General features: G+C 40.8%; 1 protein-coding gene across 1 annotated transcript; it reads right to left on the bottom strand.

Annotated features, from left to right (window-relative positions):
- Positions 1-50,717: 50,717 nt before the first annotated feature.
- LOC124762456 lies at positions 50,718-141,686 on the bottom strand. Its single transcript, XM_047249120.1, has 6 exons — positions 141,596-141,686; positions 131,822-132,852; positions 103,621-103,983; positions 88,212-88,314; positions 73,274-74,304; positions 50,718-51,119 (listed from the first exon to the last, which is right to left on the bottom strand). The coding sequence occupies exons 1-6, from the start codon at positions 141,684-141,686 to the stop codon at positions 50,718-50,720; spliced, it is 3,021 nt and encodes a 1,006-aa protein (XP_047105076.1).
- Positions 141,687-144,179: the final 2,493 nt, after the last annotated feature.

Genomic DNA, 144,179 nt, shown 5'->3' with positions numbered 1-144,179 from the left:
CCCATCAATTTGGAACATTTTACCCTGTTTACTGATTCCTGTTCGTACGCTACGCCACTTACTGCTATACCTCTGTTTGTTATACAGAAATGAACATAGTACACTTTTTTCAAAATCTAGGAAGAGCCCGTTTTCAGTGAACGACTAAGTAATTCTTTGAAAAACATCAGCAAAATGCTTTCCTGTTGCTCTCTCTCTAATGAGGCTCATTCTAACACTATTATCATGTGTAAACAGTGCCAGTTGTGCTTGATGAATGTTAAGTTAAAGGTCATTCACATATATGAAGAATAGGAGAACGAAAATTGGCCCTGTGGGCCACTTAAATTTTCTCTTCTTCACTGTCTGAATTATTCAGCGCAACATTTTGCGTTGTATTTGTTAGGTATGATTCAAACCACTTGTGTGTAAAGCAATTAGTTCCATAAAATTTAAATTTTTCTAACATCTACTCCATCAGACACCTGGAAAAATATAGCAAAAATTCCAGCTTCCTGCATTTCATTATTATACATGTTGGATTCGGTGAGTGAATGAATTAATAGCATTCTGAGTCGAAGGAGCCTTCTGGAATGTGAAAGATGGCGTTCTATGTTAATTTTTTCTACTTAAACTATTGTTGAGTATATTAATTTTTCGAATATTTTGGAAAAAGATGTCTGTGACAAAATTGGGTGATAATTACTTCAGCTTTTATTGTCATATTTTTCTTTTTTTTTGCATGCACTACATATATCACTGAGGACAGTACTTATTAAGTTAGAATAACTCTTTAGAATTATGCTAAAAATCCATCGATGTTATATGAGCTTATGTTTTCGACAATTTTTATAACTCAGTTAATTTCAGAGAGGAATGTTGATGCTATTTCTAGCTGCTTAAAGGTCTGTGTAATGTATTCCCTTGGTTCTTCAACCAAACCATTAAATCCCGTGTTTGCTACTACATGTAGAAAGAGATTGTTAAAAATACTCACGACTTGTGAATTATCAGTTACAATATAGTCTTTCAGTTCAGTTGTATTATCTTGTGCACTAGCTGGATGTCCTTCTTCCCCTTTCATTATCTGGCATAGTTTTAATCTTATTATCTGCATTGAACATTTCTGTGGATGATGTCCATAATTCAGCACATTTTAATGACTTCCCTTAAAATATTGTAAAATTTTGTAAAATGCAAATGATGTCAGAACTTGACTTGCTCTGGCCTCTATATAAATTTCATCTGTGCTGTTATATCTCACATTGGTCTCTTTTGTTATGCATGGGTTACTTGGTTTTTAAAGGACTTCCTGGATAATGTTTTAGAAAAGTTACTTTCAAATATTAGCAGAGTGTTGGTATGGATATACTGAATTTCACATTAGCATCTCCTTCCATACATACCTCATCTCTATCACCTCTTTTAACTCCAGCTTAAAACATTGTATCACTTTTAAGGCTCACTGGTTTGTATGAGTGTGCCTCAAGAGCTGTAAGGTGGTACACTGTATATTACCGTTAACTGTACATTGTGATCAGATGGTCGATTAACGGCATGGTACACATTACTTGTTTCAGCAGGAGCACTGTCTGTAAAAATGTCATCAGTCACGACTCTGTTATCTTGCTGTACTCGAGTTACAAAATTCACAATTGAAATTAGATTGAAACAGCCAAATAATGATTCATTTTCATTTTACTGCCAGAATCTCTTTACATAAAAAACCATTGTTTATTCTTGTCTAAGAGACAGTTCGTTAATGTGTCTGGATTTCTCGTAGGCAGCTGAAAATTTACTAGAGGTGCGAAAACACTGAGCTACAATTTCGGACGAGTCAATCAGTTGCATGCTCGCGCAAATGAAGTGACTGGGTAAGCATAAACCCTACAACAATTCTGGCTCGACTATATTGAAGGATTGTTTGTGTACTGCTGCTTTTTGGCCCAAGTAACATTTAAACATTGATGTGACTTAGCAAAATAGTTATCGAAATGTTAATTTGATTAAGCGTTGGTTTGTCAAGCACTTTTAAAATCAGATAAATAAATTAAAAACTCAAATTACGTACTGTGTCCTAAGGAATGCTAATATAGTGTAATCCACAGGTCTAAATTCTGCGTTTAAAATTCTTGCAAGTAAAAGAATAACAAGCAAAGAAGAAAAGGTGACCATACAATTGCAAATGAAGTTACTGCAAATACCGAAATAAATCGATCGACAAACCATGGAAAAGCAAGCAGAGTTACATATAGAAATTTCGAACGCTAACCAATCTTTGAGTTTGTAACACATAATTCTCAGTTCTTGTATTACGCAATGCTCACAAAAGTTCCACAAAAGACGCACTGAAGGAGCAAGGTAATTCAGTCACTCCTAGAAGCTCTTCTACTCACTCATGTAATACTGTTCCACCAGGCCTCCGGGTGAAGTCACGTAAGTCCGTAATATCATTATACCGAGCAACTATAATAACTGCGGCTCGACGACCGCCCAGCTTCATCAAGCTTCCGCCTAAGGCCATCCGACGAAAGATCACAAACCACGCTCTCCTCGCTTATTCCAGAATTCAGTTGCGTGACCAACCACTGCAGTCAAGGTCGCTACTTTCGCTGTGCCGTCTTATTGAAATAATACAATTTTTCATCCATTTGCATAAATCACACATATGTAATGAACATATTCATAAAACTACATATTTTTATATCTTGTACCATATCTAAATATTTACAGATTATCTTTTCCGTTTATCAATTTACGTTCCTTCTGAGAGGCGGTCACAGGAGCTAGTCAACTGAATGTCTGTGCTGTACCTACCGTTGCACCCTTACGTGTGTAAAAGCACATTTCTTAGTTCTTACAAAACTAAATGATTTATATTTATATAAACCATTACAGTATAGTCCCTATTGTAGTACCAACCTCCTCGAGCTAACTGATAGTGTCCATGTTGACAGTTCTTTGTTTTTGCGCAGCTGAATTAAATATTATAAATAATTTTATAATTAAATTTTGTGCATATTGCGCTTCCATGCTTGCTCATTGTGTAGTGCTGATCTATCTGTTGGTATGTCATATGTGTTAGTAAAATGTTTCCAAATGGTTATTACTTTGTTTCAAACAAATAATCATTTAACTGTAATACCTTCCAAACATCTTGTAGCACAAATATTGTGACAATTTTAAGGTATTATTTGTTTAAAATTTTTGACACTATCACCTTTCTATGGTACAATCATAACCGGTTTCGACATTTAGAGGCCATCTTGTGATGCTACAGTAGAGAACATAAAAGATCTGAAACAAGTGTAATTATTTTCACTAGTTCACTTGTGAGCTTAGTAAAGTGCTTCTAACGTGCACGCGATTCCTATCTATGGGCAGTATCTAATCAGCAAGTGTCCATGCATTGTCAATTAAACATAAAATCAGAAATCAGGTAATGATGTACTTGCAACCCAGGGTACTTTTCCTTCCCTGCTCTTTGCACGCCTGTCCTCTACAAGACAATCTTCAAATGTGAAAACTTTAAACTATGACAATTATTACAATAATATTTCAATCAGTTATTCATCAACTATGAAAGTCAATACAGGTCGATAAAAGAGTAAAACCTATTTAGAACAAAGTCAGGCCTTTGCAATAAGAGAGGTAGAGTAGCAATCCTTACGGCTTATTCTTGGCTGCCCGGCGGCGCAGTACTCCAGGCTGTTATGCGTTCACGCCGCTGCACATAAGCTTAGGAGAGACGACACGGAATGGACGAACAGGGAAAGTAAACCGGCAACAGCGCTTACGTTACGACTGCTCTGCCGGCCGGCTACCCGGAAACTGGATAAAAGACCACATTACGATAAGGTAGAGTGCGTGAGCATTGTTCTGGTCACGTTCAGAGTTTGTGATTACCTTTTTTAATATGAGAAGCGATGACGATTGAGTGAGATCACCCCCCCCCCCCCCCCCCCAGGAAAAAAACTAAAAATATAAAATCATGTGTGTTTACCAATCATTCTGGGAAGAAACGTAGTCCAGGATTAGTTCTGAGAAAACCAATTGTTTTAAAGCCTTTTGTTCTATCTGCAAACCGGAATTTAGTGTGGCATATGGCGGCAATGCCGACTGTTCTAAGCATGCAAAACCTATAGCTAAGCCGTAAGTCAGTTCCGTAGTACGATTTTTTTTTTTTTTTTTTTTTGCTGGGTGCAACTGAAAATTACGTAAACATGAATTGAATTTAGTAATAAATATTTTTAATATCAGTAGGTCATAGAAAGAAGAAGAAGAACACAAAGGAGTCGTCCAAAATTTCCAGTTCTTTGTCTCCTAGAGGTAGGTCAGTCACAGGTGGATTAAGCAGAACGGTTGCAGCAGAACTGACATTCGTGCATCACACATTGAAACATAGCCTCAGCAACAATAGCTTGGACACAATGTCTATATGTTGCAATTCGTCCTTTTTCCATGTTAACTCGTCACGAAAATGATGCTTGTCTATAAACCCTCTGGTTACATTGTGTTCAGAGAGGCACAAAACATCTATTACTTCAAAATATTTTACATCCTCTTAAAGTACAAGAAGCTGATCTGCGTTGCTTTTACAACTGCCTCTTACAGCAGCCATTCCGCATGCGTAGTTTTTTTGAGTTAGTGCTCGTGTCAGGACAAGATTAATAATTTCATGGAGTGTGAACAACTTAAACAGTTGAAGTGATTCCTGTTATTCCCCGCGCGAAATGACAGACATGATAGTCTGCTGTAGTTTAGCCAACGGCGTTAATCGTCAACCAATTTATATGAAAGCTGGACGAAATCCCCCGACGCCGTATTTCATCTGAAGAAAGGATTCCGGGCCATTAGCCTTCACAAATAGTATAGCATTAACCACATCCCTAGTGGTTAGTGCTCCAGATCGAGCATTGGTAATACGGTGCACTGGTTTGATCATGCTGTTGACCCTCTTCCTGTCTGGCAAGCTAGGACGCTAACCATGAACATCGGTGGCTGGCGACTGCACGCCCAACATAACCGCGCTTTTGCTGTTAAGACGTTCCACGCTAAGTAGGCAGTCTTTAACGAGCGTACTTAGGGAGAGGACTGTGCGGGTCTGCTGACCATAAAACATAAAATGATGTGTAATACTTACCACGTAAAAGTAAGAATGTAAAACACGTGTTCCATGTATTTATAACAGGTACATTAAAAGTAAACGACCGGTTTCGATCAGCAATGACGATCTTCAGATCTGCAGCAGAAAAGGGAAGAAACACTACTACGACTAGTTCGTAATAAAATGAAACACTTGTAGCCGTCGTTTGGATATTACTGTATTATATAGCAACCAGTTTCGGTGACTCAGTACGCGATCTTCAGGTCTTATCTGACGCTGACGGGGTGAAATCTGATCGTGTACACGATCCCACCAGTGACCAATAATTATGAACTGGGTTCTGCTCAATACTGTAATGCGATGGTTGCTGACATAACATCGCTGTTACAGTGTTCTATCGAAGCCAGTTCTTAGATGTTGGTCGCTGGTGGGATCGTGTATATTATCGGATTTCACCCTCTCAGCGTCAGAAACGCCCTGAAGATCTTGTATTGGGTCACCGTAACTGGTTGCCATATAGCAAGTAACATCAAAACAAGGGCTGTAGGTGTTTCATTTTATTACGAAAGTGAACGGCTGAAGTCCCATGAAACATCTATCGCAAGGCTGGACATACAAATATGACTAGTGGATTGTCTACATTTTAAAACAATAAAATAGACCACGATGAAAAGTATTACCAACATAAATGTGGAATACATGTGCTTTAAATATGACGAGGCATACCTGTTTTAAAAACGTGTCCTAATGTAATGGAGTCATAATGGCATCGTCAAAAGATAAATACAAAATCAGTTTAGCATCGTCGCAGTTTAGCATAGCTGCACATTTTTAAAATATGGTAGCACACTAGGCCACAGTGTCAGCGGAGTCATCTTTGTTATCAGTGCTACTGTTCTTAACAAACTGCTGTAGAGTGGTCACAAAATGTTTTTGTCGTTAAGTTCGTTAGATGCCGCTACTATAAGAGTACACGTATTCGTCAGTTACGAGGGCTGTCCATAAAGTAAGTTCCCATTGATCGCGAAATGGAAACCACTGTGATAATCAGAAATATTTTATCTGCAACAGTTAGCTACAGCTTTCAGCCACTGCTCTGCATGGTCACCACTCCGACTTAGAAATTTGTCGTAGTGTTGTACCAACTTTCCAATACCCTAGTCATAGAAGGCAGCGGCCTGTGCTTCCCGCCAATTCTCTATGCTTTTCAATAGCTCCTTGTCAGTGCCAAAATGTTGTCTTCATAGCCAGTAGTAACGTGAGAAGAGATGAAACACAGAGGGAGCCAATTACGGGCTGTAGTGCGGGAGATCAAACTCTTCCCACCGAAAACGCTGCAGGAGCATTTTCTTTGCCCCTGCAGATTGCGACCGAGAATTGTCATGAAGTAGGAACAGTATGACCGTTCTGTAATGTGGGCCGCATAATATCAGGCGAAATCTCTCACCAGGACCTCATCCTTGGCGGGAGCCACTATTTTCTACGCATCTTTATGTGATCACCATGCGCTCAGAACTGAAAAGAGTGAAGTGATGCAACCGACAGGTGTACTAGAGACACTGTCGAAAACATCGATGCAAAGCTTCATCGGGTTTTCGTAGTCGTTTCCATTTCGCGACCGATCGGAACTTACTTTCTGGACATTCCTCGTATATAATTGTGCGATATGGAATAAAAAGAAGAATTTAATAGATAATGTCTATAGGGTGCTTACCATGTGTATGTAAGGTGTATCAAAGTGTCTAGGCTCTCGGGCGGAAGAGTGGGACGTAAGAAATTACTGTGTTGCGTGGAGGTAGGAATCTCCAAGTCAAACAATGAGAAAACATTTTTTGGTGACTTGCTGTTTTTTTTAGCGTAGAAAATGTGGGCGTTACACAAGAGCAACGAAAGTTGCTAACAGATAACCCGTAATAAGCTGATCAGTCAGGTGTAACGAGGAGGAGATTAGTGTTTAGCGTGCCATCGACAGCGAGGTCATTAGAGGTGGAACACAAACTCAGGTTAGGCAAGGTTGGAGAAGGAACCATCCCGGCATCTGCCGTAGGCAGTTTAAGGAAATCACGGAAAACGGAAATCAGAATGGCCATATGCGGATTTGTACCGTCATCCTGCCAAACACTAGTCCAGCGTGCTAAACACTGCTCTACCTCGCTCGGTCAATCAAATGTAAGGACGCAACCACGACGAATGTTGTAGAACAGCAGGTGAGACATGATACTTAGGTGTAAAGTCACTGTGCAAGACTTCCCGTTACACCTGGCGTACGCTGGTGAGTTCTCCTGTAAAGAGACTTATGGCTTCGGTCGCCAGCAGAAGCGACGACTCTGTTGAGAGTGATGGCTGTTACAGCCCTGCCCTGGCAAGTTCTTCGAGGCCCACCCACAATATTCGCTCACGTCTACTGATGCTATGTCTTTTTCGTTCGGAGAAGACAGGTGAAGGCCAATATCACGAATAACCTAATCGGCACCTGCTGTTTATGTACTAAAGCACTGTTACACGTGTCTTAAAGTAACACCCAGGGAAGCAACCAGAGGTTATTATTAATGGAACGATCATACTATTCAATTATTATTCGTCTCGCCGTCGTTTTGTGTGGTGGTGTGATGAACTAAAACCAATTCAGATACAAGGTAAAATGGATAACTCATGTGGAAAAGTAATTACAGTATACTGTACCATTTTTCACCTTGGTTCTTAAACAATCAGCTGATTTCGATTGTTTGTCATTTACATTTGCGTGCTTGTATTATCACCATTTTACATCATCGCCTTTTGGTTTCAGCAGTTGAGGGAAGACGATAAAGAATCACAAGAACAAACCAATGAGCAGTTTAAGAAGACGCAAGGAAAGATACAAAGTTTTTCAGGTGAACTCAGGGAAGAAATAAGGAAAGATTTGCAACAAATGTTTGACAATATTACTAACCGATTACAAGTCTTAGAAACTGACATTGAGCAAAATAACAACACACAAAAAACCCGCTGCGCAGAAATAATGGTGAAAATTAGAAAATTAGAGACGTCGTCACCAACTACATAGTTACTGAGGTAAAAGAGCAGATCGCATTGTGACAAGAGAAAGTCAAAGAAATTACTTAAAAAAGTAGAAACCGCATGCTTACAATCAGAAGTACAGAATGAACAAATAAGTAACATCTCCGAATAAGTAGATGAAGTATACACGAAGATGACAAATATGTCTGCCAGCAATGATCGCTATTTTTATGACTTCGTGACCACAGCGGAATACCAACGTTGAAACATTTAAAGAAAAACCAGATAAATGTCAATAAACAACAAAAGAAAGACACTGAAACCGTACAGTCACAACTTCCGCGTGCTCGAAGAAATATTAAACAATAACAACTGCTGACAAGTTTATACGCAGCAACACAAGTCTACAATATGAAAAATAAGACTACAGTAAATACCTATGGCGTTTGGGAAATTACTAACGTGAACAGTTTTACATGTCAAGACATGACAGCGAACAGAGCGCTTGACGCATCCGCGAAAACGCAGCACCAAGGCCCAAAGAGAGATTTGATTGTGAACACTTCCTCACTGTACGAAAGTTCAAAGCTTTCCGAATTTGCACTAACGAAATTCATCTTAGGGCGTGGCTTGATCACTTTATCTATGTGTTACCGCTAAACTGCCCCCTTGAACACAAGCTAGGATTCATGTGCGGATACCTATGAACCAGCAGTCAGATTACAATCGATCATAAGAGACTGTCAATGAGGTGACGACTTTTACCAGGCATTTTTAACTGCATACTGGTTTACATCAAAGCAGGATAGTATCAAACACAGTATAATCATGTTGAACAACTTTGAACAATCGGAATTCTCGAGGGCAGTACAGTATTTAGAGGACACGATAAGCCGCAACCGATACCTGTGGCATTATTCCATCGCACCTGAGTTTATTAGAATTTGCCTCACGAAATTACCTATTAGTTTACTTAAAATAATCTTGGCAAGCAGATGTATGGACGATTTAGAAGAATTTTTGAGTCTCTTGCAAGAGTTGGAATTAAACAGCTGGTCACAGGCCTGATAATTACGATTGCACATGGTCATGACAGTAGGAACAACGGTAGATGATATAATAAATTTCAAGGTAGAAAGGGTTAAGATGCGACCATAGGCGCCATCATTACGGCACGCAAGTCTGACACCAAAACAGCTACAAAGACAGGCACAGTTTCAGAAGCCGCGATTCGAATTCTTGTTTCGGAAATAAACATCGTTTTGGAAGCAGTCATAAATATAATAACAACCAAAATAATAATTACAGATATTTATATAATCTGCAATGTAATCAGTCGGGTGAAAACAACACCTGACATAAGCATGGAAATTCAGGCAACAACAAATATTAGAATAACAGTCAGCAAAATAAGTCTACATGGCAGCACTCTAGTAGATCGTCACCGCAACAGCAGACAGAGGAAGTCGATCACCGACACCTAATGACAGCGACAGGTTAAAAGGAATAAACAATGACATCAGGTCCCGGTAGCTGAAGGGAAAAGATAGCGAACAGATGACTCTGCTGCCGTAACCATTAACTTTATGCAATTCGAAGATATTAGGGACATTCTGCTTTGGGAAAACGAAGTTGGACCAAAAGAAATCGTACACCCTGTAATCGACATCTGCATTGCTAATAACAACTTACCGCAGTTTTGGACTCAAGTAGTGCAATATCAGTCATCAGCAAGTCATCGCATACTAAATATATAAAAACAGTACCTTCCCCGACACTACTTCTTAGGAAAATTGAAATTCAAGGTACCATTTCGGGAAAAACTGTTGACGTTAAACACGAGATATTTCTGGAATTTACTTGTCAGGGACATAGTTTTGCTATGAACTTTCTGATTGTGCCTTTACTCTCTAGTCAAATAACTTTAGGTGTCAATTTCTTTAATCAATACAAATCAGTAACGAACTTAAATGATGCAGAAATTAGTCTAACAATTTTGGGTAAGCATGTCGTTTTAAATTTTGGAGATTAGTTAAATTCACAAGAAGAAGAGATCAGTCGCCTATGTTTCCTGTTTAACGATTCTTTTCAATGCACACCCGATTCTGTTAACAGTAATACAACTAATCATTGTACAAGAAAGGACAGTTACGATCTGGTAGCCAATTTAAGTACACTAATCCAGCAAAAGAGCGAGGAAGCGCAAAGTACTGTGATGCACATGACAGGAAAGAAATTAGCGAAATTTTACCAGGACATGTGGTAGGGTTTACATATAGACCAAGCACCATCAAGGGATTTCAATATCAGTTTCAGATAAGACCTTATGTAATACCGGTTCATTACCAAGAAAAGGTGAAGGCTGCGATATAGTCCATCTTAGAAAACGGTGTTGCTGAGTCAACTGTCAGCTGCTTCAACAGCCCATTGCACGTCGTTGAGAAGAGCGGTGGTTCAGTTAGGTTGGTCCTGGACTCGCGTCAGATCAGTATTATACTCTTCCGGAAACAGCGGACCCCTGACGCTTGACCAACTGTTACAAAATTTCTATGGCTTACGAATGGTGTAGTGTCATCTGTAGACAAACGCCTCAGTTTTTGGCCAACAGAGTTACGTCCTGACTGGAGGAAGTACAAGCCTTTTCATGCTTTGGGGCGTGTTACCAGTTGGTTTAAAAATTCCATCAGCAGCATTTATTCTTCCAGACCATCCAAAGAGACACGTCACCACCTACGTCACGATATTCTGATAGCAGAACCAACTTCAACACATAACAAAACCTTACAACGGGACCTTCCTGTCTCGGATAATCAGTTCGGGATGAGACTTCGCAGGTTAGTAGTATGGTGTCCAATCACAGTAGTCTTAAAGTGCATTATCCAGAAAATTCTGAAACAAAGAGCTCTACAGTTTTAAACGCAGCTCGTTCACACCTCATATACAAGTCAGAAGTAACAAGGTAGCAGAGAAGTAGCTCAGTCAGTAGTGTGGTGGACTGTCATGTGGGAGACCTGGCTTTGATCCTACTTAACTGCCGGTACGATTTTATTTTGGTTTTTTAATTGTTTTAAAAATTATAAAAATTGTTAAATAAAGCTAACAACATAATTTTATTTTGTTTATGAAATGACTGTTACAGCTACTTAAAATATGAATTACATCAATCAATACTTTCTTTTGAAAATTTTGAATAATTTCAATTGCATTTTTAATGGAGGTAAATTAATTACCAATGTCACAAAATTCTGGGTGGAGTTTCAATAACATAAAAATTTTTAGAATGTCATATTCATTTGTCACTTTTGTATTTTATATGCAAGGGCCGTAATGCTAATAGTCATAAAAACATTCAAAACAAAAAATTTGGCATCTTGTACAGTTTATGAACGACGATTGTTTACAGGATCAACGCTTTTTTAAAAGATCTGTTGAAAAACCTACTTCGTTGCCATTGCTGAAAACTTCTCTTTTATCAGAAAGCCTGCCAGCATTCCAGGATCATTTCCTTAAAAATTGTCGATGATAACTGATGACAGACTGTTTTTATACAGTCTTCACGAGAATTTATTTCTCCATTATTTTCAATAAGGTAAGTGCAATTCTGTATACGATTTATCAAATTTTTTTGTTTGTCTGTAAAAATAGGCGTCACATGGTTGAACAAGAGGAGTACGTTTATTGTACATGTTGGTGATTTCTCGTCATCCTGCAAGATTTCGCCATATAATTCAGTCTTTGCTTGTCCATCCCAATTGTCAATAATTAACAGAAACCGTTCTTGACTCACATAAGACTTCAAACACTTCTGAAAGTCAGTATACAGTTCTGTCGTTAGCCTCCCCGATTTGGAAGACATTATTACAACTTTTTTTAAAAAATTTTGTTCATATTCTTTTACAGTTTCTTGAACTCGAGGACCAAAGTTACCGATTGCCTCTTGTAAACAAACAAGCGCTTGGAGCGTGAGAGCATATTGAGCGGTATATGTATGCATCACTTTATTCATGTCGTGTCTTTTGACAAAAATAGTTTTACTTCCTTTGACAGACAGATTCCTATTGTACACCGACTGATAGTGACATCCTTGAAAGAAAAAACAACCGAAACTGAAGTATTTTGTCAGAGAATCGTAAAACTAGAGAGCAAAATCAATTTTTAAATACCCTGCAACAAATATCTGACTGGTCAGTGTTGCTAAAAAAATCTTTGTTGAAATTCGGGATCAATTTTAATATCTGGGTCCGAAAAGCGTCTGCAGCAGCCAAGATTTCATTGACCGTCGCTACTTCTTTACTTGAAGCAAATCTTGTCACTTTTCGCTGACGAATACCGTGCTTATTTTTGAACCTATGAACCCAGCTGTTAGAAGCTTTAACTTCTAAATGGTAATCTGTTGTGCTGCTGCCGGGCGGGGTGGCCGAGCGGTTCTAGGCGCTTCAGTCCGGAACCGCGCGACTGCTACGGTCGCAGGCTCGAATCCTGCCTCGGGCATGGATGTGTGTGCTGTCCTTAGGTTAGTTAGGTTTAAGTAGTTCTACGTTGTAGGGGACTGATGACCTCAGCTGTTAAGTCCCATAGAGCTCAGAGACATTTGAGCCATTTGATGTGCTGCTGCTAATGCCCACTGTTGTAAATTCCGTGCAGCCACTTGCTGATAATTCTCTCGGGCTTCAACAAAACGATCATACGTCCAGGATTTGGTTGCTGAGTAATTATCAAATTTATTGTGTTGTGACTTGGCAAGACAGCCAAGCCACTATGAGATAGCCGAAAGGCACGCGTTTAAGCTCACGCAGGCTGGCGTGAGGTCTGGAACAGTTAAAGGAGTTGAGTCTAGTAAAAAAAGTACGTAGCTGCTGGAATACTTAACTTTAATCCATAATTGGTAAACATCGGTCTGACGGTACGTGCATCAGAAGATAAATAGCAAACGATAATGGCGCCTTGCTAGGTCGTAGCAAATGACGTAGCTGAAGGTTATGCTAACTATCGTCTCGGCAAATGAGAGCGTAATTTGTCAGTGAACCATCGCTAGCAAAGTCGGCTGTACAACTGGGACGAGTGCTAGGAAGTCTTTCTAGACCTGCCGTGTGGCGGCGCTCGGTCTGCAATCACTGATAGTGGCGACACGCGGGTCCGACGTATACTACCGGACCGCGGCCGATTTAAAGCCTACCACCTAGCAAGTGTGGTGTCTGGCGGTGACACAACATATTGACTCCATTTTTATTTGTTCTTCCCATTGGGATAAATATTCATTCTTTCTTAACGAGCTGCATACTTTTTATAGCGTTTATAGTTGTCACATTGGTGAGTCTTTGCGATATTAACAACGTTAATTTTGTAATACAAACAAAGACGGTATACTTCTCTTGTCTTCTTTTCTTCTGGTTCATATTCATCCGATACGCTGTGGTCCACGCACTTACCGAAAGGTTCAGCTTCACAGTTTTAATTTTCGTGAGCAAGTTAATCATTAGTCACAAGTAATTTTTCAGCCAACATATCCATAGAACGTCTGTAAATTTCTTCTCCCATCCACATTACTTTACGAGAAATTGTCGTTGAAGATTCCGATGCAATCAAATTATTTGCAGCAAGCACAGCTTTCGTAATGATCAACCACATATTTTAACATCACCTTCGGCGCTTCACTGTGTAATGAATCTGATCCTTTCGCGTGTTTTCGTTGACAGACATTTTTAATTCACACTATTGTGAAAACTCCTACAATATTTCACAGTACAGAACGCTCCAATCTCTACGAAAGTCAACAGTGAACTGGCACTGTAGCAGGTAAGGCCCATTGTTCGATTAGTTCCGTGCAGGTCTTGACACTTCCTGACCCTGTACCTGTTTGTATATATATAATAGGGCAATAACGACTATGCTCCGCTTTTCCAGGAAGACACTGCTTCCTCGAATTAACAACGAATATCTATAACCTTTCCACAGCTTATAATATCGCCAATTTTGTAATAACATTGTAATGATAATAATTAACGCTTTAATTCACCTCCATTAAAATGCATTTGAAATTATTCAATTTTTTTTAAAAGTATTGACGAGTGTAATTCACATTTTGAGCAGCCTCTGACAGCCATTTCATAAACAAAATAAAAGTATTTATCATTAATTGATAATACTTTAGGTCATTAACTTTATTTAACAGATGCTATAATTTTTAAAACAATTAAGAAAACAAAATAAAAGCTGGCCTGGAGGTAGGATCGCACCCGCATCGGCCACACGAAGTTATAGCATGCTCCTGGCTCAGCTATTTCACCTGTATGCTGGAATGCTATATCTGACCAAAATTTAGGTGCTTAGGAGCTATGCTTACAACTTTAGAGCCCGTTCTCTCGGAATTTTTCTGGATAGTGCACTTTATGACTTTTATGAGTGGATATCCTTGAGATATGTTAGCAACCTGCGAAGTCTCATCCCGAAGTGAATTCCCGAGACGGGAAGGTTCCCGTGCTGCAGAATCTGTTGGACATTTTAGAAGATTCAGGTTTGACAAAAAAATTAGAAAATCAGATTTTGGTAGGACGTGTGTAAAGTTTTTAGGCCATATCATTTCACCTGAAGGTATTGCTCCTGACCCTGAAAAACTAGAAGCAATCAGCGCAATCCCACCACCAGCCACTAAACGACAAGTCAGAAGCTTTTTAGGAGTAGTAAACTTTTACCTTAGATTCTTGAAATTGAAAATTTTGACTAATTACTTTGACAGGCAGAAGCACGATTAGATAACGATTCGCTAAAAGAGGCACTGCTCACCGCATCTATTTTAGCTCATCGTGACCCCTCAAAATATTTCTGCTTATCTACAGAGTCTTCCAAAATAGGAATCGGAGCTCATCTTTCCCAAGAGCACATTGAGAACGGAAATATTATCCAAAAGTGTATTTGCGTTTTCCAGTTGCGTTAAGTACGAAGGCTGCCTAGAAAGTAATGCGCCGCATTATTTTTCTCAGCTGAAAACAGTGTTACGAATGCTAAAAGTTATTTGTGTATTACTTGAAGTCTTCTGAGTGAGCGCGCCAAGTTTCCGTTACTTCCAACAGATAGTGTAGCTGCAGGACTGCTTCAAAACGGCGAGTGTAGGGGATGTACGTTACATGTAACGTACCGTCATTGAATTTTTCACTGCAGACAAAGAAGCTGTGCGAATTTTCATAAACGCTTGTACAAAGTCTATGGATCATCTGCTGTTGACAAAAGTACAATTACTCTCTCGGAACATGTCCGGAAGAACAGATACCATCTCAGTAAATATATAGTTAAGGCGCACCGGCTACTTGACCATCTTCTTCTACTGTGCAAATGCACAAGCAGTGAACGAACTCTTACGTGAATCAGCAACGCGCCGCGAGTAATGAGTATAATGGGCGGGGGCACTACGAATGTAGTGCGGGACAATACGTTGAGAATGTGGGTTTCGCGGGAGGCGTGCCAGAGATAAATCCCTGCAGTCGCGCTATGCTCTGTGTCCTCGGTGGCTCAGATGGATAGAGCGTCGTCTGCCATGTAAGCGTGAGAACCCGGGTTCGAGTCCCGGTCGGGGCACCCATTTTCATCTGTCCCCGTTGACGTATGTCAACGCCTGTAAGCAGCTAAGGGTGTTCATTTCTTTGTAAGTTCAAAGAAACAACCCACTGCTGATGATGTATTTCGTACCCCAACTGGTTTAGCTGATAACAACACAGATACTTCACAGGACACATATTTTCGCTTGCTTTATTTACAAAAAGTCACATTCGAAAACTTCATCTCAGATTAATTACGCTACTTGTAGAAAAACAAAATAAAGATCCCATATGGAATGATGTTAATGAAAAATCTAAAGAAAGAGAAATACAACATCAGATTGTTTTATTTGCTAAGAAATTATACTCTAAACTTAGCACTGGCGATGGTACACTTTGGATCTTGTATATTCCAGTGGAATTTGTCAGTAAGTTCATATGATGCACGCACTTAAGCTACGCGCATTTCGGACCACAGAAGTGTTTCCACAAATTACAGACAACGTGCTATTTTCAAAATATGGGAAAAGAAAATACGAAAACTACTTGTGAAGTGTAAAATCTGTCAAAAAGCCAAATCCCACCATCTCACATTGTGTTCCACTGTTTCCAACCATAGCACCCAAGCTAAAAGAATTAGAAGCCATAGACTTGCTACGACCTCTAGTTAGATCCAGAAATGATTTTCCTTATGTTTTTGACGCATTTGAGTATTTGACGTCTAAATTTGTATCACTAACCCCTTTGCGTAAGGATGGATCTAAAACAATGTGCAAAGCTTTGGTTCAAATGGCTCTGAGCACTGTGGGACTCAACTTCTGAGGTCATTAGGCCCCTAGAACTTAGAACTAGTTAAACCTAACTAACCTAAGGACGTCATACACATCCATGCCCGAGGCAGGATTCGAACCTGCGACTGTAGCGGTCTCGCGGTTCCAGACTGCAGCGCCTAGAACCGCACGGCCACTTCGGCCGGCTCCAAAGATTTCATTAACAACTTCTCATACCATATAGGACAAGTTGACAAGGTCACATCAGACAACAGTCTTTAGTTTCGATTCAGTATTTGGCTACGTACATTAAAGATATGGAAGGTCTAGCCAATATTTATTTCATTATTTCTCCACATTCAAACCCATCAGAACGTATAATGAAAGACTTTAAGTTGTGCGGACTCTATTGCAACCATCGAGACAGAAACTGAGACAATATATTACTTTATTTCAAGATATCTTAAATGAGCTTCCACACGACTCAACTTCTTTGCCACCAGTCATAGTGTTGAAAAACCAACAACCGCCAGACAAAATCAAAGTACGTGTACAGTTTCCTCGGGCTAGAAAATTGCAACACAAAACTGTCATACAGCTCTCCTTAACAAATATTGCAAAAAGAACCGAAAAACTCAGAAAACTTCTTTTATGAGGGCATAAGTCAGGCGATTCCACGTAGGAAAAACATTTTGGTCAAATCTCATCTGACATCAGGTAAAGGTAAATATCTCAGTTAGCAATTTTTCCTTCTCTACAACAGACTGTACAGAATTAAAAGAATAGTGCACGAGAATGCAATCGAAGGTGAGACACTACATACACGGAAATCGAAAGGAATGCACCACATATCACACACAAAGCGATTTGTTGAGTAAATACTGTGTTGGAAATACTTGATACTGTAGATAGTGATATATATGGAATCCTTTGTAACTCATTAGGGACGCAATGAAATTTTGTTTCCTACTAAGTTGGTATATGATATATAAGTATACTGAGAGAGCTGTGTACAATTTCATGAAGTATGTAAGGTACAGTGGTAAACACTACTCATGTTTCTAGGTTTTGGGTGAAGAATGGAAGTCGTACTACAAATGATTTTCTTCGTAAGCAGTGAATGATACAGCTTATGTAATCTGCCACCTTGTGTAGACTAATCGACGAAAAAGCGTTGTATTGGAAAAGTATTGAAATTTTATGAGATATGAAGTTATTTTTGCGTTGAAGCCATTGGTGCTATTTTGATGATACATGTGATGAAGTTTATGATGTGTAGTATGATGATATATGTTGATGAAATTTGAGGTAATGGTGATTAGGGATGTTGTTTCTGTTGACACATGTTGCTGGAAGCATGTTTCATTTAGTATATTGCAAGCTAAGAAGTGAGTTAGTGTTGATGTCACCCTTGAATGATTTACACACTCTATGAAAATTTTGCTTCAACACCTGAATGAAATGATGTATGCGTTAGTAAGATGTTAGGTGGAATATGGTTTGCCACTTCTTTTTAGTGTGCATCAGTACAACATTTCTTGTGAATGATGTTTTGCATGCATAACAGCAAATTTTCTTTTGCTTGGTGCCTGTTTTGCTTGTAGTTAGATGCTTTGCCTTTTTTCCATTTTGTGTGAGTGAGTGTGATGTGCTACTCTAAATTTAGCAACATCTCCATACTTTAAGTAATAGATCTAAGGTAGAAACTTATGAGTTAGCAATAAGTTAAGATGGTAGTCAACCATGGTTGAGAAAATGAGAGTTAAATGTTTTTATATGATGATGTGAGGTATAATGTTTAATAAAAGAATATTAATTTATTTGATATGATGATCTGAAAATTGCATAGTTGACAAAACAGGTTTTGAGTTGTGGTCTTAAGAATGTGGATAGGCTGAAGTATGAAGGTATGAAGTTTGAACAATATTCAAGGTATAATTTAAGTACTATGGATGTTATATGATTACAATATGATATTTCAGGAAAATGTAAATGACAAATAAGAGATTTTAAAAGTAAGTTCTTTGATATTTAAGAAGTTGAAGGATGAAAATAATATGATGCATGCATGGGATGTTTGACAGTTTTGGGTGAACATGATTTTTGACACTTGACTCTATGACAGCTGCTTTTTTGGATCTCTAAACACATGATCATGAATTCAAGGTAGATATCTGAAATTTTGAAGTCGTGATAATGTTGGTACCAAAGAGTGTATTATCTAGTGATAGGTTATATTTTTTCGCTTTTCATGGTTTAAATGTAAAGATGCCAATTTCTAATATGTTTTCGATTTCTTCTGAGCACATACACATTTGTTCTTATTACTCTACTATGTTACTTATTTATGGATTTCTTATTTGTATCTTATGTGATTTCCTTGCTTGTCCCATATGTCATATCTTTTGCTTTTTTATGAACAGTTTATTCCAAATGTTTGAGTTTTCCAGATTATCTATATATTGTGTAACTTTATATTTCATGTTTTAAGTGATTTCTTATATTTTTTATGTAATTCTTTTTGTGGACAAAATTCTGTATCATGTAAAAATGTTGCACATCAGTTTCATACTTTGTAATATTTTTGCAAGTGCCAGCCTCAGTATCATACTTTGTACTATTTTTGCAAGTGCCAGAGATAAAACAAGTAGTGCACACTTTTCTCAGATTAGGTATATCTTTCTGTTTGGTTAGTGATTGAAGGCCTGTCTCTTTACCTGTACTGTGTTTTTCTGCGGATCACTAAGATTTTTTTCTTCAATATGTGACATTAACAGGCAAGATACAATTTCCTTGTCATTCTAAAACCTTAGTTGTTTTTGCAAGAGATAATTGTCAACAAGTGTAGGAATTTAGATTGGAGAAGATGTTAATTTTTCATAGAAGATATCATGTTGGTCAAATAAGAACTTCCTGTAACATTCCTGATCTGGAAAGTTCACCACTGCCAACAACATGGGTCATGCTCAGAAGCAGACAGTTTTCTATGCTGATTGCTTGGTCAGACTTCAGCTATTGCTTAATTATCCACTGCAAGAGGAGCTTCTATTAGTCGCCCACCCAGGCTCTAAGCACTATTAGATGTTCCACTTCAAGATGAGTATGTGCTGCTCCTTAGGATGAACTCCAGCGCTCACTGGTTATTCTGCTGGAATATTTGCGACATTACTTCACGAGTGGTCTTCAAGAGACTGAAATGTCAGCTTCATATGCAAATATAGAGATGAATAGTGATTGAAGCAAATCACGCACTGTTAAGATGTTAATTGTGATATGAATTTATATGAACTGCAATGACTTCCATTCTACAATCAAATTTCGTGTGACAATTAAGCGTTATATTAGTGTGCCTAATCAGAACTTGACAATATCCTGTGCACAGACATTTAAGGAAAAACCACAAGTTCAGTTTCTTTATGTACATGTTTTCAATTTATATGTTTTGTAAAATGTTGTGTGATTATGTCTCTTGTGAAATTTTCTTTGTTTTCACTTCTTGTGCAAGACAACATAAAAAGTCCGAAAATTTTATCAAATGGGGTTGGGGATTGTGAAAGGGGGGTATATATAGGTGGACTGGGCATTTATTTGCGGATAGTTTCAGAAAGAGTGGAAATTTCATGTTACGAAGGCGAAGGAGCCGCATGTGACATCTGTGGAACAGTCGACTAACGACAGTGACAGTAGTATCTCTTAATTGGTTTATCTTTGGCTCAGTTGTAGAGTGGAAGGTAGTCGAGTGTTGGACATGGAGTAAGTTGGCAGAACTTTTAGCATAGTGCATACTGGAGGGGTATTTTCGTGAAGAAAATTATTAGGACTTCTTAATCTGACGGAAGGACTTACAGGCGCAGAATTTATGGAGCAGAGAGACTGAATTTACATTATGGATATGTGTTTAAGGTAATAAAGTTTTTTGTTGGCGTGTACTGATATTGTTAGCGATTCTTGCAACATATCATTTCACCAGAAGGTATTGCTTCTGAGCCTGAAAAACTAGAAGCAATCAGCTCAATCTCACCACCAGCTACTAAACGACAAGTCAGAAGCTTTTTAGGAATAGTAAACTTTTACCTAGGATTCTTGAAATTGAATATTTTGAATAATTACTTTGACAGGCAGAAGCACGATTAGATATCGATTCGCTGAAAGAGGCACTGCTCACCGCATATATTTTAGCTCATCGTGACCCTCAAAAGATTTCTGCTTATCTACAGAGTCTTCCCAATAGGAATCAGAGCTCATCTTCTCCAAGAGCACACTGAGAATGGGAACATCGTCCAAATGTGTATTTGCGTTTTCCAGTTGCGTTAAGTACGAAGGCTGCCTAGAAAGTAATGCGCCGCATTATTTTTCTCAGCTGAAAACAGTGTTACGAATGCTAAAAGTTATTTGTGTATTACTTGAAGTCTTCTGAGTGAGCGCGCCAAGTTTCCGTTACTTCCAACAGATAGTGTAGCTGCAGGACTGCTTCAAAACGGCGAGTGTAGGGGATGTACGTTACATGTAACGTACCGTCATTGAATTTTTCACTGCAGACAAAGAAGCTGTGCGAATTTTCATAAACGCTTGTACAAAGTCTATGGATCATCTGCTGTTGACAAAAGTACAATTACTCTCTGGGAACATGTCCGGAAGAACAGATACCATCTCAGTAAATATATAGTTAAGGCGCACCGGCTACTTGACCATCTTCTTCTACTGTGCAAATGCACAAGCAGTGAACGAACTCTTACGTGAATCAGCAACGCGCCGCGAGTAATGAGTATAATGGGCGGGGGCACTACGAATGTAGTGCGGGACAATACGTTGAGAATGTGGGTTTCGCGGGAGGCGTGCCAGAGATAAATCCCTGCAGTCGCGCTATCCTCTGTGTCCTCGGTGGCTCAGATGGATAGAGCGTCGTCTGCCATGTAAGCGTGAGAACCCGGGTTCTAGTCCCGGTCGGGGCACCCATTTTTATCTGTCCCCATTGACGTATGTCAACGCCTGTAAGCAGCTAAGGGTGTTCATTTCATTGTAAGTTGAAAGAAATAACCCACTGCTGATGATGTATTTCGTACTAAACTGGTTTAGCTGATAACAACACAGATACTTCACAGGACACATATTTTCGCTTGCTTTATTTACAAAAAGTCACTTTCGAAAACTTCATCTCAGATTAATTACGCTACTTGTAGAAAAACAAAATAAAGATCCCATATGGAATGATGTTAATGAAAAATCTAAAGAATGAGAAATACAACTATCAGATTGCTTTATTTGCTAAGAAATTATATTCTTAACTTAGCACTGGCGATGGTACACTTTGGATCTTGTATATTCCAGTGGAATTTGTCAGTAAGTTCATATGATGCATGCACTTAAGCTACGCGCATTTCGGACCACAGAAGTGTTTCCACAAATTACAGACAACGTTCTATTTTCAAAATATGGGAAAAGAAAATACGAAAACTACTTGTGAAGTGTAAAATCTGTCAAAAAGCCAAATCCCACCATCTCACATTGTGTTCCACTGTTTCCAACCATAGTATCCAAGCTAAAAGAATTAGAAGCCATAGACTTGCTACGACCTCTAGTTAGATCCAGAAATGATTTTCCTTATGTTTTTGACGCAGTTGGGTATTTGTCGTCTAAATTTGTATCACTCACCCCTTTGCGTAAGGATGGATCTAAAACAATGTGCAAAGCTTTGGTTCAAATGGCTCTGAGCACCGTGGGACTCAACTTCTGAGGTCATTAGTCCCCTAGAACTTAGAACTAGTTAAACCTAACTAACCTAAGGACGTCACACACATCCATGCCCGAGGCAGGATTCGAACCTGCGACTGTAGCGGTCTCGCGGTTCCAGACTGCAGCGCCTAGAACCGCACGGCCACTTCGGCCGGCTCCAAAGATTTCATTAACAACTTCTCATACCATATAGGACAAGTTGACAAGGTCACATCAGACAACAGTCTTTAGTTTCGATTCAGTATTTGGCTACGTACATTAAAGATATGGAAGGTCTAGCCAATATTTATTTCATTATTTCTCTACATTCAAACCCATCAGAACGTATAATGAAAGACTTTAAGTTGTGCGGACTCTATTGCAACCATCGAGACAGAAACTGAGACAATATATTACTTTATTTCAAGATATCTTAAATGAGCTTCCACACGACTCAACTTCTTTGCCACCAGTCATAGTGTTGAAAAACCAACAACCGCCAGACAAAATCAAAGTACGTATACAGTTTCCTTGGGCTAGAAAATTGCAACACAAAACTGACATACAACTCTCCTTAACAAATACTGCAAAAAGAACCGAAAAACTCAGAAAACTTCTTTTATGAGGGCATAAGTCAGGCGATTCCACGTAGGAAAAACATTTTGGTCAAATCTCATCTGACATCAGGTAAAGGTAAATATCTCAGTTAGCAATTTTTCCTTCTCTACAACAGACTGTACAGAATTAAAAGAATAATGCATGAGAATGCAATCGAAGGTGAGACACTACATACACGGAAATCGAAAGGAATGCACCACATATCACACACAAAGCGATTTGTTGAGTAATTACTGTGTTTAAATACTTGATACTGTAGATAGTGATATGTATGGAATTCTGTGTAACTCATTAGGGATGCAATGAAATATTGTTTCCTACTAAGTTGGGATGTGATAAATAAGTATACTGAGAGAGCTGTGTACAATTTCATGAAGTATGTAAGGTACAGCGGTAAACACTACTCATGTTTCTAGGTTTTGAGTGAAGAATGGAAGTCGTACTACAAATGATTTTCTCCATAAGCAGTGAATGATTTAGCTTATGTAATCTGCCACCTTGTGCAGACTAATCGACGAAAAAGCGTTGTATTGGAAAAGTATTGAAATTTTATGAGATATGAAGTTATTTTTGCGTTGAAGCCATTGGTGCTATTTTGATGATACATATGATGAAGTTTATGATGTGTAGTATGATGATATATGTTGATGATATTTGAGGTAATGGTGATTAGGGACATTGTTTCTGTTGACACATGTTGCTGGAAGCATGTTTCATTTAGTATATTGCAACCTAAGAAGTGAGTAAGTGTTGATGTCAGGCTTGAGTGATTTGCACACTCTATATGAAAATTTTGCTTCAACACCAGAATGTAAGATGTTAGGTGGAATATGGTTTGCCACTTCTTTTTAGTGAGCATCAGTACAACATTTCTTGTGAATGATGTTTTGCATGCATAACAGCAAATTTTCTTTAGATATTCTTGTAAATTTAACCACTTTGTACTAATCTTTAACCTTTTCTGTTCACCAGATCTCTTTAAAGCTCGTAATTAGAAACTTTCCTGAAAAGTGTTTACAATCTGAAAGATCACTGGGAGAGAAACTATGGGAAATGTGGTAGGAAATCTGGCACAAAGGAAAAAGAGCAAAATTCTATTAATTACTAACAGTCTTTTTTCAGGAAACACTTTTAGCTTACTATACAATACACAATCAGTACAAGTGGAACAACAGTACACCAGTCTAAGTAAGCTAGTGTAGATAATGATATATTTATCGTTGTTTTATGTTTTAATGTCATCTTTCTTCACATGACAAGCAGATTGATGTAGACCGGTATGCAATACATTTTTCACTATTTAAACAAATTTTTGCTAGGCTATGAGACACTGCTGTATGTGCTATGATGACCCATTTTTCTATGATTTTGGGTTTTCCACTTTTCTTTGTGTGCAATTTCATTAGTGTGAAACTTCTTTAAGTTGTCATATTGTATAGTTTGCTTGGTGCCTGTTTTGCTTGTAGTTAGATGCTTAGCTTTTTTTTCTATTTTGTGTGAATGAGTGTGATGTGCTACTCTAATTTTAGCAACATCTCCATACTTTAAGTAATAGATCTAAGGAAGAAACTTGTGAGTTAGCGATGATAATCAACCATGGTTGAGAAAATGAGAGTTAAATGTTTTTATGTGAGATGTGAGATATAATGTTTAATAAAAGAATATTGTTTTATTTGATGTGATGATCTGAAAAATGCATAGTTGACAAAACAGGTTTTGAGTTATGGCCTTAAGAATGTGGATAGCCTGAAGTATGAAAGTATGAAGTATGAAGATTGAACAATATTTGAGGTATAATTTGAGTACTATGGAAGTTATATGATGACAAGATGAAATTTTAGGAAAATGTAAAAGACAAATAAGAGATTTAAGAAGTAAGTTCTTTGAAATTTAAGAAGTTGAAGGATGAAAATAATTTGAGGAATTTTTGATGTATAGGTGATGAGATGCGTTTTTGATGCATGCACGGGACGTTTGACAGTTTTGGGTGAACATGATTTGTTGACACATGACTCTATGACAGCTGCTTTTTTGGTTCCCTAAACACATGATCATGAATTCAAGGTAGATATCTGAAATTTTGAAGTCCTGATAATGTTGGTACCAAAGAGTGTATTATCTAGTGATAGGTTATATTTTTTCGCTTTTCATGGTTTAAATGCAATGATGCCTATTTCTAATATGTTTTCGATTTCATCTGAGCACATACGCATTTGTTCTTATTACACTACTATGTTTCTTATTTATGGATTTCTTATTTGTATCTTATGTGATATCCTTGCTTGTCCCATATGCCATATCTTTTGCTTTTTTATGAACAGTTTATTCCAAATGGTTGAGTTTTCCAGATTATCTATATATATTGTGTAACTTTATCTTTCATGTTTTAAGTGATTTCTTATATTTTTTATGTAATTCTTTTTTGTGGACAAAATTCCGTGTCATGTAAAAATGTTGCACATCAGATTCATACTTTGTAATATTTTTGCAAGTGCCAGCCTCAGTATCATACTTTGTACTATTTTTGCAAGTGCCAGAGATAAAACAAGTAGTGCACACTTTTCTCAGATTAGGTATATCTTTCTGTTTGGTTAGTGATTGAAGGCCTGTCTCTTTACCTGTACTGTGTTTTTCTGCGGATCACTAAGATTTTTTTCTTCAATATGTGACATTAACAGGCAAGATACAATTTCCTTGTCATTCTAAAACCTTAGTTGTTTTTGCAAGAGATAATTGTCAACAAGTGTAGGAATTTAGATTGGAGAAGATGTTAATTTTTTATAGAAGATATCATGTTGGTCAGGTAAGACTGTCTTGTAACATTCCTGATCTTGAAAGTTCACCACTGCCAACAACATGGGTCATGGTCGGAAGAAGACAATTATCTATGCTAATTGCTTTGTCAGACTTCAGCTATTGCTTAAGTATCCAATGCAAGAGGAGCTTCTATTAGTCGCCCGCCCAGGCTCTAAGCACTATTAGACGTTCCACTTGAAGATGAGTATGTGCTGGTCCTTTGGATGAACTCCAGCGCTCACTGGTTATTCTCCTGGAATATTTGCGACATTACTTCACGAGTGGTCTTCAAGAGACTGAAATGTCAGCTTCATATACAAATATAGAGGTGAATAGTGATTGAAGCAAATCACGGACTGTTAAGATGTTAATTGTGATATGAATTTATATGGACTGCAATGATTTCCATTCTACAATCAAGTTTCATGTGACGATTAAGTGCCATATTAGTGTGCCTAATCAGAACTTGACAATATCCTGTGCACAGACTTTTACGGAAAAACCACAAGTTCAGTTTCTTTATGTACATGTTTTCAATTTATATGTTTTGTAAAATGTTGTGTGATTATGTGTCTTGTGAAATTTTCTTTGTTTTCACTTCTTGTGCAAGACAACATAAAAAGTCCGAAAATTTTATCAAATGGGGTTGGGGATTGTGAAAGGGGGGTATATATAGGTGGACTGGGCATTTATTTGCGGATAGTTTCAGAAAGAGTGGAAATTTCATGTTACGAAGGCGAAGGAGCCGCATGTGACATCTGTGGAACAGTCGACTAACGACAGTGACAGTAGTATCTCTTAATTGGTTTATCTTGGGCTCAGTTGTAGAGTGGAAGGTAGACGAGTGTTGGACATGGAGTAAGTTGGCAGAACTTTTAGCATAGTGCATACTGGAGGGGTATTTTCGTGAAGGAAATTATTAGGACTACTTAATCTGACGGAAGGACTTACAGGCGCAGAATTTAAGGAACAGAGAGACGGAATTTACATTATGGATATGTGTTTAAGGTAATAAATTTATTTGTTGGTATGTACTGATATTGTTAGCGATTCTTGCCACAGAACGGTCCATCTCACCACCTTAGTTTAGATCATTTCAGTTTAATTCATTTCAATTTTCATTATCTTAAAAGTATGGGCTTTTAATACTTCTCCTAAGAAATTATTTTTTTTGTTTTCTGTGAGTTATATGTTCTTGTCAAATGAGAGTTTAAAATACAGCATTGTCATTATAATGAACGGATTAGACTTTCATATCAGGTAAGAAGTTTTTTATTTTTTTTTATTTTTTTGTATGAGAAAATCACCCCAGTCTTTCTCCCACTAGTTTAATTTTACTGTAGCATATTTTAGCTGGCGCGATTTCTTCATGCTGTGCTCTTGGTGATTATTCTGTAATTTTTCAGGTGAGATTCTTTTCATATTTTGTTCATTCTTTCGTTTTTCATGTCACGTTTTCATGTGCAGATTCTAAGCATTTTCTTTCCAATTCAGATTTTCAATGCGGCATTGAACAGTGTGTGTTTCCTAGTCTTGCTAGTAATTTCAGTGTTTCAATTAGTTTGGGCAGTGCACAGTTTGATTTTGGTAGTGGTTTTTGATCTACAGTTTTCATTTAATAACCTGCACCTGTACCTTCTGTAAAGGGGTACACTGAGACAGGCTGTTTGCAATTTATAACAGAGGACAATACATTCAGTTTTGAGTAAAAAGCAGGCAAACATTTTAAAGCTCATGAAGGAACGAACGACTGAGTCAGACCAAATAACTTTCAGCACATGCGCGAGCAGCAGAAGCAGCTTGGTTATTGGATGCACTGAGCACCAAAAGCATATCGCCGTATTCATCATTTGTGCACTCCATTGGGAGGCCGCCCTACATGAGCTTGGAAGGACGAGTTATGGTAATGCGCTACACGGTTAATACACACATGTGTGAAATGTAATGAATCCCATTTTCATGTGAAAGGCTATTGTCATGTAACAATATGATGTCCTGCTTGTAAAGCTGCCATAGCCCCATCATGGTGTCCTTGGTGGCGGGTCCCAGCAGTCTGCTCAGTGAGCTACGACAGCTGGTTCGGTAGTGTGGACTGATACATGTTCCTCTGTACATTTCGATGCGCTGCACAATTTGGCAGTGTTGTCAGCTCATTGTTTTCATACATGTTTCAAAATGCATTCAATCTTATTTTTCCCAATAAACATTTGTCCTGAGCCTGGATGAGGAATCGCATGTCGACCTCCAAGTGCGACATTTTTGCTTCTCACTGTATTCTACAGCCGTCCAATTATCCCTCCATCTATTCTTGTCTGCTTCAAGAAACCATCGTCTCTACAGAGAATTCCTTCGTACTCACAATAGAGACATGCGCACACGCCGCCGAGAACTCCAGAGACATCTTCATAGTTACTTACAAGCTAAACGACGTCGGAACTGCCACTAAACTAAACTAAACTAAAAGAAATTCGTATAAACTCTTCAAAGTATTGGAAAGCATTCTGTAGGGTCTCTGGAAACAACTCTATTTCCACGTATTCCACCTTACACAACAACAGATCCCTTCGTAACTACGACACCAAAACCGATTACTTCATATCCTACCATGGAGACACCTTTATATGGTACCAATCTTTTAAATCGACAGACGAACGTACAATTTTGGATATACCACCTCTCACACCACACTTTCAGTATTACACAGCACTCCATGAACAGCACTAACCACACCAGTAACAGCTGAAGACATTACAAAGAAGCGCTACAAAGCGATACATGGCTCCTGAATACAAAACAATCACGTACCGCCACCTAAAAGAATGGTCAACAGTCTATCATGAAACCCTTCCCGTCGTTTACAATAGCATCATGTACACAGGTCACTACCCAGAACTTTGGAAAACATCCAAAGTACTGCTCTATCTGAAACCTGGTGGACCACCTTTGTGAGGTGCACAAATGGACAAAACATCTGAACTGACTTCTCAAGCCTAGGGTGTTAAACAGACATTCAAGGTAAATGTGAACCTGGCCCTGCAATGCAGCTAATATTAGGTGCAATTAGAAATGCTGTTGTCATACAACTAAAATGCATAAATTGATAAAAGTGAAAAGTTGGGATCTATTCTAGAAAGACAAAACAGTTATTCCCTTTTTCATTCTATACATAATTTATCACTGTGCTGCTCTCAGGGGTCAAGTGATACACAACAATCATGTTCAGTTACTTCCAACACTCAATAACAAAGTATTTAACTGTTGGACATATTGAATTGACGATTATTAAATTCGTTATCTCTACTTAGAAAATTTTTATCACTGGCAAGAATGATTAAAAATTTTCATCAGCAAACTTGCGTTACAATGGCATAGCTGGTCAATGCACTGAGTTGGTGGAGAATAATTTTATTTTTTAAACTAATGAAAAACTCTCATGTACTCAATGTGAGGGTAGGTTAGTATCCTAGCTTTTGATATTCAATAGTCAAAGCATACGCAAGTTGAAGTGAGCAAAACCTCGACTCAACATTTACTGTGGCCTAATGCATGATGATAATTTACCAAGCGGGATCTGCAACGGCGTTGTCTCCGTGCTGGATCTGAAATTCTAACTCCCTACTCTGGCCTTGACTGAATTCACTCAAGAACGTTAATTTTTCCCTAGTCGAAATAATGGCTATTGCACACTCGCTAAGGGGTGGAGTGACGTGCACAATTTCTTTGCCCTCAAAAGTTCCCTAATTAACTACCTCTTTACTATCTGTCGCCATGATACATGAAGCATGTCGTCCACACTTCGCAGAAGCAAAGCTCTCAATGCCCTCGCTATTTTCCACGCACTTGTGCAGTCTGCCGCGAGACGAGAGAGATTTCCTTTGGAATTTTAGTTCTCAAAATGCTTTTATATAAATGGGATCTCCCCACCATGTCTCGTCTGTGTCGCCCAGTATGGCTTCAGCCAATTGCTATCTCGTTAGAGGTGAATTTTATTTTTCTTGCCAAGTCGCTGTCTAGTCCTGTTAAAGCCATCCAGCCACCTACCCTCGGTCCCAGCCGTATTTATGTTAAAAGGAATAATGTATTGTTCTGGCCTTATGCCTTTCTGCACTGAAGCTCGCCGTTCTCTTGGTAAGGGGTTTTTCCAATGCCATTAACCACCTGCTTGGGTCGTCTCCAAAATGTGCCTCACTTTAACTCATTTATGCGTGCCCCTGTCATACTGGTAGTCACTGTTTTGTTAATTTTCAGTACATGAGATTACTGCAATTGCTTTTTGTTGACATAATATAATTATTATTTTCTGAGGATGTCATACTCTATTGTACTGTCTTTATGGATCAAGCTCATGTAAGGTCTATAAAATCTTGACGCTTTGCAACTTCATAAACCTCGTCCTATTGTTCTATCAGCCTCACATCAGTTTCCAGCAAAATCCATAAAACTGTCGTTACCTGTCGAATCCATCAGCGCTGAGCAACGCACCTGCCATTCTCAAATACCCAATGTGACATTGATCCCAACTATTCCATCGACGACCAACTTCTTCACCTTACTCATCTTAGGTCCAGTCAGCTGAATGAACAGAAATCCATCATATTTGTCTCCTTTGATACCCAAATAAGCCTTTGATGAGATATAGCATTCAGGATTGCAATTCAAGCTACAAACCTATTTACTCCCAGTTAACTAAGTGCACCTTACAATATCTTCCTCACATCACCATCCTACATATAAAAATAACAGTACATTCATAAATGTTAATGCTAATCATGCCTACATATCCTGTGAACTGACTCAATCCAATTTTTTTCAATAAAAGAAACGTTTAAATGATCTATGGAACATGTAACTATGTAATTAACTAGCCAACAAACTAACTATATCACAATAATCCGCACCCAGTCCCTCATATTTCATCTCACTGTGTCTTGAGGCTCTGTACTGCCCCACTTCCTTTATATGCTATACACTGTAGACCAGGAATAAGCAAGAATTCTGCTGGCAAGCCATGCCCTGGCTTACATACCATAGTGCTCAGCCTTGGTTCACACTCTGCCACACATGCTGTCTGAGCTTGAGCAGGGGGAAACTGTAAAAGCTTTATTTATTTAAAAATGAACATGAACAGTCACAACCACAAGAAACTTCTTTTTTTATGAGGTTATCGGTTTCGGTCTGTTTTAGACCATCTATGACAGTATAGGCCTACATAGACCTAGCTTGATTAGAACAATGACAGAGTTTGCTATACCAAAGAAATTGGTCCATCTGTTAGAGGTATGACTAAATGACACAAAACTTAAGGTTAAGGTAGGCAATAAAATGACAGAAAGCTTCCAAGTTGTAACACAATCAAGCCAAGGAGGTCGGTTATCACCTGCAATTGAGAAGGTAATGCGGGATTTCAACAAAGAAAACTTCCAAGACATTCAAATTGGCAATGAACACATTACATATCTGACCTATGCATATGACATTGCACTATTAGCACGCATACAGGGAGATCTGAAAAGAAGTATTCTGACCTTGAAGTTATTGGCAGCTAGGCTCGGTCCACAAATTAGCTCTGAAAAAACTGAGTATATAACCATAGGAAGAAAGATACAAAACTCTCAAGATTTAATTGTGAACCATACCAGGTATAAACGTGTGAAAGAGTTCAAATATCTAGGATCAATTTTTACAGAAGTAATATCAACTGAAACAGATAAAAGCACGACCGCAGGCGGGAAACATATGCTATAATTCTCTCGACCCTATATTAAAATGTAGAAGTGTCTCTCAGCAACAGAAGCTACAGTTGTATGACATTAATAATGCCGGTAGTACTTTATGATTCTCAAACCTGAAGCACTCGAAAACAAGATCTTAACTGACTGCTTACATTTGAAAGGAAGGTCCTCAGGAAAATATTTGGACCAGTCCGAGATCAGACTACTGGAGAATAGAGAAGACGCCATAACACAGAATTAGAAGAGCTGTACAAGGAGCCTAACATCTGGGGAGTGATGAGAAGCAAAAGACTCCAATGGGCTGGACATGTAGGTAGAATGGAGGCCCAAAATTGCAATGGACTGGATCCCATCAGGCAGCAGACCAGTGGGAAGACATAGAAAAAGGTGGATCAATAGTGTGAGAGAAGACCTGTTGCAGCTGGGAGTCACGGAAAACTGGAGACAGATAGCAGAAGACAGAGACAGATGGAGATCTCTAACTGTGGTGGCGCGCATTCCACTGGGCCTGATCGCGTGAATGAATGAATGTTTAGACCATCTTCAGACCTCCCACCATGATGGTAGACTTCATGGAATCGTAGCGCCTGCTCGTTTCACCACCATCGTCTGCCATCACTGTGGTAGGTCTGAAGATGGTCTAAATCAGACTGAAACCGCTAGCCCCATAAAAAAGAAGTTTCTTGTGGTTGTGACTCTTCATTTTCATTTTTAAGCAATAAAAATAAACCGCTGTTCTCCAAAAGAAATATTTTCAAAAATTACTGTGTTTAGATGGCAATATAACTGCACTACGTACGACATGGTTTCATATTTCATACTTCTCATCAAAACAGATCAGAAACGAAAAAAATGTTCAGTATTGTTTAATTACACACTAAGGCAAAGACAAAAAAATACGATGCACCACGAAGGAATTATCGGAATATGACGGAAATCGGTAGTTTTGTTCGCAACCCACATAATGCATCTGTCTTGAAGGTCTTCTGCTCTCTTTTCGGTATATTCGTTTGACTGAACAAAACGATCACTACAAGAGGCCGCAAGAGATAACCGCTCTGTATGGCTTTCAATCCAGGTGCAAATTAATACCACGACATGGCAAATATCAGAAAAGTTTTCTAGTATTTGATTGTGCTTAGTTAACAGTCCGAAAAGGTGCTGGACACAACCGTACTCTTGTAAACTCAAATTTATTACAGTAAATGACATATCAAAAAGCAACTTAATGATTACATGAAGAAAATTTATGTAGAATTTATGAAGAAAATTTTTGTACTGGGCTGGGTTCGGGACTCATATCCAACAACTATTGTTCCTGTTAACTAACCACGAAAAGTCTTAAATGTGGTTTCAGTCACAAATAACAAAGTGTGAATACTTTTAAAGATGAAATGACATGTCATAAAGTTTTGGGACCGATGGCCCTAGCAGTCTGGTCTCTTCAATCCCACAAACCAACCAACCATAAAGTTTTGTGTAGGACAGAGATTCGAACCCAACACCTGATCGGATTGCTAACTAACCACAATCAAATGTTAGAAATCGTAATTTTTCACCAGCAGCGAGATGAGTGAAACTGATATGACGAGACGAAAAAAATTACCTTACCAAGTTTCGAACCCAGCGCCTATCGTCGTTGACTTCTGATCACGAATAGAAGTTAAATATCGATTTATTTCATCGTTAGCGTGATGTGCACATGTCTCAACTGGAAACAACATGTCAAAAAGTTCTGTGCTGATTTGGATTCGGACCTTACACGTATCTTTGTTGCTGATTACACATGAAGAGACGTTGACAATCGAATTCCGTTTCACCAATGACTATGAGTGAAACGTTTTGAAACTCAAATGATACGACGAAAGTTCTGTGTCTGACTAGGAGTTGAAACCGGAACCCATCGTTAACGTTGACAGAGCAAGGAGAGACGTTAGAAATCATAATAATTTTTCACCTGCAGTTTGGTCTGCGCATGCTACAACTTGAAACGATAGGATAGAAATTTTTATGCTGGACTAGGATTCGAACCCAGACATACGGCTTTCGTGGAGACCCTGAGTAGTTCGGTATCTGTGGGAAACAATGAAAGATGGAAATTGCGAGCTAACACCTCACAGATGTTCGGGCCCATATGCAGTTCCTCTTCGTCGAAATGTCTTGGCTCAAAGTCGTCTAGGGGTTGAAACGCACGTGTCGCATTACACGCCCTAAATTATACACTTGTGACCCTTTGGTTAAATTGTCTGGCTGATAGCAAGCTTGCGAAATACAAAGTTAATATAACATATAATAACTGTAATAATAATATCGGGAACTAAATTAATGACCCATAAATGATGTAGGCCACACAGTTCCGATTTGGTTAGAATAATGTTTATTCAGAAAGAAAACTAATAGCGAAAGTGGTTGTATTTAGAATTACTATTACACTCGAGCGTGTATCCATTTGACACAGTTCGACCATTCATAATTTCATAGCGAAACACAAGTCCAATACTCCACCTCGATATTTACACTAAAAGCTGGAATTCACACTAGGCGCGCGGCTGCTCACCGCTCAGAGACAAAGATACCACACAACGAGACATTTTCTAAGTCGTTTCACTTCCTAGCTGCCTAAAGACCGACTGTCCGCCTTCGCGTCTCGATCCGAACTGTAGCCTTTGGTATCTCCAGCCGAACTGACCGCTGTCGCGTCTGCACCAGCACCGTCCCTCTACCCGTCCCAGGCCGCATTTCCGGCGCACCGAGTATCCTTGCTCAACTGCCTAGGGCAGTTCCCTTTCCTGAAGCCGTCCATCTGATTGGCTACAGCTTATTCTACATTATTTTACATTGTAAAATATTTAAATAATCAAAACTTGACCACTTTCACGTTCTATAAAGTAACAATAATATCCATTACATAATAAACGTTATATTCTTTTACATTCTTTTCTTAACTTTGAATGTCACGGCCAGTAGCCTTGCACCAATGTGCTTTCTGCTAAATAAATGAAGAACAAATGTAAGTGATATGCACTAATCTCTGCTGTCATCGTCCAATGTGTTTTGTGTGGAGGAAATGATGATCTGATACTTAACTGAAAATACTGAAAATTTAAATTTACTATATCTTTGAAACAATTAAAGTTATAGAGTTGATATTTACAACGTTTGTCATTTTAATGATGTGCTTCTATATGAAATGTCTATCGTTAAGATCGACCAAAGCGTTCAGATTTTAGCATTCAGGTGTTTGTTACAAAACTTGTTAATTTCAGTTTAATAGTAAATCCTAAACTATTATAGATATGATCAATATTCAAGTTTTATTGGGATCACCATGAAAATTTATGGAGGATGGTAGATTAAAATTACTGTGGCTTCATTCTCTGCATTACTACAGAATTAAATAATTCTCATAAATGTTTCCCTTTATGGCCGATCTTAGGTCCGCCATATTTAACACTGCTAAATCTCCTTGGCCACAAACGGCTTCTACTGCGTTTCCCTATGACATAGGTTCTCGTCTGTCTCATTGGCACACTACAGCACTTAGGCCTCAATAGACAACGGGCATCTGCGAGTTTCCCCATCTCGTAGTGAATCTGCGCCCTTTGTGGCACCCGACCCTGACGACAGGGTTCGTTTCACAATTCCTGAAGGCTGACTCTTTCAACCATATACACTCCTGGAAATGGAAAAAAGAACACATTGACACCGGTGTGTCAGACCCACCATACTTCCTCCGGACACTGCGAGAGGGCTGTACAAGCAATGATCACACGCACGGCACAGCGGACACACCAGGAACCGCGGTGTTGGCCGTCGAATGGCGCTAGCTGCGCAGCATTTATGCACCGCCGCCGTCAGTGTCAGCCAGTTTGCCGTGGCATACGGAGCTCCATCGCAGTCTTTAACACTGGTAGCATGCCGCGACAGCGTGGACGTGAACCGTATGTGCAGTTGACGGACTTTGAGCGAGGGCCTATAGTGGGCATGCGGGAGGCCGGGTGGACGTACCGCCGAATTGCTCAACACGTGGGGCGTGAGGTCTTCACAGTACATCGATGTTGTCGCCAGTGGTCGGCGGAAGGTGCACGTGCCCGTCGACCTGGGACCGGACCGCAGCGACGCACGGATGCACGCCAAGACCGTAGGATCCTACGCAGTGCCGTAGGGGACCGCACCGCCACTTCCCAGCAAATTAGGGACACTGTTGCTCCTGGGGTAACGGCGAGGACCATTCGCAACCGTCTCCATGAAGCTGGGCTACGGTCCCGCACACCGTTAGGCCGTCTTCCGCTCACGCCCCAACATCGTGCAGCCCGCCTCCAGTGGTGTCGCGACAGGCGTGAATGGAGGGACGAATGGAGACGTGTCGTCTTCAGCGATGAGAGTCGCTTCTGCCTTGGTGCCAATGATGGTCGTATGCGTGTTTGGCGCCGTGCAGGTGAGCGCCACAATCAGGACTGCATACGACCGAGGCACACAGGGCCAACACCCGGCATCATGGTGTGGGGAGCGATCTCCTACACTGGCCGTACACCACTGGTGATCGTCGAGGGGACACTGAATAGTGCACGGTACATCCAAACGGTCATCGAACCCATCGTTCTACCATTCCTAGACCGGCAAGGGAACTTGCTGTTCCAACAGGACAATGCACGTCCGCATGTATCCCGTGCCACCCAACGTGCTCTAGAAGGTGTAAGTCAACTACCCTGGCCAGCAAGATCTCCAGATCTGTCCCCCATTGAGCATGTTTGGGACTGGATGAAGCGTCGTCTCACGCGGTCTGCACGTCCAGCACGAACGCTGGTCCAACTGAGGCGCCAGGTGGAAATGGCATGGCAAGCCGTTCCACAGGACTACATCCAGCATCTCTACGATCGTGTCCATGGGAGAATAGCAGCCTGCATTGCTGCGAAAGGTGGATATACACTGTACTAGTGCCGACATTGTGCATGCTCTGTTGCCTGTGTCTATGTGCCTGTGGTTCTGTCAGTGTGATCATGTGATGTATCTGACCCCAGGAATGTGTCAATAAAGTTTCCCCTTCCTGGGACAATGAATTCACGGTGTTCTTATTTCAATTTCCAGTAGTGTACTTAAATGAGAGCGAAATGCTCGCTAACTCAGAAATGTATCATTTCAAAGGGTTCAGACCTGGCGAACGGGGAGACATGAGAGTGTCCTGTAACCTTACGTGACGATCGGCTAATTAATAAAAAAAATGTGTAAGAAAGGTTACTGGTGACAGAGCTTCAACCTGATATGACTTCCGCCCCTATCGTTGTCCAACCTACACTGCTCCAATAGGTACCTTCGACATCGATATTCACTAACTGCTTGGCTACCCAGCGCATGCTTTTGACTTCATTCTGTAATTAATAAAATAAAATCACATAACAGCAAGATATACGAACTGGGAACATGGTAGGATGCGGAAATTTCTGCTGGAAGTGTTGCTTTCGACTTGTGATTCTATTCTGACATATGTGTTTATGGTCTACTCATAAATGTGGTGCAGTGTAAACCGAAAGGCCTCTCACCTTTAGGTTTTTAAACCACATTTCGTCTCACATAATTCCATAGGGAAGAGGTAGTGGCTATTTCTCACGCAGCATTTTATATGAAGAATATTGAAGTTTATAATCCAAGAAGGACAACTGTACCTGAAAAAAGTAGGTTGGTGCATAACTTCACGGGAGGCATGTTAAAATATTTGTCAATTGTAATTTTACTAAATTTTTCTAGTCTTGAGCTATTGAATGTTGTATGTTTGAGGGTATCGAGGACTGTAGTTTAAGCGTTAGAAAAATGAGTGTAAAATGGGGAAAAAGTCTGCATTTGTGATATTTTGTGCACATATAATTAAATTGATGGTAGCAGGCAGCGAAGGCAGCTGAAAAGATTTGCGCCGTGTATAGGATAAGCAGGGAAGAAATCACGTCAAAAAATTGTTCACCGTTTCAAGTAGAATCGCTTCTACACATTCTAGAAGAAGCACGGGCATATATGAGAGAAGTTTGTATCGTTTGCCAATATGGTCGAAAGTTGGACGTGTATGGTTCTGCTGTGTGTATACACAAACTCTGAGCCTGAGATATTATTATCGCGAGTAGTGGCGAGCGAACATTCGACGAGGGGAGTCGGAAGTGGTCGGAGGCTGTGTGCGATAGGGAGAAGCCTGCCGCGATCATGCTAATAGCGCCAGAGGAGGCTTTGGTATTAATTGAGGATTTTCTGGTAATTTGTCGTTCTTGCTGCAGGTAGTTTTTGGCTAGTTGCGCACTGGAGGGATTTTGTCAGTTTTATGTTTGCATTCACTCAGAGTCATATTCGTATCTTTGTTGTGGCCAGAAACTTGTTTATTAAGTACAGACATGGCGGAATAATTAAAAGTCCGTGTAAAGTCTGTCAGCATTTAAATCATAAATTTTCTGAATATAGTAGGTTAAAGGTTTCTATCCGTTTTTCATTTTTCGTTACATCGTTTAAGTTTAGTTGACCAAACACCTCCTGCTCATTATATCTATGTATAAAAGTATGGTAGTAACTGTTGCAATTAGTCCATGCATTGCACTCTGCATGGATCACAGTACTGCTTTTTGAAATATTTTGGCACGTTGTTGTTAACGCAGTTGCAGCGGCCAGACGATGTAAGATGTCTGTTGCGTACAAGAGCACTGCAGAACAGTTTTTAGGAGACGTTAGAGGATATTTTAAGACTCGCAGTCAGATGCCTGAGAATTTATTTCTTTATAATTCGTGGGAGTACATTTCTGTTTACTCTCAATCAGAATTATATAATTGGCAGAGACGAAACGTCAGGGTCACATTTCCGTACGTTTTAGAAAAAGAGTAATTACGAACATGTTTTACCTGTCGAATAGCCTTCCAGGATTTCGTTTCTGTGAAGAATTTCGCAGTTAGAGACGCTTAGTCCTGCCACTGCATTTGGAAAACGTTATGCAATAGCACTTAGTCAGTAGTATTTGCATAGCATTTTTAATTGCTTGCGCGCTGCTTTGCGTTAATTCAGAACGTTTATTTCAGCAAATTTCTAGTTTAGTATTTATTTTGTACCAGTGAAATTAACAGTTTTGAGTTGTAGTTTTGCATTTTTGTGCCGTTTTCTTTATTCCCACAATGAAAAGTAGAGCACATGAAGGAATGGACAAGACAGTAGAAGTAGCTTCAAATGAAGATTCGCAAAATTTGAGGCATAGCTTATAAAATTCTGCTCGGGATAGCGAAGTCAGGTAACTTTCAAACAATACTGTGAATAATCAGAGTATAGGTTATTATTTGTCGATCATGCTTGACGAACTGCAGGGAACTACACGCAATTCAGGCGATCAAAATATCGTTACACAGTCCGATTTGGCTATGAGAGATTCAGATTTTGCTTCTATACAACTGATACTAGCTCAACTTGGTGACATTAAAAAATCTAGTGATGAGATAAATGACAAGATTAACAAATCTAGTAGCAAACAGGAAGAGAACTTTAAATTGTTGCGTGACGAGATAAACGACACTATCGACGAGTCTATTAGCAAACGGGAAGACAACTTCAGATTGTTTCGTGACGAGATAAATGACAAGATTAACGAATCTAGTGGCAAACAGGAACAAAATTTCAGATTACAGGAAGAGAACTTCAAATTGCTTCGGGATGAGATTAATGACAATTTAAATCGTAAATTCGAGGAATTGTCGAAACGGTTGAAAATTCAGATACGTGAGGAACTCAGGTCAGATAATAATCTTGAGTCCATTCTTGATCATGTACAGTCCGGTGATGTTCAGATGATACAACAGACGTCACAACAGGAATTGCAAATAGAGGAATTAACATGAAAGTTCGAATTATTACAGTTACAGACTAACATAGAAGTTTCAAAGGTACAAAATCACTTTATGACTGTTGCAACACGAATCGAAGAATTATCAGAGAGAGTGACGCAAATGATCAGTGATTCGGATAAAAGGTCAGACGATACTCAGCCGGTTCCGTTTACTGATATGGAAATATTTCAGTCTCTGTAACTTTTAAGGAAAGGCAGATGATTAATCAGCAAATAAACGTGACTTAAGAAAGATGCAGGAACAGCTCGCCAGTATCGAAGAAAATACGGTTTGCGGTGATACCAGTAGGTTCAGTCATCCTCGCTTTGGAAATCGCAGTGAACGCACTAATTTTGGAAATGCTGATCACTTCTCTCGTGGACGTGATATGATTGCAGGACACAATATCTGGAATGCAAGTTACTGTATGAGAGAAAACTCATCTGTTCGGAATAACGATGGTTTTGACTGTAAACGTTTTCTCACAATAAGGAAATTTAAAATTTTTGGCAATGCTAGCATTGAAATTCACCGAAGGGAATGGTTACAACAATTTGACTATTCTTTACCACCAACATGGTCAATTGGCCACGGACTGAAATTCATTTGCAGTTACCTCGAAGGAGAACCAGAGATAAGAATGAGATCGCTTGCACGTGAATGTCACACGTACGGTGACTTTTATCACGCATTCTTTTCCGCTTACTGGTCCGAAACAACTCAAGATCGCGTGAAATATAACATTATCATGATGCATAATTATCAAGAATCCAATTTTTCAACTCCTGTGCAGTGCTTCGAAAACATGATGCGCATGAACAGATATTTAACCAATCCGTGAGCCCGTCGGAATTAATCCGCGTTGTCTGACTAAATTACTTAACAGAGTACGCCACATAGTTTTGGCAGGACATTGTAAGGATGACTTGGAAGCTGTTGAAGCTCTTTTGCAGGAACTTGAATTTGACAATAATGACAAAACACAAAGAGACAATAATAATCAGTATTGGGAAAATTACCGTGAGCAGCGTAACTGAGAACGTAGATGGAATTCGCGCGAACGATATGACGAGAGACGCGACGAAAATAGGCGTGATACAAGACAGAAGCCCTACTGTACATATTATAGACGCTCAAGAAATGATTCCTGCGGCGTTAGGAATTATCAGTACAGGAGCAGAGATTGCGGATCGCATGAATACAGTCATTATGGCAATGAAGATAATTTTAGACGCAATGGTAATGACAGAGTAAATCGAAATTGCTGTGACCACACAAACTTTCCCTCTTTTGTCGACGGAAGTAATTTTGAGTGCAGAGTTTCTATGTGGATATAAAACGGTGTTAAACTTTTGTGATACTGAAGTAATGTTACAAATAAATGAGGTATCTGTAACGCTTAAATTTCAAGGTTGGTTAAGAAGGGAAGATGAATATTTGAACTCACTGAATTTGTGACAATTACATGAACGACGTAACAAAATTTAATTGTGAAGCTGAAGTATTTCCATCAAATAAGAAATAAATTGTTCCTCACCTTGTAACTTCTTACTGTGGGCAGTGTGCACTCTAGTCCACTTAAAAAACGAGGTCTGCAAGCCATTGCAGATGTTCTAATTTTCGTTGTCATACTCCTTGTTCCTTAAAAAATTCATCAACAGCGGGGTTTAAACCGAAATATCGGACGTAACGAACGTACTTTGCAGTCTCCATAATCTTTGTTCATTTCCCTCAAAAACTGATGCAGCTGACAATGAAATAAAGCATGGTTTCAGAAATGTTTCTATTTGTACCATCAATTCCTTCACGTGTTCTACGCTTGGAAATTCAGCAAAAGTACTTCTCGAAGTACATAACAATCACTGTTATTCGTTGATCGTTGCAATTTTTTGCTCTTACATCGTCAACTGAATCTCAAAATTCTTTCTGCTTAGTGTTGTATGCCTTTTATAGCAAATTTGAGGTCCCTGTCAATTAGGCGATTACGTAACAGATATTGAGTACTCTCAACGCAGTCCTCTGTCATTCCTATTCGTTTTTAGTCTTGTTATGATAGATCACTGGACTGCCACTTTTTGTGCAAACATTCTCTGGACCTGTGAAGACCCTTCGTACCATGGGTAAACAGGTTTTCCCGAAAAGGACCGAGTAAAGCCGAGAAAGGCCGAGCGCCGCCAGCACGCGGACCGCCCGTCTGGCTCATACCCTGTTTGACTCGCCATGGGAAGCACTGCTGTAGACTTTGCTAGACCACGAGACCCCGCCTACCGCCAGCAATATGCTGACGGCACCAAACCCTCCAATTCTCCCACGCCTCCCACACGCACCACTGGAATGTCTTCTTCAAATTGTGTACTACGTGGAAACTTCAAGTAAATCCACAAAAGGCCAAGCCACCATCTTTGGTCGCACCACTCCGCGTTCTTGTGGTCATATATCCACCTCGCCACCTCCAACCAACCAATGCCGCGCACTAACTCGGTAAATTATTTAGGACTGAACTCTGTCAGAAAACTAACTTGGAAGACACATTCTGTTTCAGGCTTTGTGTTGGCTGTTAAATCCAACACAAAGCCTGAAACAGAGTAAACATACTAAAACTATCAACAGGTCACAGCTGGGATCCACATCCTCCTACCATTATTCTCACATATACGTTCATCTTCCATCTCACCATAATTTACGCCAGGGGATGTTGCTTGGATCTCCTCATCCCCTAAAATTTACCAGTTTCTTGAAATCGTGAAAAGTGGTGCACTTTCACACCTGCCTACTTTCACTTACTCACATCCTATACCAGCTCACACACTGTCAACACCTTCTTCTCTTCTTTGAGCACCTCCGCATCCAGTACATTAATCTCAGAACCTAGTCCTGCCACAAAATATCCCATGCACTGATCACCAGTCCAGGCACAATGCTGTGCCACTACATCCATTTTCCACTTTCCACGCATGTTCATGACATACCCACCCTGTCCACCATAATTTCCAACTCCTTCAAATTAAAGTCACAATGAACCTCCTCAAACCATTCTTCAGTATTCCACCCTCACCCTTTCTCAAAATCACTGGCTTCAGTTCGTTACCAGCGATTCCATAGGGTCCCATAACCATTTTCATCATTTCACCTCCACAATGATCACCATTCCGTTACAGCATAGCATCACTCCGTCATTATGTTTTAACTGCAAAATAAAATCACTCAACAACTTTTAAAAATCATAAATGTTGACAAACAATGTTGGAAATTGGATATTCATATCTTTATTCAGAAAGTTGACTATTGATTCTGCTGCTGCGTGCATACACAAACTCTGAATCCGACATATTACTGTCGTGAATGGTAGCGAGCGAACACTTGTTGAGGGAAGTCGGACGCAGCTTGGCGTGGAGATAAACAGCGCGTCAGGAGAGGTCGCAGCCTGCCCTAACCGTGTTAGTGGAGTCGGAGGACGTTTTTGTATTAATCAAGTATTTTTGATAAACTGCCTTTTTGCTTGCGGACTGGAGGAATTTTTTCAGTTTTGTGTATGCACTCATTGAAAGTAATATTCATATCTTTGTTGTGACCAGATACGTGATTACTGATTAAAGACATTGTGGAATAATTCAAGTTTTTTCTAATCCAAGGAAAATATAGGTCCGAGTAAAGTTTGTCAGTGTGTGAATCGTCAATTTTCAGAATATAGTAAATGCCAAGTTTTTAATGATTCCTTTCATTTTTTGCAACACTTTAGGCTTGTTGACTAAGCCCCTCCTGATCATTTAATTTCTATAAAGCAGAGAAAGGGGAATAGCTGCATCAGTAGTTGTGACCCTGCATTGCACTCTGCATGGATCACAGTATTTGTTTGAATTATTTTTGTGTGTTGCTGGATGCAGAATATTAATGCAGCTGGAGCGGCAAGACGAGGAAGTTGTCTGTTGCGTGCAAGAGCATTAAGTACAACTCTTAGGAGATGTTAGAGAATATTTCAAAAATCGTAGTCATATACAAAGGAATTCGATTTTTCTTGACTTATAGGAACAGTAATTAATTTTTTTTAAATTCTCTGTCAGAATGCCGACTTGTAGGAAGTGCCAGAAAATGTTTGAATCCTGACACTTCGGAATAAGGGTTTTCATCATACAGGCTATACGACTACATATCAGACGTTATGATAATGATAATAAAGTTTCACTACATCAATGGTTGCCAAACTGGGGATAATTACCCCCCCCCCCCCCCGAAGTAAAATGAAATTTTTAAGGGGTAAAAACTAAACGATTCCATTCTGTTTCGGACACAAAGCTAAATTATTTTCAGAAGATCATTACTGTTATCACAATTTGGTAAGACTCTAATGCTGATTATATAAGGTATCAATAACGACTTTTTCGGAATTTGTAGCATAATGCGGTGGAGGTTACAGAGTTCTCACGTAGCCCACGCACTACAAAGTTACGTTGTGCTTTTTCCCGTACATCGCTGATGATAACAGTGTGACATATACCTAACAAATGCTAAATACGTCAAAAAATGTTTTCTCCATAATGCGGATAGTACTGCAGTAGTCAAGAAATTCATTAATTACTCGCTTCGAAATAGATAAATGAATTGATAACACGATATAGCAGTAACTACAGAAGAGCTACTACAGTGCTGTACACAGCTTTATTATTATTGTAATAATAATGATGATTATTATTATTAGTATTATTGGAGTGGCTAGAGACAAAGCATTAACAGCCTGAAGTCGTCCAGCTTCTATCACTTCAGAAGTAAACATAAGTTACAAAATAATATATCACAGTCAGTCAGCACACGCAAACGGGCAACGTGGATGATGAAATAGGAGCAGACAGTACCAGTGATGTGCTACAGGACTCGTGTTACACATTTGACAGCATTTTGGACACATTAGAAAAATGGGTCAAGAAGAAAAAGGAAAACGTTACAGAGAATCATGTAAGGACGAAGATGATGTATAGCAAACAACAGTAGAGGACGTTGTCAAGTGCTTTGATTTAAAATTGGTGGACACGTTGGAACAGGCAGCTGGAAATGTAGAGATTGGTGACCCCATGTACTTGCCACTGAATAAAATTACCTTAGCTGGAAAAAGATTGAAAAGGATTTGTTAAATGACTTTTATGACGAAACTGTTCAGACTACAACAACTCACCCTAAAACAAAAACTAACATCTCAGAGTTACATTGCGTTCTCTTGTTGATAGTGGCAGTGAAGCAAGTGCTTTGTCCCAGGCAGTCTTTGAGTCTATTTCTAATAAGAATGAACTAACTATCATGAAAGTAAGTGGTTTAAGAGTAATAGGTGCTACTTGAGAAGCTTCTAGACCAGTACAACACGAAGCTTTGATAGCAATTGGTAGTAATAAATCATCCTTGTTTAATCGTGTTGAGATGTTAATTGGCACAGAATTCTTAACGAAATATCAAGGACGGATTGATTTTGACCAGAACCACTTAGTATTAACCTTACCCGACTGTCATGTAATCAAAGAACTTTTCATAGGAAATTACATAGGCAATAGTAATGAAGCACAGAAACTGCCTATTAGAGTAATAAGGACTGAGGGATACTTGTAGAAAGATACTGAATTCGGTAATACTGTGCAAGATGCCAATGCACATGGGAGCTATATTCTGGAAGAAACTAGGCTAGAGTACAGTCAACAAATCAAATTTCTGGTAAAAGAGCTTTGGACAGGATAAAGATGGCATGACGCTCAAGCTTCCTCCACTAGTTTTAGCATTGTTGAACTACTGTTAGTAAAAACCAAATAAAAATGTAAGAGAACTGCAGAGAGAACAAAGAAGTTTATGCATATTTATCAAGGACCATTCAGAATAATAGGTGAGCCTCATGCAGACGCGTACCGTTTGGAGAATCCGAAAAGGAAGAAAGAACTAGGTCCACGAAACATTGTAGATCTGAAGCGCTTCAGAAGCAACAATGATTAGATTGCGTAGAGAGTTTGAGACTCTTTGGCAGATACACAGTTTGGCGTACTGTGTGGTCCCAGTTAGATGAAACTTTATTTCCTTTTATAGTTTCATTCGCTTCCTCTGTTCTGTCTATAGTAAGAAAGGAATATAAGTCTTCATGTTGTACATATGCTATTAGTTTGTAATGTCTTCCTAGTTAAAACTGATTCCCGAAAATGACTATAACTGAATGATGATTTACAAGAGAATATGAGAGGTAGTTTGCAGTAGTAAATTCTAAATGTTAAAATAGATTAAATATCATTTGTAATCGTGACAGAAAATTCTAATTACACCATTTGATTACATTCTGTTAATTCCCATATATATATATATATATATATATATATGCTACTCTGTCCCATGCAAGCTTCAAGCTTTGTCATCTCCCAGTACTTACTGCAGCCTACATCCTTCTGAATTAAGGGATCATATATATATATATATATATATATATATATATATATATATATATGCAAAGTCTGTAGTTCCAGCTTAATAATGAAGTAAAATGATTTGTGTGCTTGTTTTTGAGGCAAGGATTGAAAAATTTAAATCACAAAAATAACTTTGTAACAATGGATAATTTTATTTCGTATTTCTGTGTCATTTATATACATGATTTGCCCAAATTAATTGTGTCCTGTTTTTCCTTGTGTATGTATATTTGTGTATGGTCAATTTTTGTGGTTATAGTATTAAGGAAAATTTTGCTAAAATCAATTTCTTTTTAAAAAAGTTAGCCATAGTAACGTCACTTGTTTCTAATATTTAATTTTCTTCAGAAATAAATTTTTTGACAAAAATGAATAGGGGGTGATGTGGTGAAACAAGCGTTGTATCATTTGAGAAATACAGAGGCGAGCGAATGTGCCGGGACTTACCCCAGTTCACTGTTATTAGCGCCACGTCATCATAGCGCACCCGTGCATTGCATACAAAGAATTGAGCCATAATCTAAGAATGAAATTAAAAATTAAAGTAACTTTTCCAAACTTAGTCAATATATGCTTCAGTGTATTAATGTTAAAACTGTTAAATCTCAGAATGATCCGGAGTGATGGCCTCTGTAGTTTGGTCCCTTCAAACCAATCAATCAGAATGATCAGATGAATATGTTTCACTAAATACACTGTTTTTAAGAAAAAATAAGGGGCGCTAATTAACGCAGCTAGAAAGATAACGACTGTTCAGGATGTGCAATCAACTGTTACAAGTCTCGACTTGATTGCAGCAATATTTCGGTCAAAATCGGCGTTTTTATGAAAGATTGAAAGCGCTAAATATTAGATCCAGAAATATTAAAATTCTTATGTAGCTTCAGTTTGATATGAAAGCATTAACTATGTGGCTGCATTTAGCTACCTCTAATAGTTGTCAAGTAATTTACTAAAAGCCAAACCTGGAATAGAAACGCCCTTTTTCGTAATAGATTACATATTATTTGTAATCGTGATAAAAAATTCTAAGTACACCAGTTGACTGCATTCTTTAAATACTACAACTGCACCAAGCTTCAAGACTTTCATGTACATAACAATCAATACAAGGACATTTAAAGTGGTTCAGAGGTCATGTTCTACTGTCGGTTTCGTTCTAAAAATTCTAGCTGGTAAAGTTTAAATGCAGTCGAGCTGAAACTTTTTCAGTAACTAAAACCAACCTAACTCCGTTCATATAAAACTTTTGAAGACTGTAAATTGTTTCGCAACAGAGTTATTACATAATATGCGTCCGAACAAGCGGTCATTTGGATGCGGCTAACTGTGCTTAGAAAGGGTTGACAACAGATGTTCCGTTCGGTCGCCCGCTGCGCCCATGTATAGATACGGCCAGAGAGACAGTGATGACCTTACGTCACATGTCGATGGGTACCCCACAAGGCTCTGTGTTGTCTCCCATCCTCTTAAACATTTATGTTAATGATATGCCAGCCATCTCACATTGCCACCTGGTGCAATACGCCGATGATACGACGCTCTATACCATCGGTCGCAACACGAATCAGCTCATTATTCGTCCCCCTGAGCCCTATTACGGCCACTGATGAAGTGTCGGTGTTGATACGACCACTCGATATGTGTCAACTATCGTACCACCACCAACGTCAGTACCTGTGTAGTTGTGATACCTATTACCTGCTACCTTGAAGTTCCACCGTCGGCGGTTGGTATGGGACTTCAAGTGACACCGCCACACCTTCAGCGTGCACTCCAATGATGTCATTGGAATGACATCATCGTAGGATACAACAAATTTACCCTTACACCGAGACAATAAGAGCGAGATCCACCTGTGACTCTGTAATTCAATCTACCGAAAAAAAAAGAAAAAAGTGAGGAGAGACGCTTCGCACCGAGCTATCCATCTGTCCGTGTCAGTCAAACGCCGGCATACGCTGTCTCGGATGACGTCACAGTCAGGCAGCTACCAAACGCATGTTCTCGGTAAAAGGAGGAAGTGAACTCGCGAGGACTGTACACTGACATGGATCGCTTAGATTTCACGGCAGTAACTGTCTTTGTGCCGCCCCTAATGTTGAGAAAACCGAGTGGCAAGTGGTGAGATTGTTCTCCACTTTTGTGGCTAGCAATTAACTTTGTCTTTAAGAAGTCAGGGCGATAGATCGTTCTATTTGGAACTTACTGTAGAGGTCGCCTCTGAACTGCTACTACAGCTGTTTATGATAGGGACATTATTAGTATTATCAGGCATGTTATTGTGTTTGTACGTGTGAACTTTTGCTGAATATAATAATCTGTTAGAATTCAAAACTTAGATTTATAGTCAAAGTTCCTAATCCCGCTGAGTAAATAGCGAGTGGAAACATTTTCTTTCAGTGAGCGCCAGAAAAATGTGGACTTGGCAGACTGGAAATTTTGGTCAGTACGTTTTCCATCAGTTTCTGGCTGACCTGAAAAATAATTTTAGGGCTCTCGTAAAAAGGCGATGAAAAATAATAATCCACCCACCGCCCCAATGTTTGTTACATCACTTGAAGTTCTATTTAGAAATGTTCAACGTGTCTCATTGCGGCTACCTTTCGTAACATGACAAATTACAAGTCTGTAATCAGTTTCCTACCAAATCCTGTGAAGCAGGACTTGATGTATGGTGGCAACTACTTGTGCTATCCGTTGTCGCAGCTCTTCGACTTTTCCCGGCAGCAGAGGAACAAACACTTTGTGTTTAATGTAATCCCATAGACACAAGTCCATTGGGGGTTAAATGAAGTGATCGTGGTGGCCAGATTATTGTTCCACCACGTCCAATCCAAGTCGACATATTCCTAACAAAGAAACGCGAGAACTTCAAGGTTTTACTGTGTTGGCGCAATATCTTACTGGAAAATAAAGTTCCGTGCCCCTATCCTGTTGTAACTAATGGTTCAAATGGCTCCGAGCACTATGGGACTTAACATCTATGGTCATCAGTCCTATACAACTTAGAACTACTTAAACCTAACTAAGCTAAGGACATCACACAACACCCAGTCATCACTAGGCAGAGAAAATCCCTGACCCCGCCGGGAATCGAACCCGGGAACCCAGTCGCGGGAAGCGTGTTGTAACTGAAGCATTAGATATTTTCAATCATGTCCAGGTTCGATAAGCCAGTTGCAGTTGACTCGGAAAGAAAGAAAGGACAGTAACCTTTGTTACAGCTCACAGCATAAGAGACATTTACCTTAGGCGATCCCGAACGTATTCGATTACGTTTCTGCTGATCCCAAGTCTGAACATTACGCTGATTCACTTTACTGCAGTTATGGACCGTGGCTTCGTCACTGAACACAATTTTATTAAGAAATTCATCTCCAACCTGAATTTATTTAAGCATTTGCACACAATATCACTCATTTTTCTTTGTCACTTCCTCTCAAGACGTGTATCAGTTCCAGTTTGTAGAATTTGAATGACAGGCGTTTCCATAATACCTACCATATTATAACATTAGGCATATTTTATTCTAAGCTGGCACATCTCGTTGATTTGCCTGGACTACGAATGTAAGATTGACGAACTTGTTGAAGTGCTGCGTCAGAGACTCGGTGAAACGATTGTAGAAATTAATAACAGTTTGTCTTTGAGGTAGTGGCTTGCGACATTTAGTCCTGAATTGTCTCTGAACTGCAGTAGCGAATTTGAAAATGAGAAACCATTAACAAGACTTCGCACACTCTGCGCCGTTATACAACTCCATGATGGCTGTTGGAGTAACCCATCGGCGCATGCCACCTAGCGGGAACGTCGGGAATAACAATGTCAGGCGTGAATAAAACCTGAAGATGTACTACATTCAGTTCTGTATCAAACATTTCTGTAAGATATTTCTGTATGTTACAATTAAAGGTTACTGTGGTATAACGAGTTTATAAACAACCCATGAAATAAGGTCTTACCTGCACCAGCAATGTTTCAACTGCTGAAAAGCAGTGGTGTGGCCAGCTCCTAACCAACAGTATTTGTTTTTGTAGAAATAACATCTTTTCAAGATTTTATGTTGCTTACAGAAGGTGATAGAAAAACTTTCACAGCCAGCCCATGCTTACAGGAAATTTTTTGCTTTGAGTGTTGTATACTTTCATCAGTGTCAGTTTTCTTCTGTATACTATGATGCATTCTGTAAACAAATTTTGCTATTGAGTGTCAGTGGTGCCTCTCTCATCTAGGTGCCTCAAGCGGCTATTTGTTTTGTTTGGCCCTCAAGCAAACCCTGACTGACGTTGCACTAATTTAAAAACACGCCACTACGAATAAAGTCGTAGAAGACAAAAGTGTCTCACTGACAAGTACCCTGCCATACCTCTGTAGACGCAGGACAAGGACAACTACAACAATCATCTCATTGTTACTGGAACATTTTATTGATTTACTCGACTATTTGTGACTGTAAATTGTTATCTTAAGGTTCAAGTGCACATAATTGAATTACATTCTACCTGCTGCGACATAATATTATATAGTTCCCCACGGTTTTATCATCGTAACAGTAAAAGACTCTGCCAAATTCTGGCTAAAACCAAGGATGAAATGGATACACAGTCAGCCTGTGCCTGGGTTGTGCTGGATGCACGAGTAACTGGCGTCATTAAAGAGGCTGTTTCGCCGTTAGATTATTTATTGAAGTGTATTCCTTACTATACCTTTTATTCTGTAAAATTGATTGAACTAAGAAAAACATCCTCATTTATAATATTTTACCAACTTTTACAGTACAGATTTTCCTGCAACGAGATTCCTTTTTCATCCTCTTGAAATAAACTGTATTCAGCTGATTTGTAAGATGTATCATTTAAGGAAACAGACGCCAAATCCATTCACATTCACTAATCGTTTCTACTGTGTTATTTGACGCTTGATCCTTCCTGGAGATTAGCGTACTTTGTTCCTGCAAGATACACAATCTACCTAGACAAGAAACTGCAACTGTTTAAGTTACAGAACTGAAACTATTAAGGGAATACTAACAGGACAAACTAATGTAATATTTTTTACTGTCTCTAGAGAAATTTCTCACCGACGTCAAATTGTGCGACATTTTTACACGTGCTGTTAATGGAGGTTAGATCCGCTGTTGTGCCTAAATATCGTTAACAGTATCAGTTTTTGCATATATCGATCGCTAATCGAGTCTATCACACTGCACTGGCTTCAGTTTTGCACGGTTTGGTAACAAGAGAAGTTGGCAATGGCAGCTCTGATGCCGCCTTTGTAGCTTCCTGGTTGTGGCTGGAGGGAGGATACCCGCCGAGGCGGGCTGCCAAGTCGTCACTAATCTCTGCGAAGGTCCTGCCCTTGGTCTCGGGCAACAGCAGGAACAGGTAGAGGGCGGTGAGCGCGCACATGGCGGCGAACGCCCAGAACGAGTAGTGTGCGCCCACGCTGTCCGACACCACCTGGAACAGCTTCTTCAGAGCGAAGCTGTAGACCGCCAGCACCGTGTTGCAGATCATTATGGCGACAGACTTCACGGACACGTGGAATACCTCACCGATAAACATGATGAAAGCCGGGGCCGAGGCGACACTGAACGATACCTGAAACAGTATGTGTTCAGTTAAGTTATTACTGATATTTAAGCACCCTGTATATTCTACAGTAATTCGGAAGGGGATTAGGTAGGGAGTACAATATTAAATGTCCTTTCAGAATTTTTGTTCAGTTCAGTTTAGCTATTTGTGTATTTGATCTCTCATAAACGCGACCTCTCTCTACGTGCTGTATTACAGTTTAACGTCCCATCAACAACGAGTTTCTTAGAGACAGAGCACAAGCTCAGATTGCTGCAAGGATGAGGAAGGGAATTGGGTGTGCCCTTTCAAAGGAACCATCCTGGCATTTGCTTGGAGGAGCGATTGAGGGATGGCCAGATGCAGACGATGCTTACAAGTCAGGTTCAAACTTACCATACGCATTATCAGTTAAAAGTGTGACAACATGCTGATGATTTACAAATTTACATAAAGAACTCATCTTTTTACACACCCTCATTATTATTTAACTGTTGTCAATGTCTTTCTCACTCTCCCTTAAAAACAAACACACACACACTAACACACACACAAACACACAAACCATGTTATTGTTTTCTTACACAAGCAGTAGCTGTCCAGCAGATACAATTTCTGTTTGGGTTTTTAGTTAATTTTATTGTATATCACACTGCTTGCATCATTGGGGTCGGGGTAAAGATGTTTTGGACTGAACTCCCTGGTCCTGTATGTACAACGCTAAGGATGAGTGGTGGATAGCGTAAGTAATCTAGAATTATATATATGAATCTTCCAGGTGTTTTCGAACTATGATTGACTATGCAGAACATACTACATAAGGAAATGTGCTATGGGGTTGTCTACAACTACACTGAACACTAGGAAAAATCCTTACTACGTATATATGTGTTACAAGCACTTTCTTCTGAACGAAAAATTATCCCAGAATGACCAAAGTAGTACATCTATGCGATTTCTGGCTCACAGTTTGTAAACTCTGTGCCCAACTGTGATGTCACATGTCCAGGTTGCCTTCATCCAGGTCTAGGTTTTGGGTGAGAGAGGAGGGGAGAAGTGGGGACAGAATGTGAGTTGGCACACACACACACACACACACACACACACACACACACACACACACACACACACACACACACACACACACATTTTGCTGTCACAATCACAGCCCAGTATTTTACGGCCATTAAGAATGAAACAGCCAATTATAATCAGGTCCTCTGTAGCTTAAACATAACTGTTGTTCGCTCTTTGTACCCACTTGGTACAAGGCACAATGGATATTCAAATTAACTGCTGCAGTGTTAGTGCCACATCTACAGTGTGTGTATTATTCATCAAACTATCTCGAGATAATGGCACTACTTCTGTTAGTTACAGGTTAAGAGGCACTTGATGCAAAAACCTAACTCTGTTTTGGCCTTTGTACCCACTTTGTGCAGAGCACAATGGACCATCAAGTTAAGTGCCACAATGTTATTTGCGCAACAAAAGTGTATATATTCTTTATCAAAATATGTAGAGATACTGGCACTACTTGTGCATCTTACAGGTAGAGGTTAGATTAGATGAGATTCAGTTTTCGTTCCACAGACCCAAAAATTAGATGAGTATCGTGGGTATGGAACAAGTCAGAAAGTGTAGCATAAAAAAACGTAAAACATTTGAATGTAATTCCCACTTCCCTGATCATTTGTCAGGAGACTGTCAGAATATGTGAATATATTACAGTAAACTGGAACTATTAATATTTACAGAACTAACACACTGTCAGAATGAAACATAGTTATACACTTTTAATAAATTTATCATATACAAAGTACCTTATCTTGATGTTGTGATCAAGTGCTGTCACAAACGAAATGTAACAGACATTTTTTATTTGGGCTGGTCTAACAGTCTTTGGTAAGATATTCATCTACAGAGTAGAAGGAGCTGCCTATCAAGAAGTCTTTCCAACTCTGTTTAAACTGTACTTTACCTGAAACCAAGTTTTTTATGGTTGCCGGCAGTTTAAGGTACACTTGATGTCAAAAACTAACTGTGCTTTAATCTTTGTACCTTGTTCGAGCAATGCACAGTTGGTCCTCGAATTAATTGAATCATTTTGATTTCCTAGTTTAAATTGTCTTTATTGTTTGTCAAAAACGTGTTTTGGTCGTAAGCATACAGTTTGTCACAGTCTGAAAATCAGAGCACAGAGTATACGTTAATCAGAGCCAGCCTCCCTGGTACTTTACCCTGCACAAGACCAGACACTGTCTTGCGAAGGCCATATACAACATTTTTGTCCAAAGTCCGATGATGAGGGTGCAAAACATACGATGACCAGTTTCCATCTCCCTACTACTGGAAGCTACACAAAGGCCGACATAGTGCTTACATCATTTATGATACACTCTACAGATTTCATTTAGCTACGAGCATTCAGATATTTTAATTTTGCCTTTTATGTCCTGAATAGTAGTTTTGTTAAGCCATTCACATACTTTGAGTGTATATTGGCAACTCTTACTCATACTCTAACTGAATCTGTTTATACAGTAATCTCGGCAACTCAACATGGAGACTTAGTTAATTTTACATTTAAAAAGTTAAATATAACCAAATTAGCCTAAAAAATTAAATTCTTTCTTAAGAAACGATATATCTTTAAGATACCACACATTTTTTTAGTGTTACAGACCATCCCTTCCCTAGTTGTTCTTGGCAGTACACTAGTGTACAGCTGCTCCCCGCTTCCCTCTGATGGTAACCACATACTCATACATGCACGACCCACACCACTGTAATACAAAAACACGCGCAGGTTTGGACACATCAACAAGTCCCAACTTGTCTGAGACGTTAAGCATACCAGGTCTGTATGCATGTATGTACGCATCTTAGCACAGCTCCTGACATTACACAAATGTGGCAAGGAGGGAGGGAGAGATGACAGAAGGGAACCACATGTATGTGAAATCGGTGGCACTGTGGTAAGAAGTGTAAGGTTTCGGACAACTCAAGACTTGTTGATGTGCTAAAACTTGCACTTGTGATATTTAGCATGTTAATGAGATGCAGGGTACTCATGTATCAAGTTGCTGCGAAAGGGATGACTTGTGTAATAATGGCTGACAGCAGAATTAATTATGATCCAAGAAGAATTCTTGTCTTATGACCCCACACTAGAGGCACACCTATCTGAACTAATTTAGAGTCAAGTTGATATCGAACCCAAGGATTTCAGGGCACATCCCACACGAGGTCAAAGAGTCACCATCAATCCAAGATGGTAGTCTCTGTGACATCACAATCCAAAATAGACGATTCAAGCTAGCAGACCAAGATAGAACTATCTCACTAGGCCTGAAGGTCAAAGTCAAGGGGACATAGGTCTTGGTACACAACTGCACATGACACGATGAGTTATTATTACTTGATACCTTGATACAATAGTGGGATAATTTCTAGCACACCTATGGGATGTCTAGAGTATTTTATTATTACAGGCAGAGTTTTTGAAGAAGCTCCCTAACGTAAAAACTATATACATGATGGCAGTCTAGTCCACTTGTACTTGTAAGAGAATTTTTTTAAGAGTTGCACTCTTGCTACATAAGAACCAAACTGTGGAGATCCTGGATTGACTTGTTTAGATAAATCATATTTTTGCTGTGTAACAACTATACTGTGGAGGTGTTGGGTTCATTTGTAAAACAAATTACATTGAAATGTATTATACAGAACTGTACACGCACAACGCACACGAGTGTGTTTGACACAGTGGAACACTATTTGCAGAGTTTAAACCATTGGGATAACCACCTTTAATGACTAATCGTTGCTGAAGTGGTAAAGTCTTAAAATTCTGTATGAAAATTCGATTTGAACTGTGTAATGTATGCAGCAAATTTTCACAACTTTGGTAGAACATGGTGATACATGCAGTAGTATGTTACAGTTTTTTTGTTTTTTTTTTCTGTAACCAAGAACACTGTTCGTAATCGGAAAAGAGTCTTTTATACGAATCGATTTTGGCACAAAATTCACTGATTTCGGATCAAAAACATCATGTTTCACAAATTCATCTTCTCATTTAACCTTTATGATGACTTCTTCCATCTGATATACATTGGCTCTGTGTAAACTGTCCTTTAAACACATATTTTGACCGTCTCTTTAATGACTGCAGATGTGAAAGGATATTTTCATCTATTAAATACCTAAGCAAAGACTTTTAAATCATCTATGAGCAGTATTCCAGATATATGAAATGTCTTCTTGTATGCAGTATGTGGTGTTCAAGACAATGCATAAATATTTTTTTTCATGTTTGTGGGAGCACAACGATTCAACTGCAACCAAATTAATTTAATGAGTGGAAGCTATATTTTATCGTGATAATTTTGTATAGGGAGTTTATTTATATTGCTTCCTCTTTTTCTAATATGGGCTTTATGACAATGTATATAAGATAGACATACAGCAGATGTGTCACTTACTTCTACTGCTGTGAAAGAGTCATCGAGTTCTATTCTCGTACAAGCTAACAGCTTCATGTAATGTCCCTAAGTTAGTTGTTAAAATGGTAGAAACCTAGAGTTGTATATAGACATTCCGTTAAAATGTGTAGAACGAGTTAATGGGAAACATGGACGGGATTGTTGCTGAATGAATGTAAGCTTTCTGCAGCTCCAATCCCATTGCTTTCGTTGACATTGTTCTCTTAACCCATAGTAATTCTAGCTATCACCTTCTTAGCATGGTATCAATCTTCTTTAACACATTCCTATGGATATAACTAATTTTAGTTATTCTTAAAATATAATATTTAAGAGATGAAGTTTCCCCATGAGCCAGTGTGCAGCTGTAACACTACATTTTTATATTTATTTCTGAGTCAGTAGTCTTCTGATTGGTTTGATGTAACCCGCCATGAATTACTACCCAGACATGAGTCATGTGCATCTCTTCATCCCAGAGTAGCACTTATAACCTACATCATCGATTACTTGTTGCGTGAATTGCAAGCTCTGTCTTCCTCTGCAGTTTTTACTCCCTACAGCCTTCTCGTACCATGGAAGTTACTCCCTGATGTCTTATCTGATGTCCTATCATTCTGCCCCTTCTTGTTAGTGTTTCCCTAATGCTTCTTTCTTCGCTGGTTCTTCATAGAACCTTCTCATTCTTTGTTACATCAGTCTACCTAATTCTCTAAGTTCTTCTGTAGCATCATATCTCAGATGCTTCATTCTTTTCTATTACAGTTTCCACACAGAATATGATTCGCTGTCACACAATGCTGTACTTCAAAAGTGCGTTCTCAGAAATTTCTTCCTAAAAGTAAGTTTTATGTTTGATGCCAACAGACTTCTCTTGACCAAAAGTCCACTTCTTGCCTGTGCTGGTCTGCTTCTCATGTCTTCCTTAGTTCGGCCATCAAGGGTTATTTTGCTTCCAAGATAGCAGAGTTCTTTAACTTCGTCTACTTCACGACGACCAACTTTCGTTTTAAGATTTTCGATATTCACATTTCTTATACCTCTCGTTACTTTCGTCTTTCTTCGATTTATTCTCTGTTCTTATACTGTACAAATTGGGCTATTCTTTCCATTCAAGATATCCTGTAATTCTTCTTCACCTCCACTGAGGCTAGCATTGCCACCGGCGAATATTGTCTTTAATATCCTTTCATCCCGATTTTTTATCCCACTCATGAAACTTTCTTTTATTTCCGTCATTACTTCTTCGATATATAGATGGAGCAGTAGTGGCGAAGGACTACGTCCCTGTCTTTTCAATCCGAGCAGTTCCTTCTTAGTCTTCCACTCTTATTGTTGTATATATTGTATATTGCCCATCTTACCCTGTAGCTTACCCCTAATTTTCTCGAAATTTCGAACGCTTGGCACCATTTCACAATGCTTCTTCTATATCGACAAATCTTATGAAGGTGTCGTGATTTTTCATCAGTCTTGCTTGAATTACGAAGCACATTATCAGAACTGCCTCTCTGATGCCTTTACCTTCCCTAAAGCCAAACCATTTGTTATCTAACAGATTCTGAATTTTCTTTTCCTTTCTTATGTACACTATTTTTATCAACTACGTGGATACATGAGCTATTAAGCTGCTTGTGTGATGGTTCTCCGACTTAACAGCTCCTGTTATCTGCAGAATGATGAGGATGACATTTTCCCGAAAGTATGGTGATATGTCTCCAGCGTCATAGATTCTACACACGTACCTGAAAAGTCGTTTGGTTACCATTTTCCCCAATGAATTCAGAAATTCTGATGGAATGTTATTCATCCTATCCGCCTTATTTCAACTCGTGTCTTCTAGAGCTCTTTCAAATTCGGAATCTAATTCTAGATACCCTATGTCTTCTTTATCAACTCCAGTTTCTTCTTCTTTTAAGTCATTAGACAAGTCTTCCGCCTCCTAGAGGCATTCAGTGTGCTCTTACTACCTACCCTCTCCTTCCTCTGCGTTTAATAGTGGAATTCCTATTGCAATCTTAGTGTTACCAGCCCTGCTTTTAATTTGAATGAATTCTGTTTTGACTTTTCTCTATACGGGATCAGTCCTTCAGCCATTTCGTTCTCGACTTCTTCACATTTTTACTGCAGCCGTTTCGCCTTGGCTACTCTGCTCTTCCTATTTTCTCCATTCCTTGGATATAATGTTGCTGTATTTTTGTATTTCCATAAACATTTTTGTACTTCCTTCTTTTGTCGATCAGTTGACGTTATTTCTTTTGTTAGCCAAGGTTTCTTCACAGTTACCTTCCTACTACCGACGTTTGTCTCTGAAACATAAGTGATCGCTCCTTTCAGACGTATATACTTCCCTTCAGCTGAACTGACTAATGTATTATTCCTTATCGTAGTATCTGTATCTTTAGCGAACTTCAAACACGTCTCATCCTTCCTCAGTATTTCAGTATTCCGCTTCTTTCCACACTGATTCTTCCATACGACTTTCTTAAACTCCAGTCTATTCTTCATCTTTACTAAATTGTGATCTGAGGCTATATCTGATCCAGGATACTCTTACAATTCACCTGATTTTGGAATCTCTGTCTGACTATGATATAATACAGCTGGAATCATCCCGTATCTTCGGGCCTTTCCACATATACCTCCTCCTCTTGTAATTCTTGAACAGAGTATTCGCTGTTACTAGCTGAAATTTATTGCCGAACTCAATCTTTTTCCTCACTAATTCTTCTTGCCTACCATAACTCTTTCTTATATCTAGACCATATCCTCTCGTAATCCTTTCTTCTACTCCTTTCCCTGGTTTCCAATCCCCCATGACTATTAGATTTTAATCTCCCTTTATTTCCTGAATTACCCGTTCAATATCATCATATACTTTCTCTACCTGTTCATCTCCTGCTTTCGATTTCGGCATGCATACGTAGACTGTAATTGTCGGCGTTGGTTTGCTGTTGATTCTTATGAGAAAAAACGTATCACTGAATAGGTGCACAGTAACTCACTCACTGCTCTACTTTCCTATTCATGATGAATCCTACTCCAGTTATACCATTTTCTGCTCCTGTTGATACTACCCTATATTCGTCCGACCTGAAATACTTGTCTTCTTTCCGTTTCACTTCACTGACAACCACCTTGTCTAAAATGAGCCTTAGCATTACCCCTTTCATAGTTTGTACGTCCCCCCCCCCCCCCCCAATCTGAAATTCCATGCCCAAACCCGTATAATATTACACTTTCGTTAGTTCTTTCGTTATTCCACTTCTTTTCACGGTCACCTCTCCCTTGTCAGTCCTCTCCCAGAGATCGGAAAGGGGATTAATCCGGAAACTTTGCCAACGAAGAGATGATCATGACAATTTTACTGTTCCCACTCCAAGGGCAAGACAATGCCCTGAACCTCTGTCCACACCCCATCCGTTAATCAGAAATTACGCTCCAAAGAAGATTTATTATTCATATTGCTTATTACTTTATCCAACTTATTGCATTTGCATACTGAACGAGTGGATAATGGCTGTGTCATAATTACTCTTTTATTCCGTTTGTGGGGTCCTAGTCATTCACCGCTATCATATTGTGATATTTTGGGTTGATGGGTGTGTCTGCGTCTAATTGTTTAATACGTTCCAAACATTAGATATACTGAAATTAATAGCCAAAATTAAAGATGACTGAGCAGTTGCACTATTAAACGTAACACCCATTTTCCTTGTGTGCAATCACACTATAGCAAGACAAGGCAACTGGGAAACATCAGCTTCTGCTGCACGTTTGCCCAATTCTAACACGTCATTGTATGACCTAAGTTATATCAAATATGAACTGAGCCCCAGCCTTAACGAACAATGGGAAAATTGAATTTTTAGAAATATTTTTGTCTGACATATGTAATATTCGGTATCTGTCTGCTGCTCAGAGGAAGCTTGTGGTCATTGGCTGGTAAATGTCTCCATGTTTGGAGGTAAAAAACGTACCCAAAGCGTGAGGGAGCATGGTGGGATGGTGATTGCAGTCTGCCACTAAGGCGAGGGGAGGGGGGGGGGGGGCAAGGCCTGGTGCGGGGGTGGTCGGTATTCCTACCTTCGTGTTGCAGATGCATAACAGTTCTCATAGTGACCAGTGCACTGTGGATGGTGGCCGAACCCTGCAGCATGCATTGGTTGCCTCATGTGACCAATCATATCTCTTCTGGCTGGGCCTGCCACTTGCAGCAAATCTGTTTAAATAAATACCACTCTGACATACTGCTACACGCATGTCTGGGTAAGCTCCGGTAATTGTTAAATATAGTAGCCCATTGTTTTGAAACTAAGCCACTGGCAATCAATGTAATTAATTTAAAAAAATGAGTCCGATGATTCCATAGTGTAATTGTTACATTGTTACACAGCACGTTTAAAAAATGAATGTGGCCCCTCTACAGTGTAATAGTTAAGCAGCAAGAGTGTGACTAGTTTAAAAATTAATGTACCATCTCTAATATATAGTTGTTGCATAACAAGAGAGAAATTGTTAATATTTCCCTCACAAGTAGACTAGAACCACTAACTTGTTTATTATTTGTATGTACGGGAATTTGTTCATAAAATCAGTCCTGTGCACCCGACAAGTGAGCTAGATATCCCTTCCCCACCACATCACGTAATAATAAATCGTGATATCAGAAGGAGACGTGTACCAGGGCCTGTGTTGCCTCAGCCTTAACCTTGAAGGCAAGTGGGCTATCTCCATTCTGGACACTCCATGATGGATACTATGTTTTAGACTGTGACATTAACATAATTAGTTCAAAAAGGTCTGACACCAGTGTGGTGGTCTAACACACAAGAAATTCTCTTCGATCATAATTAATTTTTCTGTCAGCTAAGGTAGTATAACAGATCATCCTGTACACCAGTGCACACCTATTTTATCTTTTGGCAAAACTAATAACCATGCAGTCTGTGCCAGTATCCTTCGTGCATAGGCCAAAAGCCCTTGAATTTCTCGTCATTTTCCACCAATAGTACAAGTTGTTTAGAGGTGGTGAAGGGTAATGAGATGGACGTCTGGGGATGAGAAGAGGATGTAAGAGGGGGTGTGGGGAAGAGAAGGGATGTAGGGGGGGGACCTGGTAACAAAGCAGACTGTTCCAATATGCTCATTTTCCCATTACTGCAGACATTCTTTGTCCTAGTGTGTTACCTCTCACGTGATAGTATCGATGTGCCTTTAGTCAAAAGGACAATGCTCGTCCACACAAGGCACGTGTCTCTATGAACTCTCTGCGTGATACTAAGTTACTCCCAAAGCAGTAAGATATCCAGAACTGGCACAAGCACAACATCTCAGCTCAGTACCCGTCCCAATACCCGATATATCAAGGAGCTTTTAGAGAAGAGGATATGATGGATTTCTGACAGTGTTCCCAACAGAATCAGTGTATGCATTTAGGCCAGAGTGGATGCAATGCTACACTGATAAGTGGGATCATACTGCCAAGTTTTTTATAGAGTGGCTCGATATTGTAATCACTGAAATAATATCACAGATCCTCTCAATCCGTAACGTTTCATTTCGTTTCGTTCTTTTCTTTTGGGCGCTGCACTTCTTTATCAGTCACCATAGATGGTAGGGAGACTTATTATTCGTCAAAAACAGCCTAGCCCAAATGGGTCCAAATGGCTCTGAGCACTATGGGATTTTACATGTGACGTTATCAGCTCCAAACTAGCCCAGGCATCAATGAAATGATGTTTTGTTTGGCGTTGACTTGACATGTTACACGAAAAGAAAAGAAAGCGATCAAAATGATATGAGACATATTGTTAAATAGGGGCACTACAGTTGGTTAGTTCTATGGGGATCTGGAAGCCACTACTCTCATTTCATGCTAGGCTCAGTCGTTACAAACAGCTAGATGACAGACCGAGGCTATTGAAATAAAATCTCTTTCTTTTTGGCTTATTTTACATGGAAGAGTTGTAATGTGAGCTACGATTTCTGTTAATTGGAGTGTTAGTCGAAGTGTATGGAAAATATCAATTGACTAAATATTTTATGCACATTTAGTTGGTGACAGTCCGTTACCTACAAGGTATAAACTTTTCTTAAAGAAATCTAGGTCAGTTTTTTATTTCAATATGTGATCAAATTCTCGTTCTTGTGATGTAATCCTCACTTGAAATCGTCGTTCGTGAGACATACGAAGGGACAAGATCGTGAACCGGCCGGGATGGCCGTGCGGTTCTAGGCGCTACAGTCTGGAACCGCGTGACCGCTGCGGTCGCAGGTTCGAATCCTGCCTCGGGCATGGATGTGTGTGATGTCCTTAGGTTAGTTAGGTTTAAGTAGTTCTAAGTTCTAGGGGACTGATGACCTTAGAAGTTAAGTCCCATAGTGCTCAGACCCATTTGAACCATTTTGAACAAGATCATGTCAGAGGGTACTATAACGGTGCATTCTGCGATAAATCGTTGGAAAAGATCCTCTGTAGTGCTCTTTGCTTCACAGTAGACTTCAGCTTTTTGGAAAAAGTGATTGGAATCAGGAGGAGTTTGAAGGTCATTTTACTACTTCACTCCAGGGAATTTTTCACTAACGTTCGCCTGTAGGCAAGTAAGACTAAGAGGCGAAAGGACAACTATCATCAATCACTTATACTGTTGCTAATACAAAGAGAATAATTTATGCCAGAAAACATGCACGCGTATTTCCATGTGACGGTTCAGCGTTGAACCATCATAGCAAAATGAAATTTCGTAGATGCCATATCTTACATTTACGATCCATGGTCAATATTCCTAAATATTTTACTTAAAATATAGAGTGGTTGGTATGTATGATGCCTAACTGTGCATAATAACTATTTGGCAGTTATGAGGAAGAACGATATGAGTGTGCGAACAGTCATCAATACATGCAATTTGAATGAAAGTGTAGTACAGCAGAATGATAGCCCAGACAACATGGAGGAGATGTTACCGTAGTGCTATTGGACCAAGCCCTTATGACTGCTGGACATTACTTACGGCTATTAGAATATAATACTTGTAGAAGAGTCAAGAAAGTACACTTTCTTCCTTCACAAAGTTTGTGTATTTATTTGGAAGAGCTCTGTTGAGTGGAATAAACGTTCAGGTGGATAATGTTTTGATTTCGAGGCCAAAGTGGGAAGAACATTGTAATTTGTTGAATGAGTCACTGTATGCTTTGAACGAGAAAGGAATGAAGATAAAGTTAGCAAAATCAGAACTCTCTAAGGAAGAACTGAAGTCTTTGCGATATGTTATTAGTGGACTGGGGAGGGAATCAGATCGTTAGCATCTGAGGGCTGTAGAAGGCTTTGAACCACCAACAAAATGCAGATTTGTTAGAGGGGCACTTTTTTAATTAATGCAGCTACTGAAAAGGAATGCTCGTTATTTTAGTATTCTGTACCACTCCAAATGCTTGTGGATGTGTGCTAATGTCCAAGTTTTTCAGAATCAGTCGACATCGGAAGGGATGACAGATTCACTGAACATTTGGATTTGGTATTCAAATATTGCCAGCGTTAGACAGGAACTGAAGTGTGTCCAAATTGGAACCACTTGCTTCGTGTGGGATTCCAAAAATTTTAACACTACTAATGAATTCGCAGATCACAAGCATGAAGCTTTCTTACAAATTGTAGGTTGTGACACAGCAGTCTCACTATATGGGTATTTCAAATGGTGATAAGGTATGTGAGATGTGATGAGAATATTATAGTGGATGCTTTGTCTTGGATGCCAAGTGTGAGTGGGGATGATGACGAGGGGTTACAAGACAAGGATGACATGAAATTACTGTACTTTGAAAAGTTAAAGTTGAGGATTTCACTGAAATGTATTCCACAGTATAAGGTGTGAGTACAATCCAGATGAATACTTGTAGTAGTTCAAACATTGTGACGGTGATAATCCAAAGAATAAAATCTACTATAAACTGCACAAGAGTGTTCTACTTAGGAGGAAGGACAAAAAACTAGAAGATGGGAGCCTATGTTTCTCGGACCATCATGTAAATAAATTTTTAGGCTTAGAACATGAGAGCTATGGGCATTTTGGACCATTTGCATATTCGCAAACAAGTCTCATATTTAACGATTTCTGAAAGTGGATATGAGATTAACAGCTTGTGAAATGCACCAGAAAATGAAGCAACTACCTCTATAGATTAAGGTCGAGACAAAGTGTAGTGATCACTAGATCTATAGAATTAGTAGCAGTAGTTTTGTTTGGCCCTTTGTTGCTTTTGAAAGGGAGGATGTTCAGATAATAGAGAATTTCGAAGAGGATGTCCACCGTTAGCACCATCTCCACCAACAGATAAACCCTCCAGGAAGCGTCGTCTCAGCCGACTCAAACTTATGCTGCAGACATAAATGACAGCTCTGGAATCGACCAATGCATGTAGAAAATGGTGAAGGCAGGTAGAGCCACTTCCTCTGACAAGTATAACGCTCCACAGAAGAACTGATGTTTAGATGATAGAGCGCAACATGGTGATATGTTTGGACACCCTACAATACCAGATATCAATCATCCTAACAGTTCTGTTCAATTCAGTCAAGTACAGACGAGTGTGTCGATCTGTGGGACGAAGCCTATCTGTGTACATTGGACGAGGTCGTTCCCAACAGGCTGTAGCCATTCCCCATCACCGTACAGAGGTACTAGGCACTCGCCTTGCTGACAGATTCAGAAAGACTAAATGTAACAGCAAATGTAAAAATTCTGCAAAGTAAAGAAATTTTGGCTTGTGTTTGAAGCCTACAAAAACACCATGAAATGTGTATTTGGTTGCCTGCACAAAATCTAAAAGTAAATTATAAAGAGAGGAAGCATGTGATGCAGAATGTTAGGAGAAATGACAACTTTAATTCGAAACATGGGAATGATAACATTGGGAACTGTGGGATCGAAAAGGCAGCTGAGAGTACATGAGGTTTTTCTCTTTTTGAATGAGGTGTCAAAGAGGAATATGTAGAGTCGTTTTCTTTGTAATATGTAAATCAGATTGCTTGACTAGGAGGTGTGGGGAAGACACTTAGCTGTATGTGAAGTAATTAAGAAAGTGCCAAACGAGCTATGAAGTGGAATTTGTGCTACCTGGTGATGTTATTGTTGAAAATCATAGACACAATCGTAAAAATGTTGGGGGGGGGGGGGGGGGAGGGATGTTTATCTCAGTGTGAAAGTGAGTGTTGTCAGAATAAAAGAAGTACATGGTTAATAGGAAGTGGCTTAACAGAGAGAGTACGAAGTATAATAGTAAACAATCATGCATCATATGAGATATATGAGGGTTGTCCAGAAAGTAAGTTCCGATCGGTCGTGAAATAGACACCACAGTGAAAACCCGATGAAGCTTCGCACAGATGTGCTGGGTAGTGCCTCTAGTATGACTGTCGATCGCATCACGACACTCGTTTCAGTTGTGAGCGCACTGTGAGCGAGTAAAGGTGCCTAGAACAAAGATGTCTTCTGCCAAGTAGGAGGGCCTACTGAGAGGCTTCGCCTTAATGAATGCAGCCCACCTAACACAACTGTCACACACTTCCTTCTTCATGGCAGTTTTCAGGCGCACTCTGTAGGGGCAGTGAAGACGCCTCTGCACCCTTTTCGACGGGACGTGTTCGATCACCCACAACACAGCCCTAATTGGCTCGTCCTGAAGTATCATCTGTGTTCACATGAAACGCTGAATACGAAGACAACACTTTGGCGCAGGCTACACGCTATAGACCAATGTAGAGAATTATCGGAAAGCACAGGCGGCTGCCTTCTATGATGATGGTGTTGGAAATATGGTATAACGCCACAAATGTCTAAGTCTGAGCGGCGACTATGTAGAGAAGTATCTGGAAAGTGTAGTTAACTTTTTCGAATTAGATTAGCTAGTGTGTAGGCCAAGAGATCGATGACCTTTGCAGGTCCCATAGGAACTTACCACAAATTTCCAAAAATAAAAATCCTTTATTAAAGTATGAGTATGTGTTTCCCTACATTACTTAGTTTTTGTACTTAAGGTTTTTAACATGGCAGCCCCTAGTGGCTTGCACCTCTGTTGCACTTTATTTTAATTCTAATATCTGACGCTGTCAGGTATGACCGCAGCTTTCGTATTTTTTGGTTCGTTATGCTGTAACATTTAGTTTTAATTTTGTCCGAAGAAGGTGTCCCTTGTGACACCGAAACCTAGGTCACAAATTATTTGTGTTCGCGACTGAGGGCTGTGTTTTTCAAAATTTTGTTTTTATTTCACTTAGTAAATTATAAGATTTTTGTTAACAGAAAAATTTTGTGTGCCAGATGAACCATTTCAACATATTATTGGAGAAGCAATCCAGTACCAATAGATTTGGTTTATCATTTTTGTCATCGTTTGTCAAATTTTTTATTTTTCCAGAAATGATAGTTTATTGAAAGGACGAAAGGTTGTCGTTTTGCAATCTTAGTATGCGTTATTGTGTGTAGAACCACGAATGTGGACTTGACTGTACTTATTAATATATAGTATATCAAATTAAAAGGTCACGAAGATAATGTATATATTTATATTGTTTATCGTTTTATCTTAGTGTTCTTAATGGCTCCAGTTTGAGAAGAAAACATGGGGATCTGTACATTGTCTTATTTCGTTTTATTATTGCAAATTCTGTACAACAGGGATTATAGTGGTATTATTTGCACAGCTTATATTTACACAGCATCGGTTACGATAATTGGACATGGAATAAAGAGAAAATAATCCTTCCCTCCGTCTCCCCCTAACATTTATGTTAATATCACAGATCACATGAACCACGCATAGAGCGTTCCTGCCCACGTGGGTTTATCTTTGTCTCGTTTGCCACGATGTATCGCTGTACAAATTTCAGTACTACCTGACAGTAGAAAATGTCGTAGTTGTATGTATTGTTTGCATTATGCCGAAAAATCATACCTGCAGCTTCGATATTAGCTAATGTGGTAAACATTTTCAACTCTTGTTCACTTGCAATTTTTGCATCTGCTTACACAGGGCTTAACTTTTATTTACTATATTTTATACCAGGCCACCACGAATTGCCTATGCAAGTGACTGTAACCCAAAACATACGTAGTTAGTGGGTTAAACATCGTAAGTGCCCTTTCTATTCTATTTTTTGTCTGATTTTGTTCTAGGGAGTATAGTCAGTGGTTGCTTTGTAATTTGTATTCCGATTATGTTCTCCTGATATGTTTGTAGTTATTTGAGAATGGCTACTTAGCTGGAACGTCGTAGTATGCAAAATAAAAATAAAAAGGAAATAAATGAACACCGATTTAGGGGAATTTTCCAAATAATAGCTGGCTTCTGTGGTATTATTCAAGTTTTCCACTGGTGTGACATGTATTGTGTGGACTCTTAATTTTTTCCATTCAACATTGTTTCATGACAGTTACATTGTTTTACACTGACTTCTATGGTATCCTGTTTGCATTAGTGCACAGTAGAAGTCGGGGTGGGGGTTGGGGGGGGAGGGGGGGGGTAAGGATGAATCAGTGCAAGGAGCTGCCCCGAGTATGGACATCTGCTTGCAGTTTTCTTTTAAACTGTGTGTGATAAGGTATCTTTAATGTTGATATGTTTCGACAGCATTTTTTATGTGCGCCCTCAGCATGTAGGTATTTCTGACGGTCGTTTCAACCGTAGACAGGATCGTATGTATGCACGGAGTGGTCTGTTTTGTCAAAACCTTTGTAGTTAAAATTATTCCGATTACTTTTCATGTGAATTTGTGTTGCTGAAAGTAAGTAATAAAGAATTTTTGCGAAGTGGTGGCATCATAGTTAGCATCATGTGTTCGACATCGTATCACATGTAGAGTAATTGGCGAATTATCCGATATGTGAAAAGGCCTTTAAACTGTAAGAATTTATCGGTATTGAGTAGAAACATTTTATATTAGCCTGTATGAACAATTGGACGGAAAAACCAAATGTGGGTGACATTCAATTGACAATGTTGGGAACTGAGACAGAAAGAGATGTGAAATAGCTTAGGTACTCCGTGATTAGCTTACAATAGGAATGACGTACAATAACAGCAGGCCGATATTCTCGCTTACAATAGGTTTTAAAGAGTTGAATATTAATTTCCAAATAAACCTCTCGTTGACCACGTAGTTACTTGGAAATAAAAATCCCATTCTAACTTGCAGCATCACGCGTAAAAACGAAAGGCATTTGCACCCAAATATAAAAATATAACGAACAAATTTCAATGGACAGGAATTTCCTCCAGACTGTGAACATTGCCTGGGTAGACACAATCACATCGCAACGTTCAAAACTGTCGTTTCTTCAAGGCTAGTTCGGCTGCTTCAATACATATAATCGCTATTGGACAAAACAGAAAAGTTACCTTTACCGTATTTCCCTAAAAATAAGGAGCTCAAAATGCTACTACGGAAAGGGATCAACGTCCATAAGATACGTTAATAAATTCTAAGTAAAACCGGAAGTTCATACATTATTAACAGATTTTTTTTTTGTCATCAGTCTTCTGACTGGCTTGATGCGGCCCGCCACGAATTCCTCTCCTGTTCTAACCTCTTCATCTCAGAATAGCACTCCCAACCTACGTCCTCAATTATTTGCTGGATGTATTCCAATCTCTGTCTTCCTCTACAGTTTTTGCCCTCTACAGCCCTCTAGTACCATAGAAGTCATTCCCTCACGTCTTAACAGATGTCCTGTCATCCTGTTCCTTGTCCTTATCAGTGTTTTCCACATATTCCTTTCCTCTCCGATTCTGCGCAGAACTTCCTCATTCCTTACCTTATCAGTCCACCTAATTTTCAACATTCGTATTTAGCACCACAACTCAAATGCATGGATTCTCTTCTGTTCCGGTTTTCCCACAGTCCATGTTTCACTACCATACAAATGTTGTACTCCAGACGTACATTCTCAGAAATTTCTTCCTCAAATTAAGGCTGATATTTGATATTAGTAGACTTCCCTTGGCCAAATGGCTCTGAGCACTATGCGACTTAACTTCTGAGGTCATCAGTCGCCTAGAACTTAGAACTAATTAAACCTAACTAACCTAAGGACATCACACACATCTATGCCTGAGGCAGGATTCGAACCTGCGACCGTAGCAGTCGCTCGGTTCCAGACTGTAGCGCCTAGAATCGCATAGCCACTCCGGCCAGCGTTTTCTTGGCCAGGAATGCCCTTTTTGCACATGCTAGTCTGCTTTTGATGTCCTCCTTGCTCCGCCCGCCATTGGTTATTTTACTGTCTAGGTAGCAGAATTCCTTAACTACATCTACTTGGTGGTCATCAATCCTGATATTAAGTTTCTTGCTGTTCTCATTTATACTACTTCTCATTACCTTCGTCTTTCTTCGAGTTACTCTCAATCCATACTCTGTACTCATTAGACTGCTCATTCCGTTCAGCAGAACATTTAATTCTTGTTCACTTTCACTCAGGATAGCAATGTCATCAGCGAATCGTATCATTGATATCCATTCCCCTTGAATTTCAATTCCACTCCTGCACCTTTCTTTTATTTCCATCATTGCTTCCGCGATGTATAGATTGAACAGTAGGGGCGAAAGTCTACACCCTTGTCTTACACCCTTTTTAATACGAGCGCTTCGTTCTTGATAGTCCATTCTTATTATTCCCTCTTGGCTGATGTACATGTTCTATATGACCCGTCTCTCCCTGTAGCTTACCTCTACTTTTCTCAGAATTTCGAACATCTTGAACCATTTTACATTGTCGAATACTTTTTCCAGGTCGACAAATCCTATGAACGTGTCTTCATTTTTCTTTAGTCTTGCTTCCATTATTAACCGCATCATCAGAATTGCCTCTATCGTGCCTTTGCCTTTTCTAAAGCCAAATTAATCCTCAGCTAGCGCATCCTCAATTTTCATTTCCATTCTTCTGTATATTATTCTTGTAAGCAACTTGGATGCATGAGCTGTTAAGCTGATTGTGCGATAAATCTCGCGCTTGTCAGATCTTGCCGTCTTCGGAACTGTGTGGATGATGCTTTTCCGAAATTCAGATGGTATATCACCAGACTCATACATTCTACAACCCAACGTGAATAGTCGTTTTGTTGCCACTTCACCCAATGATTTTAAAAATTCTGATGGAATGTTATTTATCCCTTCTGCTTTATTTGATCTTAAATTCTGATTCTAATACTGGATCTCCTATCCCTTCTAACTCGACTCCTGTTTCTTCTTCTATCACATCAGACAAATTTTCCACTCATAGAGGCTTTCAATGTATTCTTTCCACCTATACGCTCTCTCCTCTGCATTTAGCAGTGGAATTCCCGTTGTACTCTTGATGTTATCACCTTTGCTTTTAATGTTATCGAAGGGTGTTTTGACTTTCCTCTATGCTGAGACTGTCCTTCCGAGAATCATTTCTTTTTCGATGCATTCACATTTTTCGTGCAGCTATTTCGTCTTAGCTTCCCTGCACTTATTATTTAATTCGTTCCTCAGCGCCTCGTATTTCTGTATTCCTGAGTTTCCTGGAACATTTTTGTACTTCCTCCTTTCATCGATCAGTTGAAGTATTTCTTCAGTTACCAATTGTTTCTTCGCAGTTACCCTCTTCGTACCTATGTTTTCTTTCCCAATTTCTGTGATGGCCCTTTAGAGATGGTCATTCCTCTTCAACTGTACTGCCTACTGATCTCTGATCTATTCCTTACTGCTGTATCTATAGCCTTAGTGAACTTCAACCTATCTCGTCATTCCTTAATACTTCCGTATCCCACTTCTTTCCGTATTGATTCTTTCCGACTAATGTCTTAAACTTCAACCTGCTCTCCATCGCTACTATATTGCGATCTGAGTCTATATCAATCCAATATCTGATTTCGGAATCTCTGTCTGACCATGATGTAATCTCACTGAAATCTTCTCCTATCACCCGGCCTTTTCCAAGTATACCTCCTCCTCTTGTGATTCTTGAACGTAGTATTCGCTATTACTAGCTGAAACTCGGTACAGAACTCAATTAGTTTTTCTCCTCTCTCATTCCTGGTCCCAAGCCCATATTCTCCTGGAACCTTTTCTTCTACTCCTTCCCCTACAAAAAATGGCTCTGAGCACTATGGGACTCAACTGCTGAGGTCATTAGTCCCCTAGAACTTAGAACTAGTTAAACCTAACTAACCTAAGGACATCACAAACATCCATGCCCGAGGCAGGATTCGAACCTGCGACCGTAGCGGTCTTGCGGTTCCAGACTGCAGCGCCTTTAACCGCACGGCCACTTCGGCCGGCTTCCCCTTACAACTGCATTCCAGTCCCCCATGACTATTAGATTTTCATCCCCCTTTACATACTGTATTACCCTTTCAATATCGTCATACACTTTCTCTATCTCTTCACCTTCAGCCTGCGGCGTCGGCATGTATACCTGAAATGTCATTTTCGGTGTTGGTTTGCTGTCGATTCTGATAAGAACAACCTTGTCACTGAACTGTTCACAGTAACATACTCTCTCCCCTACCTTCCTCTTCATAACGAATCCTACCCCCGTTATGCCATTTTCTGCTGCTGTTGATATTACCCTACACCCATCTGACCAAAAATCCTTTTCTTTCCCCTTGACTTCACTGACCCCTACTATATCTAGATTGAGCGTTTGCATTTCCCTTTTCAGATTTTCTAGTTTCCCTACCACGTTCAATCTCCTCACATTCCACGCCCCGACTTGTTATAATTTCGTTGATTATTCAGTATTTTTCTCACAGTAACCTCCCCTTTGGCAGTCCCCTCCGGGAGATCCGGATGGGGGACTATTCCGGAATCTTTTGCCGATGGAGAGACCATCATGACACTTCTTCAATTACAGGCCAGATGTCCTGTGGATACACGTTACGTGTCTTTAATGCAGTGGTTTCCATTGCCTTCTGCATCCTCATGCCGTTGATCATTGCTGATTCTTCCGCCATTAAGGGCAGTTTCCCGCCCCTAGGACAAGAGAGTACCCTGAACCTCTGTTCGCTCCTCCGCCCTCTTTGACAAGGCCTTTGGCAGAATGAGATTGAATTCTTATGCAGGAAGTCTTCGGCAGACAATGCTAATTATTAATCAAAATGCTGGTTATTAATCAAATTCTGAGCATCGGCGGGAACCCGGGGCCGAAGACGTTCTTGATTATGAAACCAAGTCACTACCCCTAGTCCACGGGTGCTATTCGGTTAACAGGTACGTAGCACGTATTCAAACAATATCGTCCTTGTGAACACAATTGGCTCTTTATTGGCAGGCAGTATTGCTATCGACAGGGTATCTCAAGTTGATTCCAAGTTTCTACGTTGCCAGAAGGCTTCTGACAGCGCTACTCTCAAGCGGCTTCTGGTCAAACTGCGTTCCTATGGTGTCTCGTCTCAGTGCTTCTGGGTTTGTTATTTCCTGTCAGTAAGATCACATTTTGTGATAATTAATGGAAGTTCTCAAGGGAAATAAAATTGATACGTGGCTTCTCAGGGAACTGTCAGAGGCTCCCTGCTATATTCCTAACCCACATAAACGACTTGTGTCAATCTGAGCAGCCCTCTTATACTATTTGCAGATGATGCTCTAATTTACTTCCTAATAAACTCGCCAGAAGATCGATAGAAATTGCAAAATGGTTTACACAAAATATCTGCATGTTGAAAACGTGGCAATTGAGCTTGAACAATAAAAAGTGAGGTCTTCCATGTGAGTACTAAAAACTACCTTAAATTTCGGTAACACGATAAACTACACAAATTTAAAAGTTACTAATCCAACTAAATACCTAGCGATAACATGTAGTAAGAGATTAAATTGGAATCATCACACTGAAAATTTGGGGGAGATTAGTCAAAGACTGAGTCTTATTGGTAGAAAGAAGATGCAAAAAATCTATTAAAGAGCCTGCCTATACTACATTTGTGCGTCCTCTGCTAGAGTATTGCTGTGCGGTATGGATCCTTATTAGATAGGACTGACGGAGAACATCGAGAAAACTTACAGAAGGCAGCTCGTTTTGTATGATCGCGTAATAGGGGAGAGATTGTCACGGAAATGATAGATGGGTTGGCAGTCATTGAAAGAGAGGAGTTTTTCGCGAAATTTCACTCATAAACTTTTTCCTCCGAATGTGACAACATTTTGTTGGCTCCCAAGTACACTAGAAGAAACGACCATGCTAATACGATAAGAGAACTCAGAATTTGCACAGCAAAATTTAGGTGTTCATTGTTTCCACGTGCTATTCGAGACTGGATCAGTCAAGAAATGGTCTGAAAGTGGATCTGTGAACCCTGGGCCAAGTACGTAAGTGTGAATTGCGTAGTGGTCATGTAACTGTAGATGAAAAGTCCAGGGTGGATTCCCTATCCCGCCCTTTCAATCCGGGTCCGTACTAATGATGTCGTTATCAATATGGCCTAATTTTCCTTCTTACCTTTCTTCTTCTACCATTCCCTCCTTTCCTTCCTCCTTGTACCGAGAAAGCAAATCTGTTCACGAAATATATTACCTGCTATTGAAAGCATCACATCGCAGAATTGGTAATGGTTATTCCATAAATCCAGTTGTTTTCGTATTTGTCACGTAAGACATTCTTTGGTGAAAGTGTAGTAGAACCAGCAACCAAGTTTCAAAAAAGACATAAATATTTATAAAAACAGTCTTACGTTGAATCCGATGACGGTTGTGAGCGGCACCCAGTCGAAGGCAGAGGGCACCTCACCCTGGGTCTCGTCCACGTAGAAGTAGGCGCCCATGGCGGTCAGGCAGACACAGCACCCGGTAAGGCCCAGAATCCCGAGCGGCCGCCGGCCAACTCTTTCAACAATGAAGGACGACGAAATACTCGATACAAGCGAAACGGCCGTTACGATGATGGAAGACACATCCGCGTCGAAACCGCTTCCACTCTTCTCGAATATGTACGTCGTGTAGGTACCAAACGCTATTGCACCAGTGGACGAGTGGAGCAAGACGAACCCGGACATTATCAGCAGAGTCCTGCGGTGCACTGGTACCAAGAAAAGGTCTTTCAGCCTCCCTTTGGTCTCTTGCTTCTGTCGGATTGCTCTGTACATTGAGTCAAGCTCCGAGCGCAGTTCCTCTGGTGTCAACTCGCCCCTGTACCTTACGAGACTCTTCACAGCTTCAGATTCTCTGTTACGCAGAAGGAAGAAGTACGGTGACTCGGGCATCCACACAAATGTGACAATGAAGATAATGGGGACGGCAGTGCACATGAAGGAAACAGTCGAAACGGACAAGTAGGGCGCTGCGCAGTACATGAAAAGGCTGCCGCAGTTCATCAACACGATGTGAATCATCATGAGCGTGCCTCGTAATTCGGTGTCAGCGATTTCGCACAGAAACATAGTGGAAGGGCTACTCATTAGACCGCCAGATAAGCTTCCTATCGTCATGGCAACCATCAGCATTTCATAAGAGTTTGAGAAAGCGACCATTGGCCACCAGACGAGGAGTGGCGCAGCGGCGGAGAGAATCAGCTTCTTCCTGCCGATGATGTCCACAGCGTAGCCAGCGGAGAACGTCGCTACCAGCCCCGTCAGCGAGTTGATGGAAGCCAGCCACGAGGCCTGGTCTGCGGTGATCGGGGCCGGAGAGTCCTCTGACTGCAGAATGGGGAGCGTCGTAGCCGACCAAGCCGCGAACGAGCCATATGCAGTGTATATCAGCGACCCTGTGGATTAAGACATTAAACACCATTGCAGCCATGAACCTTTTAAAGTCAGTCATTAGTAAGTGCTAGGGAGCCCCTGCGAAATTTCTCACTTTTGTACTTAACAGTAATGACATACCAGTATTGCTTGTAGTATCTAACTTCTGACAGTAATATTTACATTTACTTGTTGTTGAAGAGAAGTTTGATAGGAAATAAGCATATAAAATACAAAGAATTAAATGTATGCGAAATGGGTAGGTTAGAACATAGTGTTTCCTTCTTACTTGGTATATCACTAAAGCCACAATAACCCTTAACTGTGTTTCGAGATTTTAATTGCACTTCGTATTTTATGTGAACATGTTAGGCTGTAGTAGAAATAGGTAAATCACAAATCAAATCGACAGTGACAAATGTGTCTGTCGTTTCGAAAAGTGTATTTTTTAAAAAGGTGAACTTGTAAGATGGGCAGAAATAATGGACGACAGGTATGGCGACAGTTATTATCTATGACAATATTGTGTACAAATTATTCAGTTAATAAATACTTTAAAACAAATAGAATGGTATTTGTAAGAAGATAGTATGAAAAGGATAGTCTCTTATTCGTGACTAATAAGTTAGCTCCTTAAAAGACTGGAATGAAGCTAGGTATCCACGATGCTCTTTTGACTGCAATACATAAGTCTCTTCCATGTTAAAGTTTTAGAGTGAAATCGCTATGTAGTGTCAGATGCCAGTAAAAAAATCCATCCAACGATACCTCATTCATCCCTTTACCATTAGTATGTGTTGAGAAAAAGGGATGTTGACTTGAGAAATGATAAAGGCTGAGTCAAAAAGGACTTTAAAACTTTGGTATGATTTAGAAATTTATTGATATAAATTACAGAGTCGGTAGATGTGGCATTTTGTAGCAAACAACCTCAAGTGTCACAAAAGTGTCAAGTGTCATTTTGGTTCTATGTTACTTCCATTGATGTTGCGGCAAACATCCCAGCGGTAATCAAGTTCTTCCCACAGTTGTTGCTACAAATCTGGTGTAACTTGTGCAACGGCATCTTAGATTCGGTGTTTCAGGTCGGCTAAATTGTTTGGTAGGGGAGGAACATATACACGTCTTTAATGAAACCCCAGAGAAAGAAATCCAATGTTGCCAAGTCTGGGGTGCCAGGTGGCCATGCGATGGGCACTTCACGACCAATCCACCAATCTGGGAAGTGATTAATCGAGGAAAGCTCGAACTTTCGTGAGGAAATGAGGTGGTACATCGTCTTGCTTGTGGTAAACTATCCCATCTCGGTCATCTTCATCGATCTCTTGGTTAAAAAGTTTAGAAGCATACCCAGACACACAATACTAGAGACAGTTTTCTCCATGACGATGAAAGAGCCATACATCTCCCATTTCTTAAGGGCATGAAACACATTACCTCGGGGGCTGTCACGAACGTGTTCCGGGGTTGCTTGTGGATTTTCGCTGCCCCATATTCTGAAGTTGTGTTCACAATGCCACTGATATGAAAGGTTGACTCATAGCTGAAGATTATTGTATTCAGCGATGTCTTGTCGTCTTCTAGTTGATGCAACATTTCCGCACAGATTTACCCATGAGGAACCTTATCTGTAACACTAATGTGCTGTGCCATTGCGAATCTATGCGGTTTCAAGTATAAACTTCTGTGCACTACTTGCCTAATAGTCTTTTGTGTAATGCCCGTCTCGCGAGGTGCACGTTGCACTGGTTTTTGTGGACTGTTGGCAAAGTTCTCCCTAACTCGTTCGACATAATCATCAAAACGCGGGCAACGTGGTGATTTATCATGTCGCAGTGAACAAACTGCCTCAACAAAGTGCTTGTGCCAAGAGTAAATTTTAGGCTTGCTTGGAAGTTATTTAGGGTATTCGGTGCGAAATTTACGCCGAACAGTTATTGCAGAATTCGTTTCGCGAAATTAAAACACACAGCGAGTACGATCCACTTTAGTGAAAGTATCCATTTTAACTGTCCACTACGCTAGCGCTCCTACTGACGGAATGGGGTACTGAAGCACAACATCAATCAAACTTAGGTTGTTCGCTACAAAATGACACACCCATCGATTCTGTAGGTTATCTCAGTAAATATCTACATCACTCCAAAGATGTAAAACCATTTTCACTCACCCTATACATTAACTAAAACAAGTACGTACTCAAACATTTTTCAGTTTTCCTAAGTCATTCTTTTTGTAACCATTTTCGACAACAAAATTAGCCGCTATCTTCACGTAATAGAGTGCCATGAAAGTGACAGTGTCATTACTGAAAATTCCCATACTATCGATGAATCAGGCTTGCAAACACTGGAGAACGATTGTTATTGAATATACTCAAACACGTCAAATTAATTCAATTTCAATGCTAAGCTAGACTTTACACCTCCATCATTGGGTGGATTTATTGCAGTTACAACGTGTAGGAGTTTTGCCAGTACGACTTTCCTGAGCAACGTGTGCCATTGTCTTGCAGTAGCAGACAAAAATCTATTTTAGCAGATCACGCAGGTGAAGAGCACTGTAAATGTGAATCCTACCAGCATGCACTCGCTCTTTTTCCAGTAGTGTGTACATCACGTACAATTCCTGTAAGGTGGGCTAAGCAAAAATGGCGTATTAGGTTGTAATAAATGTAAAGAACACCAAAATAATAATTCTGTCAACATCAGAAAATTTATATTATATTTTCAATAGTTCTTGTAATAATATCTCTAGAGAGTGAACGACAGAATAGCACAGCAAAAACAACTTATAAAAACCCATTGAAAGACATGTTGTATATTAATTACGCAAAATATCGTAACACAGCATACTAGAATGTTGCCTAATCTATGAAATAGAGAATGGTGGTATAGAAATCATACTCACTCCAACACATACGCGAGCATGGACCCATCTCACTGAAGGGAGAAATAAATACTCGATTTTTCTCTAACACGACATACTAGCAAGTAATAGAAGCAAGTGAATTGATAGATCCAGTCTTTCTAGATATCTGACTGATATTGTACCATACTGTCAGTATCACCAAATGTAACTTTCGCTTAAAGAATGTAACCTCAGATAGAATCCAGTACATTGTACTGGGCAACAAGTGTGCAACAGAAAGTAAAGTAATTTTGGGATTAGCTTAGGGAAATACAACAGGACTCGTTATGTCCTCAGTATACATAAACTATTGTTAATATTGTGATAGCGGCACTGTCAGATTGCTTACTAAAGATTGTGTTGTGTGATTTCTGTTGATACTGTTATCAGGTGGGATTTTATGACTCATGCCCCATATATCAGCAGGAAGGGAATTTGGATGATAGTGCAATATTTAAGGAAGTGCGCTGCAAATCATGGGAAGTTCCCTATATTAACTAGTATAAGGGCTCCAATTTTTATATGGTAAATTCAGAGTGCAGTCCATTGCTATCAGTGTGGATACTTTCCTTGGTAAACATAGTAGTAAGAGCATTGAAGATTTATTTGCATTAACTTCATTAACAGAAGGTAACATTATATTTTTATAGCCTGAATGATTTTCTCTTTAGATATAGTTTTGTTACGATGTACGTTATCAAATACGAGATCTGAATTCGTATTGCAATTTGGACGAAATTTTATCGAATACCATTTGTTCATATACAACAGTTCCATATTTATACATCAGAGAGAGGAAAAAGGTAAAGTATTTGCCGTTACAAACTTCACAAGTGCTCCTTCGTTTCCATTGCGTCTCGTTTTCAAGTTCAGTTTAAAGTTCATAAATTCTTTAAGACAAGTGTATTTTAATACATATACTGTCATGGGCATTAAGTGCGGCTGCTGTTGTGGATTAGTAAGTGAGGACTGCAGATTCTAGTTTCACATGAGAGAATGCGATGGGGTAGAAGAGGGATGGTGAGACTCTTCAATGGACATGTACGATTGGCGGGACAAACAGAAAAATCACTGAAATGGAAATTAGTGAGGCGGCCAAATTTAAATTAGAGGACTTAAAGAAGGGAAAATGAACAACAGCATGGGAATAGGTAACAGGAAACGACTGAAGAAAGATAAATTTATAGAGCTCGTTCAATGTGAAGGGAAAATGAACTACAGCACGGGAACAGGTAACAGGAAACAACTGAAGAAAGATAAATTTATAGAGCTCGTTCAATGTCAGGCAGAATAATAAAAGTGACTTGTTACGTGAGCTAGGAGATAAAGACCCTCATCCAGCAACAGATGCACACAGGAAGCAGCCGACTGCTAGAAAGGAGATTTCGACTTGATCGAAAAGAAACGAGTCACGAAGATAAAAGTCGTGTTACAGTTGTGCCAGTTTTTATGGTGTACAGATAAAGTAACCAATCTCTAAATATTGTTTGTACCTACAATAATTAGCATTATTTATGGTACTAAATACTAATGAATTTTGATGTATTATGATCATCGATGTTTAAATAGCAGATAAAGATTTCACATACTTCTTACACACGTTTACATCTCTATCGTTGTATAAAATAAATTTGTAGTACTATAATTCACAAAACCCCATGTATTTATCGTTTCTGCCCGCATGTAATGCCCTAGATTTAATGTCAAACGCTTTTCACAATAACATAACAGTAATTTACGATTTCTTTCCCAAAAAAATTCCATATCTTTGTATCCTTGCATTGCGCCATCTTTGACACTCATATACTTTGTAGTCTGTGTATTTTTTTGCGTTTGTTGCAAATCAAAACATGTGGTGCACATTGAAAATTCCATTTTTGACCGAACGAAAGTAGTTTACAAGGCAGTGCAACGCTTGTGCCCATGAAAATCAAAACATTCTTGAGAACGTATATCATAGCAAGAAAATTGCAAAAACAAATGCGCCAGATGGACGTTTCACGTAAGTTGTATTCCAGCACAAATATGTAGCGCAATCATTTTGGTTACTCATTTGTAATTGTTAATTATTGTTTATCCTAGGGCAACTCACAGGAAACCAATGTATATTGGTATAACAGTCTGTCCAGAAATAATGTGAGATACAGTATAAGGTGTGACCTGGACACGTTAGGACCGGTAACTGTGCACACAAACATGAGCCTTATGTAGTCTCTTCGGCGGCATGATCAACCCTGCCTTTACAAAGCTGTAAATCGAGTAACTGAGAACTGAGAGGGTTACTGTGGGCTTCAGAGACAGCTCAAATTAGAGGTGGCCCACTTGACGTTATTGATAGATGAAAATACTCGAGGATTACGAAGAGAATAGAAAGGTTAAGAGATATTTTAGCCGACAGAATAAAGGGCACAATGACACATAAGAAAATTCTTGTATATATTGCTGTGGAAGGGGTGCATTAGCTAGGTACTGAAATATTAGAGGCTGGAGAAACAAAGCTAATAATGTTATTATCTACGTAAATGAACAGAGAAGAGGAAATTTAATCGAAGAAACTCGTCTCTCTTACACATTTCATAGCTGTTTTTCTCTTTTTTAGTCCTACAGAGTTTGGACCTTCCCGGAGGTGCATGAATAGCAACATAGATCTGTGACCTTTATTCCTTATGATGGGGGCATATCGTTTAAGATTAGAAGAATTTAAAGAAATTTTTGCGCTAAGAGTGTTCCGCGTATCTTCAAAGATGAGGGCACTACTCGGCTCTGTGAAAGATGATATGAGGCTTAGGAAACCTGGCATAAATAAAATTCCGTGTCAGTGAGGAAAGGCTTATATCGGCCGTTCTAGTAGCACAGTTCAGGCCAGGTGCGTGCCACATGGCCGTTATACGAAGCTACAACAGCAAGAAAAATTCTCGTTACCAGAACATTGCTTAAACGATGGACACCGAATGAAATTCGACGAGACTGTGACAGTTGACAACACTTCCGGTTTTGGAACAGTTTTCATAAAGAGGCGCTTGAAATTAAGTTGGAGGATAATTTGATTAATAGAGACAATAGTTTTCCGCTTAGCAGGACGTGGAAGCCATACCCCGCATCAAAACAGAACGTTCTTAGGTGCAGCCCGCACGAGTGTTTGAAAATAGTCTCTAGTTACGATATATTTTTGCCGCTGATGTTCTACTAAGGGCGGCGCTACCAAATTAGTGCTGGAGGCCAGGAACAGTGATGGGCGGCGCATGGGCTTGGTCGTCTATATTAGACGCCTATACAGAACGACGATTTGGGGCCTTGACACCACTTTTCAGCGGGACTCAGGAGCTGCAGCACTGCAATGAGGATGGCGGACAGTTATATTACCGAAATATTGAATCACGTTGATTTTAGGATCCAGCAGCAAGCCAGAGCGTAGCTTGGGTCAAAATACGGGCTTCATCTCATCAGAATCGGAACAGAGAAAAAAAGATATCGAAATTTAAATTTCATCTAAAACCAGCTGCTCAGATTAGTAGTTCGGATGTTTAATCATCATGGCGTAGTACACTAAAGAACCAACAGATGGTGCTATTAGTTTCGTAATAAACCAGAGAACCAACAAATTTCATTTTAATGTTTTTAACTCAGTAACGGATGTATTTTTTCATAACTTTAAGTCACTGACAAAATTAAACGCCGCGATCTTGTCTTAACAAATCCAAACTAACAGCGAATTTACTTGGCTACGATACGGGATTTACTGATTTCACTTTCTGTATTAAATACTTGACAACATTGCTTTGCTTTTTTCGATTGGCTTTATTTGTATTCTTTGCTAGCAAAAACGAATTTATGACGTTGATGTTTTATTAAGTTTGTTTTGTGATTTGGGTGCCTACTCATTACATTTTTATTTAGTTTTGTTTACCATTAAAATGCCTAGAGAACGGTCGAGTCTTTCTGAATACACCAAAACATCTAAAAGACTGAGGGCTGTGCAGTCTGAAGAAACCAATGAAGATCGATCGTGAGGCGAGACCAGCTTCAGCCTTTAACTCGCTATTTGGCAGCTTGTTCCGAAAGCGAGGTGCGATATGATTTAGATCGAGAGCGTCATGCATTGTCACGATCCTGAGACTCTTTCACTCACAAATACTTAAAGTTACTTTCTCTCCAACATAAGATCATAGAAGCGGAGATTTTGAGGGTAGTCGTGTAGGCGAGAGAATTAATGTACCCTGACTCCGGCGTATTCCTAAGAATTTACCATTTCGCTTAAGCGTACAATTCCCGGTGGGCGTGGACCTTAGTGTAGATTGATTTTCACACAGGTAGGTCTACATGGCTTTTTACCACGCTCTTAGTTTATGTACGGAATCATACCACTTCAAATATTGATACATATAAGCTTTAGAAGTAAAAAATGAAATCCATGTGTACAAATTCTCGGGCACAGTTATAAATAACTACCCAGGCAATGCAAGGTTACTCAGCTAATACCAAATATGTCAGCAATTAAAGAGACAATGGATAACAAAAAGCGTTGAAGTACTGTGTAATAGAAAGTAAGAATTATACCTGATGGTCAGGACAAAAACAAATGTGCAGCTACTTTCATATTGTATAAGGTACTGTTGTTTACTGGGAAGAGTTACAAGACAATCAAAAAGCTTGTATCTAATGACAGACATTAATAATACTGAAAATAAAACGAAGACTATGCGAAGTGTAGTAGGAAGGGAAACAGGAAAGTTTATTACGCAACAATATGACCTTGTAATTAAAGACGTTAACTGAAAGTTCCATGACTTCAAACATATAGGAAGCCTGATTAACAGTCACTTTATAAATGTAACTGAGGAACTCTGTACGGTCAGTTCTAAAGAAAAAGCTTGCAATACCACAAATATTCATAATTCAACTGAAGAGCATTTCAACTTCTTTCAGTGAAACCAGGAAAATAATTAACTCACTTGAAAGTAAAAATTCTCTTGGGGTTAACAGCATTTCAAGAAAAGTACAGGTACTGTAATCAGCATAATATTAAATGCAGTACTTCCATAAAGTATCTTTCCAGACAGACTAAAGTCTGACATTGTTACATCCCTCTTTAAAATATGAATGACTATTGGTGGTTTCATTACTAGCTTCCTTGTCAAAAGTTTTTTTTTAAAAAAACTAACGTATTTAAGACTGGTTGAGCGTGTCTAAGATGCTGAGTCAGTAGCAATTTGGATTCCAGATGGCTTCTCCACTGTACATTCACTCTACCTTTACACATACCATGTCTTAAAATATCTGTATGACAAGATTTCCCCTACTGGCATTTCTTATGATCTGTCTAAGGCATTTGACTGAACACATCACAATATTATTTCACAAAGACTTAACGTTTATGTTTTAAGAAAGGCATTACGCTAATGCTGACATCTATTACATTTTATTCACCAACAGGTTTCAGTAGAAGAACGTGCTCGTGATAGCCAAAATATTATTACATATCCACCATTCATCTTACCAAAATGCAGTACAAGGCGCAAAATTAAATTCAAACAGTACAGGAGGAATACAGGCAGCTCATTGTCTTCATTCAAACCGACCAGCACCTACTTCTTCTTTCGCTGTACTGTTTGAACTAAATTATGCGTCTTGCACTGTATTTTTTTGATATTTATGACATATTGCAAAATGAACATGGTCTTGAGCTGAAACAGGTTGCCGAATAAAGTATAATACAAGTCAGCATTAGTGTCATGAATTTCTTAAAATATACACATGCTGATATCCGCCTGGAAGACATGTTTAACGTTTATGCCTGTAAGAGTATAATGAATAAAGGGTCCACTTCATATTTAAATGGTAAGACATAAAGGCTCACTCAGACAGTATATGCAGTTCTCATGATAAACCTTCTTCTGAGTGTGAAGAAATTACTACTGGTGTTCCACAGGTTTCAGGATGTTACCCCTCATGTTCTTGGGTATCTACGAATAACATTCAATCTTACAAATAAGAAGCAGAATTCGTCCTCTTTACTGACGATGTAGGCATCGTAATAAAGTCTGAATGAGCTGCAACAACGTAAGGTGTAAAAATGAAGTATTAAAAATTATTAGTAATTGGTTCTTGGTAAGTTTTCTGTCACTCAGAGAAATTGCTGTTCGTTCAAGTCCTGTACAAGTCATGAAATGTTATTATCAATGATAGTGAAAAATAAGTATGTAAAACTATGTATCAATGATGTGAAAAAGTAATCATGTAAATGTGGTTGCTTGAAATTGGTGTTTTTGCATATTGATCAGAACTTTAACTGGAAATCACATATTATGGACCTTCTGAACTTCTTTAGGTCAGGTATATTTGCTCTATGTCTAATTCCTGATTGTAGTGATGAAACATCAGACAATTAACTTAGTTTACTATTCCATTCTTTGATGTCATATATTAACAGTTTTATGGGACAGTTCTACATATATGCATAAGCAGTCATTGCACAAAACATCTTGCACAAATAATGCCTCTATCCACCTTCAAATTTCACGTAGACAGATGTTTAAAAAATTAGGCATACTAACAACAGCGACACCATACGTTTACTGTTTTATAACATTTCTTGTGCAGCATCAATTATTATTTGAAAATTATAGAAAACTCATAAATATAACATTTGGAAAAAAAGTCTTCATGACAACTTTCAGAAAATGCAGTAAATTACGCATCTATAAGAAATTTTACTATCCCACTTGTGAATTAGTGATGCTGGCAGGTAGTAATATTATTAAAAAGAGAAATAATTTCTACTTCACAGCTCTATTACTCCATTGATGAATATCTGAGTAGACAGTCTGTATCTGATGGAGTACATTTACCAAATTTTGTTGTAAGTTAAGATCGAAGCAAATAATCCATTTATGTAAATGGCCATCATGTAGCCATATATTAGAAAATGCATCTTATTTGTGAAAGTAATGACACGTTTTACATCATGGTGAGCTGCCACCAATATGATCCATGGAATACGCATTAAAGAAAGACTAACTGGTCCATGCTATCACAAGAACAAAGTATGAATGAAGGTTTTTGAGCCTGAAACATGTGAAGATAAATAGATGAATTTAGAACTTGTTGCACCAAATTACTCGACAAATAACAAATTAAGTCCATAAATGGCTGCTTCGTTTAGACGAATTGCAGCCTTAAAGCTTGCAGATATAGGAAGTGTATGAAGACAAGATGGTTGATGTGATACTACGAGACTGATTTGAGAAACCACTGAAAGATTTAAGTGTGATAAGACATTTGGAATAGATTTCATCATCTCAGTATTGTTGTTATCGTTTGGAGAACCAGCCTTGGCACAACTGTTACACCTTAAATTCAGGATGTATGGAACAGGAGAAATACACTTAGGCTATACATAAGAGAATACAATCTGGATAGGAAAAAAGAGAAGTGCTGAGAAGAGTGTGCATCACCAAATCAACTGTTTAATAGATCACTTTTGTAAAATACTGATTTTAATAATCTATCGAAGAACTGAGAAGATGGTTGGTCCTGATTTTGTATTCCTGAGAAATATTATTAGCTGTGTGACAATATTGCCTCTACAACTCATCTTACACTATAGACTGAGAAAAGACAAATCTGTTATTATAGTATTTACAGATTTTGAAAAAGGTATTGGCAGTGTTGACTACACGGTACACTTTTAAATTATGGCATTATCAGAGATGAAACAGAGAAAGCCAGACGATATCTACAACTTGTGCAAAGACAACATTACAGTAACAACTGTTGAAAGACATGAAACTGAGGCAGTAGCTGGGAAGAGAAGGAGACAGAGCTCTTGCTCATCCCTATCTCATTCATTCCGTATATAGAACAAGCAGTAAAAAATCTGGAGAAGGAGCTAAAGTTTAAGAAGAAGAAATAAAAACTTTGATGCTTGCTGGTGACATTGTAATTGCCAGAGAGCCAAAGGGTGTTGGATGATTGGCGGAAGGAAATGATTAGTGTCTTGGAAAGAGGATGAAACATGAATGTTAGTAAAGGAAAAACAAAAGTACTGGAATGCAGTCCAATTAGATTAGCAAATGAGACACTTAAAGCTGTAGACCGGTGTTTCTATTGGTCAATAAAATAACTGAAAAGGACAGAACTAAAGAGGATATAAAATGTAGGCAGCAAACAGAACTTTCCTGCAAATTAGAAATATGTCATCATCTAATATAACTTTAAGTGCTAGTAAATCTTTCGTGAAGATATTTGTTGTGAGTGTAGTTTTATATGAGAATGAACGTGGATGACAAACTGCACAAGTAACTAGAGACTGGAAACAATTGAACTCGTATTAAACTGAAAAGCTGAAGATTAGATGGGTACATTTGGGTAATTTATGAAGCGGTAATTGAATGGAACTTGGGATTAGAAATTTATAGCACAACCTGAGTATAAGAAAGGATCAGTTAATAGTACACATCCTGAGGCATTAAGAAATAATGGATGGAAGTGTAGTGTGATGTGTGTGTGTGACTGTGCGTGTTTTCGAGCAGAGAGGGTGGCAGAGGTAGGAGGGATGTAAAATTGTACAGGAGACCAAACCTTGACTACGGAAAGCAGGTTCACGTGGGTGTAGGTTGAAGTATCTGTGTAGAAATGAAGAGACGTTTACTGAATTAAATAGCTGCAATAAACCAGTCTTGGGGCTGAAGACCATAAAAATAAAACAACAAAAACAACTTGAGTCGTTCACTGCTTTATATGACTGACCTCGTCATATACGTTCTGCAAAAAGAATTGTGGAAACAAATAGTGCTTGTGTTGATAAATTTTTTATATTTGCACCGTCGTGACGTTGCCGCAGCTTAAACTCTCTAAGACAATAGCCCTCAACTGCTGTAAGAAGTAAATCAAAACATTGTAAAATTAAAAGAAAAACGAAGAGAAGGAATTTTAAGTATTTGCGAAATACAGACAGGTACAATGTCCAAAACACACTTCACTGCAACGAAATTATAATTTATTGTGCATACTTTAAAAATCGTTGCCCTAAAAACTAAGTTGTTTAAGTAAATTAAGTGCTCATGTACCCTGTGTGACTAATCGAATCAAAACCTCATAGAAAAGTATGAGAAGACATCACTTAGCATCAAGGGACACAGATGATAACAGGGTTAAAACACATGAGATGTTGCATTGTAAACATCAAACCAAATGTATATAGCGTCAAGATTAAAACAGCATGCACTACAGTAAATAAGGAGATAGGAAAAACAAATCGGAAAAAATGAGGTGATTTCTAAAAGTTAAATTATGATCACATCAAATATAGATCCAAAATATAAAAATTTCAATATTTTTTGTCAGTAACAGATAATTTAGTCTGAACTCATTTTGGTATTTATGTTTGTGCGCTCTAAATCTTCCCAACAAAAATGAGTAGTGTTCCTATAAATTACTTCCAAACACAGTCTAATTCATATGGTGTTCAGAAAAATAAGTCGTGTTGACATTTCATCTACTAAAGCTCGAAGAATTGGAAGACCATTAGCAACACCTTAATGCAGTTGGACCGAAAATTAGAAATTTATATTTACGGAATAGTTTTGACTTAGTAATTTTGGGTCCAAATCTCTGACTAGCCACACTAGTTGAGGTTTTCTGTGACAATAAATTAAGACAGCAGCAGATCTCCTTCCCAATCCTGTGGACTTCATGGTTGAGTGCTTCACCCATAATACCATAGACGTCGACAAAATTGTTCCAGAAGTCCTTTCACCCTTGATTTCACTCATCTTCAGCAACTAGTATATGATAATCACTGCAATGCCAAAGAGCAGCAGTATAAAAATAACATTAAATTACGTTGTTACATCAGTTTTTCTTTATGGCGAAAAACTGCTTTTTATTAATGTGTAATTAATTCGTAGTTCCGTATACGAACAACAGTAAATTGTAGAAGGGAATGACGAGAGTGAAACTTTCTGCCGCATTTCCCGCTTTACGCTAGCTGTCATCATAACCACTTTGACTATCCATGCACGACTCACGGAGGTATCCAAACTTCCGAACGTAGTCGTTCCTGCGTCACAGCCCGCACCCCTCCACAAATTATTTAATTCTCGTGCAGGGGAGTACATTTTAGCTGAAAGTCGCTGCCTGATATTGGCTGATGAATACGATATTGCAGTGCCTGTGTTGTTAAGAAGAACGATACTATGCTTCTTCCGCTATGCATGCGTATCCGAAAGAAATTTTCATCGTTGTTCTTAACAACACAGGCATTGAAATAACGTATTTTCTATTAACCTTTGGAAACTCGAAAAATGTATCAAATGTCCCCTACATCTTGAGAAACAGCATGTAGAAGCCATGTTGAGTACAATGAATAAATTGAGGCTCTGATCTTAGGTTCACCCGCAGGTACGTACTAAATAACAAATGCTGAGGTGGTACTAACGATAGTAAAGACTTTAATCGTATTATCCCTATTAATAACAAAGATTGGGCACTCGAAGATAATGAATTCTAGAAGTTCTAATCAACAAAGACGATAGTGACTTGCAAACTGTAGCTAATTACAACCACAAAACCGTACAGAACATGTTGTATTATAAAAGACCAAACATTTTTGTGTGCTGTCAAATGCTTTGATAATTTAGTTTAAATGACTTTCGGTGAAATGTTAGAGCCAGGTTTTGCAACCATATTCGTCGGAACTAAATTAATTGGTACTATATTCAGTTTTCCTAACTGAACTCGCATGAGTAGTTAACTGTAATTTTCTGAAATTCGTAGTACTGGAGAAGGAGAGTTTATTTAACGCACTTTATGTGCATCATGTAGGAATAAAAAAGTCTTGTAATTTTAGATTATCCTGTTGTGCTGAATAATACCTTCATCTCGCTATCTGTATCAACACGTTGCACCATTTCTTAAGGTCTTCTATAATGGTAGCCCGAGCAAGAACTATCACCAACTCTGATCCCAATTTTGAGATAAATTTTTATCATCTCCAAAAGAAAATGCGGACCCCATTTACCTGTAACTGCAGCTATGTACTGTAATCGTCGGCTGTGCTTCTGCATCTTGCTTGCTATTAAACGGCAAGAAATGATACAATTGCTGGAAGAGCTCGTGTCCGTCTGTAGAAATGAAGTAAATAATGCTTGATCATTTGTGTAATCGAGCTCCTGATAGCGAACTACAGATAAAATGAAGAAGTTAGTTACAACAAGGTGGGTTCTTATTTTCTTCTGCTTATCAGATATGTGAATATTAACAAATGGCACTACTGTATTTTATCTCTCCTTAAGAATACCCAGTGGCGGATGCTTGGGTGTAATTAGTCTTTGAACAAGAGGTCTTGCAACTGTTCATGGCAGATAACTTATCATCAGACATTTCCTCTGAGTTCAAGAGCACTTTATAGCAATACTGTCGATCTTATACATCTTAGACAAGAACAATAAGTAATTAAGGCAAAGAAATATATCATCCTCAATTCCATCTGATGCCACAAAATATTAAATTGCGAAGACATTCGTGACCATATGCTACTTTGCATAAAGTTTCCAACTCAGTACTATCTGATTTTGACTGCAATGTCTGTATAGTGTAGAAGGATGCCAACCATGATCGCTGTTGTAATTAAGTAAGTAGCAGATTTTCTCGGTACGTGGGCAACAGCATGCTCGCTCTAATATGTTCCAAAACGTTGCGCATAAAAACGTGACTCTTCCGAGGCTCATGCATCGGGTTCTATTGTTGATCGACGAGTACAGTCAAATGTTTTCAATACCCCTTGGTCTAGGGGACAATTTGTGTACTGAAAAGAAGGATCGTCTTAGGGTCACTATCCTATAGTATGAATACAACACTCTTCCTCCTGCTTAGGAGAATGGAGCAAATCAATTGGTTCTTCTTGCATTTGATGTGTCTACGGTGGGCCTTAAGGGGCGTTTGGAGGCACCATTAGTTCGTGAGTGCTTGCTTAGAAAACCCAAAAAATATTTTTTGTCATATTTTTGAACCAAAACAGATCCGCGGATCCCGAGACGGCAATGCACAGAAAATGCTTGAAATTTTTGCGATACATTTCTAAGATTCTGATCTTGAACAGCCTTGAAAATTTGCTTCATATCTTTATCTGCTTATGAGGTACAGGGATTCATTGTTACCCTACTACTTTACGTAAAATAAGCACCTCAAATCCGGTTGAGGCGGAATCTAAATAATAAGTAAACGAAATTAATTGTTCGAGTTTTAACGATCTATTATCTGGCAATCTATATAGAAGTGCCGCCTTCCTGTTTAAAATATCTTTTTTAGTTCTGTGTACCATTCGCGTCCCGGATTCCAGGAAGACTATGGACAGTAAATAGCTGAAATTTTTACGGTATATTCCTAAGATCCCGATTTCGAACAAATTCGAAAATTTTCTTGAGATCCCAAAAAAAGGCTTTTTTCTTTTTTTCAGTACCATTTTTTCACATCGAAACCGAGCCGAGGATTCAGAGACGCCGATACGCAGAAAATCGATATAATCTTTACGAGTGTTCCTAGGAAATTCGTTTCGAACTACCTTGAAAATTTTATTGATATCTTTATCTGTTTGCGAGATATAGCGGTTCAAAGTAACAAAATATGTATTAGTAAAGTACTCACGTAAATTCCGGTGTGAGGCGAAATCTAAATAATTAATAACGGCAGTAAATCACTCAAATTTCAACGTTTAATTCTCTAACTCTATGCTTTTATCTAGAAGTGTCATCTTCTGGTTTTCAGAAATTTGTATCCGTTATCGAGAAACACCCCAAAGACGCGGTTTTTGGTAGCAAAACCGAGCCACAGATTCCCAAACGGTGATGCATAGAAAATGCAGGAAATTTTTTTCAGTGAATTCGTAAGATTCAGATCTCGAACAACTTTGAAAATATTTTTGGTATCTTAATCTGTTTCCGGGATCCAGAGGTTCAAGTTTATCCTAATTGCTCACGTAAAATACGCACGTAAAATCTGGGGTGAGACGAAAATATAGTTAGCATGGAGAAATATGCTGTAAAGTGTTTCCGTTATCATTCACTCTGGGAACCCCAGGTTGTAGTATCGGAGCACGAAAGAGGTGAATATGCTGCTGTTTTACGAATTCAGACTGAAACGTGAGGTTTCAGTTTCCTCATTCTACCTGCCACACAACCCTTTAAAATTTTCCATTATATTTTGGCATGTAAATATATTGTCGCTTTTTTATAGTGAGAGAGAAGGAGACGGGAAAGCAACAATTGTTGGAAGATGGTAGACAGTGGTTGTGATGTAAAAAGAGCGAAATAGACAATGGCAGTGTGAGAGAAAGAGAGGGACGCAGTGAAAAATAGCTGACAGTGACAAAACAGTGCTAGGAAAAGAGTGAACGAGACAGAGCCAGTTGAAGAGGAATAAAGAGAAGCAGCAAGTGGAGGTGGGTGAGAGGCAGTGATAAAGTGAGACAGAGTGTAGGACAGTGACAACGACGAAGAGAGAGAAAGCGACAGTGAGAAGGGACAGTAGCATTGGGAAGGAATCGACGAGATAGTAGCAGTAAGAGGGAGCAAGAGGGAGACAGTGACAGAGAGAGGAGGCCGTAGTAGTAGAACAGAACGAAGGGGACTTTGGCTGTCTGAAAGAAGACAGTGACAGAGGGAAAGAAAGACATAAGATAATGAGTTGGGCTGAATGAGTGCTTGAGAATGGGTAGTGAAGTGCGGACGCATTGGCAACAGCGTTCGACTAATGCGTGTGAGCGAGTTGCAGCTAAGGGAGCGTGTGGGAGTAAGAGCTGAGCTGCATCTTAAAAAGAGCGCGGAACTGTTAGCACCCCAATATCTTTGGGAAAATTTTTGAACGTGCTGAGGAAGGTAGAATGAGGCAGCTGGTAACCCACTTTTCAGTCAGAGTCTTTTAAACAGAGCACTTTCGTGTTTTTTTGTTCTCTGATAGGACCATTTTCTGCTGGTAAGCACATTTTCGTAAGATGAAATGAGCTTGGATGCCTTTTTCACTTTAACCGTATTCGTTTACTGAAATTAATGAGCTAGTCGTTATTATTTACTCACTCTCATATGTGTAAATGACTGATCTTAATCAATTGTTAATGTTTTTCGCCGCAATTTTAATACACTTGAAGAATATTTCGCTTTTATTTACATAACACCTTCTGTCTTTATTCTGGAAACACTAATACACAGTAAGTTTGTACACTTTGATCTTTATAAATTAAAAACATGCTTTCCTCATAAAGTTGGCGTACATTTTACTTATGGTGTCTTTGCCTCTTGTCTACATAATCTGGAAACGACTGACTTTTCCTCGTTTTTGGGGAGATTGAGTTTCAAAGAAACTTTGTTTCTCATTCAATCTTGGCAATTTTTCGTGTTTGACGCTATTGTACGAATTGTGTATCCACATTTCCAATATGACAACGGAAGGTGCTTTCTAAATATAACGAACTACGCCTGGTATCAAACACGGTTTACTTGCAGAACACGGTAAGACTAATAATAACTGATTACGGCAGCTAGTGCGGAAAATGGCGGTGCAAAGAAAGATATTCGTTTAAAATAGTCATGAGAAAATATTTTTCCTCTTCCATTTATTGATAAGAGGCATGTTAATTAGGTTCCTAGAAAACAAATAACTAGTATTCATGAACCAGCTTCCAATAATAGCCTTCAGTTTATCAGAGCCTTTCCATTTAACCCATGATGTCGGTTCTCTCCTAGATGATAACTGTCGTAAATTAGATCAATATAATTAATCATCGAAGTGCCGGAAACTGGAAGGTTTCCTACTGCCAGCGTGTTCTCCACTCTCTCACTGCCTTTTGAAATATAAAAAAACACTTACTTAATACCAAGATATAAATTGTCTGTAATAAAATAGCTCTATTCTGAAGCATCATAAGTTACTTACCTACAATGTAGCATTTAATACTGAGCCGACGAAAGTTTGAATTAATCTGTCCACCACTGAATTTGATATCATTTCGATGGAAGTTCTCTCGAGCGGTATACAGAATACAAACATTTGTGACAATTGTCGAATGTGGAGGGGAATATTTCGAAGTATCAAACCAAGACAAAGTCAGTCTAAGAATACGTTGTAAGGAACGTTATTACGTACCACTCTTAAACAGAATGTATTGTGATCACATGAGTTGAAAAGTACTTTATCCAGGTTTTTGAGTCGGTAAGGGTAATTGCAGACATTGCAGCTGTTAATGTGTCCCAACAGCTAAAAGTGAAAGAAAATCTGAAATCTGAGTAGGTGTTTAAAAAAGGCGTTCATCAAAAATGAAGTGCGTTATGGCCTCACGTATAAACAAAATGATGCGACTCAACAGTTCAGGCAGCCATGCATTTGAAGAAATATACACAGTACACTCACAGACATTGTAACCTTCTACGATGTATCTGTGCCTCAATGGGCTAAAATGACGAAATGATATCTTTCTCCCTGTGGAATAATTAGGAACTGCGCGAACATAAGTGTTGTGACTATGTGACATTTCGAAGTTTGGATCGATCATGGAGGGGAGCTCGGATAGCCGAAGTTGCTTAAGGTGCCTGGTCCGGATAAGGGTGAAGTCCCACTCCGGCACAAATTTTCATGTATTGCAAACAGCTGACGACAGTGAAAAGTCGCAATATGCGTATCTGTTTCGTAATGGATTAAATTGCCCAGAACACGACCACCGTGGAAGAACGCTGCTCTGAACATGGATGCTGCACTCTACTTTTGCAACAAGGAAAGTCTACCATTGCTGAACAACTTTTCTCCACTGGACATTCAAAGGAGTTTGATAAAGCAATACTTTTGCCCTCAATAAAATCTCTTTGGAATTTAATTGTAATAGAATCCGTATGAATATGTATACTGGAAAATCTGATGAACCATGATAGAGGCTGCCAGCTGGATAATGCGTGGAAATCTCACCATTTCCAGGATTTGCTCTAGTCAAAGACGACAGTGTACGTCGATGGCTGCTGCAGGTGCAACCCTGAGGAATCCGGAGTTCCACAGTTCCATCAGTGAAGACGCTGCCCACCTGGTAGTGTGCTCGGTCTGTCACCACGATGTTAACGCATGTGGAACACACCTTACGGAACGGGGGAAGTCTTATTCAGTCTTCGATGACTGACCTGATGAAGAATGGCACATGTCCAGTCCAAATATCGTAGAGTGTTGTAAACGACGACCAGCTGCAAGTCCGAAATTTCTTTGAACATTGTAGTGAGACTATTTCAAGTATTGCGTATGCGTTACGTCAAAAGTTTTATAAAGACGAGGAGATGAATAGCGGAAAGCAGTTTATTCGAGTCATGCCTTACGTCTCTGAGCTAACGAGAGGCAACATTGTAGGGTATGTGGGAATGCAGTCACTCGATTGCTCGTATTTTATATTTATCATACACTGAAGCGCCAAAGAAACTGGTATATACATGCTTATTCAAATACAGGGATATTTAAACAGGCAAAATACGGCGCTGCTGTCGGCAACGCCTGTATATAAGACAACAAGTGTCTGGCGCAGTTGTTAGATCGGTTACTGCTGCTTCAATGGCAGGTTATTAGGATTTAAGTGAGTTTGGACGTGGAACTACAGTCGGCGCACGATCGATGGGTCACAGCATCTCCGAAGTAGCGATGAAATGGTGAGTTTCCCGTACGACCATTTCACGAGTGTATCGCGAATATCAGGAATCTGGTAAAATATCAAATCTGCGAAACTGCTGTGGCTGGAAAAAGATCTTGCAAGAACGGGACCAACGACGAGAATCGTTCAACGTCACACAAGTGCAATCCTTCTGCAAATTGCTGCATATTTCAGTACTCCGAATCAATCATTGAAACATCATCTCGATATGGGCTTTCGGAGCCGAAGGCCCACTCGGGTATCCTTGATGACTGCACGACGCAAAGATTTACGCCTCGTCTGGGCCCTTCAACATCGACATTGGACTGTTGATGACTGGAAGCGTGTTGCCTGGTCGGACAAGTCTCGTTTCAAATTGTATCGATCGGATGGACGTGTACGGGCATGGCGACAACCTCATGAGTCCATGGACCCTGCGTGTCAGCAGGGAACTGTTCAAGTTGATGAAGGCTCTGTAATAGTGTGAGGTGTATGCAGTGATATGGGACCCCCGATACGTCTAGATACGACTCTGACAGGTGACGCGTACGTAAGCATCCTGCCTGATCACCTGCATCCATTCATGTCCATTGTGTATTCCCACCGACTTGGACAATTCCGGCAGGCTCATGAGACACACCTCACATCCTGAATTGCTACGGAGTAGCTCCAGGAACACACTGCACTGGCCACCAAACGCCCCAGACATGAAAATTATTGAGCATATCTGGGATTCCTTGCAGCTTGCTGCTCAGAAGAGATCTCCACCCTCTCGTACTCTTTATGGATTTATGGACAGCCTTGCAGGATTCATGGTGTCATTTTCCTCCAGCATTACTTAAGAGATTATTCCATGCCACGTCGTGTTGCGTCACTTCTGAGTGCTCATGGCGGCTCTACACGATGTTACGCAGGTGTGCCAGTTTCTTTGGCTCTTCAGTGTAATTACGTAGTTTGTATAACACTGGTACGAATGCGTAGTTTTTAGTGACCTGTATATGTTCTACTGAAACTCAACCATTGCTAAATATATAATTCAGTTTTTAACAAAAAGCAACGTTTCTTTTTCACCCGATTAACTCTGACAATCTGCAACACATTGTCTCCAGTGTTGAGAGAGCAACCTTCATTGGTCAAGAGATTTTGATCTGACATAAAATCAAGGTCTGAAATGTTTCTTGTACTTACTAAGCAATTTAGATAACATTAATAAATTTAAGAAAATATTCAAATAAAAAAATTGAAAAATGAGGCAGTTAAAGAAAGAACAATCTGGTGATAATGCTAATACTAAACAACTATCCAACGTGTCGTATTTTATTATAAAAGAGAATGTAAAGTCTTATCCAATGATTTTTTTCTCCATAGTTGCTCTCAGGATTGCACGTTGTCATCGACTCCGTCACAAAGGAAGTTGAATTCGGAAGACAATAATTCGCAAACCAATTAATGTCCTTCATCTTACTACGCACGTGGTTGCCGTGGTCTTCTCTTAACGTTTTGCGAGTACTGCTCCAGCGTCCGACACTCGAGGTTACCTGCGGAGAGTTCCTGGTTCTACAGCCCCATAAAGTTAAGTAAGAAGCTCCCGCTATAACAAGTCTCCAGCCGTACTCACATACCTTCGCGCTGGTGATTTTCCTTCCTACGTCATTCCAGCAGCTGTTTCACCTTCTGTTTGTCCACTCTCTGGCACATTCAGCTGTGACCAGCTCTTATGAAGCGACTTTTCGAGTTTCCGCTGGATCTATTCCAATTCTTCTTTCTTACTAATAGTTTTCTGATTCCTTCAAGTGGACACAATTTGTTCTTACATAACTTTGTGACATAGCCACTATTCTCTCTGTATAACAGGTATCGTTTGATTCTGAAATAATTTCGTATTAGCGTTTGTCCTTGTTGTCTGTTAATTGTGAGCCAGACACTCGTGTTAGTCTTTTCAGATAGCTCCTATATCATTTGTGTTCACTCACATAGTGAATCATATCAATAGAAGGTTCTATGCATTTTAAGATCAGCTAGTCGTTTATATTTGGGGGAAAACTGTTCTTATTGCAGAAGTAATCAGCAACTCAGAGGGAACTGTGGGCAGGAAGATGTCAAGAGGCTGAAGAAGGTTCTCGTGAATCTTAGAAACCGGCAGAGCTACTCAAACTGGTGCTCGCGGCCTCCTGGGCATTTCGTAGCCATTTTTGGCAGTCACGTAATGATACAGTGAAAAGATTTTCCATAATTTTTAGTTTTATCCTTCGCTTTCGGTTACAGTGTAAACATATTTTGTTGTGCAGATAAATGTGAAGAGCCGTTACCAGTCACTGGTTACAGCTGTTGGTTAATGTTTTTCAGTTTTTTTGACAACATAGTCGAACGATAAAATTTCAGATTCGTTTGTGCCGTTGGCCATTATGTTGTATCTACTTTCGCCAATATTTAACTGCTGCCGTACTGGAATCTCGGGTTAGACGGCAACAAACGTCGTCGAATTAGTTTTATTGAAGTTCATGGCAGTTTTTTGGATGACTTCTTATTCGATATTGACTGTACATTTACTACAGTATTCAATGTTGTAGTTTCAATCATTCTATCCTTTTCAAGTAGTCATCACTAATAAAAACTTAAGAAAGACGAGAGCCTCTATGGCTTGTGTCTACATTTGTCATATACATCATCGATACGTGACAGATGCAATAAACACCATGAAATTAAATTCATGCTTATGCTTAAGTCAATAACGAACACCACACACTTATTTTTTTGTTAATGGTGACTACTGCTGTTTTCAGCATTTATAATCCCATGAAAATGACTAAAAGGTCGAAATTGTAATAGTGGATATTGTAATAAATGTACGGTCAATGGCGAATATGAAATCACTAAAAATATTACGAGATTGCGACCCCACAACACAATAATAGGAAGTGACTTCTGAAGTTGCTCATAGTGATGATGATGACTAGTTTGAGGGGCGCTCAACTGCATGGTCTTCAGCCACCATACAAAGTCCCAATTTTTACACAGATCACATTTTACACAATCCAATCTAGCCACCGCCACGAATGATGATGCTGATGATAGATGAGGACAATACAAACACCCAGTCCCCCAGCAAAGAAAATCCCCAACTTGGTTGGGAATCGAACCCAGGACCCCATGATCCAGAGGCAGCAACGCTAGCCACTAGACCACGAGCTGCTGCGGACTTACACAACAATGATACAGCCAGAACATCTGCCTAGGAAAGTTCACTACAACCTGCATATTAAGGGAGAGTGAAGAAGAGCGTATTGCAGTTATTTTGCTCGTGTAAGTCTCTCCAGATTTCTTCCCCCGCGGTAAAGGGCTATGTTAACATTAAAGGTTAAGATCATTTTAATACAAATGTTGTGATGTTTAACGTAATTACACGTAACGTGAAATGATGCGCCTGGTACGGAAGGAAATCAGCACTTCTTATGATGCAACAGCACTTCTTATGATGCAACAGAGATTTGACCAACCTGTCTGCATGCTAGACACACTGGATTTACACCTGGATTTATGGGCTGGGGTGCGATTTCGTATGACACTCTTGTGCTTATCCAACGCACACAGGCTGCAAATTTGTACGTCAACCCGGTGATTCCACCCGTTGTACTGCCATTCATGAACAGCATTCCAGGGGGTGTTTTCCAACTACATAACGCTCGGCCACATACCGATGTCGTAACCCAACAAGCTTTATAAAGTGTCGACATATTGGCTTGGTCTGCTCGATCACCAGATCTGTCTCCAATAGAGAACATATGGGACATCATTGCCGGCCCCGCTGGCCGAGCGGTTCTAGGCGCTTCAGTCCGGAACCGCGCGACTACTACGGTCGCAGGTTCGAATCCTGCCTCGGGCATGGATGTGTGTGATGTCCTTAGGTTAGTTAGGTTTACGTAGTTCTAAGTTCTAGGGGACTGATGACCTGAGACGTTAAGTCCCATAGTGCTCGAAATGGTTCAAATGGCACTGAGCACTATGGGACTCAACTTTGAGGTCATTAGTCCCCTAGAACTTAGAACTAGTTAAACCTAACTAACCTAAGGACATCACACACATCCATGCCCTAGGTAGGATTCGAACCTGCGACCGTAGTGGTCTCGCGGTTCCAGACTGCAGCGTCTAGAACCGCACGGTCACTTCGGCCGGCTCATAGTGCTCAGAGCCATTTGAACCATTTGGTACATCATTGGATGAAAATCCCAACGTCATCCACAGACAGCATTATTCGTCCCTGCACTACCCGACCAAGAGCAAAAGGTATGGAATTCCATTCCACAAACTGACAATTGGCACTTGTACAACACAATTAATGCTTGTTTGCAAGCTACCATTCAACATTCTGCCGCTTATCTCTGTTATTAACATAACGGCATTTCACATTTGCAACAGCTTATCTCCCTCTCACATTAACCTGTATCTTGCGATGCTGGTTACTTAAATATGTTACCTAGACAAATGTATTCCCGAAATTTCATTACTCTACATTAATTATTTTTGGTGTTCCGATTTCTTTTTCCATCAGTCTATTTACAGTCACGTCATTTCTACTGGAGATTTTATGCATTTACGCGACTAGTTGTGAGTTTGGATTATCATCTAGCGATTCAAATGCACATAAATGTATTAAATTATTGCCTGCTGACACGTAATACAGAATGGCAGTCCATGGTTTTATAATCGTACTAATAAGAGGCTGTACCAAACTCTGGCAAATAAGAAAGATTAATACACACACAATGAGCCTAAGTATTGGTAGTAATAGTTGGTGTCATGAATGTTTTATCCTTCTTGATAACCAGGTTTTGATGACAGGTAAATGAACTTAGACCCATCAAAAAGTAAGTGCTGACAAAATTAACATTATTTACAGCAATTTTATTAATGCTACTTACATTGCTGCGAGATTTTAATGTTAGGAAATTATAAGATTACATTTTCAAGTGTATTATTCACTGTCGATGTCAAAAATCGTTTGGACTAACAAAATATCCACTATAACATTTTACTAGTTGTTTGAGTCCAAAGTTTCTTGCAGTGAGATTCCTTTTTCGTACTCTTGACATAAACAGTGTTCTGTTGGTTTGTAAGACGTATCGTTTACAGAAACAGTCGACAAATCCATTCGCATTCACTTATCATTTCTACTGTATTGTCTGACGCTTGAACCACTGGAACATTCTAAGATTAACATACTTCGTTTCTGCAGATCTGCAAAATACAGGGTGTCCCAGAAGGAATGTTCGATTTTCAGGATATGTCAGGAACGCTCATTCGTAGCAAACATGGGCTCTAAAAGGGATACTTTAAGAGATATGAACATTTCTTCATCTTCGATCCCGTGAAAGAAATATCCTCTACCGTCAGTTCTTTGCTTTCCATACTTCGAGAAGTCGGAGTACGGACCAGAAAAATATAAAAAATATCTAGTATAAGTGTGCATTAAAGTGCATACCCTTACAGTACCAAGGACGGGGGAGAGAGGGCGGTACTTTGTGCCTACCTTTTGTAAATATTGTAATTTGGATTGGTATTTCATACTTTAAAATTCTTCTAAAATATAGATAGTTTTTTATTATTTCCTCTACCAGATTTAAAAATACATCATTTATTTCAGCTAAACGTAATTCGTTAATTTGTGTCAAGTGGTGTTTGCCGTTAAGTCTACCTCATTATCAGTAGATGTGACTTGACAACGGCAGTGTAGACCCTCTGGGTATTGAATTTCTGTGTTGGTAGCAACAATGAGCTTAACAATGATTAATTTCTCTTTGGTTTCTGACTGTATCTTGTTCCTTCTTATTCAGTGCCGTATTGCATAGTGTTAGAGACAACTGTGGCTGAAAATGTAGCGTCACTCTCTTACTGAGAGAAGTATTAGACATCCTAGAAGAATCTACAGATTCTGGATTTAATTTCTGTGATAGTGACGAAGTGGTTAGTGAAATTGAAGAGGAATGTGGACAGTGGACAGTGATGGAGTACAAACAGATTCTGAAGAGAAGCTCTGGGCACCTGCAACGGATGATGACGCAGCTGGTGAGGCCAGTGAGAAGTGTTTTACAACCTCTGGGAAAGTTTTTGCATCCAAACCTAAAATCACACGGCGAATAGCGCAAAACATAGGGAAAGAACAAGAAGGCATAAGAAGTGAAGGTGAAGTAGGAACAATAAGAGAATCATCTGAAAAGATTTTTTCTCCAGAAATTGTTAACATCATTATGAAACATACCAATAAAGCACCATTGAGACATATTTTACCCAAAACAGACAGACTTGAATTCATGGCATGTGTAAGTTTACTTATTATTATGGAGAAGTAGGGCGTTAGTAAGTCGCCTATTCCCCAATTTATTGTCCAACACTTCAGGAAGGTTTGTTTATACTGCTACTATGGGTAGAACTAGATTCTGTCAGCTTACTAAAACAGTAAGATTTGTTGACACAGAGACGCGTAATAAACGGAGGGAACATAACAAGTTTGCTACAGTACGATAAGTATTTGATAAAATGAATGAATTTCTGCCAAGATATTATTCTTTTGGGATGTACAGTTTTATTGATGAAAAATGTTATTTTCTCGTGGCAGGTGTGCCTTCAAGGTATTCATGAAGGAAAAACCAGGAAAGTATGGTATACTTACACGATTGCTCATAGACTCTAAATTCAGATGTGTTCTCAGCATGGAGCCGTATGCAGGGAAGAAAAATAATAGTCCACAATAATCACATTGAGCTGCAGCTGTTGTAAAATGCTGGTTGTTCCTATGCATAATTCAATGCACAGTGTCACAACATATAGATATTACACTTCAATTGACTTCGCTGAAGACTTGTGAAGGAATCACAGGCCAACTCTCGTGGAAATATTTCAGGCTAATAGGAAATAAACCTCAAGAACTGGAAGCCTTATCAAGGAGAGAATTATATTCCAGTCACTTTGCTTTCAGTGATTCTAGTACTGAGAATAGCCTAAACACAATTGTTTCTTATACTCCCCATGAAAAACCCAAAAAAATCTTCTGTTGCTGTCGACTCAACATTAGGACACTGAAAATGGTTCACCTACTGAAAACAAGAGGAAAACAGTCATAAATTTATATTGTCATGAGACGAAAGGTGGCGTTGACACGGTCGATGATTGGTGAGAAAATTTTCAACTAAGAGGGCTACAAGAAAGTGGCCGCTATCTGTTATCTACATTCTTGTGGACGTAGCAGCGTTAAACGGTTATGCTTGTCTTCCCATAGTGAAATAAGACCAATTCTAACAAGTAACAGCTTTTTCTTCAAGAATTTGGACTACAGTTCACGAAATCATACTTGAATAAAGGGCTACGAATATTAGAGGACGCTAGATGTGTGTGGTTTCAGACGAGGGAGGTATTCTCAGATGGAATATGAAGCAGACCTTCACTACAAAGGAAGCTAAAGGAGGAAGGGGAAGATGTCATTTGTATTGTCATGAAAGCCAGTCAAAAGCAGCGAAGTGCAATGAAGTGAGCAAAACCACAAGTATCTACACAGCAAGAAAACTGTTATATGTTCCAAGTGTGAAGAAATTTCTGAAGAAAGTGATGAGTAAGTGATCCCACAAACTATGCAATGTAAACTGCTGTATTTAACTTGAATTATCTATAATATTTTAGAATTTTAATGTACTTCGATAACTCTGTAATAACTTTTACTACCAATGGGTAAAGAGGTATTGCTCAAGAAAGTAAGACTAAATAAATTAAATGATAAAAAAGTGAAAAATACTAAATGTGTTTTTGTAAGGAGTGCTAAAGGAAATGTATAGTTTCTGGACCTTTATTGCACGTATATAGCTCTTTATATGATTTGTTAATAAAGGTCAATGAAAATTAAAGACATTTGAATTATAAATTTTTGTGCTGTACACAAAGTATCCCAAGCCACCCATCCCACACCCCCTCCATGGTCCTGTGCGTTATAAAACATACGTTGATACTGCAGAGGTTAAGAGCTGTGAGTACTGGTTCATCTTCGCTACTATGCAACACACTGAACAAGCACTCATTTATCTTAAAGGTACGCATTTTTTGCTTAGAATGATCGTTCCTCTCATATCCATGAATAGCGGCCAGTCCTGCTGGGACACCATGAATACAACCAACTAAGAGCTGAAACCACAACTACGTAAGTTACAGACTTGAAACTTATACAGAAATACTGACATGCCAAATCAATGTAGTTTTTTATTTTTACTTTCTCATTTACGCTTATAGCTGACCTTAAATTGTGTGCCATTTCTAGAAGCGCTGTTAACGAATGGTCAGACTCTGCTGTTGTGCATAAATATTATTAAGATGCTTTGTTTTCACTTTTTGCCTACTTCGGGCATAAATCCAGTCTACACACACCAAAAAAGTTTTGCATCACCCCAGTTCCCAGAACTCCTGAAGATAGCCATTGACTGTGGATACTGTATCACAGAGACAGTCCCTCCGACTGTTCAGAGATGTCACTAAACCCGCCCAAAGATGTAAACCATCATGCATGACCAGCGCCTATTAGATGGAGGGGGTCTGACAGCCGATCAGTTCCAGTCATTCCACCAGGAAGGAGATACGCGTCTCATGTTATCTGTAGTTCAACCATACCTAGACGGTCAATACCACGGTTCGATAGTGTCTGCATCGTTACTTTGTGCCAGGAAGGGCTCTCAACAAGGGAACTGTCCAGGCGTCTCGGAGTGAATCAAAGCGACGTTGTTCAGACATGGAGGAGATACAGAGAGGCAGGAACTCTCGATGACATGCCTCGTTCAGGCCGCCCAACGGCTACTAATGCAGTGGATGTCCGCTACCTACGGATTATGACTCGGAGGAACCCTGACAGCAACGCCACCATGTTGAATAATGCTTTTAGTGTAGTCACAGGACGTCATATTACGACTCAGAGTGTGCGCAATAGGTTGCATGATGCGCAACTTCACTCCCGACGTCCATGGCGAGGTCCGTGTTTGCAACCACAACACCATGCAGCACGGTACAGATGGGCCGAACAACATGCCGAATGGACTGCTCAGGATTGGCATCACATTCTCTTCACTGATGAATGTCGCATATGTCTTCAACCAGACAATCGTGGGAGATGTGTTTGGAGGCAACCCGGTCGGGCTGAACGCCTTAGACGCACTGTCCAGCGAGTGCAGCAAGTTGGCACCATATTGACGAGTCATTCGTCTTCATGGACGATAATTCGCGCCCTCATCGTGCTCATCTTGTGAATGACTTCCTTCAGGATAACGACATCGGCCGACTAGAGTGGCCAGCTTGTTTTACAGACATGAACCCCGTCGAACACGTTTGGGATGGATTGAAAAAGGCTGTTTATGGACGATGTGACCCACCAACCACTCTGAGGGATCTACGCCGAATCGTCGTTAAGCAGTGGGACAATCTGGACCAAAAGTGACCTGATGAACTTGTGGATAGTATGCCACGACGAATACAGGCATGCATCAGTGCAAGAGGACTTGCTACTGGGTATTAGCGATACCAGTGTGTATGGCAATCTGGACTACCACCTCTGAATGTTTCGCTGTGTGGTGGTACAATATGCGAGGTGTGGTTTTCATGATCAATAAAAAGGGGCGCAAATGATTTTTATGTTGATCTCTGTCCCAATTTTATGTACAGGTTCCGGAACTCTCAGAGTCGAGGTGATGCAAAACTTTTTTTTATGTGTGTATTACGCTACAGTGGTTTCAGTGCTGCATGGTTTGCTAACAAGAGAAGTTGGCAACGCCAGCTCTGACGCCGCCTTTGTGGGTTCCTCGTTGTAGCTGGAGGGGGGAGCTCCGCCGAGGCGGGCGGCCATGTCGTCGCTGATCTCCGCGAAGGTCCTGCCCTTGGTCTCGGGCAGCAGCAGGAACAGGTAGAGGGCGGTGAGCGCGCACATGGCGGCGAACGCCCAGAACGAGTAGTGTGCGCCCACGCTGTCCGACACCACCTGGAACAGCTTCTTCAGAGCGAAGCTATAGACCGCCACCACCGTGTTGCAGATGGTTATGGCGCCGGACTTCACGGACACGTGGAATATCTCACCGATGAACATGATGAAAGCCGGGGCCGAGGCAACACCGAACGATATCTGAAACAAAATCGTTACAGTGTATGTTCAGTATAACTGTTACTGATATTTAGGCACTGAGAATTGCCCAAGAATTCGGAGTGGGTTGGGCAAGAAATAAATTGTATAATGTCGTTTTAGAACCTTATCGTTATAAGTTCATGCGTTGTTTAATTTAGTTTAGCTACTAGCGTGTTCCATGGATCATCTCCCACGATGCGCACGAGTCAGTTTCATAATTATACTACACATTCTCAGTGAAAAGTATGACAAAACATTTATCATTTAGAGGATTGTCTTAAACAACTGTTCTGTGTACATTGAGTGATACTTTACCATGTTCAATCCCTTTCCTTCTCATTGTTAACTGCACGAAAAAGCTATTTCTGACAGTAGTGAAGCCGAGGTAACGTTGCTGTTGATCTGAATCGGCAGCAAGAATGCTGCGATCCAGTGAGGTGTAATCATAAAAGCTCTGCGTCCTCAGAGCATTAAAAATTAGCCACTATTTGATGCCCCATGTGACGAGGATAAATATTCAGGGCACATGATGCCAGTAAAGATCATTCTGTCGTCCGCACGCCTGCACGTGGTTAGCCCTCGGCAAGTGAGCGGTTTGCAGGGTCTAAAGAGTCGGCCAAAGTACTGGTCCTTGCGTCAAGCCTATACCTGTTTGGGCACTGAGCGAAACTCACAAAATCCTTTAACAAACGAACAAATAATTAATGTTTGGAAACAGTTGGCTCTTTACGATAACATAGAAGAATAACTCATCGCGCCGGCCGGAGTGGTTGTGCAGTTCTAGGCGCTACAGTCTGGAACCGAGCGACCGCTACGGTCGCAGGTCCGAATCTTGCTTCTTGCATGGATGTGTGTGATGTCATTAGGTTAGTTAGGTTTACTTAGTTCTAAGTTCTAGGCGACTGATGACCTCAGAAGTTAAGTTGCATAGTGCTCAGAGCCATTTGAACCAATAACTCATCGCAAAGGTTAAAAATTTAATAGGTCAACCGGAAGACAGAGTAACTTACAGCTGTCTCGACAGAAATAGGGAAAGGAAATTCTTAAAATACACTTCTAAGGCCATTTATATAACTAAATAAAGTGAACAGGTGCACAAATCTACACAGCTGCCTTCAGGCAGACATAGCAAGTCTCCTTAAATCTCGCCTCAAGGAGCAGTTAAGTAATTAATGAGAGAACGAGAGTCCACAGATTGATATACTGCCTTCAGACAGGCAGTGAAAATTCTCTTAAGGTATACGCTACAAAACACTTAAGTGATTCAGTTAGTGAACGTGTATGCATAGCGGCCCAAGAACGCCATTTAAAAAGAAGCAGAAGCAATAATTAGTACTCAGAACCAACTTGTACTAAAGGTAAATATATAAATAAATAAAAGCTGAGAAAAGTTCACCGTATAAAAACATTTAAATAACAAATAGTTGCACAATTGAAACTAGTAATCTGTAACTAACCTTGAGACAGGGAATAAATTGCTTTTACTCTTCAGCTCACAAGCGGCTAATGAACGAACACATAAGAAATCTGCATGGTGACAATTAATAGTTTTACATCCTTCTGCTTATTACACCCCGTGAACCTCAAGTGTGCCAGTCAGTTGCTATCAACGGGCTATATTTTCACAAGTCCAGACGACAGCTCAATATGACACGTGCGATCCCTGTACAACCGACCAACATGTGTCTATCGTCGACACTATCTCCAACAAGAGCATTTGACTCAGCAAAGCCCCACACATGAAAATTTACAAATTTCAAACAGTAATTTACGTAACTTGAGTCAACTCAGTTCAAGGGTACCAGACGGCAGTGCATTCCATGAAGCCGATGTACAGAGGCCACCTTAACAGCCACAATACGATAAGCGCGCCTGAATTCAGACCCAAGAGAGTCAAAGCGTGCCACAACACCAGAAAACAGGAACAGACTAAGGGACCACCTAAATTTCAATGTCATTCTCACTTAATACAACCCCGTAACCACAGTGCTTCTGCAGATGAACTGACACTTCAGATCCAAGAGAGTCAAAGCGTGCCACAACACCAGAAAACAGGAACAGACTAAGGTACCACCTAAATTCCAATGTCATTCTCACTTAATACAACCTCGTAACCACAGTGCTTCTGCAGATGAACTGACACTTCAGATGATCCTCTTCAAAAACTTTGTCCAAGGCTAAATATGGTCGCACTTAAAACAATATACACCATTACCAAACCATTGAATCCACTGCTGAACGTAAAATATTGAATTGCATCAAAAACTGTCTCCGTTTGGTACATGTTACCCTAATCCTTTCCAAGGCCACGCTACAAGGTATTAAGTCGCTCAACACGACTCATATCAGACAATTTCCATCGGATTGGAAAGCTCCTTGCATAACGTGACTTCCACCGAGAAGAACTAACAGCAAAGACCACACCAATGTTCCGTCCTTTGGTAACATCTGTGCCCACAACTATTAAAGAGATGATGATGACGTTTGGTTTGTGGGACGCTCAGCTGTGCGGTCATCAATGTACAAAATCCCAATTTTGACACAGTTCAAATTTTACACAATCCAGTCTAGCCACTGTCGCGAATGCTGCTGCTGCTGCTGCTGCTGCTGCTGATGATGATGAAATGATGAGGAAACACAAACACCCAGTCCCCCTAATAAACAGACAAAACGTTTAAAGGGCTACCAGCCACTCCATGGCATATCAAGTTCGGCCGAAAGGCATATACAGCCCGCGGGCCCTGCGCGACTCGCCAGTGGCTAGATCGGGCTTGTAAATAAAAAATTGGACTGTGTAGAAAATTAGGACTTCGTACGGGCGAAAATGACTGCGCAGTTAAGCGCCCCACAAACCAAACACCATCAACATCTTCGTTGATACCATTCTCTGGACGCATAGTGTCTAATTATCACCTCCCAGGGGTAGATCGGTCTATTATTCTTTAACACAGCCCTACCTCTATAAATGAATTTAGTTCTTCTATTTATTATATTTAGCAGATAAAGTTTCCCCACGAATCACTCACTATATACCTCAAGTAGATTTGTCGGAATTGTCTTCGACATAATGACGATTTGCTCTCACTCAAAGTCTGTTAACTCCGATTTCACTGACTTTTGAACATCACCATAACGCTATCACATATGCAGACGGTCAAAGTACCAGGTTCGCGCCTAACAGGTAATTAGAAATTGCGTACCGGAAGAGAGTTGCTAATCATATCACTAATTACTTTATCCAACCTACTCCATTTGAATGCTGAGCGACTGAAAAACGACTGAGCCATAATTACTTTTATCTTATGATTTTTCTGTTCTGGAACTTTACCGCTGTCAGGTTCTGAGATTTTTGATAAGTAAATGTGTCTGCTTGTGTTTGTCTTTGATGATTTGAGGAAGGTTGCCAGATATTTTATTAGCTTAAAACAACGTTGCTTATGTTTGTGGGGTCGTTTATCTTCCATTATTGCTTTATGGATTTTGTAAGCATGTAAACGCCATGTTTTTGTGAGGTGGTCTAATTTAGTTTCTGATTCGACTACCATAAGTATATATGTAATACACTATGTAATCAAAAGTATTCGGACACATCTAAAAACATACGTTATTCATATTAGGTGTATTATGCCGCCATATACTGCCAGATACTCCATATCAGCGACCTCTGTAGCCATTAGACATCCGTGAGAGAGCAGAATGGGGCGCTCCACAGAACTCACGGACTTTGAACGTCGTCAGGTGATTTGGTGTCACTTGTGTCATGTTGTTGTTGTGGTCTTCAGTCCTGAGACTTGTTTGATGCAGCTCTCCATGCTACTCTATCCTGTGCAAACTGCTTTATCTCCCAGTACGTACTGCAGCCTACATCCTTCTGAATCTGCTCAGAGTATTCATCTCTTGGTCTCCCTCTACGATTTTTGCCCTCCACGCTGCCCTCCAATACTAAATTGGTGATCCCTTGATGCATCAGAGAATATGTCCTACCAACCGATCCCTTCTTCTAGTCAAGTTGTGCCACAAACTCCTCTTCTCCCCAGTCCTATTCAATACCTCCCCATTAGTTATGTGATCTACCCATCTAACCTTCAGCATTCTTCTGTAGCACCACATTTCGAAATCTTCTATTCTCTTCTTTTCCAAACTATTCATCGTCCATGTTTCACTTCCATACATGGCTACACTACATACAAATACTTTCAGAAACGATTTCCTGACACTTAAATCTATACTCGATGTTAACAAATTTCCCATCTTCGGAAACGCTTTAACTGCCATTGCCAGTCTACATTTTATATCCTCTCTACTTCGATCATCATCAGTTATTTTGCTCCCCAAATAGCAAAACTCCTTTACTACTTTAAATGTCTCATTTCCTAATTCCCGCCTTGATTCGACTACATTCCATTATCCTCGTTTCGGTTTTGTTGATGTTCATCTTATACCCTCCTTTCAAGACACTGTCCATTCCGTGCAGCTGCTCTTCCAAGTCCTTTGCTGTATCTGAGAGAATTACAATATCATCAGCGAACCTCAAAGTTTTTATTTCTTCTTCATGGATTTTAATACCTACTCCGAATTTTTCTTTTGTTTCCTTTACTGCTTGTTCAATATACAGATTGAATAACATCAGGGAGAGGCTACAACCCTGTCTCACTCCCTTCCCAACCACTGCTTCCCTTTCGTGCCCCTCGACTCTTATAACTGCTATGAAACGTCCCCTTTGAAAAATTGTACAAGACTGTGCTTAACCTGACACACAATATTTTTAGCGCAACGCAATCTGACTTTCAGAAATCCCTACAAAAGAATGGCCCTGACTAACATTAACCTATGCATTTCACAAATCGCTTACCTCACATAAATCTTGGTTACTCGAACTACTGCAATACAGCGAGCACCACTACTGCCAGCTAAATAAAAGATTCAAACTACGGAAGGCACTAACTATTGATAGGCATAGTTAGCAAATGAAAGATTTTAATAGAGAACAAACAATGTATTTACCTTAATAGTCATAATATATATAGCAGTTCATGACAAATTACAAAACTCCACCATCTCTCTCCCCACATCCACCACTGCTGGCGGCTCACCTCCAACTGCGCAACGCTACGCGCTGTTCACATCCAGCTGCCGCTGCCCAACACTACAATGGCAGACAACAATGCAAACTAGCCATAGACTGCACACAGCACAGCCAGTGATTTTCACACAGAGCGCTACGTGGCGTTACCAATAAGAAAACCTAAACAGCCTACTTACACTGCCATCTGGTTTCTGTACAAATTGTAAATAGCCTTTCGCTCCCTGTATTTTACACCTGCCACCTTCAGAATTTGAAAGAGAGTATTCCACTCAACATTGTCAAAAGCTTTCTCTAACTCTACAAATGCTATAAACGTAGTTTTGCCTTTTCTTAATCTAGCTTCTAAGATAAGTCGTAGGGTCAGTATTGCCTCACGTGTTCCAATATTTCTACGAAATCCAAACTAATCTTCCCTGAGGTCTGCTTCTACCAGTTTTTCCATTCGTTTGTAAAGAATTCGCGTTAGTATTTTGCAGCCGTGACTTATTAAACTGATAGTTCGGTACTTTTCACATCTGTCAACACCTGCTTTCTATGGGATTGGAATTATTATTTTCTTCTTGAAGTCTGAGGGTATTTCGCCTGTCTCATACAGTTTGCTCACTTGTGTCATATGCGTTCAGAATGGTTCAAATGACTCTAAGCACTATGGGACTTAACATCTGAGGTCATCAGTCTCCTAGACATAGAACTACGTAAACCTGAGTAACCTAAGGACATCACACACATCTATGCCCGAGGCAGGATTCGAACCTGAGACCGTAGCAGCCGCAGGCTTTCGGTCTGAAACGCCTAGAACCGCTCAACCTCAGCGCCCCGCGTCATATCTGTGTACGCGAGATTTCCACACTCCTAATCATCCCTAGATCCGCTGTATCCGATGTGATAGTGAAGTGGAAACGCGAAGGGAGAGCATACAGGCCGACCTCGTCTGCTGACTGACATACACCGCCGACAGTTAAAGACGGTCATAATGTGTAATAAGCAGACATCTATCCAGACCATCACACAGGAATTCCAAACTGCACCAGGATCCACTGCAAGTTCTATGATAGGCGAGAGGTGAGAAAACCTGGATTTCATGGTCGAGCGGTGTATCATAAGCCACATATCACACCGGTAAATGCCAAATGATGCCTCACTTGGTGTAAGGAGCGTAAACATTGGACGACTGAACAGTGGAAAAACGTTGTGTGCAGTGACGAATCATTCATTCTGTTATTTACCGTCTCGTAAGGCTATCAGATGATCAAAACCAATTGCAGAATTAATTAGACAATATATCTCTATTTCGCGTAAAATGGTAATTGACTATAAATAATGAAAAATGTGAAGCCATCCATATTAGATAGAATCCGCTAAATTTCGGTTACACGGTAGATCACTCAATTCTAAAGGCTGTGAATTCAACTAATTACTTAGGGATTACAGTTTCAGGTACAAAAAACTTAAATTGGAACGATCACATTCATTATTTTTGGTGGAAGGTAACCAAAGGCAACGATTCATTGGTAGAACACAAATAACATGCTACATGTCTATTGAAGAGAGTGCCTACACTATGCGTGCCCACTCTCTTCTGGAATATTGCTGCACGACGTGGCATCAGCATCAAATAGGACTGACAAAGGACATCGAAAATGTTCAAAGAAGGGCAAATCGTTTTTGTATTATCGCAAAATAGGAGAGATGATAAGCGAGCTGGAACGCCAATCGGTGTTTTTTTTTTTTTTTAAGTCGTTCTTCATAACATGAGGACTTTTCCATGAAATTTCTATCATCAACTTTCTCCTCAGAATGTGAAACTATTTTGTTGTGGGCGTTCACCTTCATAGGGAGAAATGGTTAATGATAGCAGACCTCGCACGAAAAGATTAAGTTTCGTTTTTCCTGCTCGCTGTTTGAAAGTGAAACTGCAGAGAAATAGTTTGAAGGTGGTTCAGTGAACTCTGTGCCAGACTATTAATTTTGAACTGCTGAGTAGTCAAGTAGATGCAGATGTCGATGTAGGATCGCATACCAGGCAATGACAATCCAGAGAAGAACGAGCATTTGTAGTGTTGGCAGTCTCTGTCAAACGATTTGCTGTGTCATCTAAGTTTTCCTACAAGAAACCGCAGTTTTTCGTTTGCCTTGTGCACAGCATTTTACATGTCCTTCCAAGCGAGAAAGAGACTGTTGCTCCCAGAGTGAAGGATAGTCACAATATTTCTCCCAAAATTACTGAGCTATGCTGTATCTTCTAACCGTTCTACCAACACGTTGCAGGCTTTGTTTCATCTTCTCCCCAAAATTTTGCATGTCCCTCCACATGATCCAGATACCATGGCTCCCAAGAAGAGAATAGCCATGATATTTCACCCGATATCTGTATGTAGAAGAGTTTTCAGCCAAGTCTCTGCTCCCCATTTCATGTAAAGATGTTGTTTACAACATGAAAGACACTAAGCAATGTATAGTTTATCCCTACCTGAAAAGACAGACTGGACATTTACTATATAGTACACTATTGGCCATAGGATACACTATTAATGGGATGTATGAAATCTGTATGTAATTGTTTAATACATTCCACACCTTAGGTGTGTTGAGATTCCTGACGTAAATTAAACATGACTGTGCCGTTGTGCTACTAAACGTAACTTGCATCTTCATATCTTCTTCATGTGCAAGTACACTGTAACAAGACAAGATGACTCGTGAGCATGCGTTTGCACCATTCCACGTGCGCCAGTGTAAGACCTAAATATGCATCAAATGAGCCTTAGCCTTAACGAAAAATCGGGGAATTAAATTTTAGAAACATCTGTGGGTGAGAAACGTATGTAATATTCGGTGTTTATGAGCTGCTCAGACGAAGCTTGTGGTCTAGGGTTGGCGAGAAGTCTCCTTCATCTTTCGAGGTTAAGAATGTACCCAAAGCATGAGGGAGTGGTGTGGGATGGGGATTGCAGTCTGCCATTAAGGCAGTGTGGGGGACAGAGGCGGGCCTGGTGCTGGCGTTGCTCGTATTCCTCCCCTTGGTTTGCAGCATGTGTTGGTTGACTCATGTGGCCAGTCACGTCTTGTGTGGCTGGGCCTGCCACTTGCAGAACATTTATTTAAATAAATACGACACTCACACACTGTTACAGTTGAACATAAAAGCTCATTGTTTTAACATATAGAACCAGCGACTATTGGTGTAATTCGCTTAAAAAAACGTATCCTCTGCCTCTGTGGCGTAACTGTTATATAGCAAGAGTTTGCTTTGTTTAAAAAATGAATCCAGCTCTTCCAGTGTAACAGTTATGTAATGGGAGTGTGATTAGTTTAAAAAAGTGAATCCAACAGCTCCAAAGTTTAGATGCTATAAAGCAAAAGTGAAATGGTAAGAAAGTCTGTCACACATACGAGTGGAATAGTTCTGCCATCTTGTTTATTGTTTGTATATCAGGTAACTTGTGCAAAGAACTAGTCTGTGATAATAAACATCCTAGACCCCTACATGTGTGCTAGACATCCCATCCCTACCGTATGATGTAGTAATAAATCATAGTTCTAGGTATAGCCTATACCAGGATCTGTCCCACTAACCTTCACCATTAGGGCAGATGGATTAGTTCTGCCATCTCCTGTCTGCTATTATGGATCCCCCATCTTGAATTGCAAAGTCATACAGACCGCCACTGTGGACTGCAGGTGATCCTTTGACCTTGGGGAGAGGGCATGTAGGGGACTTAAAATCCTGGATGTTGACTACAAATTATTACACACAGGTCTGCTAGCAGCATAGTGGATGTAATGCATAAGAACTACTCTTGAGCCACAATTCATTCCTTTGACAGTTATAGGGAACGAGGACTGGGCTGCAGCAGGCTAATAAATCATACTGGAACCCAGGTGCAGACCTTTTTTGTCTTTGGGCAAATCTAGCAACCATGCTGGCTCTGCCATTATTCCTTGAAGTAGGACATGTGGCCTAGAAGAGTGAGGGAAGAGGGTTGGGAAGGTGGTCATTTGGGGAGGGGAGGAAGGTGTGGTAGGGGATGGGGGAGCGGTGGTGGGGAAGACTGGTAGCAATGTAGACTGTCAGTATGCGCATTTCCTGACTACTATGGACATACTGCATCCTTGGGTGTTAGCTCTCATGTGTCCGGGTTGTAGTGCCTTTCGTATAAAAAAAAAGAAAAAAAAATGAAAAAACAGTGCTCATCAACAAGTCTATCAACTATCAGTTACTCCTATTGACAGTGAGATTTCCAGATATGTATTACACCCATCCCAACAGAATCGGTGCATGCATCCAGGGTGGATGTAAGGTCATCATTACAAGCGGGCTCATACTTTCAAGTTATCTGTAGATCTGACTCAATATTATAATCGCTGACATAACGTTACGTACCTCTAAACACATAACAGTTCATTTTTTTTCTCTTGGACTGAATTTCGCTGGCTCGTACTTGGCGTGGCGCAGAGGGCGTCCAGCTTCTGTATAAGAGTCACCTATCTTGCTTCTTTGATTCTCATGATAAGGTGTTTCAAGCAGTCATCCGGAGTATCGTCGAACAGAAACGGGAACACTGTATCCATTGTCCTTTCGGCCTCGCGACCTCTGAGCAGAAAGAAATGTGTAGCCCATAGTATCTTGGTTTACTGTTTTGTATGCAAATGTCAATGGGGCGATACTGCATACCAACCTCTGTATTCGACATCATTGTACATCGGGAGCATACCTCCCAACGTATTTTATGCGTACTGTAAGCCCTTCGTTTGTAGGTGGTAGGCATTTATCTTGTGGGTGATGTCATAACATGAATTACTTCTGATACTAGTCTCGACTGAAAACTCAGAGACAGTAATGCAGGAAGCTCTGTGTTTCAAGATGTTGTCTTCTGCAAGGAACCTTGCAATTCCCCGATCTTCTGCAGTCGGCACAGATTTGGTGATAATGTAGCGGGTGAGGTAGTCCCTGCAGACTGTTATCCATCGATTGCATGGTCGACTTCGGGAATGTCCCAAAGAGGTCGATTCCAATTCCATGGTATGGCGGTGCTGCAGTTGCAGTTGGTACCAGAGGCCCAAGAAGCAATCGCATCACATTCTTCCGGCGATGGTATACCATGCAGTGGCTCTCGTAGTGCCTAACAGATCGGTAGAGTCCTGCCCATCTGATACCTATGTCCGATCCTGTGTAGAGTCGTCACGAACCCCAAGTGAGCAGTGCTCGAGTGTCACTGAAAATCTCCAGAATAGCTGACTGTAGATAAGTTGGTATGTCAAACAACCATTTTTGCGCCATCGGATCACAGTTCCTCTTATGCAATGTTCCTTTTATTAACTGGAATTCTCCTTTGCTTGGTTCCTCATTCTTCAAGGCTTATATGATTCTCAGCAAAATTGGATATTCCCTCTTTTCAGCAGCAATGTCATTTAATGACTGATATTTCATCCACGCTGCTGTATTCTGACAAACGACATTCTAATAGGTAGTTTGCGTCCTTGTGTTCAAATCTGGTTTTCTAAATCATTGTGACGTCGTACTCCTGAAGACGCAGTGCCCGTCTTACCAGGCTACCCGACGGATCCTTCAGCTAGTCAACCAGCATAGAGAACTCCAGTCCATCACAACAGTGAATGGTTTGCCAAATTAATACAGCCTGAACTTGTTGATAACCCAAGTAACTGCTAGCCACTCTTTCTCGGTTGCAGGGTAGTTACTTTCAGACCTAAGGGAGAGTAATTTGGAAGTACAAGCTATCGTCTTTCCAGCACCACCTTCTTGAATATGCACTACAACAGAATCTACACCCTAACCACTAGCAACGACGTGAAGTTCTGTCTGGGCATTGTCATCACACAACGCTAGGACTGGAGAACTTGCTAGTATGTTAGGGCAAGAAAAGAGCTTTCTTGCACCTCGTTCCAAGAAAATTTCGCATCTCAGTGCAGCAGTTCTTGCAAAGTTGGTTCAAATGGCTCTGAGCACTATGGGACTTAACATCTATGGTCATCAGTCTCCTAGAACTTAAAAGTACTTAAACCTAACTAACCTAAGGACATCACACACATCCATGCCCGAGGCAGGATTCGCACCTGCGACCGTAGCGGTCGCGCGGTTCCAGACTGTAGCGCCTAGAACCGCTCGGCCATCCCGGCCAGCAGCCACCCTGAGCAATGCCTGTTATGTGATGTTCTGTGGAGTAGCTTCGTCAGTCTGGAGCTCTGATCTTCCACAATCTGCAACTGACTGTGATGCCCTGCAAGAATTCCCTTCTGAGAATAACATTATGACTACATTCAGCTAAAATAAATACATTCGAGGCTCTGTGTTCTGTCACTGATAGTAATCCTTGCAATACATGTTCCTGTTTGCTGGACACATTTCTCACTTCCAGCTTTCAGCACAATTATTTTCATGCTACAGACTGTAGTTTTATTTAGATGGTGGTGATAAGCATTCGATGTTACAGAAAATGAAGTCAGTTAGTGCCGGAACAGGTCCATCATCGATTAAGACATCAATGAGATTTCCTAATATCTTTGTGACTGTTGTTCATGGAGGATTTTTATCTGTGGCTTCTTCACCTCCACAGTCTGCTGCATCGCTTAGTTTCCCTGACTTCAAAAAATGGTTCAACTGGCTCTGAGCACTATGGGACTTGACATTTGAGGTCATCAGTCCCCTAGAACTTAGAACTACTTAAACCTAACTAACCTAAGGACATCACACACATCCATGCCAGAGGCAGGTTTCGAACCTGCGACCGTAGCGGTCGCGCGGCTCCAGACTGAAGTGCCTAGAACCGCTCGGCCACTCGGGCCGGCCCCCTGACTTCGTCGGCCACGTGAGTAGCTGGTACCTCTGTATGGCTTCGTCCCACAGATCGACTATAATCGTCTGAATTTGACTGGCATAAACAGAACTGTTGTGGTGACTAGATATTTTGCTGACAGAAGGCAACATGCTGATATGTTGGAACATCCTACGATGCCAGATGTCATTCTTCTGTGGGGCTTTATACTGCGCATGAAGGTGGCGGTAACTGTGGGACTTAAAATCCTTGGATTTCATTGGATCTTGATTATTAATTAGTTCACACAGGTCTGCTGGCAGCATGGTTTCTGGGTTGTCGTTTGACGACTGCGTCAAAAGTCCTAGCTGCCCGAGTCCATTCTTTCTGGCGCGTTCATTGATCATTGATGGCGCAGATCGATGCTAAAGATCGATACACATCTTCTTCAACATTCTTTATTACCTCTTGACGTATAGGGTCGACGTGCATGACTGCTGTCTCTTAATTACTCGGTCTGACAGCTTTGGATGCTATAAAATGCTGTATCTCTTCTCATACTACCTGGCATGTGAGGAAGGGGGGGGGGGGGAGGGGTTGATGGATTTCACCACTACCGCAGGGACCACAGTTGAGGGTCGGGTTCTCGAACCACTGCTGCTTATTGCCATCCAAGTAAAAGTATACAGTTGCTGCACAAATCATGTCATACCACACGTTACGTTTGGCAGCTCGATCGAATTTCCGCCGTTATTTAGTTCCATCCTGGTCTCCTTACTATATGGACCTTGAGAAAGATGTACTTCCTGTATTCTGGTTCCTGTCTATGTAGGTTGAAAGTTTTATTTATTGTATTTGGCTATTTACCAACTTCCATGGATTTAGTTTGTTCCAAGTCAGCCGGCCAGGGTGGCCGAGTGGTTCTAGCCGCTACAGTCTGGAACCACGCGACTGCTACGGTCGCAGGTTCGAATCCTGCCTCGGGCATGGCTGTGTGTGATGTCCTTAGGTTAGTTAGGTTTTAGTAGTTCTTAGTTCAACGGGACTGATGACCTCAGAAGTTAAGTCCCGTAGTGCTCAGAGCCATTTATTCCAAGTCGATTATCCCGAAAGGCTTTTGCTCTTATCTTTGAACCCTCTGATGGATTTTCGTTACGGCGCCTGCTGCGGTAGTGTTGATGATGATATTCTCCGGCGTGTGAACAGCCTAGCCAATGAGGTGCTTAGGCGCGCAATCGCTGGCCATGCTTTTGCAAAATGAAGAAGAGAACGGTGGCTTCTTCCTATTTTGTTCGTGGTAGGAACAAGATATACTTTCTTCCAGTGTGCAGTGGCATCCTATCGAAAGCAGCTGCTTTAATACATGCAGAGGAAGAGATATATTTACATTTGGGGGCAGCAATGGTTTGCATGTGTGATGTTTTTTAAATATAGCTCCTCTCGTACGCCGACTCTGAACAGTTTTGCATTGGTAAACGCGGGTGAGTCATGTTGGCTTGTCAAAATCTATTTGGGTCAAATGTTGAACGTTGTGGCAGAGTGGCTCTCACATATACTAATCAGTGGGGTACTTTCATTCTATTTATGAGTTACGTTTATTACGATTTAGCACGTTGATACTTCATTCAGAAAATAGCTGTGTCTTACACAACGTTACAATGTACGTTGAAGAACTGGTCTTTTTACTGGCGTGGTAAAGATGTTAAATGAAGTTACTTTAATTGATGTGGGCTACGCAGATTTTATATGTATGAGGCACAATAATGATGGAAGTTAACTTCAATCTTATACCAATTAATTTCAAATCCGTACCATCTACATACTCAGTTAAATGAAGTTATAGTCTTGTGGGATGATACGTACGAAACAACTGTAAGACCTTGCATGAATACCCTGTGTAGTACTAACGAAAATAAACATTTTCATAGCCAGTTTTCTGTATACATACACTCCTGGAAATGGAAAAAAGAACACATTGACACCGGTGTGTCAGACCCACCATACTTGCTCCGGACACTGCGAGAGGGCTGTACAAGCAATGATCACACGCACGGCACAGCGGACACACCAGGAACCGCGGTGTTGGCCGTCGAATGGCGCTAGCTGCGCAGCATTTGTGCACCGCCGCCGTCAGTGTCAGCCAGTTTGCCGTGGCATACGGAGCTCCATCGCAGTCTTTAACACTGGTAGCATGCCGCGACAGCGTGGACGTGAACCGTATGTGCAGTTGACGGACTTTGAGCGAGGGCGTATAGTGGGCATGCGGGAGGCCGGGTGGACGTACCGCCGAATTGCTCAACACGTGGGGCGTGAGGTCTCCACAGTACGTCGATGTTGTCGCCAGTGGTCGGCGGAAGGTGCACGTGCCCGTCGACCTGGGACCGGACCGTAGCGACGCACGGATGCACGCCAAGACCGTAGGATCCTACGCAGTGCCGTAGGGGACCGCACCGCCACTTCCCAGCAAATTAGGGACACTGTTGCTCCTGGGGTATCGGCGGGGACCATTCGCAACCGTCTCCATGAAGCTGGGCTACGGTCCCGCACACCGTTAGGCCGTCTTCCGCTCACGCCCCAACATCGTGCAGCCCGCCTCCAGTGGTGTCGCGACAGGCGTGAATGGAGGGGTGAATGGAGACGTGTCGTCTTCAGCGATGAGAGTCGCTTCTGCCTTGGTGCCAATGATGGTCGTATGCGTGTTTGGCGCCGTTCAGGTGAGCGCCACAATCAGGACTGCATACGACCGAGGCACACAGGGCCAACACCCGGCATCATGGTGTGGGGAGCGATCTCCTACACTGGCCGTACACCACTGGTGATCGTCGAGGGGACACTGAATAGTGCACGGTACATCCAAACCGTCATCGAACCCATCGTTCTACCATTCCTAGACCGGCAAGGGAACTTGCTGTTCCAACAGGACAATGCACGTCCGCATGTATCCCGTGCCACCCAACGTGCTCTAGAAGGTGTAAGTCAACTACCCTGGCCAGCAAGATCTCCGGATCTGTCCCCCATTGAGCATGTTTGGGACTGGATGAAGCGTCGTCTCACGCGGTCTGCACGTCCAGCACGAACGCTGTTCCAACTGAGGCGCCAGGTGGAAATGGCATGGCAAGCCGTTCCACAGGACTACATCCAGCATCTCTACGATCGTCTCCATGGGAGAATAGCAGCCTGCATTGCTGCGAAAGGTGGATATACACTGTACTAGTGCCGACATTGTGCATGCTCTGTTGCCTGTGTCTATGTGCCTGTGGTTCTGTCAGTGTGATCATGTGATGTATCTGACCCCAGGAATGTGTCAATAAAGTTTCCCCTTCCTGGGACAATGAATTCACGGTGTTCTTATTTCAATTTCCAGGAGTGTATTTCATTCAGTACCACATTTTCCTGTAACAGAAATAATCCGCTCTTTGTATTATTACCCTACTTTCAGGTCACTGAGCTAAGGCACCTTGGTAACTACAAAAGTACGGCTATATTAAGCTCTGGTTGCATGTTTTATGATATAATGGTACTGAAGCTCGACGCGGCGATGGCCACCACATTATACAGGGAGCGGCGCGGGAACTTCCTTTATTTAAAAAAAAAACCATAGAACAGGAAGTGTTGAAGATATCACTTTAATTCTCATTTCTTTACATAGAGGCACATTTAAAGTTTTATTTATTTAGGGTTTGGAAATGATACCCTGAAGGTGGCCTCCGTTCTGCTGAATGTATCTGGACAGTCGATATCGGAAGTTTCGGTCGACTTTGTCCTGCGTCTCAGCTATTTTGGCAATAGCAGTACAAATATTGTTTCGTAGCTCACCCAGAGTACACGGATGGTTGGTATACGCCAAGGATTTAGGACAGCCTCATAAGAAGCAGGGGCATAAACCTGACGAGCGCGCTGGCCACTGCAGATCGCCCCACAAAGACATGAGACTCTCGAGAAAGTGTTCGCTCTGGAGAGTCATCGACGTTCGTGCTAGAGAGTCATCGACGTTCGTGCTGTGTGAGCCGTGGCGCCATCTTGTTGTAACCAGACCTCTCCCACAAGTTTAGGAATAAAAAGCTCCTCAGTCAGCTGGATCTTAACTGACCCACCGTTCTTTTCGAGAAACCATGGACCAATAATACCAAATTTGCATAATGCACAGTAGCCACACGTTGTGTATGCAGAAGGTGTTCATAAATTTCTTGGGGGTTCGTGTCACTCCAATATCGGATGGTTTCTTTATTCACACAAACAGATAAATGAAAATGTGCTTCACCCCTGAAGCTCAGGACCTCATGAGGCAAGTTTTCGATGAAGTCTTCACAAGTATATTTCCGTGAAACATAATAGTGTAGATTAAGTACACTACTGGCAATTAAAATTACTACACCACGAAGATGACGTGCTAAAGACGCGAAATTTAACCGACAGGAAGAAGATGCTGTGATATGCAAATGAATAGCTTTTCAGAGCATTTACACAAGGATGGCGCCGGTGGTGACACGTACAACGTGCTGATATGAGGAAAGTTTCTGTGGTGAGCGTGCTGTATGACCTTCAGTACACACACCATCAGATTATTTGACTTGTCGCTCTAACGAAGTAGGCGAGTGTCAGCAATATGTCTCGTGGTCTTATCGTGGCGTGTTTATCTTCTGCCGTTAGGTCAGACGATAGAAATGCCACTTGCACGCTTAGAGTAGCAGATTGACGGTGACCAACTTTAAACAGAACTTGATTAATTTTCACACACATTTATTAAAATAATAACAAGCATAAAAATTACTTAACTTGGTTCTGGATGCTATTTCCAACTGACAGTCTGAATTTCCTTTGGTATTGGTACCTTAATCTCATTCTCACATATATCTCTGATACTTGACAAAGGTGTCTATACATTTATCTTCATGGCTATTTATTTATTCATTTATTTATGCATTTATTTTACCTGGCAAGATTAGGGCCTTCAGGCCCTCTCTTACACCTAACCAGGCATATTCAGATTCAACAAATTTCAGTTTCTACAGAACATTAAGGACATATAACATGTTATACAGTATTAATGTTAAAGAAAAAAAATAGAGATTATAAAAGTAGTACAATGATAACTATAACAATCAAAAAATAATTATAACAATCAAGAATAATAATAATAATGACTATGTATATGAAAGTAAACATTTTTCTTTTATGAATGTCAGTCCTATTGCTAGTTGGGAATTTTCTCGTTATATTCTTGCAGCTTGTGAGTTATTCTCATCAAGCAGAGACATAAGACGATGGAATGGGGTGAAAGAGATATAGAAGAGGTAGATAGGTTAGAGGTAGAGAAATAGAATGGTAAAATTCGAAGCTATGATGGAGAGGGGAATGAAAAAGATGAGAGGGGCACAACAATGGTGGCTATACCGTCCCTAATATGTAAGTCTTGAGTTCCCTCTTGAATGTTGAGTGGTTCTGGATAAGACGCAGATCACAGGGGAGCGCGTTCCATAGTCGTATGGCTGAGATGGAGAATGACACAAAGAAAGATTTTGTGTTATGTAAAGGTACAGCCAAGATGCTAGACGTATCCGATCTGGTATTGCGGTTGTGGAATGATGATATGTGTTTAATGTGAGAAGATAAGTATTGGAGGCACCAGTGGCTAAGAAATCGATGAAGTAAGTACATCGTGTGGAAATCGCGTGGCTTATGTGGGCGTATCCAACCTAGCTGGGAGTATGAAGGACTGATATGATCATACAACCGTAAATTGCTTGCGTACCTAACGCAAGCATTCATCACTAGCTCGAGGCATCTCGAATTTTCACTATTTGTGCCGTGTTGAACTACATCACAGTAGTAAAGATTAGGCAAGACTAGTGTTTGGACTAATTTTTGTTTAACATGGGTTGGAAATATTTTTCTAAATTTTTGAATTGCATGTAGGGAGGAGAACGATTTCCGGCAAGCTGTGACTGTTTGTTCTTCCCAGTTTAGGTGTTCATCCAAGATTATTCCAAGGTCTTTTACTGTTTTTTGGTATGGTAGTTGGGTACCATTGAGGAGTATTTGAGGGACTATTTCGCGAAAGTACCGACTGATTAACTTTGGATGAGATATAAGTATGACCTGGGATTTCTTGGGGTTTAGTTTCAGACCTAGGTTCTGTGCCCATCGAGAAACAGAGCAAAGATCTGCGTTCATACTCGCTACTGCTTCAGCAATGTTCTTGGGGCTTGCACTTATGTACAGTTGGATGTCGTCGGCATATAGATGGTAGTTGCAGGAGTGAATCACTGAAGAAATATCATTAATGTACAGTGAGAAGAGTAATGGACCAAGGACGGAGCCTTGGGGAACTCCAGAGCGCACGTTTTTCCATGATGACTTTTCCGACCCACAAATGACTTGTTGGCTTCTGTTTTTGAGGTAGCTGTCGAACCAGTGTATTGTGCTGTTTGAGAAATTCAGCTGCTTCATTTTAATTAGTAATATATCAAAGTCAACTGTATCAAAAGCCTTGCTAAAGTCAAGCAGTGTTGGGATGGTAGCTTCACGTCTGTCCACAGCATGTTTAATGTCATCAGTTACTTTGATTAATGCAGTTGCTGTACTATGGTGCTTTCGAAAGCCTGACTGATATTTGTCGTGGATGTTATGAGTTTTGAGGTAATCCGTCAGCTGTTCATGGACGATGTATTCTAGGGTTTTAGATATTGCAGGAAGTATGCTGATCGGCCTGTAGTCACCTGGCGACTTAGGGTTGTCAGTCTTGGGTATAGGTTGAATTAAACTTTGCTTCCACTCAGGAGGATATGTGCTACTGACAATGACAGGTTGAAGATGTCTGTGATAACTGGAGTAATAGTGTTTACGACGTTCTTAATCATGCCAATGCTCACTCCATCATTTCCTACTGCCTCGGAAGAGATTCTCATAATTGCCTTGTGTACTGTGCCGGTAGTGACGTGTTTTAGGAAAAACTGGTCTCTCGAGAGATTGGTATCTTGGGGCTGGTAATTTGTCGCTGCGTGGCAGTTTACAGCTGTTGAGAAGAAATCGTTTAATTCTTCTGCAGACGCTTGATAAACAGCGTCAGATCTTCGCTTCCCTATACCGAAACTGCGCAGCTTTTTCCATTAACTGGCGTAATGCAGTGGTGAGCCACGGAGCGGGAGCTCTCTTTACCTTAACAGTGCGTTGAGGAGCATGTTTATCATACAGTGCAATAATTTTGCGACATAATTCCCGAATTTTTCCGTCTAAAGTCGGTTCATTGCTTATATCATGCCAAGGGATGTCTGAGCAATCCTTTTGAAGAGCGTCATGGTTAACATTTTTTAGGTTTCTGTGGGTTACCAGGTGAGATTTTTCTTTGGTAGTATGTACTGAGTAATTTAAGAATATCACGTCATGAGGAGAGAGTCCTGGAGCGGATGTCTGATTGGCGCGAATTATTTTATCTGATCGCTTTGTTGCTATTATATCTATGAGTGTATGGCTGTGTGGCGTGTGATGAGTTGGGTCCAGCGGTGTTAAACTCATATCATTGGAGTGGAACACTCTCCTTAGTTTTTCTGCAGAGGGAGATTTTAACTGTAAGTCGATGTTTGTGTCGCCCATAATGATTATGTGCTCATACAGTGTCACGAGCGAGGCCAGGGTAGACTGAAAGGAGGACATAGCACCGACGTTTGGAGGTTTATAGATTACTCCAATTAGCAGTTTCTGATTTGACGTATTTATTTCGAAAAACAAGAACTCTGCTTCTCCTTCGCCCTTTGCATCCGATGTGCACAGTATAGTAGGTCTCAGATCAGAGCGAACATAGGCACCCACACCACCGCCGCGTCGTGTTTCACGATCTGCCCTTAGGAGAGAGCAACCAGTTATTCGGATAGCGTCGGAAGAAATGTTTGGTTTCAACCAAGCTTCAGAGACGAGGATAATATGGAACAGCGATTGGCAGAACAGGTCACAGAACTCGTGAAAGTGAGCCGTTAGCGACTGAGCGTTCGCGTGGGCCACAAAGAGCCCGCCGCCGGAACCGGTCCGTCCCATTGTGGCCGCCTGTAGGACCGAGCGCGCTCCGCCTACCTGCTGGCCGAAAGAGGGACAAACGCTGGATTTCGCGGGGGAAGACATATTTACAGGTGTGTCCAAGGTCGTGACTGACTCAAGCGTCTGTGGGCTAAAGGTGAAAGACAAGCTGGAGGTATCGGAGAAGGGAGCGAAAAGAAAGATGGAAAGTGGCAGTAGTGGTTACGAAAAAGATAATAGTAGTAGCTAGTAGTAGTGGTAGTGACGAGGATGAAAATAACAGATATAGAAAGGCGGTTTTAAGGAGATTCCTGTTAATGGAGAATGTTAATTCCCGTTTGACTGACAATGTGAATATACATGAGCACTTATGATAAACAAATAAAGAAGCAATACTTATGTGAAACAATTTACTGATTTTAAATAGAGTACTTATGGTGCATATAGAAATAACGAAGCAATATTTACGCAAAAAAATGATAAGAAAGAATAAAAATTAACTTATATTAGACAGAGTACAATATGAGACTTTGTGTCTCGCGAGATTTCGCTCAGTCTTTCAGTTCGGACATGTTCGTCACCGTTTTCCTCCCTCCTTCCGTCTTGACTACGATCCTGCCATCCTGGGTCCACACATTTTGAAGGCCGAACTGTGTGATCGCAGTGTTCAAAACTTTTAGTCTTTCGCGCGCCAGATCTTCCCTCAGGGTAAACCCACTCTTGGCGAGTTTTCTTTTCTGAGCAAACACTTCAGCTCTTTTCCGGTATGACACAAATTTAATTATTATGGGCCTGGGTTTCATCGCACCTGGTATCCTGCGCCCAACACGGTGGCTTCTGTCAATATCGGCCACGTCGATCTGCACGCCAAGTTTCTCACGCACGAGGCTAATGGCCAGGTCTTCGGTGTTTTCACGATCGTTTTCAGCTACCCGGAACAAGCGCAAGCTGTTCCTTCGCTGATACTGCTCAATTTCATCGGTGGCCGCAGACAGTTTAGCTTCTAGGTCGGCGGCTTTTTTCTCTTGTGCAGCCAGGGACTTTCTAAGAGACTGGATTTCGGTGCTGTTGCACCCGACAGAATCTTGCAGTTTGTCCATGACCGCGGCCGTCACAGAGGCCGTGATGGATTGCACTATTACGTCTAGCGTGTCTTTACTGTGCAGCGCCGCACTCACCTGGGACCGGACGAGCTCCCCGATGTCGGGAAGCGAGGCCTCACCTGCCGCCGGAGACCGGGCGCCCGCGCTGCCTGCGCCCCTGTAGCCTCGCCTGCTGCCGCTTACTCGTGCTCTTCCCATTTTTCACTCACTTATCACTTATCACTTGTGGTAATCAACGGAGAACAACACACCACGGCAAGTAACACTTGTTTAGTCCGATGCACACGTTGTAGACTGCCGCACTTCTCTGTAACACCTTCAATGAGCGGAAAAACTCGCGAGCCAAAGAAACGCGCGTCACTCAGTGGCCGCCATCTTACAGGAATATGGTAATCTTATTAGGTGCAGACTGAAACGTGACTACAGACTGGTACAGACAAATGTAGAACTCATACAGACTGGTAGAGACTAATGCAGACTGGTACAGACTGGTGCAGATAAATGCAGACTGGTACAGACTGGTGCAGACAAATGCAGACTGACTAATCGGAGGTCTGTACACTTGTAATAATACCTCGCGCGAGTGTGATCCGCGAGGAGAAAAGGTTCTACGTTAGCAGCAATCTCATTGGTTGCGTTACATATTAATACGCGGATCGGCGGAAACACAATTTGGTCTGTCTCTATGGCAGCGCCATCTCGTAGTGCGGAGACGGACGAGCGCTGGGCCTGCGCTGTTGTGCTTAGCGGGGCGTGCTCTAGTGGGAAAGTTGCGTACGCGCTGACTACGCGGAACTATGTACAGAACAGTTTCCAACCGATTTCTCATACACAAACGGCAGTTGACCGGCGTTGCCTGGTGAAATGGTGTTGTGATGGCTTGTGTAATGAGGAGAAATGCGTACCATCACGTTTCCGACTTTGATAAAGCTCGAATTGTAGCCTATCGCGATTGCGGTTTATTCTATCGCGACATTGCTGCTCGCGTTGGTTGAGATCCAATGACTGTTAGCAGAATATGGAATCAGTGGGTTCAGGAGGATCCCAACAGCCTCGTTCCACTAGCAGTCGAGATGACAGGCATCTTATCCACATGGCTGTAATGGATCGTGCAGCCACGTCTTGATCCCTGAGTCAACAGATGGTGACGTTTGCAAGACAACAACCATCTGCACGAACAGTTCGACGACGTTTGGAGCAGCATGGACTATCAGACCAAGGCTGCGGTTACCCTTGATGCTGCATCACAGACAGGAGTGCCTGCAATGATGTACTCAACGATGAACCTTGGTGCACGAATAGCAAAACGTCATTTTTTTAGGATGAATCCAGGTTTACAGCATCATGATGGTCGCATCCGTGTTTGGCGACATCACGGTGAGCGCACATTGGAAGCATGTATTCGTCATCGTCATACTGGCTTATCATCCGGCGTGATGGTATGGGGTGCCATTTGTTACACGTCTCGGTTACCTCTTGTTCGCATTGACGGCACTTTGAACATTTCAAATGTGTTACGACCCGTGGCTCTACCCTTCATTCGATCCCGGCGAAACCCCACATTGCAGCAGGATAATGCACGACCGCATTTGCAGGTCCTTTACGGGCCTTTCTGGATACAGAAAATGTTCGACTGCTGCCTTGGCCAGCACATTCTCCAGATCTCTCACCAATTGAAAACGTCTGGTCAATAGTGGCCGAGCAACTGGCTTGTCACAAGACGCCAGTCGCTACTCTTGATGAACTGTGGTATCGTGTTGAAGTTTCATGTGCAACTGTACCTGTACACGCCATCCAAGCTCGAAAGACTTGCACCCGGCGAATGGTCTACCCGACGCGAGGCCTAGTCACACAATATTTACATTAAGCTTTCAACTCAAGTAATGTGGTGCACCATTTTATTATACGACGTTTCCAAGGCTTGCCTGTTTACTATTTTTACGGATAATTAAACAATATTTAATTTTTATCTGCTTTAGTGTAGTCATGCCAACCACGGACTAAATGGTTCAAATGGCTCTGAGCACTATGCGACTTAACGTCTGGGGTCATCAGTCGCCTAGAACTTAGAACTAATTAAACCTAACTAAGCTAATGACATAACACACATCCATGCCCGAGGCAGGATTCGCACCTGCGACCGTAGCGGTCGCTCGGTTCCAGACTGCAGCGCCTAGAACCGCACGGCCACTCCGGCCGGTCAACCACGGACTCTCTACGAAAATGACTGTAATCCAGATCATACTCAGCGAAGGGGTTAAACATTGTATGTGCTCTTTTTATACTGTTTTTAGTCTGATTTCATTCTGGTGACTGCAATCAATGGTTGCTGTGTGATTTGTATGCCGTTTATGTTTTCCTGTTATGTAGGTAATTGCTTGAGAATGGCTTCACAGCCGAATCATAGCAGTAAGCAAAATAGAAATAGAAAGGAAATACATAACAGCTGAAGCAGGAAACTAATTTCTTTAAAATTTTTAAATATTTATGAGATTTAGTGTTATTATTTAAGTTTTCCATTATATGACTTAATTTACGTGGATTCCTATTATTTATTTCAACATTGTTTTTCAATAGTTCATACGTTTTTACTTTTTGCACTGACATTTACATTATTTGCAGTACCCTACAGTTAAAGCTGGGGGGGGGGGGGGGGGCGAGGAGGAGAATGTTGTTAATGTTAAAGCTGGGGGGCGAGGAGGAGAATGTTGTTAATCAGTGCAAGGTGTTGCACCCACTTTGAATCTGCGCGAGCAGTTTTTTCTTCTCTTTCTAACATATAATCCAATTTTTTAAATTGTCTAGATCACCAGGAATGTGTAATCTTAAAATTTCGGTTGTTCAGACCTGAAAGAACAAGCAAAAGGAAAAAAATTGCCTCAGGTTAAAATGTACGAAATAACCTTCAGGCAAATACACATATGAAGTTCGGTAACGTACAAAAGTAATCATTTACCATGCAAAGATGTAATGGAAAATGATATACCATATTGTGTCTGGCAGTTTGCACTATATTTTGTATTATATGATTTTCAGTAAGTTGACAGTACCGATTCCACATGTCTCGGCATCTAGCTGTTCTGCTTGCCATAATGGTGGGCTTCTTGAACGGAGTCTGTTTTGTCGTAGACTTGGTATGTCTTCCGGTACAGGTAATTCCAAATTCTCCTGTGGCTTGCCGTATTCCCTAAGCAAGGCCTCGCTTCTATGGACTGCGCGTGGATGGATGATGCTCAGCAGAGAAACCCTGTAAATCGGTTTTGGTTGGACTGTCCGAGTTATAAGCCGCGCAGTGGGATTCAACTGGACGTCGATCAAGTTGGTGTGGCAGCTGTTTAGCCACACTAGGACACAATACTCGGCTGCTGAGAAGCCCAGCGCAATGGACGATGTGCTCTAGGTATCTGCTGAAGCTCCTCACGTGATTCTACATAATTTTTGAATAATATTGTTACAAGTTTTTATCTTGGCAGCAGTATTTTCAAGATGTTTTCTATATGAAAGGGTGCGGTCAAGGGTGGCACCAAGGTTCTTAGGGTATTTTTATGACAAAGAGTGTTTCTGTTAAGTTTCACTCTGACCTCCGCATTAGTTTGTTTGTTTGCCAGATGGAATGTACATACTTCAGTTTTTCTCGTACTGGGTTCAAGTCGTCGTGAGTTCATAACGGTTAGATCTTCTGCAGGAATCGTCTCGTCTTGTCCGAGATCCTCGGTTCTTCAAGCAGATAAAAGTTTTCTTGACGCCTTCCGAAGTAACTATGTAAGTGAAGACCACATGTGACAAAGTCAGGGAAATAGCATCGACCGCAATTGAGGGATTCATATCAAGTAAATTAAAAAACGAAGGAACAAATCCATCATGGTACACAAAATAATGAGATCACTGTTGCTGTAGCAACGGAAAAAGTAGGCCAGATTTTTAAAAATAGTACAAAATCCCCGTTAGTGGCGATGTTTTACAGTAGGTCGACATTCAGCATGGACTTGAGTGCGAGATGCGTTTAATACTTTCCGCAACGGAACTGTGTCGAAATCCAAAGAGATTCTGTTAGTATGTAAATTATAGAAGCGACAAGAGACAATCAGTACTCTCTCTGTGCAATTGCAATGGTAATGTTGCCGACGACAGTGCCACTAAAGCGGAGTTAGTAAACATAGTTTTCACGAAATTTCTTCACCGAAGAAGATTTTGTGAACATTCCAGTATTCGAACCAAGAACAGCTATCCACTTGAGTGATTTACAAGTAGGTTTTCTCGGTGTAGCGAAGCGGTTTAAACCATCCAAGAAAAGCAAGTCTTCTGGTCAAGACTGTACAACAGTAAGATTTCTTTCGGTGTATGCTGATGAAATCATTCCATTTTCAGCAATCACTAGATATCTGCCCCAATTTCGCATGTGTAGCTCTCAGTGCGTATTGCTGGAATTTCGTTTACAGGCCTTTGCCAGTTCGGCACAAGCTATATTTTCTGTTTGAGGTTTTCCCGCATTTCCCTTCACACCACTTAAACATGAACTCTATACAAAAAACTATGTTGTTATCAGCTTAATGTCGAGGTACGTCCTGCACGGCAACTCGTTTAAGGAAGTTGGCAGTAGCCCGTGTCCGTCTCGTGGTGGTGGCGCTGCAATGCAGTTAGACAGCATTACGTGAATTCAAAGAGTTCTGCTATTCACTGCTAGATGGCAATGGCACCGTTTTCACAGCGGTATAAATTCTGGACGAAACCTTCCTCTGGAGTCAGTCTACCTATTACTGAAAACCATACCAAAATTCCTACTACAGACTGAACTAAAGAGAGGGAGGTGACACGGGTGACGCCAGTACCCAAGAAGGGTAATAGAAGTAGTGGTTCAAAATGATTCAAATGGCTCTGAGCACTATGGGACCTAACATCTGAGGTCATCAGTCCCCTAGAACTTAGAACTATTTAAACCTAACTAACCTAAGGACATCACACACATCCATACCCGAGGCAGGATTCCAACCTGCGACTGTAGCGGTCGCGCGGTTCCACACTGAAGCGCCTAGAACCGCTCGGCCACACCGGCTGACAAAATAAGTAGTCCGTTGAATGATAGACCTATATCACTGACATCGGTTTGCGGTAGAACTAGGAACGCACGTCGTCTTCAAACATTATGAAATACTTCGAAAAAAAATCTATTGACACGTAGGCAGTATGGATTCAGAAAATACCTTTTTTGTGAAGCAGAATTGGCTTTTATTCACACAAAGTAATGAGTGCTATCGACATGGGATCTCAAGTTGATTCCATATCTCTAGCTTTCCAGAAGGCTTTTGACACCATTCCTCACAAGCGGCTTCTAATCAAAATGTGTGTCTATGGAGTATCGCCGCAGTTTTGACACTGAATTATTAAATTCCTTTGAGAAATGTTACAGTTCGTGGCAACTGACGGTAAGTCACTGGATGAATCAGAATTGATATCCGTGTTTCCCTAAGTAAGTGTTATCCTCTGTGCTGTTCCTAATCTACATAAACGATTTAAGAGTCAAAACAAGTAGCCTTCTTAGATTGGTTGTAGATGATACTGTCGGTTACCGCTTAATAAAAACGTCATAAGTTGAACGGAAATTAAAAATGATGCCGACAAGACTTCTGCATATTGTGAAAAGTGGCAGTTGAACATCAACAGTATAAAGTGACATGACCCGCGTAAGTACCAGAAAAGGAAAGAAGTTCAGTTGTATTTCTGTTACACGATAAATCACACGAAGGTAAAAGCCGTCGATTCAACGGAATACCCAGGATTACAATTATAACGTAAACTTGAACCGCCGGCCGGGATGGTCGAGCGGTTCTAAGCGCTCCAGTCTGGAACCGCGCGACCGCTACGGTCGCAGGTTCAAATCCTGCCTCGGGCATGGATGTGTGTGATGTACGTAGGTTAGTTAGGTTTAAGTAGTTCTAAGTTCTATGGGACTGATGACCGTAAAAGTTAAGTCCCATAGTGCTCAGAGCCATTTGAAACCAAGCTCGAACCGCCACATAGAAGATGTAGTGGGGATGGCGAATGAAAGTCTGCATCTTAATGGCAGAACGAAGATGCAACAGATACACTAAAGATACTACCTACACTACACCTACACTATCGTCTTCTGGAGTATTGCTGCACTATATGACCCTCATCATATGGTACTGATGGAGGACATCGAAAAAGTTCAAAGAGAGGCAGTAAGTTTCGTTTTGTCGCGAAATGGGGAAGAGTGCCATGGATATAATACACTATTCAAGGTGGTAATATTGAAACAAGGGCGTTCTTCGTTGTGGCGAGACCATTTCACGCAATTCTACTCACCAACTTTCTTCTCCAAATGTGAAAATATTTTATTAATTCCCACCTACATAGGCAGAAATGAGCATCGTCAAAAAATAAGAGACATCAGAGCTCGCACGCAAAGATCTAGGCGTTCATTTTTTCCACGTGCTAATTGAGAGCGTAACGGTCAAGGAATGGTCTGAAAGTGGATCTATGAACCATCTGCCAAGCACTTAAGTTTGAATTACAGGGTAGTCATGAAGATGCAGGTGTATTTCCTACCCCTTCATTCTGATCCGGGCACGTACTCCGTCTCTAATGTAGTCGTTGTCAATAGGATCTAATCTTCATTCTTAACTTCCTTTCGTCACATTTTCCTTCCTTTCTCCTTGTACTGAGGAAGACAATCTGTTCACAGAATAGATCACCTGCAATGGAAAGTATCAAACCACACAGCTTGTCATGGTTATGGCATAAATCCAGTTGTTTTCGTATTTGTCTCATAATTCTTTGGTTAAAGTGTACTACCACCATCAACCAAGTTTCAAAAAAGACATAAATATTTATAAAAACAGTCTTACGTTGAATCCGATGACGGTTGTGAGCGGCACCCAGTCGAAGGCAGAGGGCACCTCACCCTGGGTCTCGTCCACGTAGAAGTAGGCGCCCATGGCGGTCAGGCAGACACAGCACCCGGTAAGGCCCAGAATCCCGAGTGGCCGCCGGCCAACTCTTTCAACAATGAAGGACGACGAAATACTCGATACAAGCATAACGGCCGCTACGATGATGGAAGACACATCTGCGTCGAAACCGCTTCCACTCTTCTCGAATATGTACGTCGTGTAGGTACCAAACGCTATTGCACCAGTGGACAAATGGAGCAAGACGAACCCGAACATTATCAGCAGAGTCCTGCGGTGCACTGGTACCAAGAAAAGGTCTTTCAGCCTCCCTTTGGTCTCTTGCTTCTGTCGGATTGCTCTGTACATTGAGTCAAGCTCCGAGCGCAGTTCCTCTGGTGTCAACTCGCCCCTGTACCTTACGAGACTCTTCACAGCTTCAGATTCTCTGTTACGCAGAAGGAAGAAGTACGGTGACTCGGGCATCCACACGAATGTGACAACGAAGATAATGGGGACGGCAGTGCACATGAAGGAAACAGTCGAAACGGACAAGTAGGGCGCTATGCAGTACATGAAAAGGCTGCCGCAGTTCATCAACACAGTGTGGATCATCATGAGCGTGCCTCGTAATTCGGTGTCAGCGATTTCGCACAGAAACATAGTGGAAGGACTGCCCATGAGGCCGCCAGATAAGCTTCCTATCGTCATGGCAACCATCAGCATTGCGTAAGAGTTTGCGAAAGCGACCATTGGCCACCAGACGAGGAGTGGGGCAGCGGCGAAGAGAATCAGCTTCTTCCTGCCGATGATGTCCACAGCGTAGCCAGCGGTGAACGTCGCTACCAGCCCCGTCAGCGAGTTGATGGAAGCCAGCCACGAGGCCTGGTCTGCGGTGATCGGGGCCGGAGAGTCCTCTGATTGCAGAATGGGGAGCGTCGTAGCCGACCAAGCCGCGAACGAGCCAAATGCAGTGTATATCAGCGACGCTGTGGATTAAGACAGTATAACATCGGTATATAAATTGATCTGTTAAAGCCAGTGATCAATAACAATTTTAAAAAAGTATGCAACCGAACATTTTTGATTTCTATTCACTCGATCTTCTGGTATAAGTTTTTTGTTCTGTGAACATTTCTGGCAGTAAAACACGCTGAGATCTTCAGATAGCTGTAGAGAGGTTCTGTGGTGTGAAAGTGTCAGATGAGCACCTTACTGAAAATGCGCACGTTACCGATGACTCAAGCTGTCACATCGCCATAGAACATACAACGTAATACGCCAAATGAATTCACTTGCTTTAAATGTGACTGCTGTAGTTAGAACTTTGGACGTGACTGTAATGTGTATCAGTTTGAAAATGCAGATCACTGTTCTTCCAACTACGTGTTTTGGAGGATCATACATCCATCACGTGAATGTAGGTCAATTAAAAAGGACACAATGTGGCCCTGTCTAATAGAGGGATGCAAAAGACTATCCCACACTGCAAAGCAGTATTCAAGCAGTGGGCGAACAAGCGTACTGTAACCTACTTCCTTTATTTTCGGATTGTATTTCCTTAGGATTCTTCCAATCAATCTCAGTCTGGCATCTGTTTTACCGACGATCAACTTTATATGATCATTCCATTTTAAATTACTCCTAATGCGTACTCCCAGATAATTTATGGAATTAACTGCTTCCAGTTGCTGACCTGCTATTTTGTAGCTAAATGATAAGGGATCTATCTTTCTATGTATTCGCAGCACATTACACTTGTCTACATTGAGATTTAGTTCCCATTCCCTGCACCATGCGTCAATTCGCTGCAGATCCTCCTGCATTTCAGTACAATTTTCCATTGTTGCAACCTTTCGATACACCCCAGCATCATCTGCAAAAAGCCTCAGTGAACTTCCAATGACATCCGCAAGGTCATTTATGTATCTTGTGAATAGCAACGGTCCTATGACACTCCCCTGCGGCACACCTGAAATCACTCTTACTTCGGAAGACTTCTCTCCATTGAGAATGACATGCTGCGTTCTGTTATCTAGGAACTCTTCAATCCAATCACACAATTGGTATGATAGTCCATATGCTCTTACTTTGTTCATTAAACGACTGTGGGGAACTGTATCGAACGCCTTGCGGAAGTCAAGAAACACGGCATCTACGTCTGAACCCGTGTCTATGGCCCTCTGAGTCTCGTGGACGAATAGCGCGAGCTGGGTTTCACACGACCGTCTTTTTCGAAACCCATGCTGATTCCTACAGAGCAGATTTCTAGTCTCCAGAAAAGTCATTTGACTCGAACCTAATATGTGTTCCAAAATTCTACAACTGATCGAAGTTTCGCTATCCAACACAATACGTTTACCCTGGGTTAGAGGTAACGGTAAACAGGATAATTTAGTGCCAGTAACGTGTCAGTTTGTCTGGGCACGAGCTGCTGTCTACCAGAGCTGTAACAGCTGTTTGTTCTGTATGTAGGCTTACGGGTCATCTGTCTAGTAGTTGTACTGAGTGTAGATGGGCGATGATTTGCCAGAAGAATTAATTTGTGTTTACATTTTTTGTGTAGGATTAAATTGGAGTTTGTGTTTTGTCTTTTTTTTTAAAAAAAAATCAGGTTAATTAAGGTCGAAGTAGAGTATGCAAAATGGTGGAAATACGTTCTACTACTGAAGATGCAGTTGCATTTTGAGAGCATGAAGGATAAATATTTCGAACTTAATCGTGGGTTACAGGCTCGTAAAGAGAGTCATGATCAGTCGAAATCGGAGTCTCGGGAGAGTAAGTCACGACTGAGAGTGCCTTCTGTTCTGTATTGTCTGGCAGTGGTCCCTGTGACTAATCCTTTCTCGGGTAGGGCAACAATTTTCGTTAAGGATATTTGGGACGCTGCGGAAGCGCGGGTGGTCAGATGAAGTAACCCTGTATGTTGCTAATATGCGTTTAGCGTGGAACGCCAAACCTATGTTGTCTACCACGAGGCATCGAGTAAAGCACATACGTCCTAGGAGTGAGCCAACAGTACCAAACACAGAGAAGTGCGTGATTTTTTTGGGAGAAATTACGTTGTTGATGCAGCTCCACGAGTCAGTGGAAGTATTCTCAGGTAGAATATTTAAGCTAAACGCAAAGACATATGTACAGATCCAGAATGCAGAAACTAACAGGGTACTGTTACAGGAGGCAGAAAATAGAGCGATGGATGGTTTTTTGCGTAGTATACATGCTGAAATGTCACGGAGGGTACGGATGCGGTACCCAGAGGACTTAAAGTCAGCTCTTAGGATGCAACACTTATAGAGGAAGCGGATATGGCCATAAAGAAGAGAGTGGACCATCGCGTGTTCGCTGCTGAAGTCAAGTGTTTTTGTTATAGTTGGGAGGAACATGTAAGGAAGAAGTGTAACCTACCAGAGTCCTATGTGTGTGGCATAGTGAGCCACAGGGCATTTGAGTGTAGAGGTAGAAAGGATGGAAAGCTCTGGCAAGGGAAGCAGCCCTTAAATGGAAATTGGACTGCTTCAACTGTCGCAAGGCCGTCCCGATAGACCATAACAGGGCACAAGTTAGTGCACGGATGGAATGTAGCTTGGTGGGCTTAGTGAGTGGCAAGAAACAGAGATTTTTGGTGGACACAGATGCGAATGTGTTAATTATGTCTGGACCTCGTGAGAGGAGGAGACTGGGGCCAACATGGTATACGTTACGTGGAGTTGGCGATGATAGGGTGGAATCATTGGGTAATGCAGCACTGGAGTTTTCAGTCAGGAAACTAAGTTCAGCGAACGCATGGAGGCGTTACCATGCGTAGGAGAAGGTTGTTCAGTGATTCTCGGGCTAGACTTTCTCGACAAACATCACGCTAAGACTGATTTATTGAAACGCACAGGGGAACTCAGTGGGATTGGTTTCAGCTGGGGGAGCAGTTGCAATTGAGACGATGGCACAAGGTTCATCTATCATGGGAGTGAGACCAACTATACTGCGTACGTTTTCAGTAAAGATCGATAAGCAGGATAAAATATAGGCAGGTACTGGAAGATGGTGTGGGTTTCAGTGGATATCTATTGCCGAAGAAAACATTATACGTAGTTGTACCGCTCTTAAGCAATGAAAAGTTGGGTAGTTCTCATTGTTTTATCCGCATGTGAGTGACATTAATGGTGAAAGATGATTTATGATTAGTGTGAATGACTTTGGCGGAGGAGAGCTGATTCTTCACAAAGGGTACAATAATAGATAGTAACTCTGGAAGTCTTGGAAGACGAGGAAATCGATAAGTCTAGCCTAGAGGAAAGCCATAAGCAAAACGTCGATAAGCAAGTGTTACGAGGGAAAGTAGATTATTTGAAGGGCAGTGATCAAATGGCTGCTCACAACCTGTTGCTGAGGTTTCGTCATTTTGTGCAAATTGACGGCTTAAATGGCTCTGAGCACTATGGGACTTAACATATGAGGCCATCACACACATCCATGCCGGAGGCAGGATTTGAACCTGCAACCGTAGCAGTTGCGCGGTTCCGGACTGAAGCGCCTAGAATCGCTCGGCCACCGCGGCCGGGGTGCGAATTGAAGGCTACAAGCAACCCCACTGATGCAACATCACATACCAATAGGGGAAGTGCAACAATTTAATGGAAGCCATACCATAGAGCAAAGAAACTGCAACCAGTGGTAGAAGAATTTATTGAACAACTACAGGATGGGATCATAGAACCGAGTGATACTCCCTGGAGTGCAAATATTGTCATTGTGTCACAAAGGCCAGCGGACGGGATACGGAAATACGGATTTTGCTGTGATTACAGATATCTCAACGAGCGAACCACTGCAGATGCTTATCCATTTCCAAACATGACGGAAACTTTGGATAATCTGGGTCACTGTCGGTTCTTTACAACTATGGACCTAAGGGGTGGATTCCATCAATTGGAGATGGCGCCTGAAGGTAGGCGTGTTTACCGTCCCAGCAGGACATTTTCATTACAAATACATGCCATTTGGACTAAAGAACGCCCGGCAACTTTTCAGCGGTTGTTACATGGGCTACTGAGAGGAATAAATCCAAAAACTTGTCAATCTCTATGACATAACTGCCTGTTCAAAATATTTACCAGAGCATGTGAGACGTTTGGATGATGGCTTTAGTAGACTAGAATCGGCATGTTCCACTTTAAGAGTGTGCACAAGTGCCCTTTTGCGCAAACTCAGGTAAACCTTTTGGGGCACGTGATTAGTGAGCTTGTCATACAGACAGATCCTCGAAACTTCCTGGCAGATTAAAACTGTGTGCCCGAGCGAGACTCGAACTCGGGACCTTTGCCTTTCGCGGGCAAGTGCTCTACCAACTGAGCTACCCAAGCACGACTCAGGTCCGGTATCCACAGCTCTACTTCTGCCAGTATCTCGTCTCCTACCTTCCAAACTTTACAGAAGCTCTTCTGCGAACCATGCAGAACTAGCACTCCTGAATGAAAGGATATAGCGGAGACATGGCTTAGCCACAGCCTGGGGGATGTTTCCAGAATGAGATTTTCACTCTGCAGCGGAGTGTGCGCTGATATGAAACTTCCTGGCAGATTAAAACTGTGTGCCCGACCGAGACTCGAACTCGGGACCTTTGCCTTTGCCCGCGAAAGGCAAAGGTCCCGAGTTCGAGTCTCGGTCGGGCACACAGTTTTAATCTGCCAGGAAGTTTCATATCAGCGCACACTCCGCTGCAGAGTGAAAATCTCATTCTGGAAACATCCCCCAGGCTGTGGCTAAGCCATGTCTCCGCTATATCCTTTCATTCAGGAGTGCTAGTTCTGCATGGTTCGCAGAAGAGCTTCTGTAAAGTTTGGAAGGTAGGAGACGAGATACTGGCAGAAGTAGAGCTGTGGATACCGGACCTGAGTCGTGCTTGGGTAGCTCAGTTGGTAGAGCACTTGCCCGCGAAAGGCAAAGGTCCCGAGTTCGAGTCTCGGTCGGGCACACAGTTTTAATCTGCCAGGAAGTTTCATATCAGCGCACACTCCGCTGCAGAGTGAAAATCTCATTCTAGACAGATCCTCGTCTTATAGATGCAGTTCAGAATTATCCGATATCCAGTATAGTCGTTCAGTGGCCTTTGTAATTATTATAGATGGTTCCTGAAAGACCTTGCGGAAATAGCCAGACCCTTGGACAAGCTACTGAAGAAGGGGATGAAATTCCATTGGTCGCAGGAATGTCAGGAAGCATTTGAAGAACTAAAAAAAAAATAGTTTCAGATCTATTACTGGTTTTCCTGGATTTCGAGAAAGAGTTTATCCTTTCGTGTGATGCTTCAAACGATGCAGTCGGTTGTCTTGGAAGAGATGGTACGTGGTCGCGAACATCCGGTGGCTGACGCTTCAAGACAGTTAAACAAGCCAGAGCGTAACTATTTAACAGAGAAAGAGATGTTGGTGCTCATATACGGTATTAAAAATTTTGGATGTTATCTGTATTGTAGGAAGCTTAAGGTCGTGACGGATCATGCCTCACTGAAATAGTTCCTTGATTTGAAAGATCCATCTAGTAGATTCACTCGATGGGCACTTAAGCACAGTGAATTCGAGCACGAGGTAGTCCTTAAACCAGGGTGATCACACACAAATGCAGATTCGTTAAGCTGCGGGATAGCAATGTTAAGTACGCTAGGGAAGAGTGTTGAAGAGTGACAGCAGGCACAGGCAAGGGATAAGGAGTGTCAGGTATTTAAGTCACAGCCACATTTCGTTACGCATGAGGGCTTGTTGTGTAGAATAACGAGGTGTGGACCACGTGTGGTGATTCCAGAGGGAGTTTGGAAGGAAGTTTTGCAGAAAGCTAATGACCATATGTTGTCAGGTCAGAGTGGCCGACGTGCAATGGACAGACATGTAGCAGAGCAGTTTTGGTGGAGGAACAGGAAGTGTGACGTGGAGCATTACATTAAGGACTGTGTGCCATGCACGCAGAGGGTCAACATGACACATCAGAAATTTTACACAGCTATTGTAAACGCTAGCAGAGGCGTCCAGCCCATTTTCTATGTTGAGCTTGGATGTCTTTGGGCCATTTAATAAAACACCTGCAGAAAACAAGCATGTCCTCACGACCATCGACCATTTTTCTCGATTTTTGGCAGTAGTACCGATGCCAGCAAGCATTTGTAAACAACTGCATATTCAAGTTTGTGGTGCCTGAGACCATAATTACAGACCAAGGAACGAATTTTGTCTTGGATTTAATGAAACAACTATGTCGTGTGTTGTGCATAACGAAGTTACGGACGGGTTCATTTCATACGCAGACTAATGGGAAAATTGATTGCGTGGACAAGACAATTACAAAGATGTGAAGCTATTACATAGCTTCCAAGCACGACGATAGGGACTCCTATGTACCTTATTTACAGTGTGGTTATAATTCGCAGGTTCATACTGCAACAGACCTGTCGCCATTTGAGGTGGTGTACAGTAGGAAACTGCCACCTCCCTTTGACGTTTTGATTCCTAAATTATGACCTGATGGTGAGTGGGTGAGGGAGTTTGCCAGAGAATTAGGGAAGTTTGGAGGAATGTGCAAAAGGCAAACACAAAGGTGCTAGAACGCTAGGAAAAACCACACAGATGCATGGGCAAATTGCTGCAGTACCACATGGGACAATTGTTAATGGTCACTAGTCCCTATACGTCAAAGGGGAAAACGAAGGAATTTTTGACAAAATACCAGGGACCATACCAGGTCATGGAAATGACCTCACCAGTCAAAGCGAAGATACAGTTCTCCACAAAAACTTCTGTTATACACGTCAGTCGCATAAAACCGTTTAAAGTAGTGGTAGGGGGAATACCACAGTTATCGGCAGCTAATCGGAAAGTGAATGTTACAAAGGATGAAAAGAAGGAACCTGGAATTGGTTAGCAACGTAAGGTACACGATGTGCCGTATGGGTTAAGGTTGCGTAAGTAAGTTGCATGGTTGTGATTTGTTGGTTTATTGCATCAGGGAGTAAATATTGTTTTTTTGCCATATGGATATTTGTTGTTTTCCTTTGTTGCGGAGTTGTTGGTTTTTCATGTTATGACTAATGATACAGTTTTTTGTGGGTTGTACGTTCTCAGAAAGAGGGAGAGGGTGATAGAGTAATTTGTGATCTGTCCGGATGTCCACAAATGTGGACATGTGAAGCGAGTTTGTTTCTGGGGAAGTAAATGGGAAAAATTGTGGGAAGTAGCTTCTTACAGCCCAAATGCTCATTGGATATAGTCCGTATTCACGCCGGAAAATATATTGTTGAATTGCTACGATGGAGACAGATCGGTAGGGTTGAAAAAACTCGAGCTTCGGGAAAGTGGAATGATCATTAATGGCATGACTTGTGAGGTAGTCGGGAAGGATATTCGTCTCTTGGCTACGCTCACAGGCTCAGCTGTTATGACTCTGTCACGGAATACATTGTATTGGTCAGAATGAGAGTAATCCGTGTCCACAATTTAACATATTTAAATGACTCACTCAATACAGAGCTTTTGCAGTCATTGGACAGATTAATAACGTCCAAGCAAGAGGAAATTTCGATGGAACAAATGTGGCAGCATGTACACCATTTCCGGGAAGAACAGGAGCATAAAGTATTAGCGGTGAGTGTGTCGGTCACCAGTTGTCATGTGTTTCTAGCACACTTTTTCGTACTGTAAACGTGCCAACACACAAGTTACCAGTAGAATGGTTGACCGGCATTGGTCGGGGAAGCAATTAGTTTTAAGGTCTTAATTACTGTATAAGGGTACGATAAGGGTTGCATGGTAGTAGTAAAATGTGAGCAGAAGTCCTGTATGGTGAATTCGGGAGATTGTCCTCAATTTATAAATTATTAGAGTTAAGATGATGCAGCATAATGTTAAAGATTCGGGACGAATCTCTTCGGAAAGTACGAGATATTCTGCGTCACAAATAAGTAAAGGTGTGGATTTGGGGAATTCTTGTAAATCTCGTGCAGCTATGGTTGGAAGTCAGTAGTTAAGAGAGACCGGCTGACGCATCAGATGGTAGGCACGGGCAATGTTAATATTTTGCAAACGATTCTACGAGGCAAATTTATGAAACTGCTCACAGGCGGGAAGTCACAGCGTGGCAGGCGCTATATATAAATATGAAATAATCAGGGCAGCAGAGGACACGACATGCTGCGAAGAACTCATATATTGCAGCTACAACAACGGCTAGTGACCTATATGTAGGGGCCAAAGCGGGCTGAAGAAAGCCGACGTAATTAGCAAAGAGCACTCCACTAGTACCCCCACCTCTCCAGAAGAACTACGTTAGAGGCATAGGGAAGAGATGTATAGATAAGCGAGCCTGGAGGCTCAAAGCAGACAGTTATGTCGCCATATTGTCAGAGTCTAGAACAAGACAGAATGACGATTATTTAAATTGGAGGCCAACAGCGACAATCTGTTGGTGATTGATATCGGCGGCCAACTGGTCCTCTGAAGCTACTTCCAGCTTCCACTGCACGGACGCGTCATCACTGTGGCGAGGTGAGTCTCTCATAGGAGCTACATCGGCACGATGCGTGACAGGGCAGCTGGCCTCTATTCTCTTGGTGACTTTGCCTGGTGGACTGCAAACTGCCGTCCGCAGGGGTGGGGCCGGGGCACGAACTCGCAGCCTCCCGGGTGCAAGGCTGCGGACACTGAACGAGTTGCCATGGGCAGATGGCCAGAGTTTGCTAAGGCTCACTACAACGGCGGCGGTCGGCTGCTTCCCTTCGGCCCTCTATATAGGGCCCACGAGTCGCACTTGAGGGAGCAGGGGGTACGCTGCGCGGCGTCATCGCCGAGTTCACGGCAAGACCGGCTGTGTGGCTTCAATGTAATAAAGTCGATGACATACTTGCCTTTATTTCTCTGCACAGCTTGGCGTGAGTTATCCCTCTCTCCCAAACCATACCTCCAGAATGTTCTGATATATTTCAAGTCTCGAAGAGTTATTGGCCGATTTACTTCAAGTTTTAAACTATATTATATTAAACATTCAGACAGACATAAAATACATGTATTTTTAAACAACAATGCCCAGGTTTTCTATTAATGCGTTAGACAAATTGTTTCTCCTATATATTCTTTCTCATTATACAAATTTATAAACATAAATTAGATACAGAATATTGTGCTGTTTTATTTTCTTCCTCACAGATGGTGTCACAGGAAACAGCAAAATTGTATTTCTAGCATACTGGGCAATGATGGAATACTACTACTGAATCTGAATTTGGAATAACAATAAACTAGGCTCAAGGTCAGAGACGGGGTGGCGGATGAGGAGATGGACAGAGTTGTGGGAGGAAATGGATATGCAGAGCAGAAAGCAGGACAGAGAGAGAAGGCAAGGGGGGGGGGGTGCAGAAGACGGGCAGAAAGAGAAGGAGGACGTGATTGCTAGAGAGAGGGGGAAGGAGAATGACATAGACGAAGAGAGGAGCGGGAGAGGGATGATGGACAGGGACAAGGGGGAGAGTACTGTGACGTATATCCAATTCCCATATGTATTAGGAACATGTTTTTTCCCTTTCCTTTCTTTTCCATTTAACTGGACTGAACGACTGCAACACGTGGCCAGGTACTAGTACACTACTGGCCATTAAAATTGCTACACCACGAAGATGACATGGAACAGACGTGAAATTTAACCGACAGGAAGAAGATTCAGTGATATGCATATGATTAGCTTTTCAGAGCATTCACACAAGGTTGGCGCCGGTGGCGACACCTACAACGTGCTGACATGAGGAAAGTTTCCAAACGATTTCTCATACACAAACAGCAGTTGACCGGCGTTGCCTGGTGAATCGTTGTCGTCATGCCTCGTGTAAGGAGGAGAAATGCATACCATCACGTTTCCGACTTTGATAAAGGTCGGATTGTAGCCTATCGCGATTGCGGCTTATCGTATCACGACATTGCTTTTCGCGTTGGTCGAGATCCAATGACTGTTAGCAGAATATGGAATCGGTGGGTTCAGGAGGGTAATGCGGAACTCCGTGCTGGATCCCAACGGCCTCGTATCACTAGCAGTCGAGATGACAGGCATCTTATCCGCATGGCTGTAACGGATCGTGCAGCCACGTTGCGATCTCCAAGTCAATAGATGGGACGCTTCAAGACAACAACCATCTGCACGAGCAGTTCGACGACGTTTGCAGCAGCATGAACTATCAGCTCGGAGACCATGGCTGCGGTTACCCTTGACGCTGCGTCACAGACAGGAGCGCCTGCGATGGTGTACTCAACGACGAACCTGGGTGCACGAATGGCAAAACGTATTTTTCGGATGAATCCAAGTTCTGTTTACAGCATCATCATGGTCGCATCCGTGTTTGGCGACATCGCGGTGAACGCACATTGGAAGCGTGTATTCGTTATCGCCATACTGATGTATCACCCGGCGTGATGGTATGGGGTGCCATTGGTTACACACTCGGTTACCTCTTGTTCGCATTGACGGCACTTTGAACAGTGAACGTTACATTTCACATGTGTTACGACCCGTGGCTCTACCCTTCATTCGATCCCTGTGAAACCCTACATTTCAGCAGGATAATACACGACCGCATGTTGCAGGTCCTGTACGGGCCTTTCTGGATACAGAAAATTTTCGACTGCTGCCCTGGTCAGCACGTTCTCCAGATCACTCCCCAATTAAAAGCGTCTGGTCAATGGTGGCCGAGCAACTGGCTCTTCATAATACGCCAGTCACTACTTTTGATGAACTGTGGTATCGTGTTGAAGCTGTATGTGCAGCTGTACCTGTACACGCCATCCAAGCTCTGTTTGACTCAATGCCCAGGCGTATCAAGGCCGTTATCACGCCCAGAGGTGGTTGTCCTGAGTACTGATTTCTCAGGATCTATGCACCCAAAGTGCGTGAAAATGTAGTCACATGTCAGTTCTAGTATAATATATTTGTCCAATGATGACCCGTTTATCATTTGCATTTCTTCTTGGTGTAGGAATTTTAATGGCTAGTAGTGTATTATATAAATTTGCCGCTCTTGACGCGGTTCTTACTTTATAGCTTCTTCACAGTTAAGTGGAAATAATTTAGAACGGGCACTATGCCACTAATGTAGTCTCCAGTGAATTATAGATCTGGTGATGGTATGAAAGTGTGGGTGTTCGGAGCTATTCGGGCACAAGGTGTAAGAGTTAACCAATGGGGTGAACCTTTTCATTGTGTACAACAATTTTTAATTGTAAAAATACAAGTTGAATGTTGTTACGAAATTTTGATGCTGCGCCCGATGGTGGACTACAGAAAAACTTGTCAA

Source organism: Schistocerca piceifrons, chromosome 1 (genome assembly GCF_021461385.2).
Source record: "Schistocerca piceifrons isolate TAMUIC-IGC-003096 chromosome 1, iqSchPice1.1, whole genome shotgun sequence".
NCBI classification, from domain to species: Eukaryota; Metazoa; Arthropoda; class Insecta; order Orthoptera; family Acrididae; genus Schistocerca; species Schistocerca piceifrons.
The sequence above is the reverse complement of the archived record's forward strand: the minus strand, read 5'-3'. Positions and strand labels throughout refer to the sequence as shown.

Excerpts from the sequence above, each read along its gene's own strand:
- LOC124762456 (XM_047249120.1), bottom strand. The coding sequence starts at position 141,686 with ATGACGCCGCGCAGCGTACCCCCTGCTCCCTCAAGTGCGACTCGTGGG. Across the intron at positions 88,315-103,620 it reads TGGCGTTGCCAACTTCTCTT|ACGGACACGAGCTCTTCCAG; the intron begins GTTAGCAAACCA and ends TCATTTCTACAG. Across the intron at positions 51,120-73,273 it reads CAACCGTCATCGGATTCAAC|GTATCGTTCAGTGTCGCCTC; the intron begins GTAAGACTGTTT and ends ATACTGTTTCAG.